The sequence below is a fragment of the Cupressus sempervirens genome, chromosome 2, assembly GCF_028749045.1.
Source record: "Cupressus sempervirens isolate cs-2001-9-10 chromosome 2, ASM2874904v1, whole genome shotgun sequence".
Lineage (NCBI taxonomy): Eukaryota > Viridiplantae > Streptophyta > Pinopsida > Cupressales > Cupressaceae > Cupressus > Cupressus sempervirens.
This window is the reverse complement of record NC_143119.1, coordinates 15,287,696-15,431,874: the sequence shown is the minus strand read 5'-3', so window position 1 is coordinate 15,431,874 and position 144,179 is coordinate 15,287,696. Positions and strand designations below refer to the sequence as shown.

General features: G+C 35.7%; 1 protein-coding gene, 1 long non-coding RNA gene and 3 pseudogenes across 4 annotated transcripts in view; 4 read left to right on the top strand and 1 right to left on the bottom strand.

Moving 5' to 3' along the window:
- The first annotated feature begins 40,785 nt into the window (after nucleotides 1–40,785).
- LOC149570856 (chaperone protein dnaJ 20, chloroplastic-like) lies at nucleotides 40,786–71,718 on the top strand (annotated as a pseudogene).
- Nucleotides 71,719–79,946: 8,228 nt separating this feature from the next.
- On the top strand, nucleotides 79,947–80,403 carry LOC149570855 (uncharacterized). The gene is made up of 3 exons (XR_016358369.1): nucleotides 79,947–80,007; nucleotides 80,126–80,198; nucleotides 80,311–80,403. It is a non-coding gene; the product is annotated as an uncharacterized LOC149570855 (long non-coding RNA).
- Nucleotides 80,404–80,814: 411 nt separating this feature from the next.
- Nucleotides 80,815–83,514, top strand: LOC149570854 (uncharacterized; annotated as a pseudogene).
- A 3,045-nt stretch (nucleotides 83,515–86,559) lies between these two features.
- Nucleotides 86,560–88,514, bottom strand: LOC149570853 (RAN GTPase-activating protein 2-like). Its single transcript, XM_089808239.1, has one exon. It carries the CDS (start codon nucleotides 88,182–88,184, stop codon nucleotides 86,934–86,936), a length of 1,251 nt encoding a protein of 416 aa, XP_089664365.1. The 5' UTR covers nucleotides 88,185–88,514; the 3' UTR covers nucleotides 86,560–86,933.
- A 40,963-nt stretch (nucleotides 88,515–129,477) lies between these two features.
- The window catches only part of LOC149570852 (RAN GTPase-activating protein 2 pseudogene), a 21,685-nt pseudogene continuing 6,983 nt past the window's right edge, over nucleotides 129,478–144,179 (top strand). The window contains exons 1-2 of one of the 2 annotated variants that reach the window (XR_016359725.1): nucleotides 129,478–129,618; nucleotides 129,724–131,364. The product of XR_016359725.1 is annotated as an RAN GTPase-activating protein 2 pseudogene, transcript variant X1 (transcript). Of the gene's footprint in view, nucleotides 129,619–129,723; nucleotides 131,365–144,179 lie in introns of those variants that run through there. The other variant, XR_016359726.1, reaches the window with a different exon arrangement.

Below are 144,179 nucleotides of genomic sequence, written 5' to 3'. Positions count from 1 at the left end.
AGGAAAATATAAGCAAGTGTTTGGTTTTTATGCATTGAATACTGAGGAGGGGGGGTGGAGGGTGAATTAGTAGTTTACAAAATTTTGTCGCCAACTAGATATTATCAATTACTTTGTAATATACAAAAGAAAGTAAACAAGTAATGTTGAACAGAAATAGTAACCATGCATAAAGAGAACTCATAACACCATATTTTGTTAACTAGGGAAACCCTATCCAAGGGAAAACCTCGGTGGGGATGATACCCACTAGACAATATATTTATGTGTGTGTATGTGTGTGTGTGTGTGTGTGTGTGTTCCTTGTTAGAGGTTGGACCCTGTTAGGATTCAATGAGAAAATTTAGTATAGAGAGTCTTTGTTAGGAGACTTTTAATCCCTATTAGGAGTTGTGGTATAACGGATGCAAGATGAGCTTACTACCCAAACATGCACTCACAATTACAAGAAAAGCTCACTACCCAAACAAGTAACTAATCTTCAAGTATCTTGAATACGGATGTATAGATGCCTTCTCAACTAATCTCTTCGCTTAGCTCAATCTTGGATCACAAAATTAGGTTCTCAAAAAATTCGCATATATCACTTCACAGAAAGTTTTTACATCACTTATTACAATATAATTGCACACTTCTTTTTCCAAAATGTCCTATGCATAAAATACCATGCCTTTATACAAATGACTATTGGGTCAGCTAAGACCATAATATACTTTTCTAACTTAGAGTAAACATCTAAGATGTTGGCCCTAATTGGTCAAGTAATTATTTTGTAAACAAAATAATTTCTTTCCTTTAATTCTGTTGTTTTGTTTCACTAGGTAAATTGTGAATCTCTTATCTATACTGTCAATACTAATGTTCGAGGTTATACACGTCATCATCAACATGTATACTATCTCTATCTAACTTTTCTATTCATAATGTGATGTCAGAAACATTTTACATATAAAACAATGTACTATTGTAAACCAATTCCATACTTAGACAATTTTCTGAGTACCAAAAGCCAAGTATCTTTATTTTTGAGGTTTACTACAAGTATGTACATCATGTGTTACCATTAATGACAACAATTACATCACTGTATATAACCAATTGTCAACAACCCTTGTGCATTTGAAGCTTTGACATGTGTTCTTTTTAAGGCGATTAGGCAAACATCTCAAGGGAACAACCTACAAACACAACCATTAACCCCACAAGTTAGCTTCAAAATAGCATATAATCTATAAATAGACCTCTATAAAACCACTAAAAACCTGTAAAAATCTAGCAAACAACAAGTACAACAAGAAATTGACCTAATCACTCAAGTAGCAAGCAAGTTCAAACTGGGCAACAATTTTTGTTGGAAGTTTGTCATACGGTACTTCCAAGTATATCATGTGATATATTTCTTCTATGTGATACTTTGCCTAAGTTGTGTGATAGAACATATTATATGAGAGTGATTGAGTTTAGTATAGGCATGCAACACTTTTACCAAAAAATTCTTGCACTACAGTTATAACAAACCTCATACGATATTGACAAAGTATCACTCAAAAGTTGCGACTGTAAAAAAAGAAAAGTGCAAATAAAATGTGAAAAATGCAAGAAAAATAGCGAGATAAAGAGAAAAAAAAATTATTCTACCCCATGGTGGTTGCCAAAAATGTACACTATAAATGTGTCACACTCTAAACTCTTCTATCCAAAGGATTCCATGAGTTCATAATGTTTGGATGTAGGCTTAGATCTCCCTATCCATGGAGTGCAAAAGAGTATGATTCAAAAATGAGAGCTCTTAGTTGAGCCTTAGAAATTCTCTTCTTGCTAGTAAACCAATGGGAGGTTCTCTTAGAGACAAGATGCAAGAATGCAAATGTCTACAAAGGATGCCTTAAAACTGCAATGCAAAATGCAGACTAAACTAGTATGAGTATGCAAAATGTAGCTATGTTAAGCAAGGATGAAAGTGTTACAAACAAAACTAATTAAGCTATGTGAGATAAATCATTGCAAAAGAGAAGATAAACTAACATGCAACATGATATTAAGATAGAATTTGATGGAATGAGAGAATGAAGACAAGAAAATGGAAGTTCTCAACAAAAGCTCCTTAGTAATTTAAATGGTAAACCTCCAGCATAACAATACTTAAGAGTGTGGATCCTTTGAGTGGTAAGATCTCTCTCTCTCTCTCTCTTAAAGTTGTACGGATTGTGGAGATCAAAGTCAAGATGATGGAAGATCAAGGGTGGAGTTTGAAAGTGGATTTGATCCATGTGCACACACAACTCACCCAATAAAATAGAAGTTGACATCTTATATAAGACAAAAGTCACAAAGCCTTTTCTTTTAATTTCAAAAATAGAAAAAGGACTTTATGTTTGCACTTTATGTGAGTTAGGAGAATGGGGGCTTTTATTTTATTAAAAAGGGACATGTTCTTTTAATCAAATAAGAAACTCAACATAGTATAGTCAAACTATAGGTTATAATCAATTTAATTGATTTTAACAATTTGGTCTAGGCAAATAATGATTTAATTTAGCCAAAATGCTGAGAAGGGGGCTAATAGTCTAGGCGACCATTTTTCAGTGATTAGATCTGAGACTATTGCCCTTAGGAAATCTTGAATAAGAAGATCCTCTAGCTTGAACAATTAGTAGACCACTTTCACCCAAAGTCACACTTGCCTCAACCAAAGTAGCTTACAGAATTGCATCCTTAAGGGTTTTGGGTTGGAAAACCTTAACACCCCCAATGATGCTACCATTAAGTCCTCTAATGAAATGTTGGACCATCAATAGTGAGTTATCATTGATTCTTGCATAAGGCATAAGCTCAAAGAACTTTTACTCATACTCCACTATGGTCATTGTTGAGATAATGGGTGTTGCACACATTGCATAATATTGTTATTTTATTATTTCATTTTATTATGTAATGTTGTACCAAGATGGAAGTGCAACATGTAAACATTCCCATAGAATATTCTTGATGAGTTGCATTGTAACATTGCGATAATATTTCATGTAATTATTTAATATTGGGGAAAAGAATTAAATGTTCAATATTAAATGTGGGGTCAGTGGGTTAGGTAGCACATGGTATTAGCACATGGTTTATGTAATACCACTTAGTGGTTTTGTGGGACTTGCTACTATATAAGCAGCCACAAGGGTAGTTGTTGTAGAGAGAGAAAAATTGAGAAAGGCAAGAGTCGAGCGGGACAAGGCTTGACAGGTTAGCCAAGGGAGCATATGTGAAGGTTGAAAGCATGGCATGGGATGTGTGGATTCATGATTGTTCACATAGTTTTCTCGGTTGTGGCTATGGCCATGAAGGCTTCCATAGTTGTATGGCAATGGTATTTTTGCTGAATAATACATGGTGATGGATGCTTTTGGAGGCAAGGTTTTTTCCCTCAATGAGGGTTTCCCAAGGTATATCTTGTGTCACATTTTGTGGGTATGTTGTCTATTCTCTTCTATGTGGATTTTAATTCCATATTTATTTCAGATCTATTATGGATTATGTGGAAATGGTTATATTCTTTGTTGCCAATTTTTCTCACAAGTGGTATCAAAGCTATGGTTTTATTATTTGTAACCCTAGATTGAATCCATGGGAATGCATGAGAGGATAAAAGAAAAGGGCAAGATATATGAATGATTTATTGCAGATCTGAGGGTTTTAGATTTGTTGTTATGATGGGATGTTAAAAGATTTGGGCATGTGAAATTGTTGGACAAAAATATTTTTCGGATGTTTCATTTAAATGAGGGTTTTGGGAGGTAGCTTGCAAAAATGACCTCCTAGGTAAAAACAGACCTCACCATTGGATCCGGGTCGAGATTTACATAAATTTTGATATATAATATGCCCTAGTTCGGCCATGTTCAGAGGAAATGAAAGAGTTTTTTAGTTTCAGCCCATGATGGTCGTCAAATTTAATCCCGTCGGAATTTTTGTCACACAAAAAAAATAAAAAATGAAAAATCGTACTGAAAATGGTAAAAAGACTGTCTTAGTAAAACGGCCATAACTTTCTCTCAAAATATCGGATTTCAAAGTTCTTATAGGCATTGGAAAGCTAATTCAGAGCACTACAACATGGTGTAGGTTTGGTTTTGTAATTTTGAAATTTTGTCAGGTTTAAGAGCCCTAAAGTCAGATGTTATTTATTTTGAGCATGGATTAGGGCATAACTTGGGCATACGGAGTCAAATTTTAGACTTCGAGTAGTCAATGAAAAGCTCTTGGAGAGTTGTACACATTGGTTCAGATTTGGTGTAGGTTTGGCATGATTTATTTATCGATATATTGATCTGAACAGTTTATAGGTATATTTTGACTATGGTAACATTGTGATTTTATGGCATTGGAGATTTAAGATTTGATGTCATTGTATACTCAGTTCATATTTCAGTTTGGTCTCATGATGATATGGTTATCAGTATTTGGTTTGGATATGCATGATGACTTGTTGGGTCTACAAGTTGTACAGTGTTGTAATTGGTCTATACTTATAGGTTGCATTTATAGCTTGGTTATGGGTTGTCTTTGCCCATTGATCTTTCATTATTGATGCATATTCAGATTGGTGGCTTGAATTTGGGTTGTCTATGCCCTAAGTCACATGATTTGCTGATTTTATTCTTCATGTAGAAAGGATGAGATGTTGTTACCAGGTACAGTCATGGTGGAGGATTGTGGTTGACTATTTTATGTTGATAGTTTGGACATATTGAGAACTAGATGCTCGGTTCATGGATGTGATCATGGTGCCATAGATTTTGGCATGACATGATTGGATATACAAGTACATCCTTGATGTTCATTAGGTTGGATTTTTGATTCAGTTATGGTAGTATATCTTCTTGGTTGAGGATCATGGTTATTTAGTTTCTTTTGAGGAGCTCATAATGTGCACTTTGAGTTCTTTGATGGTTTGATTCTTTGGTTGATTCTCATAGTTAGAGGATGGTATTTTTCATCATGATGTCATGGATAGCTTGGATACACAGTTTAGTGGGAGCTTGTGATAGTGATGGGGTGACAGTGCAGGATTAGTTCCTGGTTTGGTTTGGATCTTCGTCTAGAAGATGGATTTTATGATGCCATAGGTGACTCGGTACCACAGTTGAGTAGGAGTTGTTGGCATTGATATATTTATTGAGTGTTTGTAGATGTTGGAGGTTTGTCTTAGATCCTATTTTTGTAGAAGCGTCTTTGACATTTGCATGGTGCACTTGTTATCTTCATGGTGTGTGAAGATGGTTAGATCTTGAGGACTCATGGAGTTCTTGGTTATCTTCATGTTATGTGGAGATGGTTCTTCCTGGTATGTGGAGATGGTTTTCTTCATGGTGTGTGGAGATGGTTGCATCTTGAGGACTCATAGGGTTCTTGGTAAAGGTGTGGTTTATGCTTCTATTTGGCATGTTATCCTTGGTATGAGGATGGTTTCATTATTATGTCATGGTATACTCTTGATACGTGTTTAGATTTGTGACATGTTGTAGTATGTTCATGTGGAGCATGTTATCTCTTTGGTTGAGATGGTTAGATCATGTTGTCATGTTTATGTTCCTAAGGCCATGGTTGGAACTTTGACATTGATCTTGGTTTAGTTTCTTGGTATTGAGTACACTAATCATAAGCTGGATGCTTCATGATATTGCTATGTTGCATTTGGAGTTGGCATGGATTGATTGGTTACAGGTTCTCATGGATACTTAGAGACGGTGGTGATGCTGATTTATCTTGGATTAGAGAAGTATTTGTTGGGATGGTTGATGGTTTCAACAAGAAGTCCGAGGGGCAGTCACATGATATGGACTTGAGAGAAGATTGTTCTTAGATAAGTCTTGGTTGAAGACTTGGGTATCTTGATGAGCATTCTCATTCCCCACTCTTGGTCGACTCGGCGGTTTGCTACTTGAGAGGTATAGCCCATTGTTTCTCTCAATTGCATTATATTTATGCTTATCTTTCATGGATATGGATCTTGAGCTATGGTACATGAGTTAGTTCTAGAGGGTTCATTGGAGAGATGGTTTAGCATTGGTTATCTCCATGTGCATATGTTTTTATGCTAGTTAAGTTTGGGAGATGCTTTTATATTGGGCATTTTCCTTGAATTAAGAATGGTTTATGAGTTTGTTCTTCTTGTGAGAGGCTTACATCCATGATTAGTTATATCATATGGTTTGGGTGTTTTTGGGGCTTCTTGTTGGGGTTTTATGGAGGAGATCATACTTGCACAGTCTACATCTAGAGGTGTGTGTAGAAGGACATGATACAGGTTATGAGTTGCATGGTTTCTCTGGTCTTGGTTATTTTCTTGGATGTTCAATTTTGCCTACATTGGATTTGAGACTGGTTAGAGATTGTGATCACTAGTTTGTGCTCATGTATGTCATGTGAGAGATGACATGGTTATTCCTTTATCTCTTTCCTCTGTTGGTTATGGAGAATTTGGGAGACTATTAGAGACTTGTTATGAGAGTTGTTCTTGCAGGATATCAGTTTATGTATTGTGGATGTCCTTGATACTACATGGATTCACTTCTTTGAGATGTGTTGAGTGGATTGGTTATAGATTTGACATTATCTTTTGCAGTGGGAGCTTCTTGGTATATATGTGGCAGGTATTGCTCTTGAGGCTTGTGATTGTAGGTTGCAAATTGGATATGTCGGTGATATAAGATTTGCTTGTTATACCTTTGAAGTATGGATAGTTGGATGGGTTTGGCACTTTGTTGTGGTTGCTATTTCAGCTATGGATATTTTGACAACTACGGATACATGTGATTACCTTTGGATCAGGTTTTTTGTGTGTGGAATTTCAGTTGGTACAAGATTTTATGATCTTCTAATGTAATAGGTTGGGTGGTTTTCTCTTTGGATGGCTTTTATGTATGTCCAGTAGGAGTGGCATAATAGGAGGTGAGATCATTCATGTACGAGATGCTAGATACTTTGATTTTTTTGCGGGTACCAGGATGGAGCACTGGGTATATTTTTTGATCCATGACGGTGGATGTGCTGGGAGGGATTGTTCCCTTGTTCATTTATGTGGCTACGGATTGACCCTATGCAATGTATACAACAAGTGGGAGATTGTTGAGATAACGGGTGTTGCACAAATTGCATAATATTATTATTTTATTATTTTATTTTATTATGTAATGTTGTGCCAAGATGGACGTGCAACATGTAAAGATTCCCATGGAATATTCTTGATGAGTTGTATTTTAACATTGTGATAATATTTCATGTAATTATTTAATATTGAGGAAAAGAATTAAATGTCCAATATTAAATGTGGGGTCAGTGGGTTAGGTAGCACATGGTATTAGCACATGGTTTATGTAATACCACTTAGTGGTTTTGTGGGACTTGCTACTATATAAGAAGCCACAAGGGTAGTTGTTGTAGAGAGAGAAAGAGTGAGAAAGGCAAGAGTCGAGCGGGACAAGGCTTGACAGGTTAGCCAAGGGAGCATATGTGAAGGTTGAAAGCATGGCATGGGATGTGTGGATTCATGCTTGTTCACATAGTTGTTTCAGTTGTGGCTATGGCCATGAAGGCTTCCATGGTTGTATGGCAATGGTATTTTTGCTGAATAATACATGGTGATGGATGCTTTTGAAGGTTGGGTTTTTTCCCTCAATGAGGGTTTCCCAGGGTATATCTTGTGTCACATTTTGTGGGTATGTTGTCTAATCTCTTGCATGTGGATTTTAATTCCATATTTATTTCAGATCTATTATGGGTTATGTGAAAACAATTATATTCTTTGTTTCCAAATTTCCTCACAGTCATGGTACCCTATCTCAAGTCATGAAACTCATTTACCCTATATTTTTGCCACTACATTGATAGGAATTGCTCACATAAGTGTTCGAGGAAAAACTCTCATGTGAAAATCAGCATATTTATCCCATGTTTCTTCTCCTCTATCTTCCATCAAACCATTGCAAAAATTTCTAAGTGAGTGATGGTATATCTTTCTTTGACATTGGAGTCAAAGTCTTGCATGGAAAAGTGTCTATCTAGTGCAATCAACCAATTCTCAACATCATATCTAGTACCTTCTCCATTGAAGGGTTTGACTTTGACCCATAGTAGGTCCTTCATCTGGTTGTACTGGATGGACTCCCTTCTTCTCTCTAGGTTCCCTCTTCTAGGACTCCTGAACCTATCTCTCTCCCCATGCTCCAAATGATGAACTCTATCCTGCAAAGGTAGGTACTCTAGGATCTCTTTGACCAAGTCTCTAGTGACGGGTCCTTTTGACTCAGCATGTTTCTCAACACTATCATCCCTTCTAGCCTCTTCTAGAATAGGGTTCTCTGAATGAATCAAGGGAGGGCTACGGTGACTACCTTTTCCATGATTTCTACCACATCCTAAGCTACAACCCCTAGCAACAGATCTAGAACCATAAGCCATCTCTCCTTCAACACCCAAACATAAGAACAATATCTTAGAATCCATCTGAAAACATAAGAGCATAACTCACCAACATAAAATAAAGAATTTAGAAAGGTGTTATAAGTTTTCTAGTTTTGTGTTCATAAATTCTATCATTTTCAAGATATGTTGTTCAACTATTTATTTTCAAGCTTGATGTCAATATAAGTTTGTTGTTTAATCATGTTGCAAGCTTACTAATCGCTCAAGTGATTGTGCATAATATGCCCATAGTTCCTAGTGTTGAAACTCGAGCTCTGATACTAGATATAATGCCCCACTGGAGAACCCAAGAGAAATAAACCTATTATGTTACAATGTTTACTGAACTATTTTTTTTAAAGTGTAAACAACATCAAGGTAACAATAATGCAGAAGCAATGTAAACATATACATCAAGCACACATAAGCAATTACAATGGAGTTTCAATTCCTCAAGGGTTTCTTCACATTAAAAAGCTTAAATTAATTAGTTAACTCTCAAGTACAATGTCTCATTATCATAATGAAATAAAAAATGTGTAATCTCATAATCAAATACCTAAATACATATAATACAATGAAATTACATCCAATGAATAACATCCACTACACATGTCATAAGGTATGTGAGAACGGATACAATACATCATAATACATGATAACATATATACATCAACTGAATAGAAGTTTAACACTAAAATAAGAATGATAAAGGTACAATTTCATCATCGAACATTCAATAGCTGGAAATATGAGGGGAACTCAAATGGTAAGAAGACACTACCTCCCATCCATGTGGTTACCTAGTCATCCTTCCACTCCCACTGTGCAGGGAAGATAATAAACGATCCATAAATGGCTAATCAATCACAAACCATTCCTAGGCAAGGAATCCTAATAGCCAAGACTACCTCAAGGGTAACACATACCAAACAAGAAGATAAGATAATCCAAATAGAAATAACACTCAAACCAATACCAACACTACATAACAAAGCATCACACATAAACCAAGAATAGATCAAATCACCAAAATCATGAGATGAAGTCAACAAAGGATATGCACCTCAAGACAAAAGCCAAATGTCAAAAGTACATCAACCATGAATCATCAATCACCATCAATGAAAGTAAAGACAACATTAAGTACATCAAATCAATAAATACATCCATCAATAAGTATATCCAACAAGAAGTATATCCAACACTAAGTACACCACTAGAGGTACAACCAAAATCTATAGAAGAGACTCACACAACATCCTAGGGAGTGTCATGACATGGTCAAACTACCTGAGTTATAGCTGTCTTTTCTACCTCAAAGTCATTTTGCACTGAAATGAGTCTTCTCTTTCCTAATACTGTATTTCATACAATACAAGATCAATTTTTGTAATTCAAACTTAAAATTCACCAAGTTCCTCTCAAATGTTTTTGGGTATGTATTTTGCATCGAATGTTGTTCTATGAAGCTTCTCTTGCACATAAATGTTCTTCATCACTAAATTTAAGGATTTAGAAATGTAATTTTATTAGTTTGATATTGGCCTCTTCTTTTCTGGTGAATTTTTACTGTATACATTTGAGGGCTCAATAAATTAACTTGGTGGCACCTAATACATCCTCATCCTAGTTTGATTGTGTACTCTTTGTTTATTGATAATAAATTTCATCTCTCCCAAATTGCCCAACTTGTCTCTGAGCTACAATTCGCATGCTCAAGGTTTTGTGCTAAGAAGCAACAGAAATTCACTATGCAGTAGATTGTCATGGTCATACTGGATAAATTCCTTTCAAGGCATAGTGCATATATAGAGATTTGGGACTACCTTTAATACATTAGAGGGATCGACTTAATTTATCTTGGTTTGCAGGACTAAATTATTTTTCATGTTTTACAATAGACATTCCAGAGATTGTGTTTCCTATGTGGGCTTGGGAATCTATCTACGATATATCATCTATCATCATAAGAAATTACATCACTTATAAGTTTACAGTAGTTTCTTTTAGAAAATTTTCATTGTCCTCTATTTTTAATTTATTCATTTACCAAAAAGGCCTATCAACAATGCTAAACAAATACGCTATCACAAATCCATGACACTGTGATAAAATAAGCACTGCACAACAAATAGACACAAGTCTGTGATGCTGAGGAGGCTCTTACTACTAATATGCATTCAGCTCATCTTAAAGTTGTTATGTTTACCTATTTATTATCAATCACAGCCATCCATATAGAAGCATAATTAACAAAATAGTTAAATATTTGTAAATATGCTCATGAGCAGAAAAGCATAGAAAGAACTTGTAAAAAAGATGGGAGGAACTGTCACATAGACTATTGTCTTAAGAGGGTCATATGATTGTCTCATCTTTGAATGGGAGACCTCACAATCAAGAGTAAGAGTAGTTGTGCCATTGCTAAGAAAATCTTTTGGCTATCCTTTGTATGTCAATACTAACAGTGCACAATGTTACTATCTGCTTTGTAGTTTTACACTATTTTTTATTGAAATCAGTCATTTTTGTTACCTTAGAGATTTTGGTATATATAGAGAGGTTGATTCCTCTTGCAAGCAATGAATTCTCCAACCAGACACTGCATTTTTGTCTAAGGAGAGGGTCCAATCAAAGTTTCAAAAAAAACAAATGGGAGTTGAAATGGTACCTTCCCACAATTATTTCAATAAAAAATTAAACATATTATTAAATGTCATCAAAGGAATGGTTAATTTTAATCCCAGCAAATTCTTGTGCAACAATGTTGTCCAAGTTGCTTTGTTGGCGCTTCCTTGTGCTAAATTTAAAGCCACTGAGTGCCATCATCACATTCATTCTAGAGTTCCCAGACTTAATTCTTTAGGCTCTATAGAACATAGTGGAATTACTTTGGACAATACCCCAACTATCAATTTCTCTATGGATCAACTTCCATAGTCCTTGGCCACTTATCTTTTTTGTCAACACAACCCCAAGATTTTCAATTTTGACACCCAGTTTTAGGGAATTCTTCACATTAATTGGTTATTGAATATCTTCTTACCTTCCAATTGGGAGTGAGTGTCATATTTAGACTTGCTGCTACAATTAATTCTCTTTCTTTTATGAATTTTTCTATAATCTGCTAGCTTTTGGACTATGGTACTTAAAAATCTTTTTTTTATTGTTTTTCTTTCTACCATATGTATTGTTGTAATACCATGTAACCAATGAAGCCTAGTACAAGCAGTCTCTTGCCATCTCAAAAGTTGCCACCCATGTCAATTAGGTCAGGCTTTTCATTAACCGCTCCACCAAAGTTGAATTTAAATTATCTGGGATTTGGTAGAGCCTAGATCCATAACAGCAACATATTTGTCTAGAAAATGTATTTCCATCTTTAATACTTATCTCAAATCAATTCATTGAAGTTGACTAATTTTACAAATCATTTAAAATCTTCTTCAAAGGTTTAGGCTACACTAAGCTGAGTTGTGAAACTAAGATTTTTGTTTTCCACCATCTTACTAATTAACCAAGATGGTGGGGGCAATGACATCAAATTTCTAATCCCTTGAGGGCATGCAAACTGAACAGTATTCATGAGAAGTTATTGTTGAATTCCTTATCTTACCATATAGGTAGAAGTGTTTATTTTGGTCTAAGTGAAGTGCTTTAGAACTGTTTAAAAAGTAAAGTATTTTAATGGTATGTTCACTTTGGGCCTTATATGTTGGGCTAAAACAACAACCATGGGTGTGGTAATTTATCTATTTTAATTGTTTTTGTAGAATTGAACATGACAGCACCATGAAAGCCCCAAGGACTTAAAATCTCCTAGAGCTTGTTTCAGCTAATGAATAATTGTTGAGTATCTCTATTGCCTTCGAGGAAGAGGGATTATTGAATTGTAGGTTTTAATTAGTGTGTGGACCTTAATCTTGTCAAAGTGGTTTGATAATTTTATGGTTGATTTAATTCAACTTGTATTGCCATTTTTGGATATTCTCTGGATAATACAATATATCATAACTATTTTAAGTTTTAAATTTTTCCATGCATCATACTGAGTGATAGTCTCTCCTATATGATCAATATTGTAATCCAATTTGGTATCTGTTCAATTCTATGTGTTGATTGTATCACATTGACATCGAAACTACAGTTGTTATAAAATTCAAGCTGTCATAGAGGTTGGTGTCTACCACGGGCTTGTTGAGCTCATGTTGTAAGTGTAAATTGTTAATTTGTAATGGTAGATAGGTGTTCTATTTCTATTTGATGTTGTTAATAGTATATTAAATTAAGATTCAGTTCTTCCTCACATTCTTCAAGGCCTTTTGTTTTTGCATTTCATATTTAAATATTATTTGATTCGATGAATATGAGTTGGAAGATTTGATGAAAGTAGTTAACAGCTATTGCCTTTTGGATGGTTAAAGGCTATGAACATCTTTGAGACTAGAAACACAAATGAAATGCCCTTAGATTTCCATGATACTATTTGGTTTAATTCTTCAAAGAATTGATGGTGCTCAAAATAAAAATTTTGAGGTCACTATTTTCAACATTATGCTCAAAATAAAATTTCTGATGTCATTATTTTCAACATTATGTTTCAATTCTGCTTTGCATTCTTTAGAGCCTTATGTTTTTGGATTTCAACCTTATATATTCATTCAATGGGTAACTACAATAACATTGAGTGATAATGTTCCAATCAACCAGCTAATAGCTATTAGTTTACAGATGCTACAAAGCATTGAACACTAGGATCTGGGACTAGAAATGCATAGGGAATGCTCCTAGATGTCGATTACATGTCAAGGGAAACTCGTGGGTGTCCCAACCTATTAGAAGCTATTTATAAACTCTAAGAAGCCAACTAATCTCCTTTAACCATAATTGAAGCAATTTCATAATGAAGTAAAAATTAGCAATGTTGGGGGTACTCTTCAAGTTCAGCAGACTTCAAAGGAGGATGCGGTATAAATTTTTGATCTCTTGAATTTCTAATGATTCTGATACAATAGAATAGATCGTGTACAAAAGTCAAAATCAGAAAAGAAAATTGAACATATTTGGAAAAGAACAATGAATAGGAAGTTGTAAGAAGAAGAGATAAGATTAAGATAAATTTATCAATGTCTAACAAGAGACCACAAAAGGGTCTAAAGGACTAAAAGCACACAACCAAGGCGACAGCCATCAATAGGAGTACCAAATGCTATCCAAAGAGAGAAGAAAAGGAAGAAAAAGAAAAGAACCAAACAAGAAGGACAACTAAGAAGACAAATAACTATTGAAGTTATTATAGCTACAGTCAAATTCCTCAGGCTGACATAGATAACATAAATAGTTGTAAAGTTGTGATATTATAATTATATTTGTGTACTAATAATATAATTCTTATGATTTGTTATTATAATAATAAATGATAAAACTATGTTATATGATAATATAATTATTATTGAGATAATTGAATTGATAATATAATAATTATATTAATTATTGTATCATACAATAATATAATTAGTATATCATGTAATTATTATATTATATAATAATTTTAAGGGAAGAGTGGTGACCCTTCATAAAAGAGCACCACAAGTATAAAAGAAGAAATGATCATTCCCCTATCATTATGAAATAGAACAAAAGCATAAATGTGAAGCTTGAAGAAAGCCCACACAAAATTGGATTACTCAAAATGTCTCATGGGATTTCATCAAATTTGATTAGTGGTAGATTAAATAAGTCCCATCAATATCGAGGAAACTGGGTTCATTGGCAAAATTCTAAAATATTTCCCCAGCAACCCATATATCTGATTGCCCCAAATTGAGATATGCTCACCCTCCAGAATTCACCCAGCCTATGCCAAATGAGAGCTTTGAACATGTCAAATTTTTGTAACATGCATTTGAAATGTGGAAAGCATAAACAACACAACTAAATAGCTCAAAAATGTTCTCACCTCATAAAAAGAAGCCAGTGCATGAATCATGAGAAATGAACTTATTGAAAAGACTTTAAAAATTATCAAGAAAAGAAAACTTTCATCCAGTGGCAGTGTCAGAATAGGGTGTGGTCATCTGCAAATGTAAAATGGGAAGCATTGATGAGGCATAATTAACAATTCAATCAGGAATTCTATCGGCAAGGGCAGCAAGCACTTTGACAGAATGCTTCAAGGGATATCAATTTATGCAATGAAAGTCATTGTCAAAAATTGTAGAGAATATATTGGCATGGAAGCCAAAATTTCTAAACTCATTCTCATTTGAGGGGATTCAAAGTTGACTTTGATTTCTTTGGAAACAAGCACATGTTTCCTCTGTGCAATATATATCGACTTCACCAATAATACCATTCTGAGTTGAACGAATGGTAATGGATGTATTCGTTGGCTTCTGATTAGACAAAATTTCAACAATCTTTTGCATGATCAGAAAACCTAGGAATTAGTTAGAAATCATGATTGACATTCTAAAAAAATAATCCTAAAAGACCAATGACAAGACTCTGATGTCTTCTCCACTTTGAATTCTGCAAGATTCAAGCTGTTATACCTAGGAATTCATTCCTTCATTAAAACTTCAAACTCAACATGATATCCAAAATAACAAACAGTTTAGCACTAATTCTTTTGAGAAAAGAGCAGTAAAAATTAATTAAGAAAGAAAGGAATACAACAAGGAGAGCTCAACAAGGAGCTCGATCCTAAGCAACAAGATCATCAAATTCTTGCACCATCTCAAAGGATAGTTGCCTCCTATCCCTAATATTCCAACCAGGATCATGACTAGAAGCCCATTTGGCTAAACAATCAACAGCTCTGTTCCATTCATGAGGAATATACATGAACCTAATGAACTGAAAAGATGTAGAGAAGAGAATAATCTGCTTAACAACAATGGCCAGCTGCCAACTAACATCCTCAAGCTCCTGCAAAGAAAGCATGTTCACCACCACCTAGGAATCAAACTCACAGATAATCTTACTCCATCCCCACAAGCAACACTATTCCACAGCATATAAAATAGCCTAAGCTTCCATGAGATTTTTAGTGTAATCACCCTTATGAACTGAGAAGAAAAATTTAACATCCCTAGAACTACAATGAGCCACTCCCCCAATACCATCAGGGCCAGGATTCCCATGGGAAGAACCATCAGTGTTAATTTTTAGAACTCCATAGGGAGGAGGAGTCCAATGCCCATCCTAGTTAACCCAACCCTTCCTCTGATGGTGAAGTTGCCTGGACATAGAAGGAAACCTTTGAGTTGCAGCCCCATCCTAAAGATAAAAATTGAGGCGATTACAGATAGAAAGATTAACCGAATCCATACCCCCATCAAGCTCACACTTCACATGAATAGTTTCCTAAAGAGAATGTGATATCTTCCACCAAAGATGTAAAACACTGAGCCAAACATCTTGGAATATGTGATGATTCCTCTCCAACCAGATATGCCAAAGCATGAAAGATGGGCCAGTAATCCAAGCAGCATGGAGAGAAGAAGACTTGGAGGGAGCACTGCCCAAGTGGGCCCAGAACTCAAGCAAAGAGGAAGCATGCCTACAAGAGCAACCCCAAGCACTCCACCAAAGGTGCCATATCTGAGTAGAATAGGAGCAATGGAAAAATAGATAGGAGACAGACTCCTCTCCATTACCACACAAAACACAATAACAGGGGCCCTGAAATCCCCGTTTACAAAGATTATCCTAAGTAAGATAATAGTTGTGAGCCACTAGCCACATGCAAAAATTGCACTTGGACCAAGAAACTTTATTCCAAACTTGCTTCCACCAAGGGACCTCAGCATCCCCAAATAATTGTCTAGTTATCTCTTGATACCTAGCAGAGACATGATATTTACCAGACAAGGTATCACCCCAAGCCAAAACATCTGGACCAAGCAAAGAGGAACACTCTCTAGAGGCCAGAATTTGAGAAAGCTCCTGATGATCCCTATCTAAACCTCTAGGAGGCCAATCAAAAGAATGCTTCCATCTGTAACCAACAACAGGTCCCAATTGATAAGGAGTCTTGTAATGAGCCACTTTATCCCATCCAGCAGAAAGAAAAGAGTCACAAAGAGATTGAAGAGGAGGGCACATGGATAAAATGGAAGGGAATCCATCCCAAGCATTAGACCAAAACAAAGCCTGAGAACCTCCTTTACATATCCAAAACAGACCCCTCTTCACCAACATCGCACCTGTCTGCAAAGTATGCCAAACCATTGAGCCATGACCTTCAAGAGGAAGTGCAAAAATAGAGCAAGGATCAGCACCATGAAAATATTTATGAGTGATAATACGAGCCCAATGTTGATTTTTTCTAGAGCACCATCGCCAATAAATTTTAGCAGCCAAAGCTTGACTACTCAAGAGAGTAGATCGAAGACCAAGACCACCCTCCTTTTTAGGCCTACAAACAGTTGCCCAATTAACCAAGCTCCATTTAGTACTATGCAAATTACCACTCCAAAGGAATTATCAAGAAAGAGCATCAAACTCCTTGAGAAAGTAAATAGGAGCAGCCTGAACCATGCTTCTATAAGTAGGAAGAGCTTGGATAACAGCTTGAAGAAGAGTAACCCGGGCAGTAGTAGAAAGCCATCTATGAGTCCAATGATTTACCTTATCCTGAATCTTGGTAATCAAATTTTGGTAGAAGAGACGTGGCTACTTAGAAACAGCAATAGGAATGCCAAGATAAGTCAAAGGAAGTGACCCAATCTGAAACTGTAGGATACCAACAATCCTGTGCTAAATAGAATCAAGAGTGTTAAAAAAGTAAATGGAAGATTTGTGCTCATTAACTTTCTAGCCTGAAGCTACCAAATAAACATCCAAAGCATGTCGAAAGGCTTCAGCTTTCATGATCCTAGCAAGACCTGTAAGAGCAGAATCATCAACAAATTGAAGATGGGAAAGAGAAGGTAAGCCATTACCCCACCGCTAGCCTTGAATAGAATTCTGGGACACCTGATACTTAATGAATCTTCCCAAGCCTTCAGCCATGATGATGAATAGATATGGGGAGAGAGGGTCACCCTAGCAAAGGCCTCTAGAAGCACCAAATAGCTAAGAAGGTTGACCATTAATAAGAACAGAAAAAGAGGCAGAAGTAACACAACTCATAGTCCAACTCACCTAGTCAGAGCTAAATCCAAAAGAAAGAAGAATACTCCTTAGGAAACTCCATTTAACTCTATCATAGGCCTTAGCCATATCCAGCTTAACAAATAATGCTCTCTCCCTTGAAGTAGCCATAGAGTGAATAGCCTCAGTAGCAATAACCACCCCATCCAAAATTTGTCTGCCAACAACAAAACCACCATGTTCTTCTAAGATAATAATGGGAAGCCACCTTTTCAATCTCTCAGCAATCAGCTTAGTAATAACTTTGTAAACCACATAACATAAGGTAATTTGTCTAAAAAAATCCAATTGATTAGCACCCTCTTGCTTAGGAATAAGATTCAAGAATGTAGAGTTCAAAGCTCGAAGCATCTGCTTGCTAGCATAGGATTCCTTAACCACCTCCAACAAATCATGATTAATGATGTCCCAAAATTCTTGAAAGAATTCAACTGGAAAGCCATCAGGACTAGGAGCCTTCCCCTTAGGTATGCCAAAGACCACCTCCTCCAGCTCTTCCAAAGAGATTGGACGCATGAGATAATCATTCATTTCCTGAGTGATCAAGGAAGGAATATAGGACAAAATAATATTTTCTTCATTATCAGCAAGAGGAGAGTCCTCAGAGAAGAGGGTAGAGAAGTACGAAGTAGCCTCCTAGAACAAAGCTGGCAAGAAATTCAGTTGGATACCTTGAGAATTAACCAAAGAAGAGATAGTGCTCTAATTCCAGCGAGATTGCACTGTTTTATGGAAAAAGGAAGTGTTTCGATCACCTTCTTGGAGCCAATCAACTCTAGCCTTTTTCTTCCAAAAAATTTCTTCTCGAATTTCCCATTCTTCTAGAGCTCTAGAAGCAAGGGATTCAGCCTTGCCAAGATCCTTTGAGAAACCTCGATCTCTAATCTCCCTTGTGATGACATCAAGATCTTCTTGAGCAAGCCTCTTCATAAAGTGAAGGTTCCCAAAGCATTGCTTATTCCATATCTTGAGCTTCCTTTTAACATATTGAAGCCTTTTAGAAAATGAGAACACTGTAGTACCATATGCAGGAGCACCATCTTTCCACCAACAGAAAACAAAATCATGAAGAGAGGAGTCACAAAGCCACATCAATTGGAACTTAAAAGGAGGATGCTTCGGAACACAAGCCCCTATAGTAGAAAATTTGATTGGCCAATGATCTAAACCCCTCCAATCAAGGATTTCTGAAGAGATAGTAAGGGTGCCACTAACCCAGAAGCAAGAAACAAGAAATCTATCCAAATGTTCTGAGATAGCAGCAACACCAGTCCTATGATTATTCCAAGTATAGAGACGATTAGAAGGCTTAACATTAGAGAGATGCAAAAGAGATATGTGTTGCTAAAGAAGAGCAGAAGAAGGCCCCAATCTAGCCAAACCACCATGCTTCTCCTCCAGACTTAAAACTAAATTGAAGTCCCTTGCTAACACCCAAGGATGATAAGGATGACAATTTCTAACATATTGAATATGTTTCCAAAGTTCCTCCTTTCCCACAAGATCAACAGGTGCATACACATTAGTAATCATGATTGCCTCTCCTGAGTCTAGAGAAGAAGCAACCATAGAGAGAGCTGAGTGAGAAGACACCCAGCCAAGGGGAGAAATTTTTTGAGGATCCCAAAATATAGCTAAACCACCAGCACTGCCTGTTGCCCCAACACACTAGCATTGGCCACAAGACCAAATACTAGAGGCATGTTGGACCATAGACTCCACAGAGAGCTTAGTCTCTTGGATACAAAAAACATCAGGACTATGATCAACCACCAAGTTATGATTAGCCTTTTTTCTAGGGATGCTATTTAAACCCCTAACATTCCATGAGAGAATAATCATCATTGGGTAGAATTGGGAAAATGAGAATCCAAAGGTTTCATTGAACCAGACTCAATCAATATATCTCCTGTGAGTTTAATCTTCTCTTGGTCTGTTTTGCACCCACTCCTTAGAGGAGGAGTAAAAGAAACCCACTTAAAGGGTCAAGGCATCAACCCCAAGGGGAGGGGAGATCCCTTTCCCTTACCTGATGGTAGCACATCCTTAACCAAGTCAGCCAGAACAACATCATTATCTTCCAAAACCGCAGGAGTCACCAAAGCCTCTATCATAGGAGCTACAGGGACCTCATAGTTATGATATACTACAACTCGGGATACCCCACAAGCATCATTAGGAATAGATCCCTCATCTGGGAAAATTGGATCAGAAGAAATAGGAGGAGGAATACCCTCCTCTAGAACCATACTATCGAGCACCTCAAAGCAGTTAAAACTTGAATTAGATAATCTTTCTTTCAAAGGCCTCTTTTGACCACATCCCTTAGCTCGAGGGCGAATAGGGGTAAATCCATCCTTGTCCTACATTTGAGCCTTACCCTTACCTATACCTATAGCATCTTGTGAATTCATCCCCTTGGTAGTATTAGCCATCTGAGATTGTCCTTTCCCTGTAGTATCTGCCAAACCACCAGCATTGCCAGTTGTAGAACCATCCACTACTTTGAAATTCAAGTTACGGGGGCACTGACACTGTAAATGACCATACTCATGACAAATCCAATAGCAGAAAGGGAGGGATTCATAATCTAACTGCTACACCCAAGAAGAAGCCCCAAGACAAATTTCCAAAGAATCTAGTAATGGGTTATTTAAATTAATTTCAACATAAATTATAGCATAAGAAATAACCTTTTTATCGAGGGATTGATGTGCGATCGCAGTCAGCTTCCCCAAAAAAGCAACAATATTTCAAAGGATGTCTTCATGCCAAAATTCCAAGGGAACATGAGGGAAGCAAACCCAAACTGGCACTGTTGAAGGGAGATCCTCAACAGAATTAAATCCTGAATGCCAGGGTTTGACAAATAACCTCACATGGTTGTAGAAATAAGGGCCTCCTTCAAAAACATGATCATGATCAGACATGCAAGATAATACAACAAAAAAATAATTATTCCTTGCCAACATAATCTCCATATCGCCTTACACCTGCCATGAGCGACAAATCCATGCCTCAAGAGCAGATAGGGAAATCCGAATTCCAAGAAATTTGCATATCAAAGCATGCTTGGTCCAATATTCAATGTCCTCCTTCACAACCATTGGAGGAATAACCAGAACAGGGTGATCATAGCTACGCGAAAAACAACCATTAACTTTTTTCAACTTGGAGCTCTCCCCTAAATAAAATGATTTAGATCACATTGCATGCATAGTTGGAGAAGAACCATCTGTTCTCACCAACACAGAAGAAATCCTAGGCCCTACCATGCAAACAATAAAAACCCCAATCCAAAATTGGTTGCATAAGATTTCCAAAAACACCCATGCAAACTATGTCCAGCAGCTATCTTATCAATAAAATAGATGATAAATGGCTATCTTATCAAACCTAGAACTCCATGAATCAAGTGCAGGCTGACATTTCAAAACTTCAATAACATAAAATTAAAAGATAGATTTATATGAATTTTTTGCACAGTATAATACATTCCAAATCAACTTCAAAAGATGACTAGTGCCTTATCTATTGGGCTATAAACTCATAGGAATTAGACATTTACACTTGGATCTTATCTTGACACTGTGAAAAGATTATCAATGTTCATTTTCAAATCTCATACTTACCAAAATCTTCAATTAAAAACCATTAAGTTCTTCCAATTTACATTAAGCATTTACAAAACCTATTAGATTATTAGCAAAAGAAAATTGAAATATAATTCAAAATGAATTACGACTAAAATTTAAGAAACTTTGCCATTAAATTTTAGAGAAAAAAATGGAGATAAAAGAAGAGACAATATCTAGGATGAACTGCTAGGTTTCTATATTTTATATTAATTTCTTTGAAATTGTATACACTTCAATGACCATCCCTATCAGTAAATAACTCAAATAGTCCAACAATTGTTAACTTTCTATTCAATTCGGAAAAAAATTACAATATGCATGTGTTACATGCCAAATTTTGACCTAATTTTAAATTTACTCTTAGCCATTAGCTTGAATGGATTTTTATTTCATAATCATGTAAAGTAGGTAGTTATTTATACCCATTATATTAACTATTTAATGAAGATGGTCATTATCCATTATTTGTCATGTGATGTTTAGTAGTTACTTGATTTTAGAATTATGGTTAATAATTAAATTCTTTTAAATGTTAATATGAAAATTATTATGGAATTTGTTATTATCATGGAAATGTTGCATGGGTGATTGTCGGAGAAGATGATTGTGGGAAACATTGCTAAACAGGATCAACAAAATGGGATACTAGCTTAGTCTAATCATTTGGATGATAGATATGACCTTAAATTGCCTTGACAAGGACCTAGCGACTTGAACTTCAAGATACAATGGAAGGACTCGCATGAGCTATTAAGAAAACATTTTAAAACATAAAATAATTTAATTAAAATATAATAAGGACCTCAAAGGATTTTGATTGACCTTTCTAGAACATAATTATAATTAATACCTATGTAAATATACATAGATATAAGAATAAAATGACACCATAATAAAATTATTTCTTTTATAATAGTATGATGTCAACCCATAATTAAATCTACATGCATGTAGATAGATATAAACCATAACTATTTATTGAATTATAACTTTCAAATCTTTTTCCATCTTTTTCCTTTCATTTTTCTTGCTTGAAACCGATTGTAACACTTGGCATTTTTATTTGGCCCTCAAGAGCCAAGATATTTCTTTTATGTTATGGCTTCTTCGAAGCCAAGGAGACACATTACCCTTTTTTATTTAAGATGTCGAGAGAGAGGTGGAAGAAATATTTTCCCAAGCAACCGACTCATATTTTTGCAAGAAACGACTTCTATTCTTTCTCAAGCATCCGACTTGCATCTACCACCTGATATCTATGCAATACCATCTGACATACCTCTATATTTTTTTATCATTGCCAATCCCTATTTTATTTTGTTACTATTCATCTTGCTTAAGATGTGACTATTATCACCTTGTGAATGCGCTTGGAGATCATTTAGAGGAACAAGTGAATCATTAGTGTTTGACAAGGCTCCAAACATTTCTAGAATTACATCAAGTTATGTGGACCATCAAAATCATGTAGTGTTACAAATTTTATTATTAGCTACTACTGTATACCAAACTCCTCAGCAGTAGGCAGCGATTGTATATTTATCATGCTTAGTATCATTAATTTGATCCTCTTAAGAAGGAGTTGTTCATCAAAAATAGTAGTAAAGTAAGTAGGAAATCATTTCCATAGCAAGTCAAATTGTGATATTGCTATCAAGATTTAGCTGTGTGATTTTGAGTCAAACTCATTGACCCATGTTTCATAAGTAGTGATTCAACATAAATCCATCTATCATGAGAATAAATGGAACACTTAGCACTCATTAGATCTAGGTGATGCTCACAGGGGTGAAGCACTAGGACTTCCTAGTAGGTCACCCATCCCAGTACTACTCCATCCTGAGCGTGCTTAACTATAGATTTTCCTCCATGGTTAAACCCAAAGCTTGCAACACGGTTAAATACTAATAGAAATATCACAATTTGACTTGTTCTGGAAATTATCTCCTACTTATCAATTAATGAGCTTAAGGGGCCTTCTAATGAATGGTTCATAAGGCACAACACTTGGTGATGGTTTTGCAAATGGGGTTGCAAGCTTTGGGTTTAACCATGGAGAAAACTCCATCATTAAGCATGCTCAAGCTAGAGTAGTACTGGGATGGGTGACCTCTCAGGAATTCCCAATGCTTCACCCCTACGATCATCACCTAGATCTAATGAGTGCTAAGTGTTCCATTTATTCTCATGAGAGATGGATTTATGTTGAATCATTGCTCATGAAACATGGTTCAAAGAGTTTGACTCAAAATCACACAGTTAAATCTTGATTGCAATATCACAATTTGACTTGTGGAAATTATCTCTTACTTATCCATATTGTTGTTCCCCTATTCTTAAGTTGAGCGGTGGTAATCGAGTCATTGAAAAACCTTGGCCAAGGTTGTTTAAAGCCATGTTTTCCATCTAAGATCACTTGATTTCAATAGTGCTAGTTATTCAAACATTTTCATCCATAACTGTGTGGACATTCTAAACACCAGAATGCTCAGGTGGCTAGACTAAAAGTATCCTAAGCCCTATCTCGAGGTAGGGAGGGCCTTTCTAATTCAATAGATTGTGTGGGGATAAGTATGGTCTAAGGTTTGGAGGTTAAGCCTAATTCAATGCTTATCCTCTTACCGAAAGTTGAGGCTTGCACAACCAACTAAAGACTCGTCGAATTTTACTTGTATGTTTTCTTTTCTTCTTTTCATGTTATGCATTTACTTTACTTGTATGTAGGAAAATATAGTTATAATTAATTGTTATTATAGTTGATCATTGATACAATTATTTCAATTATATTTTTATTCTAGCTATTTATGTTGTTCATTGATACAGTTACTTTAGTTAATCATTATTCTAGTTATTTTAGTTGTACATTGATACATCTATTTCAATTAATTGTTATTCTAGTTATTTCAGTTGATCATTGTTTTAGCTGATCATTGATATAGTTATCTCACTTGAACATGGTTATTTAGTTAATTATTGGTAGTTAAAATGAATTAATGTCCTATGAAAAGGAATTCAATTATTTGTTCAATAATTTTTTGGGAAAAACTCTTTATAGATCATCTTTGTTTTGTTATTAAAAATCATTTGTTACAGCATGGACTGACTCAAAACTTGAATAAAACCTAGTTCAGTAAAATGAAACTCTAACCCATCATGTGGCCTTTTTCTTGATAACATAATGACTCATTTATTCACTACTTTGTGGTGGGGCATGTCCTATTTTGTCCTTTTCTTGTTCTTCCACAATTCCTAATGATTGGTTTTCTTCTTCTTGCTTTTCCTTGGGTTGTGGGGCCACCTTTTCTTCTTGAATTATGCTTTGATCTAATACTTTAATATCTATAGCAACCAAATGATTACCTTTTTCTTCAACCACATCTAGTATTATGTCCTTAACTCCTTGTGTTGGTTGAGGATTTATCTTACCTATTTTTTCTATCTGGCCTTCATTTTCATGAGACATTTGTGAACTCAATTGTTCTGCTTGTTCATCAATCATTTGAATACCTTTGTAAACAAAATTCATTTCTTCTGTATTTGTTGATTTGTCTACAAACTTATCCTCAAATTCCACCTATAGTAGTTGTGAAGCTGAAAAATACTTTACAATCCACTTGTTAAAAATAATGCCATCTGACCAACTGAAATTGAGAATTTCTTTCTCTCCTCAAAATATTCTTTCCCAAATTCTTTATTTCTTCAAAATCTTGATGGAAGGAATCAAAGAATAATTGGACATTAAGAACCTCCTTAACAGTTCTTGCAAACTAGATATAATATTCTTTATTAACAACATCATTCATTCTAATATACATTATTTCCTTTAATTCATTTCCCCATTCCTCCTTGTCTTTTATGATGCCTAGGCCTTTTAGCACATGGGGAAAAGATCAAAATTTCTATCAAGAGATTTAGAGAAACATATTGTTATCTTCCTTTGTAACAGATCTCTTTTTTGATCAAAATCCAATAGGTCGCTTGATCACATGTTTTTTCAATTTGGTCACCAATTTTATCCATAATAGTAAAACATAAAGTAGTGATAACATCCTCCCTACTGATCCATTTATCCAAAAAATTCTTCAAAGTAGTATTATTACTCTCTAATTCTTCCCAAATATTTACTAACCTTGACATCTCTAAATATGAAGGACGCCAATTTATTCTATCCAATCGAAACAAAATTGTGTCCCTGATCCTATCTTCATGTTGTATCTTCAATTCTACATGCAATGCCATGAGTTTTTTCTTGTCTTCATCTAGCTCCTATGTAGTGTAGAAATCTTGATGCTGAGGTGTATTTGGGATCTCCACTATAGGTCTAGTGGGAGGTAGGGGAGTAGGGGAGGATGCAATTAAAAGATGATTGGGTTCTTCCCCCACCTTTCTCTTACCTTGTTGCTTCTGTAAGTTTCAAATGATTTTCTCCATTTCAATTATTTTCCTTCCCTTCTCATCATAACCTTCTAATACTTTCTCAAATTAAGCATTCATCTCAAGAAATTTATTTTTATCTTTCACAGCTACCTCTGAACCAAAATCAGCTACTTCTTTATTCATTCAGGCAACTCTCTAACTATCCACTTCCCCAACTCTGTACACAACTAGGCTTCCCATGTACTCTGAATTTGAAGCTTCTTGGAGTCTCAATTTGTCCCTCTTTTGGATGGACCATATCACTAGAGCCTTATGATCATCAGTATATTTCACCCCTTTATGGGATTCCTAAACCTCTTCCTCAGTGTTAAATTTGGTTTCTTTTTCTTTCTTGATAGCATCAAAAATCATTGCATTGGCAATGTCCCATTCTGGGAGTATGAGGACACTTGAATCTTTAAGCAACTACCTTCCTCTTGCACATGTTATTTGACTAAAATCCTGCATTAATCTTGCTTTTATTTCTTCCTCTATCTTAGAGTCCTATTTTTCAGGTTGCCTTTTTACATTTCACCTCAAAATTTGATATATTACTTCTCCACAAAACTTTGACAGGAGCCCTAGACCTTACAAAATTGTCATCATCCAAAAATTTCTTTGTAGCTTGTTCTATGACATGATCCATTTCTTTCCCTTTAAAATCCTCAACTATTAGGGCTAAGAGTGACATTAGAGGTTCTTCAAGCATTCCCTCCTCTACTTTTGATGTTCTTATTAAAACATAATCTTGACTCCCTATCTATTTCAATTGCTCCCTTAAGGAGTCTTCATTGTTAAAATGGATAGGGGTTTGGGATGGAGAATGCTCTTCTACTTTGGATGAGGAACCTTCCTCCAATTTCTGTCTGTTTGCAGCTGGCATTGAGGGTGGGCTCTCTGAATGTTGTATTTTATAAATTGGCATAGGATGTGCCCCGACATTCCTAAAAACTACATACCTAGCCTTTCTTTGGAGGATATACTTCCTTGGATTGATAACAATCCTATTCTCCATTCTCCTCTTAGCCTCCTTGGCTTGATTTGGGTATCCTTTTGTCAATACTTACTTCTTTTCATTTAAAGTTTGCATGATCCCAACAAAATGTTCCATCAATTTATTTACCTTATCCCCCCAAAACTTTATACTAACTAAAGGGTCATACTTTTTATCTAACATATTAACAAACTCCAAAAGCCTGCTATAAACCCTTCATTTCTCTTTCTTTACTTCTTGTTCTTCTAAAGAAAAACCATTTCTAATCACATCTTCAGGAAAGTAAATTACTTGTTCATAGGATTTGGCTTTGGTTCTTTCTTTCAACATTTCATAAAAACCTTCTAAATCAATGAAATGAGAATGAGATTGGGCCATTTGATACTTGTGAATAAACTAACCCAAATGTCTCAATCCTCCTTTGTTTAGCACAAAATTGTAGATGACTGCAAAACTTACGAAGATTGTTTCTCTTGATCTCCCCACCAATTCTCTCTCTTCAAGTCCTCCAACCTACCATAAGAAGTCAACAATTCCTACTTTCAGAAGCACTTGGTATGGTAGGACATGAGGTTTCCCTTGGAAGCCATATACTCTGAAAAAAAATAGAAATAGAATATGGGATAATGTCTCCCTAGTTGTGACTAATCTTTAGACTTTAGCATGATCCTTAGGCCTGATCAGTTCTAGTAAGGGTTGGGGAATTTGAGGGTTGTCTCTACTAAACAACATCCTCATCTTTGATGCAAAATACCTGTCAAAATGGACAAAACTAACATTTGTGATTTCAAAAATCATATCTACACTCCAGAGCTACATAGGTAACTTCTCTCCATCCTTTTCTCTCTCTAGTTTCATATCTTTAGCAAAGAGAGAAACACCCTTGCAAAGGTTCATATACATCAAAAAGTAATACCAACCAAAAGGGTTTATCAACCTTATCCTCACTAATGCCAATTAGCCCACTGTGTGTCTCTTTAGCTAAATGGGATGCAAAATAAAAATTGGAGCTCATTCCATATTGCAGAGTTTGAGCTATTATAAAACTTAAATGCCTTGGGATGTGATCCTACTCATCCATGCTGAATATTTTTCAAAGGGAAACATAGAGGACCTGTGCCCTAGGATTGAAATACTTCTTTAATAGGGGCTCTAGGTTGGAAGATGTTACAAGTATTAGATGCCCTACCTTTGAAAAGTGCTTTTGTAGTGGTCCCCCTTGAAAGTATATTCTCTAAGCATCATACCTTGACAAAAAATCATCTAAATCAATCTTTTCATGTAGAGCAAGGTTAGGGTTTAGCATAAAAACCTCTTTGATTACCTTAGCAATTGTTAGAATTCTTTTAGAATAACTAAGAGGGGGGGTGAATCAGTTATCTAAGGTCCAATAATGTCCAATACAAATTTTTATCAAATCCTTAATGGCATATAATTGAAATTATCATGCATGCAATTAAACATTAAACAATCATGAATAGTAAACATGCATAACACCATAACACTAAGGATTTTGGTGACCCAAAAACCCTTGAGGAATAAGAAGGTAAAACCGGGGTGGGGATGACACCCACAAAATAACTGCACAATTGATTTCAACCACTTCTGATGGTCTACCCTATTAATGGCCTTCCCTGTTAAAGGTTTTACACACTATTAGATGTGACCCTGTTAAAGGATTTCTACACCTTGTTAGGAGTGTGCCCTATTAGAGGACTTAAGAACATTCAACTTAGAATTTCACCTTGTTAAAAGATTTACATAGAGCTATTAGGCCCACCCAAGTCCATGGTATTTATAGTCACCTTCTCAAAAGAATCATTTATCCCACTTTAAGGATCTCCTATCCTTCTCCTTAGGATCTCTTATCCTTCTCCTGAGGATCTCTTATCCTTCTCTTGGGGATCTTCTATCCTTTTCCTGAGGCTTATCCACCTAGTTGTTAAGCTAACCTAGCAATATAGGATTTAAATGTCTAATACAATGGTAAAAAAGTATTAAAAAGGTTTTGACCTGATAAAGATTGCAACTCTAACTTTACAGATTTTAGATCACTCTTTAGTTCTCTTCTTTGCTTGGCTTTTCTTCCTTGTAGTGATGACAGCTTGTCCACCCTTCAAGATCTATCTCCTTGAGTTCTTTCAGTCATTATGCCAATGCACTCCATGGTCACTTGATCAACTTAGAGTCTTAGTCCTCTGTACTTACTGTTCATTGTGTCATCCTTCACACTAGCCTTCTCTTGGCTTCTTTACATGACACACTTATGACCAACTCCTTCTCTCTCTCTTTTTCCTTTTTTGTGACTCCTTATAAAGAAATTATGTGCTTCATTTCCCACTCAAGTCTTCCCTCTCATCAATTTGAATTGATCTAAGAAAATGAAATTGTTTTCCCTCCAAATTGTTTCTTCCAGAAACTTCACCAGTATTCGCCTTGAATTGGTTTGCATGGTTTACATAAAATTTTGTGACATCTACTCATCACCCTTATCATCCAACTAATTCACAAAATTTGATATAACAAACTTATTATTACTGGTCTGGCAAATCTTTTGACTTTAACAAATAATGCAACAACTCAGCATCATTGGTTTACTAATGCTCGGCACCTTTTGTGTTACTTGGCACTATTGCATTTACTAATGCTCAACACCTTCTACATTACTCAGCTTCTACTATATTTACTAATGCTTGGTACTATCTAATTCTGGATTGCTCGACATCCTCTACTTTCCTCAGCACCTGAAGCTTTCCTGTATTGCTCGGGTTCTACTATTTTCTTGAATCACTCAGCACCTGAAGAATTGCTCAGCACTCGCTGGAGTTGAACATGCTTGGCTTCAACTGAGAATTTTCTTGGCTCTAACTAGCTTGCTTGGCTCTCACACTATTTCATCAATGGCTTATTTGATCCTTATACTTCATTACAACATCATAACTTCAACCTTTCTCTAGGTGCTCTAGTTGCATCTTGTTGATTAACTCCTCTTCGTCAATCAACTAAGTAATAGTATTTGGATCACTTAAGAAATCATCATTCTTGCAAGTAGCAAGTTTGACATCAATGAAAAAACAATGATTGAAAGCATTCTTTACCAATTATCATTTTTCATGTCAAAGATCTTTTTAATCATTTCCAACAATCTCCCTCTTTGGCATTGATGGCAAACCAAACTGATCGATTGATCAACCTAGTTACCACCAAAATGATATACCAAATAGAAAACTTTTTGTCATTACATATCTTCTTTTTTGTAGCATGTCTCCCTCTTTTTCTGATATAGACTAAATCCTTTGTTCTACTTCTCCCTCTTGACTGCTACATCCTTGCTCTGTTTTCCTAATCCTTCATAGCTGCTTATTTACTACTGATCTCATACATCTCCCTCTTACTTTTTATTGATCAATTTCTTATAAATCACATGTCTCCCTCTTTTTTTGATACAGACTAAATCCTTTGTTCTTCTTCTCCCTCTTGATTGTTGCATCCTTGCTCTGTATTCCTGATCCTTCATAGCTTTTATTTACTACTAATCTCATACATCTCCCTCTTACTTTTTATTGATCAGTTTCTTATAAATCTCCCTCTTTGACATAAATGCCAAAGGTGTAGTATCTTCAACATGCTTGGTGTAAGCTTTACATCTCATGTCTTTTTCTTCTGTCACTATGCTTGTGATTGATCTAGAATTTATGTTTATGTTATCATCCTCTGCATCATTCTTCTGATATTGCAATAATCTACTCCTGTTGATGCAGGGCAGCTTTTTTGTTACTTTAGCCTGCTTGAGTTAGGGGATTTACCCCCAACTTGCCTCTAATATATTCATAACCATCCTTGGGCAATGGTTTTGTGAAGATGTCTATAATTTGCTCTTTTGTGTGAATGTACTCCATCTTCACTTGTTTGTCTTCCACCAATTCTCTGACATAATGATACTTGATTGCAATATGCTTGGTTTTTCCATGCATTACTAGATTCTTGGATATGTTTATAGCACTTGTATTATCACAATATAGTATCATAGGTTGGGTTACCCCTTCTTTCATTCCTTTCAATAGATGTTTGTGCAATTTACTGTTGCTACCACATATTCTGCTTTTACAATGGACTAAGATGTACATGTTTGTTTCTTGCTAGTCCAGGTAACTAGCCTTTTACCTAAGAATAATGCTCCTCCACTTGTGCTTTTTCTATCATCAATGTTGCCTCCCCAATCTGCATCTTTATAGGCATTTAACTCAAACTTTTCATTATTTTTGTAGTATAGTCCAAAATCATCAGTTCCTTTAAGATACCTCATTATCCTCTTTACTGCCATGAGATGATTTTCTCTAGGATTAGCAGAGAATCTAGCTACTATTCCAACTACTAATGCTATGTCTAGTCTACTATGTACAACATATTGTAGTTTTTCAATCATGGATCTGTACATTGTTTGATTGACTTCAGATGATTCATCATTTTTGGATAGCTTATGTCCTATTGCCATTGGTGTGCTGACAGGTTTGGAGTCTTCCACTCCAAACATCTTGATTATCTCTTTGATGTACTTTGATTGAGTCACAAATATACCATGTTTTAGTTGATTTACTTTCAATCCAACAAAGAACTTGATTTCTCTGAACATAGACATCTCAAACTCATGTTTCATTTTGTCAGCAAAACTTTTCCAAAGTGCTTCCTTTCCTCCAAAAACTATGTCATCCACAAAGATTTTAGATACAAGGATATCCTTACCTTCTTCTGATTTGATGTACATGTTGCTATTATCATCAGTTCTTTCAAATCCTATTTGCACTAGATACTTGTGAAGTCTCTCATACCAAGCTCTAGGGGCTTGCTTTAATCCATATAGAGCCTTATGCAATTTACATACCTTGTTTTTGTTATTTTCATCAACAAATCCTTCTGCTTGCTCTATGTAGACTTCCTCTTCAAGTATACCATTCAAAAATGCAGACTTAACATCCATTTGATAGACTTTAAATCCTTTGAAGGCTGCATATGCCAGTAAGGTCCTTACTCCTTCCATTCTAGCAACTGGAGCAAAAGTTTCTCCATAGTCTAGTCCTTCTTCTTGTACATACCCTTTACATGCTAGTCTTTCCTTGTTCCTTGTGATTTCACCATTCTCATCAAAAAAATTTCTAAACACCCACTTGGTTCCAATTACATTCTTGTCAACTGGTCTTGAGACTAAGGTCCATGTCTTGTTCTTTTCAATTTGTTCTATCTCTTCTTTCATAGCATTGTACTAGTCATCATCTCTTATAGCTTCACTTACTATTTTTGGTTCCATTTTGATGAGCAGACATGTCTCACTTATAAGTCTATTCCTTGTCATTGGTCCTACCTCTTTGTTTCCAATAATTTGATCTGCAGGATGATGTCTTCTTACATACTTTGCCAATACTACTTCTTTCCTTGTTTGCATGTTGTCTCTTTCAGAATTTGAATCTTCATGTGTATTTTCATTATATATTTCTTCATTTCCTTCATGTTGATAGTTCTCAAAATCTATATGAACATTCTTTGTATTTTGTAGCTTGGCTTCTAAATGTGTCTACTATTCAGCATTCACTATCTGTGACTCGGTAGATACAAGATTTTGTTGTTGATTGTCATTATGAGTTGCAACTTTTCCATTATTAGGCATACCTTCATAAAAGTATACAAAGGTCTTGTATTCTTGTGCTTTCTTGGTGTCCTCAACACTTTGAATTTCTGCAAGCTCATCAAATTTCACATTTGTGCTTTCTACTACTTTGTTAGTGTTAACATTCAAGCACTTATAAGCTTTTCTTCTAGTAGAATAACCAAGAAATGTGCCTTCCTCACTCTTTGCATCAAACTTTCCATTTCTAAACTCTTTATATATATAGCATTTTCATCCAAATATTTTAAAATGTTTTACATTAGGAGAATGCCCATACCATAATTCAATAAGTTTTGCATTTGTACCTTTCTTGACTTGAACTCTGTTGAATGTGTAGACTGCAGTACTTACAGCTTCTCTCCAATACTTGAGTGCAACATTTTTCTCCATCATTAAGGTCTCGGCACAGACAATAACTGATCTATTCCTTCTCTCTGCTATACCATTATGAGGTGGAGTCCTAGATGTTGATGCCTGCCTTTTGATTCCTCTTTCATTGCAGAATTGTTCAAATTCTCTTGATGTGAATTAACCTCATCTATCATATCTAAGACATTTTAGGCTCTTCCTAGTCTCTTTCTCAACTCTGGCCAAGTACCATTTGAACATTTGGAATGCATCTAATTTTAGTTTCAGGAATATGACTGTCATCATCCTTGAATAGTCATCTACAAATAGCATTATGTATCTGTCACCTTTGTGGCTTTGCACTTCAATAGGAACACACAAGTCAGTATGAACTAGCTCTAATACTTCATTAGAAATATAAGCCTTGCTTTTGAAAGTTGACTTGGTCATCTTTCCTAGTTGACATTGTTTACACATGGTGTTGTCAGGCTTCTTCAACTTTGGTAGACCTCTGACTTTCTTCATTTTTTTGATGCTTATCAAATTGTCAAAATTTGCATGACATAGCCTCTTGTGCCATAACCATACATCATCAATTTGAACAATGAGACAAGAAGCATCTTCCATGTCTAGGTAGAAAAAATTACTCCTAGTCTAGTCACCTTTTCCTATTAAACTTCCTTGAGAATCATAGATTTTGGCAATTCCATTTTCAAATTCAACCTTGTATCCTATGTTGCCTAACTGTAAGACACTTAACAAGTTATAATTCATGCCTTCAACATAGTATACATTATCACATGATACCTTTTCAGTAAGCTTGATACTACCTTTCCCTTTGATCTGACATGGTGCATTGTTACCAAATCTAACACTATTTACTTCATATTGAATAAAGGTAATGAACTTACTTTTATCTCCAGTCATTTGATGAGAGCATCCACTATCTATGATCCATTTTTCATTCTTGTTCATGCAGGTTACTAGGGCAGTTGCTTCATCTTCATCTAATTCATCTTTCATAGCCACATAGACTACTTCATCATCATTCTTGTCAGAGTCTTCTTCAACAATGTAGCATCTTTTTCCTTTACCTCTGTATTCCTTGCTGTCCTCTTTCTTCTTCTTGAAGTTGCCTCCATCCTTGTAATTTTTCTTTTGTTTGCATCTAGTTGCAATGTAACCAACTTCATTACAATTGAAACAAATGATTGGTAGCTTACCTTTGAATTTGCCTCTTCCTCTGTGAAATCTTCTTGCTAGTAATGCCTCCAATTGGTCTACATCATCTTCATCAGTGCCGCTGTCACTATATACATACTTTCTTTTTCCACTCTTTTTTTTTGTTTGTACCTCCTCATTGTCTTTTATTGTCATCTTGGCTTTGAATGCTGATTCAAATTTTTCTAGCTCATAGTTGTCAAAGTTGGATAGCTCAAAGGCAGTGAGTCTTCTAATTTTTCGTTCAAATGACAATGTGTTGCTCGGTACACACCTTAGCTCTTGGATGGCTGATACTCTTATAGCATAGATAGGAAGAAAAGTTCTCAAATATTTGCTACATACTATTTCTTCTGATAACTATACTTCTAGGAATCTTATGGCACTTACAACTTCTTTCATCCTTGCACCATATTGAGCAGCATTCTCTCCTTTCATTTTCATGTCATCAAACTTTCCTCTTAGGCTCTCTCTTTTGACTCTCTTGACATTATCATCTCCTCCATAGATGTTTGATAATGTTTTCCACATATAATGTGTAGTACTACATGCTTTGATGTCATCATACTCGGCATAGCTTAGTGCTGAAGCAATATCTAACATCGCTTGATTGTGCTCCTTCTTCTTGCTCATGTCTTCTGCAGTGAGGGGTCCTGCAAGGTCTACATGATCAACTATGATTGAGGTCTATGCATAGTCACCTATTGATCCAAGGTGCAACTTTATCAGACTTTTCCATGCAAAAAAGTTGTCTTTGTTTAGCTTGGGAACTTCTCTCTTGGACATCTTGATATTCCTATTGCTAGTACCTTGAAATAAATCAGCAGTGCGCTATGATACCAATTGTTAAAATTCTTTTAGAATAACTAAGGGGGGGGTGAATCAGTTATCCAAGGTCCAATAATGTCTAATACAAATTTTTATCAAATCCTTAATGGCATATAATTGAAATTATCATGCATACAATTAAACATTAAACAATCATGAATAGTAAACATGCATCACACCATAACACTAAGGATTTTGGTGACCCAAAAACCCTCCAAGAATAAGAAGGTAAAATTGGGGTGGGGATGACACCCAAAAAATAACTGCACAATTGATTTCAACCACTTCTGATGGTCTACCCTATTAAAGGCCTACCCTGTTAAAGGCTTTACACACTTTAGATGTGACCCTGTTAAAGGATTTCTACACCTTGTTAGGAGTGTACCCTGTTAGAGGACTTAAGAACATTCAACTTAGAATGTCACCCTATTAAAATATTTACATAGAGTTGTTAGGCCCACCCAAGTCCATGGGATTTACATTCACCTTCTCAAAAGAATCTTTTATCCCACTCTAAGGATCTCCTATCCTTCTCCTGAGGATCTCTTATCCTTCTCCTAGGGATCTTCTATCCTTTTCCTGAGGCTTATCCACCTAGTTGTTAAGCTAACCTAGAAATATAGGATTTCAATGTCTAATACAATGGTAAGAAAGTATTAGAAAGGTTTTGACCTAATAAAGATTGCAACTCTAACTTTGCAAATTTTAGATCACTCTTTAGTTCTCTTCTTTGCTTGGCTTTTCTTCCTTGCAATGCTGGTAGCTTGTCCACCCTTCAAGATCTATCTCCTTGATTTCTTTCACTCATTATGCCAATGCACTCCATGGTCACTTGATCAACTTAGAGTCTTAGTCCTATGTACTTACTCCTCACTGTGTCATCCTTCACACTAGCCTTCTCTTAGCTTCTTTAAATTACCACACTTATGACCAACTCCCTCTCTCTCTCTTTTTCCTTTCTTGTGACTCCTTATAAAGAGTTATGTGCTTCATTTCCCACTCAAGTCTTCCCTCTCATCAATTTGAATTAATCTAAGAAAATGATATTGTTTTCCTTCCAAATTGTTTCTTCTAGAAACTTCACCAGTATTTGCCTTGAATTGGTTTGCATGGTTTACATAAAATTCTATGACATCTACTCATCATCCTTATCATCCAACTAATTCACAAAATTTGATGTAACAAACTTATCATTACTGGTCTGGCGAATCTTTTGACTTTAACAAATATTGTAGCAACTTAGCATCATTGGTTTACTGATGCTCAGCACCTTCTATGTTACTTGGCATTATTGCATTTACTAATGCTTAGCACCTTCTATGTTACTCGGCTTCTACTATATTTATCGATGCTTAGCACTACCTAATTCTGGATTGCTCAGCATCCTCTGCTTTACTTGGCACCTAAAGCTTTCCTCTATTGCTCAGCTTCTACTATTTTCTTGAATCACTTGGCACCTGAAGAATTTCTTGGCACTCACTGTAATTGAATGTGCTCAGCTTCAACTAAAAATTTTCTCGGCTCTAACTAGCTTGCTCGGCTCTCACACTATATCATCAATGGCTTAGCTGATCCTTATACTTCATTACAACATCATAACTTCAACCTTTCTCTAGTTGCTCTAGTTACATCTTGTTGATTAACTCCTCTTTGTCAATCAACTAAGTGATAGTATTTGGATCACTTAAGCAATTGTCATTCCTACAAGTAGAAAGTTTGACATTAATGACAAAACAATGATTGAAAGAATTTTTTACCAATTCCATCATTCTTCACCAATTCCATCATTCTTCATTTCAAAGATCTTTTCAATCATTTCTAATAGCAATTACCCTAAACAAGTTGTCTCCAACATGGTTCTTCAACACCCGCAACATAGGGTCATACCTCTTAAGCCAATATTGTTAATAAATCATCATCCATAAAAACACTAGGCACAATCAACTTCCCAATGTTGAACTCCCAGACATTGCTCAATGGGGTATCCTAGTTTCTTTACAAAAACCACTTCCTAAATAGCTCGAAACCACCCATTCATGTGTATACATCTCTCAACCAGATTCCCTTATTATAGAAACCCTAATTCTTAGTCTAGGGCTTCTAAAGACTAATTCCTTTCCTTTTGCTATTTCATTTGCAAAAATGGGCAGTTGTTTGAGGAAATCATCATGTACATTTCTATGTTGATAATCTGTCTTTCTAGAGAAATCTCTTTGGGGAGGCATCTTGTTAATTTAGAGAATATTTTGAAAATCAAAAACTTTTCATAGCAATGTCAAGGAACTTACAGCTCTTCTAGTCTCGGGAAGACATTTTGTTCACCACAATTTGCAATATAGAGGCTGAAAACCCAAGCTTTTTTTACTCTACTTTAGTTTCATTTTTCTTTATATCAAATCATTGAGTGAAATTCAAACTTTATGCAAAATTTGTTCACATGAGGTCACCTTGAAGCACCATTAATGCTCTAATAGTCAAATTTTGCATATTGCGCAAGGGATTTGTAAATTGGTTGTTGATCTAGGAAAAATCTAACGACTATGATTCAAATTTGGAAGCCATGTCACCTTTACTTTGTGGAACACATGTTGAGTTCTCACATTTTCACTTTGGTTAAAACCCAAACACTTTCATTTTATGAGATCACAACAACCCTTGATTTACCTTATGTTTGATGATCAATAGACATTCATGTTTTCTTAACATTTTGGTTAGGAAGCTGGCCCATAGGGACACTTGTCATTCTCTCGCATTTTCACTTTGGTTAAAAACCTTGCACTTCCATTTTGTGAGAATGCAAGCACCATAGATCATTAGATACTCAGCAGTTAATATTTTTGCATGCCAATGCAGTAATAGGCTAGCCCATAGGGACACACGAAGATCCCTTGCATTCTCACCTTTTTAAACATCGAACATCTTTACTTTGCAAGGATGTAAGAATCATTGATTTTCTTTTGATCTAACAGCTAGGAAAGGATATCAATTGTGACATGCATGATACTCAGAATGAATGAAAACATTCCATCTAGCACTTAATGTTGATATCACCCCTTTTGCAACTCATAACACAAACTTGATCCACAACTCCACCTATCACTTCCTCGCATTCTCGCTTTGGTTAAACAACCTTCATGTTCCTTTGTGATAATGCAAGAGTCGTTGATCTTCATCTAAATCAATGAGCAAGAAATGACTAGAAGAGACAACTCAATTTGACTTGAGAACCAATCATGGCATGATAGTTGGAAAATGATAACAGAGCATTCGAAGTAATCTTTTATGGGCCCACACACTACATGCATCAAACCCTCACTATGTCACATTGGTTAAACTTTAAACACCTTTATTTTGTGCGAAAATGATAGTCATTGATCTTGGCAAGATCTGAGGGCTATTGTTAAACTATTGGTCTCTATGTCTCCTTGTTCCCACAAGACAGGTGCTAGCCTATTGCATTTTTGCTTTGGTTAAACAATTGCATCTTCATTATGCAAGAATGAGAGAACCGTAAATCTTCAAGGAGATCAATTTTTACAAAAATAACTAGCCACTAGGATTAAAAACAAGCAATTCATGTAGGACTTGGGTTAATCACGATGACACCAAGGGTTAAGTAGAGACATGATTTTAGAGAAATAACACTATGCTATGAAAGATTTCAAAATTAACAAAGAAAAAACCCCACCAATTTTTTTAAAAAGTAATACTAGGGTTGTTCAAAGTATTTCACACTTATATTTAGGGTTTAATTTAAAATTCCTATCTTAATCAAAGGATATAACTATCAAAATTTCAAAAATATTGCAGAACTATTTTGGAATAATGGGCACAGATACAAGGGCTAACAGTCTTTACTTCTATGGATGCAAAAACTACGACTAGTGAGATTATTAGCATGGGTATCAGTCTATATAATTTTGCAAAGAAGAAAAAATAGTGTAGTCACATGGTTACTGGAATAAATTTTTACTTGTAGATATTATGTGGAAGTCATTCCTAGAACTAGTGCAAGGTCTAAAAGTAGCAGAACTAGTAAGGACCTTGAGAAGCAGGTGGTAGCTCAATTAATGAATCAATGGAGGCATTGGGTATTTAGAGAATTGACAATGGCTATCACAATAACTTAAGGCCTTGCACCTAAGTCTAATATTTATCCCTCAATGTTGGGAGTTGTGGAGTGGTGGTGATAATGTAGTTTATGCAACCTTAATGCTAACAAATGAATGATTTCGATTGCTAAACAATTTTATCAATGTCATCAATCCTTGCAAAGAATGTATTGTGATGCTTCAAGGATGCTTGATGTAATGTGTATATGTGATATCACAGATGGATCTATATAGGTTGTTGTATGCACATGAATGCAGATATATATCGCCAATGAACGTTTTAGTTTAAAAAATAGATAAGTGCATATGAGCGATTGTTATCTTGAAGGTAGTAGGTCATCATCGCTATTTAAGAGGCCACAAAAGTGTGCTTATATTGAATGCCTAATCTGTATGCACAAATATATACCAATCACCTTATAGAAAGTGTCATTGACATTAAGAATCAATGGAAAGCAAATCATTGATCAAAATTTGGCAGCTTAAAAATATCGATCATAATACCCACATAGATAATTAGCAATGTAAATTCTCAGGGATATGTTCTGCTATGTGACTGGTTCAGTTGTTGGAATCCTTGAATCCTATGGTGGAAGTGTTGGAAGACCTATGTTCACTGAGAAACTTTTTTATGCAGAGTGAGTTAACTGTCATTTATGAGTGATCAAAAGATCATATAGAATAATTATGATCTTTTACCTATTGTAGTTTGCCTATTAATGGATCGTGATAAAATGGGCAGTAGGAAAAGTTGTTATATTAATGATGAACATGTCAGTAATTAACATTTATACTTTGGACACTTTTGGGAAGTGGCAGGTTTTGATTTCTAGAATGGAGTGGTAGGTTATTATTTCTAGAATAGAGTGTATTATGCCACACAAATTATGGGTTTTAGTTAACATTGTGCCTGTCAATTGTGATATTGAATTGAGTGTTTTTTTGCATAGGGTCCTTCTAAGAGGCCTTTGTTTTGGCATTGGAAAGAAGAATATGGGAGGGAAATGGAAGAGAGTGGAACCAACCAGCTACACAGAGTAGAAATATAAAAAGGAGGTGTGGGAAATTCTGAAGCATGAAAATTTTACTAGTTTTATGGAAAAGCTCAGAGGGAATAACCCTACTATCACCCAGCAATTCATATAGACCTGGAAGAATGGGTCGATCCTTGTTGGTAATTAAAGAATATATGTCTTGAAGGAGGTTATTGCAGAAGCCATGGGACTATATATGGAGGGCATCAATTTCTAGCGAGACAGGAAGCTTTCAGATAGGGCAATCAATGAATTCGTGGACTCTGCCAAAGAACACAATCGATTGGTGAAAATTGGTAACTCTTACTATAATCCTGCCTCTATCTCATAGACTTGGAGATTTGTCTTGTTTGTGATAATTGAATACCTTACTTTGGATGGTCATTTCACAAAGCTTTATGGTTATCATTTTAGGTTAGCCAACCATTTTAGGATTAGTATCAGGCTCAATTTTCCCTTCTATCTTAGAAAATCGCTGAATAATTTTATTTGAGCAATTGAGAATGACCTGGATGGGGATCATGTGTGCCATGAGGGTTTAATGGTAGTCATTATGAATTTTCTAAAATCAAAGAGGGCTAATCAACCTAGGGGTAGTTTGAATGCGGTTGAGTATGATATGGAGGGCAGTATTTCAGAGAAGGGCTATGATTTAGAGATTGAGGATGATGTAGATAGGGGTAGCATGAGTTTGAAAGGAGGTACAGGATGCAATTCTCAGAATAAGACTAAGAAAGTTAGGGGGATTGATTCTAAATGAGATAGTAATTGTGATGAGGGATGGAGGAGGGGCTCTCAGAAGAAAGGAAGTGGAGGTAAGGGCTCAAGCAATAGGAGCCAGAATGAGGATAGGGTTTTAGTTCCATCGGATGAGGAAATTCTTATTCATAGAATGGAAAGGAAAAGAAAAGTGACTATGGCTCAAAAGGGGGTTGCAAATTATTCCAAGGATATGGATTTGGAAAAAGAGAATGTGGGTGAGGAGGATCAATCCCTTGAAAATAACAGGAATGAGAGGGAGATGGGTGCTACCAAAGGGATTATTGGTAATCTTGGGGCCATTTTGAAGGAATATGTGAACTTAAAATAACAAATGTAGGTTATGCTTAAGAAATTTGAGAAAATTAGTAAGACAGCTAGAGGAGAATGCACCTTGGGTCAACATATTGACCGATTATCAGAGGTAATTGGTAATGCTAAAGAGGTGAAAATTTTAATGAAAAAGGTCCCTATGTTTGAAGATAAGAATAGAGTCTTAGAGAAGGCCAACACTAATCTTAAGAAGAGGCTAGAGAGTCTAGAGACTAGAATGGGTAATATTGAAAAAAAATGATTAAAAAGATGGCTGAGTAGAATAGTAACATATTAAAGATAGTGGTAGATAATGTTAGCAGTTTTCTAAAAAAGGATGAGCAGGATAAAGGGCAGGATCCACCTACTATTACTAAAAACTAGGGACCAAGTAAGCGCACAAGGGCTCATTCCAAGAAGGTTGGGGATGTGATCAAGGTTGAGGAAATGAAGGCTATCATAGAGAACATGCACATTTTGGCAGATAAGGCTACTGACCTACTACAGACTACATAGCTGTCCAGGTGCTAGTTTTTTGTTTTCCTTTTATTGTTTATTTCAGCTTTTTTTTTAGGTGGCCTCTTTATTTTTGTTGGTTTCTATTCTCTATGAGGCCTATTGGTTTTTGTTCCATGTGGTTAGAATTTCTATGTTTCATCTTAGACTCCTCTTGTTGTACTATTATTACACTAGTACATTTGCACTTGTTTTTCTACCAAATTTTTTTGCTATAGGCATGATTTCTTTTATTTTTTGGTTTCCATCCCCATATTGGTCAAAAATTTCCTAATTATTCTCAAGTTGATCAAAATTTTGACCAACTCAAGTCATAACCTTAATATGTTAAAAGTTATCATATAACAGCATTGGTCGAAAAGTATATTAAAATTTAATCTTGTGTTTGTGCGAGTTTATAGTTGTATCATTATTTCATTTCCTTGTATAAGGGTGTCATGGAAATTTATTTGTAGGTATTGGGGCTTCACAGGTAACAAACAACTAGTTCCCATAGGTGGTCCTATGACTAATTCAATGAGGTCTCCCTTGAGTCCCTCTGCTAGAGCAATGATGGACTCTGTGGAGCAACGCCCATCTCAGAGCTTTTACAAATTGCTTGGTATATCTAGAAATGTGGGGTTAGATGATATGTAAAGGACTGTAGCCTTTGTTTTACCAGTGCAGTCCTCAAGTAGCAGTTTAAGATTTGGAGTCCTTGGGTGGTAGTTAAATCTTCAAAGAAAACATTATTCTCAAAAGTAAATCTGCCATAGAGTTTAAAGGCGTGAAAGCTACACAGATACTCTGATTGACTCGCATTCTCCTTAATTCCCATTCATTGATTCATTTCTTGTCTCACCTTTGGGCTCCACATTTTTAAAATTGAGGGAGAATCTCTTATATATATGATGAGTCTAATCCATTCTTAGATATTTGTAAAGTGTTTGGATTTAACGCCTAATTTTTTAATCTCTATTTAGTGTTTAGTAGTTGAACTATTTTAGTCCCCCTGGTATCTACCCAACATTGTACTGACTAAAATCTGACTTTTATGTTTTATATCAATTAAATTGTGGGAGACTCTCTTAGTTGTATGATAGTCTTTTAGATTCATTGGATATTTTTGGATTTAACTTACATATAACACTTGAACCATTTTAAGTGTTTTACTCTTATTTGCTAAAGAGTTACTGCCCTAGTTGAAATCTGACATTTTTGCAATATATAACATAAATAAGTGAAATAAAATGCATAAAAATATTTCATCGTTATATGTAAATCATTAGATAAGTGAACCATCATAAACAGTCTAAAACAAGAATTACTCTAGTTCATATTTTAACCCATTTCAACGAATGTAAGATATTAACATGAATCCATGTAAGTTCTTGATTTTTTATCTTATTTTGGGCTTTTTATGTTAGATTTGTATCATCTTGATGTGTATCCTCCTGAGCATGCAGAGGAGTATATGAGAAGGTTTATTGTTATGAGACTCTCTCTGATCCTAGAAGGAAGAATTTATATGATAGTCATCTTGCAATGGGGTTTGCCTATGGAGCTTTTGGAAAGAAGCGTTGGGACTACCCATAAGAGGTAAGGACATTGGGTAAATGAATTTTGTTTTGTTTGATGAATTTTTCACTTTTAAAACCTACTTAAGCTAAAGACATTTTTGTATTTTTGGTTTAAAAATCCATTCAAGCAGAGCCAATGGAGTGGTTTATTACTTCTGCCCTTGTGTTCCTACTGGTTTTGTGTGACAATTATCTATCAATCCTAATTGTATATTTCAAGAAAATTCAATGTACTTACTAGTTTTGGTATATTTCAAGAAAATTTAAGATTTCAACTTTGTAAAGGTTTGCTTATGCTTGGGATTGAGATTTGGGGATTAGATTTGTAAAAGAATGCATATTTTGGGGGTCAAGATTTGTGTTGTTTTGTGCTTTGTTTGGTAAAGTAATCAAAATTGATGGTTTTGTTTTGATCTCCAACCATAACTATGTCAAAGGAGTTAACTTGTGTTGGTATTTGATTATCTAATATTTGAAGCTTTAAGTTTATAAATCAACTTGATACCTACTTGCAATGAGTGATCAGGAAATAATGCTTTAGATTTGTGTAGTCCATAGGTGTTTGGGGGTGGAAAGTTTTATATTTCAAGTTATGGTGTGGAAGATATTTCCCATCTCTTCTATCTATCTAATCTCCAAAGTTTATCTGGGCATCTAATTTCTTTCAACTAAACCTATAAAATCTTCTGCTTTTCTTATGGTTCAAGGTTAAAGAACTTTGAATATATATGAAAACATCTTAGTTTTTGGTTACTCATGATTTCTAGTTTGTCTTTGCCTATAAATTTTTTATGCTTTTATGGTATCTAAATCTGATGGTTGAGGATTTGGACTTTGTTTTTTTTCTATTTGATTTTTCAAATTCTATTTTTCTTTTCCAACTTTGATTGGATAAGCTGATTTATTTTTCAAGTTCTTGTGGTTTAATCTTTAGTTGCCTAGTCTTTCTGACAATGCCTCAACAAAGTGGTTGTTTATCCCCCTAAATATCCACTGTAGTAAAACAACTCAATCTTTCTTTTCATATATTTATATTTTATTCATTAGTAAATCTGGATATGTGCCCTTCTTTGATTGAATCCTAATTAAATTCCTCTATCCTTGTGTGCTTGTTCAAATATCAAAAGTTCAATTGTAACTGAACTTGTATTAAAATTAGTAAATTTATCAAGTTTTGGGAGCTGAAGATTTAGGAACTATGTCTATTTTGCTTCACTTTTTATTTGGTAATCCGACATTTTATCACAAGGCAAAATTTAATCTAGTTGTTCCAGGCAACCATCTTTTTAAATTTCAATTTTGTTGATGCGAGTTTTTATATCACTACACAATATATTAGCAATTGAATATTTGATATGGAGTATCAAACACACAATTTCTCTCTTCAAAAATTAATGCTCATAGGATATGAGAATAACTCCAATGTTTCTTACACATGTGGATACTCACTTAGTTTTATCGATGTGATTTGTTGGTAATCATGTAGGCAGCCTTACGCAAATTATTGAGGATGACTTGGACTTTGGTGGAGATGATGGAGATGGTGATTCAATCTAAGTGCTAGATGATATTGGTGAAAAGGTGATAGTGGTGGAGGGTGAATGGTTCTTATGACTGGTATCTATCTAACTCTCTTCTTCTAAATTCTAAGTCCTAAATTACTTGCTATCCTACTCCTTCTCCTATGGATGGAGGATTAGCAAATGGACTATGGATCAAATCTAATGAAAGCTTACCAGCAGCACCACCTCCATAGATGCAATGATTCAAAGAAAAAGAAAATAGTTTGCCACACAACGCTCCCAACAAGTTGCTAGGATGCTAGTGGTCTAGTATTGATCCCTATCAAACATCTACTAATAATACCATACAACTATTCATCTACTTTACTCTTACTAAGCAACTTGAAATGAAATCTACTTCAACAACTTGAAAAGAAATTTACTCTAACCATTTGGAAGTAGAAACCACGCAATAATACCAAAGGTTCTTAATCAACATGCAAGTCACAACAATGAGAAAGAAATAGAAAATTTTTCCATTATCTTTGCAACAATTTTCTTTGACCATTACAAATGAGAGAAAATTAGGGTTGCCACCCCATCGTCCAATGAGAAGATGCCACCTTGCCAATGGGCCAATGAAAAAAGTGGAAAAGTAACAACCAATGAGAAGGGACCAAAATGGGGGCCAATCAGAAATAGACACTTGTCCTATCCTAGAAGAAAGAGAAATTGCAACTGGGGCTTACATCAAATGATCTTCTAATATAACACTCCCTTTTTCTTTCATTCTTTTAGCTAAGGCAATGCACTTAGCTAACCTTTCATTGACTTCTTCCATGGGAGAACAAGGTGTGTGCTTCATCTTGAGCTTAGTTGATTTCATCATGCTGCTTGCTACATGTAGTGTCTTCTCATGATCCTTCTCATACTCTTTTGCAAATTTGATAAAAGCATTGAGGGAGGAAAGCATGTTCAAATGTCTCTTCTTGATAGCAAACTTTCCCAACTCAACCAATCTTGATCCAAGTCTTATCTCATCAATTTCCTTTTCTCTAATGTCTTCAAAATCAAGTGCCACCCCAACGTCGCTCATCATGGTTGAAATGGAAATGTCAAAACTTGGGCTATGTTGTGCAACTACATTTTGTATCTCTTCAAGTGTAAAAGGGGATTGTCTTTCCTTTAGTCTGTCCTTTACCTGTATCATGTTTACTATATTGATATTGGTATCTGTTATTTGCTTCATTTTCAAGAAGGTTTTTTTGGGCATGATATCCTCTTTATCTTTCTTAGTGTTTGTTCCCTTAGGATTCTTGCTTGCACTACCATCCTCCATCTCATTTCCCTATTACGAGAAGGTAAAGTGGTGAACAATGAATGCAAAAAGAACCAAGGAAGACAATATCTAGACAAGAATGAAAGATGGAAATTAGCTTAAGGACCCTTTTCAACTCTAAATGATTTGAAATTACCTTTAGTTTGTCCTTTGCATGTTTCATGTTTATTGTATCAACATTGGTATCGATTATTTACTTTATTTTTGAGAAGAAAGTTATTTTGGGCATCATATCCTCTTTGTCTTTCTTAGCATTTGTTTGCTTAGGATTCTTGCTTGCACTAACATCTACCATGTCGTCAACCTATGATAGGATGGTTGAGTGGTGGATAATGAATGCAAGAAGAACCAAGGGAGACAATATCTAGACAAGAACGAAAGAAGAAAATCAACTTAAGAACCCCTTTCAACTCCAAATGATTTGAAATTACTTTTACCAATAGTCAAGTCTTCTTTTGGAATTTAGGATTAGACTTAAAGAATTTCAAACCCCTTGCAAATCTTGAGGCCTCAACTAGAAAAATTAGAATTTAGTGCTCTTGGAATTGTCCACCATTTGCCTCAAAAAATCAGACCTTTGATCACAATCACCTCCTCCAAATAAAATCACCCAAATTAGGGCATAAATTGCAGCTCCTTGGAAAAATTAGAATTTTGTCTTCCACAAAATTTGGCTCCCTTAAAATTTGGCTCCCACAAAATTTGGCTCCCTCAAAATTTGGCTCCCACAAAATTCACCTCCCACAAAATTCTCCTCCCACAAAATTCGGCTCCCACAAAATTCGTAGCTCCACAAAAATAGCAGCTCTTTAGCAAATATAAAATCAGACTTAAACAATAACAAATCTGCCCCCCAACTTTGCAATTTTGAAAATGTTGTCCTTTTCCAAAAATAAATTGCCAAAAATGAGAAATTTAGATCTACCCTAGAGAATATTGCCAATCATGGGAAATTTTCCTTTAATCATTGAAAAATCACCAATAGTGCAGATCTACCCTCAATCATGGAAAATCGCCAAACATAGAGATCTCTACCATGAAGAAATTTTCCAACAATAATGCCAATCTGCCCTAGCTGAAAAAAATTCACCCAAAGAAGATGCCAATCTACCTTAGGAAAATCACTCAAAGAAGAGAAAATCTGCCCTTGGTCAAAAATCACCTAAGCACCAAACAGGAAGAGTGAAGAATGAAGAAATAAGGGGGAAGAGCTTCCTCTTATACCCCATTTGCCTCTCCCTCCTAGCTGGCCGACTGGGACCCTGGGAGCAAAAAATTAATTAATTAAAACACAAAATTCGCCCCCAATTAAATGCTTAGCCAAAAATTAACTTTGCCAAGATGAAATTTACTTTTAAAAATTTGCCAGTTAAACCATAATTACAAAAAGAAAGTAAATAAGGCCTTGGAGATGCTAAATGTTTCTATTTAGTGATGATATAGCAATTTATATGTCATTAAAATCAGATTTTGGCTAGCCAAAAGCCATTTTTCAATATTAAATTACTAATTTTGTTAAATGCTTAAAAAAATTTAAGGCAATTTTAATCCATTAAAAGCCAATTTTTGAAATTTAATTCAAATCAATTTTTTCAAGTAATTTATTTATTTTTTGACAAAAAAAAAAAATCATTTAGAGTATAAAATCGATTTTGCAATTTGATTTCATCTTCACAAAAATTAATTTTCTCACCAAAAAATTTAAGATTTTCCAAATAACTTAAATCTAACAAAAATTTCACTTTTTTAAAATTATCCAAATTTCTAAAAAATCGTCTAAGTACAAAATTTACAATTTTATCCTACTGAGTGTTTTTCTTTGAAATTTATTCGACCTAAGGATGAAATTGGTCATTCTAGAAAATCAAGTTGAAACCAAGTGAAAATAAGTCCAACACTCTCCCCTCTGGCCTAAAGGTGTCCGAGACTTAAAATTCTCAAAAAATCAAATCAAAATTTTTGGACAACTCAAAAATTTGCTAAGGCAATAAAAAAAAGGGGGTCCCCAAAGTTTTGGGGTGATGGTGTGAGAACCTCACAACACCTAGCATCAACCCAAAGAAATGTTCCTGAACATTTCAAGAAATAAGTAATTTAGAACAAAAATCTCAGGATGGCCTATGTGAAAACCTACTTAAGGGCAAGCAATCAACAAGGGAAAGAAATCTCAAGTTGATCCTAAGCATCCTCACCATAAGTTACTCATGTGTGTGCAAATGATTTATTTCTCGCTCAACAAGAACATGATACTCTCTCAGATCCATTGAACTTAGCTATTGTAATATCCTTACTTCAAAATCAACCTAGATAGAGCCCCATTGCCAGTCAAGCATCTAAAGCCCCAAAAAAGTTATCGTTGTGGCACCACAATCATGGTTCTACCTTTAGTGTTTATTTTTATAGCACCGGTAGAGATGATTGCACACCCTTGAACCAAATTTCATCTTTATTTTTTCTTTGATACTACTCTTTTTCCTTTCTCATGATATTTTCTCTTTTCTTTTCTTTTCAATCTTTTGTTTGGTTTACAAGAAATGAAGCTTGCGGAGGGTTAGGAAGACCACAGTGGTGCTGAAGCAGGTGTATGATTTTTACCAAGTCCAATTTCACTTCAAAACATCAAGAACTCAGAGCAATTAAGTGTGAGTAGAATGTCGTAACCATATTAAAGATCACTTGAGAAACTCTATCAAGTCTAACATGAATTTAGTACAAGTCCTATCATAGACCAACAACTAAGAAGATCCTTTAACCTCTGAACCTCATCAAATGTATTCAAGAAATGAACAAGATAGACTCTATTTTGTTACCACAAATGTAAAATCTACACACCTCGCCCATGAGTGATAACATAGACCCCCCTTTGCTCTTGCAAAGGATCAAAACCAAAATCTACTTTCCAATTGAGGGAAGATCAAAAAAATTCAAGTCAAATGACTTGATGCAAATCAAGCTCAAGCTCCCTCACAACACCTAAACTAAACAACTAAAAGAAAACTACCCTAAACAACTAAAAAGAAAAGTATTCTAAACCTTTGGGCCAAATGGTCCAAAACAAACTCTACTCTAAAGAATGAAAAACAAACTAACTACTAACCAAAAGCACACCTATTCTAACTATGTACAAGACTCTAAAGGGACAATACTAAATGATCTAATATATAAATTGGATCTAACGTGGTTTCTCAAGATGTTCAAAAGTAACAAGGTTTGGGTGATAGTTCTCTATCTCACAAACTCATCCTTATACTCTGAACAAAATTTGGTCACCTCAAACTCAACCTCAAGAAAATTATCATGCAAGATCAACAATTGAAGAAATTCATTACGACCATGATCTAACAACAAACAAATTTTCTCTCAGAAATTTCCATTATCGAAATAAAAACTTTCAAACCTTTCATCTTTAAGACTAGGGAAAGAAACAACCTGGCATGACTCAAATTCGAATGGAACCTAAAAAATTCTCCATAGCCTTAGGAGGTCAAATTTGGTGGTGCAACATCCTTCTAGCATCTACATCGAACTCATTGGTAGTCCAGGCAAGATAAATCTTGGAATTAAACTCATGAAATATTGTCTTTGCGGGCTTGTCCTTGTGAACAGTGAACCATGAATCCTTGCGAACCTCCTCAAGTGTATCCTCAAAAATCAAGGATTCTTTGATATTCTCCCCATCAAACACCTCTCCAAGTTAATTGAACACAATATCCAACTATAGCATCAACCCAAAGTGTTTTTTATTTTCCTTTTCGATGGGAGCAACTTGATCACCACTTAACAATCCTTGCATATCCTCTTCAATAGGAGCTTCATCATCTAGCATGTAATTTCCCTTTGAACTCTCTTTAGGAACATCTTGAAATTATTTATATAGATTCTCACCAAACATAGCACCTTCAAGACTGATAGAAAAACCATCATACATCTTTGTGAGTTGCCTATCAAATTCCATTTCAAGTGGCAAAATTTCTGGAGGTAGAAGTTGATGGTGAATCATGCCACTTGCAACAACTTGATCACCTTGAAGTGCTTCAAGCAATGACCCCTTTTGTATTTCTTCTATAGGATCTTCAAGCATCCCCCCAAAGATTTTAGTGGAGATATAACCTTGTATTGGTTTACCAATATTTCCTCATATTTGAACTCTCTTGTGATATCTTGTAATTCCTTGTTCAATTCACCCACCTAATTATCTTCCTCTTTAAGGATATTTGACACTTCTTGCAACCCATCCTCATGAGTCACCCCTTGAATTACACATGAAGGCTCACCAAATATTCCCTTTTTTTCCACCTTTAAATGTTCCATTTGTAGTTCTTTGTGCGCCCTCACATGTTGACTCTTTGCTTCATTAACTTGTTGAATCTCAACCTTTTGTTTGCCATGTTGATCTTCTCATTTTAGAGCCCCTGGGATTCCCTTTTCTATTTGTTCCAACACAACTCTACACAAGGAGCAAGATACTTCTAAATGGAATGCATTATGAATTCTACACTAGTTGGGTAATAATAAGTCTCTCACTGATGTCTGGTTACCCAGCTCCATTCCTTGTTGTGCAATTCTAGTAATAAAGTTCTTGAAGTTCTCAAACATGCCTTCACCCTTGTCAGACAAAGCATCTAGATCTAACTCAATTAGGATCTTAGTAGAATCTCTTCATTTTCTCATGATATTCATAGTCAGCACTTTCATCTTCTTTGGTCTATAGGAGCTCATATTTGTTTCTACAAACAATATTTCTTTTGGTTCCCCATATTCTATAACTGTCAATCTCAACCTTGGGGTGCTATCAATTCTAATCTAGTTGGCTAGTCCTTTCCACAGGAGCCACATGTGAGAGAAGTCAATTACCATGTATCCATTCAATCTTCTAGTCCAATCTCTACCTAGGATCAACCCATAAGTATCGGCCACATCTAATACTGAAATATCTACCATGTGCTCCATTCTTGGATCAGATGTCAACTGCATGTGTATGTTGTGTAGCTCACCCACTACCAACACTTCTGTTTTATCCAATTGGGTAACCTTTTTGTTTGATCCCAAAGGCATGATTCCTAAACTCCTACAAATGTTTGAAGGCATGATGTTACTTGATGCTCTTGAATCTATCAAGTAGTTGTGAAGCAACTTCCTGAACATCCTTACTAATAGCAAGAATGCGGTTGACTCATCTTTTCCTTGATAATACAACATAGGTGTCTTATGTACTTGCTTTGGCTTCACTCTGAAATCTATTGGTTGAGTTGCCTCTTCTTTCTTCACCTTTTCCTTATTGTTTACTGGGTCTTGACTCCTTTGAGTTTGTTGTTCTATTGGCATTGAACCTTGAGCCACATAAACTGGTTGAGGCCCTGGCTGTCTATTGAATTCACTAATATCGCCATATGCAATCTCTTGTCTAGAACTTCCTATCTATCTGTATGAAACCTCTTGAGATGAGTTTGTCATATTCTCTCCTGGAGTGTATTGGATTACATGTACCGAATTGGGAGGAGACCTCCCTTGAGTATATGTTGTTGCACCTTGAATGTGAGACCCTTGTGATTTTTTATCTTTCAAACTGTTAAGGAAAGTATCTCTAATCTCCACTACCCTCAATAATTTGAACAAAGAGAGGCTGATTTTGACCTTCTTCATCTCCTCTATCACACTTTGTCCTAATCTCTTCAACTCTTCATTGTTCATGGAATTGTTTCCCGTTATTCCTCTATTTGCTTCTTGTGTTGACTGGACATTCTGCCCCCTCTGAGTACCTTGATTATTTTGTTGTGTGCTTTGTTGAAAACTCTGCTATGTATTCCCACTTCCATGGTTATCTTGTCTATATTCAGGTGCATCCCTTGAATTTTTCAATACATTACTCACATTGGGGTGTGGAGGCGTATTGAAATTATTTGGGGGTATATAGGATGTAAAGGGTCCATCATTTCTCTTGTTGTTCCTCTAATAAAACCTTGCATTGCTAGCCGATTATTGAAATATTTGGTTCCCACCTATTCCTTGAACTAGAAAAATGTCTCCTAAAGGTGGGAAAGAAAAATCTGACCCATTGTTATATCCCTTCTGATCTACTACCTCATCAACTAGCCCATTTGCTAACTCAGGAGGAAATCTCCCTTGGTGTTCTTCATATGCTTCAAATTTTAGCGAAAATGAAACTCCTCGAAAGTCAGACACTAATCATATCCTGGGGATGGGACAATCTCATACCTTGTAACCTTAACATCTTCCTAATTATTCGACTCATCTATTATGTTTTGAAATAGGTTAGATGCTCTTTTGAATTCTGCACATCCTAACTCTGAATGTTGATCAGTCTCATGAAATTTGCAATATTTGGACATGGTAGACTCAACTAAGAACACCCTGTCTACTGATCTACTATCTGCTAGAGCCTGATTATCAAGTGGCGACACCACATTTCCATTATTTGGGCCTATATTCCAAGTCCTCTTCTGGTTAGACTAATTTTTGTATCCTTGGTCTTGTGGCTAGTTGTTTCCTTGATAGTTATTGTTTTGATAGTTCCTTTGATAACCACCACCTTGGTTATTTCTTTGGTAATCTGTGTCTTGATAGTTCCTCTAGTATCCTCCTTGATGATTCCTTTCATACCCTCCTTGATAACTTCCACCTTGATTCTGGTAATTGTTTCCTTGATTATTTCTATGGGAACCTTGGAGTTGATTGTTTTGATTTCCCAAATAAGTGACTTCCATAGACAGCTTCTTGACTTGGTCAATCAATTCCTTCATTTCATCATTTTCTTCTTACATTCTTATGGATTAATTTTCACTTTGCAAATAAACTAGCATTGATGGCGATGCTTGAGACAATGGAGGTCCTAGATGTACTACCAATTGATTTGTAGGTGTCTGGTATGCAAGATGTGGAACTAGATTATTTGGATACCTAGCACCTTGGGGTTCCATTCCTTGTTGGCCCAATTGCTTCCCTATCTCAATTTCTTTAGTGTAGGCCTTGGTCAACATTGTGGGAGCAAGATTTTCCATCCTTGTGAACATAGTTGTCTAGTTGTCTAAGGCACTATAGTATGCTTCTAGTGCACCAAATTTTGTCATTGTGTAAGGGGCTTGCAATCTCATGTAAGCCTTAAGGAAACAATCATTGAAGGAACTTATTGACTCTTTATCATGTCTCATTATTTCCATGAACATTTTGTGTAACTCCAATGGTGTGATGGGCATGCCAAATTTTGCAACAAAGGCTTCTCTGAGCTAGACCCATCCCATTATAGATAATGTTGGAAAATTGACAAACCAGTAATGAGGTTCTTCCCCCAATGAATAAGGTAAAAGCCTACATGTGACATCCTCCTCTTGAATTCTTTTGTTTCACAATGCATTTTCGAGTACTTTGATATGCTCCTTTGTTGTATGATTAGGGTCATTAATAAAGACTTGGATCAAAATACTGCTAGATTCTTTTGTAGATCATGGTATTGTTGGAATGAAATGGGCAAGGCATTGTTTTGAATCCATGGTGGTTGAGCCATCATTTGTTGATTGACTTGAGCTTGAGTTGGTTGACTACTTGAGGTGATAGCTAAGTTTGAGGTATCAGCTACCCAATGATTCCTTGATTTCTTGTGAAATTCTAATACAAGTAAGTCCTCTTCTTGGTGTGGTGTATTTCTCAATATCCTCTGCCTCTTATCAGCTTTCAATTTCTTAAACCTTTCAGGGGGAAAAGACCAAATCTTTTTATCCAGCTTGAAAATAATCCCAACTTGACTAACTCCCTAATTTGAGTTTTCTTAAACAATAGCTTGAGGTTTTCTTTGTGCTTTCCTTTCTCTTTCAAGCTTCCTTTACAATTATTTTTTATGTTCCAACCTCCTTTGAATTCTCCTTTCAATAGCTCTTGCTTTTTGTTCTTCTTGATTTAGCACATCAATGGTGTCTAGGTACTCTCTAGTGTTCTCACTTTCCTCCCAAGTAGTTGAGCATAAACTCGCTACAACGTGATCTTGAAGTGTTCTCCAAGTTGCTATAGGCTGATTTGATCTAGGAAGCACCATTCTTCTTCATAGTTGAATGCCAACAAATCCTCAAAATAAATTTGTAGGCCCTCCTTCTAGCACCAGATAATGTTGATGCGAGTTTTTGTGTCACTACACAATATATTAGCAATTGATAAGTAGGATATAGTTTCCATAGCAAGTCAAATTGTGATATTGCTATTAGGATTTAACTGTGTGATTTTGAGTCAAACTCATTGACCCATGTTTCATGAGTAGTGATTCAACATGAATCCATCTCTCATGAGAATAAATGGAATCCATCTCTCGAGTAGTCATTCAACATGAATCCATCTCCAATGAAGTGTTCCATTTATTCTCATGAGCGATGGATTCATGTTGAATCACTACTCATGAAACATGGCTTAATGAGTTTGACTCAAAATCACACAATTAAATCCTGATAGCAATATCACAATATTAGCAATTGAATATCTGATACAGAATATCAAACACACAATTCCTCTCTTGAAAAGTTAATGCTCTGAGGCTTGGGTTGTTGAGGCTATGAAGATTGAGGATGGGTGGATAGCGGTTAAGAGTAAGATAACTAAGCCTTTTGCTCCCCCTTTAGATATGAACCTTCGGTCGTGTAAGGGAAACTTTAAATCAAAAGGAAAATCTTAAGTTCCCCTATTCTGATTGGTTCTTTTGTGGTGGTAAGCGAGTTGTGGCACTAGCTCGCTGATTACTGGTCTAGGAGGTTTTTCTAATTGCTTTACTTTCCAGTTTGTTTTCTTTCCAGGTTTCAATGTATTTTCTGGTTGCTTTTTCTAGACACATCTGTTAGTTTTAGGTCACAGTAAAACCTGGTTTAGATGCTCAGTTGGTTTCAAGTCCTTTTAAAACCTGGTAGGGCTTCACGGTATATCTTTCTTCTTGATGTAAAGGGTTTTGGGGGCCCTTCAAAACTTTTTTTTACCTTAATCTAGAACTCCAATGTTCCTTACACTTGTGGATACTCACTTAGTTTTATCGATGTGATTCGCTGGTAATCACATAGTCGGCCTTACACAAATTGTTGAGGATGACTTGGACTTTGGTGGAGATGATGGAGATGGTGATTCGGTGTGAGTGTTAGATGATATTGGTGAAAAGGTGATAGTGGTGGAGGGTGAATGGTTCTTATGACTGGTATCTATCTAACTCTCTTCTTCTAAATTCTAAGTCCTAAATTACTTGCTATCCTACTCCTACTCCTATGGATGGAAGATTAGCAAATGGACTAGGAATTGAATCTAATGAAAGCTTACCAACAGCTCCACCTCCATAGATACAATGATTCATAGGAAAAATAAACTAGTTTTCCACACAAGGCTTCCTAACAAGCCGCTAGGATGCTAGTGGTCTAGTATTGATCCCTATCAAACATCTACTAATACTACCATGCAACTATTCATCTACTTTACTCTTACTTAGCAATTTGAAATGAAATTTGCTTCAACAACTTGAAAAGAAATTTACTCTAACAATTTGGAATTAGAAACCATGCAATAATACCAAAGGCTCTTAATCACCATGCAAGTCACAACAATGAGAAAGAAATAGCAAATTTTGGCATTATTTTTGCAACAATTTTCTTTGACCATTACAAATGAGAGTAAATGGCCTTATATAGAGGCCAAAATGTAAAACCGATAGTAGAGATAAAGATGAGGGACCGATGATCCAGATTGAATCCTAGAAACCCTAATTAGGGTTGCCACCCCATCGACCAATGAGAAGATGCCACGTTGCCAATGGGCCAATGAAAAAAGTGAAAAAGTAACAACCAATGAGAAGGCACCAAAATGGTGGCTAATTAGAAATAGACACTTGTCTTATCCTAGAAGAAAGATAAATTGCAACTTGGGCTTACATCAAATGATCTTCTAATATAACACTCCCTTTTTCTTTCATTCTTTTAGCTAAGGCAATGCACTTAGCTAACCTTTCATTGACTTCTTCCATGGGAGGACAAGGTGTGTGCTTCATCTTGAGCTTAGTTGATTTCATCATGTTGCTTGCTACATGTAGTGTCTTCTCATGATCTCTCTCATACTCTTTTGCAAATCTGATAAAAGCATTAAGGGAGGAAAGGGTGTTCAAATGTCTCTTCTTGATAGCAAACTTTCTCAGCTCAACCAATCTTGATCCAAGTCTTATCTCATCAATGTCCTCTTCTGTGATGTCTTCAAAATCAAGTGCCACCCCAATGTCGCTCATCATGGTTGAAATGGAAATGTCGACGCTTGGGCTATGTTGTGCAACTGCATTCTGTATCTCTTCAAGTGTAAAGGGGGATTTTCCTTCCTTTAGTTTGTCCTTTATCTATATCCTCTTTGTCTTTCTTAGTGTTTGTTCCCTTAGGATTCTTGCTTGCACTACCATCCTCCATCTTGTCGCCCTATTATAGGATGGTAAAGTGGTGGACAATGAATGTAAGAAGAACCAAGGGAGACAATATCTAGACAAAAATGAAAGAATAAAATCAGCTTAAGGACCTCTTTCAACTCTAAATGATTTGAAATTACCTTTACTAATAGCCAAGGGGGATTGTCCTTACTTTAGTTTGTCCTTTACCTATATCATGTTTATTGTACCAACATTGGTATTAGTTATTCGCCTCATTTTTTAGAAGAAAGTTGTTTTAGGCATCACATCTTCTTTGTTTTTCTTAATTTTTGTTCTCTTAGGATTCTTGCTTGCACTAACATTTACCATGTCGTCAACCTATGATAGGATGGTTGAGTGGTGGATAATAAATGCAAGAAGAACCAAGGGAGACAACATCTAAACAAGAATGAAAGAAAGAAATCAGCTTAAGGACCCCTTTCAACTCTAAATGATTTGAAATTACTTTTACTAATAGCTAGGTCTTCTTTTAGAATTTAGGATCAAACTTAAAAAAAAGTCAAACCCCTTGCAAATCTTAAGACCTTAGCTGAAAAAAATCAAAATTTAGTGCTCTCGAAATTGTCCATCATTTGACTCAAAAAATTAGACCTTTGATCACAATCACCTCCTCCAAATAAAATCACCCAAATTAGGGTAGAAATCGCAGCTCCTTGGCAAAATCAGGATTTTGTCTTCCACAAATTTCAGCTCCCTCAAAATTTGGCTCCCACAAAATTCGCAGTTCCACAAAAATAGTAGCTCTCTAGCAAATATAAAATTAGACTTAAACAATAACAAATCTGCCCCCCAACTTTGCAATTCTAAAAATGTTCTCCTTTGCCAAAAATAAATCGCCAAAAATGAGAAATTTAAATTTTCCCTAGAGAAGATTGCCATTCATGGGAAATTTGCCTTTAATCATGAAAATTCACCAATAGTGCATATCTACCCTCAATCATGGAAAATCGCCAAACATAAAGATCTCTACCATGAAGAAATTTTCCAACAGTAATGCCAATCTGCCCTAGCTGAAAAAAAATCACCCAAAGAAGATGCCAATCTGCCTTAGGAAAATCGCTCAAAGAAGAGAAAATCTGCCCTTAGTCAAAAATTGCCTAAGCACCAAAGAAGAGGAGTGAGGAATGAAGAAATAAAGGGGAAGAGCTTCCTCTTATACCCCATTTGACTCTCCCTCCTAGCTGGCCGACTAGGACCCTGGGAGCAAAAAATAAATTAATTAAAACACAAAACTGGCCTTTAATTAAATGCTTAGCCAAAAATTAACTTTGCCAAGATGAAATTTACTTTTAAAAAATTGCCAATTAGACCAAAATTGCAAAAAGAAAGTAAATAATGCTTTAGAGATGCTAAATGTTTCTATCTGATGATGATTTAGTAATTAATATGTCATTAAAATTGAATTTTGGCTAGCCAAAAGCCATTTTTCAATATTAAATTACCAATTTCATTAAAGGCATAAAATTTTTCAAGGCAATTTTAATCCATTAAAAGCCAATTTTTGCAATTTAATTCAAATCGATTTTATCAAGTAATTTTTTTTTTAAATTATTGACTAAAAAAAATCATTTAGAGTCTAAAATTGATTTTGCAATTTGATTTTGTCATGTCCCCTTTTCAAATAATTAAAAAAATAATAAACTTTGCTAAGGCAGGCAGGCTCCAAAAAGGTGAAGTTTCGGAAAAAGGGGCTAATCTTTGGAAACCAATGGACTAATAAATAAAAATTATTATTAAATTATATTTTATTAACCCCTCTTGGACGTGAGTTAGGGTTATGCCCTCTTTTAAGGGGTTTGGAGGCATTTTGGGCTCATTTTCCAGAACTTGATTTTTGCTAATTTTCTTGTTGTTCTTCAAAGGCTGCCAAACCTGTGGAGAAGGAGACCCAAGAATGGGAGTTTGTAGGTTTCCAAGAAGGCTAAGGATGGGAATTTGAAGCCATTCCATGTGCATGCTCATACAGAGTTTGCCTTTGTGCTGAATAGTGCCGATTTGTGAGTTTTCGGGGTTATTTTTGGTTTGAGTTTGGTGTTTTCAGTTGAGTGTTTCATATCAGTTTTGGTTGCTGCTGTATTTCATACTTTAAGATGTTAAAATAGAGCTAAATATATGTATTGATTCATGATTAAACTTCTGAGATAGTTTATGAATGTTTTTGTGGTGTTTCCGGGCATTGTGTGTTAATTTCGGGAGCCCGATTGAGCATAGTTTTGTCCTACATTTGTGAGCTGTTGTGTAAAGGCTATACAAATATGGAAATTTCATTTTGTAGGCTTTTATGCTGCTGAAATTTCTGTAAAAATGTTCATTCTCAGATTTATTAATAATTTGTGAAGTTGTGAAGTTTTATGGCACTAATTTGGACATACCCAATTTGGGTTTTATTGGGAAATTGGCAGATCTTTGTAATATTGGTTGTTTGATTTTAAAGATCTGATTTGAGGCTGGAAATACCAAGAAAAATTAGTAAAGGGACATTACAGTGGTATCAGAGCCATGATCTTGCCAGCCTGAGGGTTTGTAGATGTTGCATGTCAGTTTTAACAACTACCCAGATCTTGCATGTCAGATTTGACAACTACCCAGATCTTGCATGTCATATTTTATGGTTGCATGTTGCTTCTAATTAGTTGCATGTAAAAATTTATGATCGCATGCAACTAAGTGAAAGAGAAAAAAGATATTTGCAGCGAGAAAAGAATAAAGAAATTTTGATCAAACCCTCAGTTGAAAGCAAAAGTACAAAATCCAAGGAAGAAAAAAGTATGGCTGATCCAGATGAGATGGCAAAGAAATTCTTCCAAGACATCCAAAATACTCAGAAGCAAATAGTGGATGGTTTGGTGGAAACTAGAGAGGCTTTGCGAATATTGACGGAAAAATTACAAAGAATTGCATCTATTAATGAGAAAGGGAGCACTTCAGAGGAGCCAAGAAATGGGAGATCCACACCATCTAAATCAACCAAAACTATTTTCTTGCCTACAGATGAGCCACCAGTACCAAATCCAGCCATTAATCCAGTGGAAGAGGTTACAGGTAACTTGATTACATTAAGAGCTACTTACAATGGCTTAGATGATGATTTTTGTAGTTCAGTTCCTTTTAGAGAATATGTGGATATGATGAACGCTTTGATGCCCAAGAAAGAGAATAGGAGGGAGCATGACACAAGTGGAAGAGAGCTCAAAAATAAAATAAGCAAGTTTACAGCACCTACTTTTGATGGAACAAATAAAATTTCAGCTAGAGCATGGCTACAAAAATTACAAACTTTCTTCACACTTAACCCCATGAAAGAGAGTGATGCTGTTCAATTTGCAAGTCTACACTTGGAAGATGCAGCCTATGATTGGTGGTATCATGGAATGACTACTCAAGGTCACAATCAGGTAACTACATTTGAAGATTTCAGTCAAAGAGTGATAGATAGATTTGACCTCAAGGATGATGAAGAGTACTTTAAAGAATTGTCAAAATTGAAGCAAACCAAATCAGTTAATGAGTATATAGAAGAATTTCAAAAAGTGGCTATTATGGTACCTGATATGAGTGAAAAGAGGATTGTTTATCTTTTTTTTGATGGTTTAGAAGATTCTGTTAAGGGTTTGGTTAAGGCTTTCTCACCCTCAACCTTACAGGAAGCTATCAAAAGAAGCTTGCAACTTGAAACTTGCATGCCTATGAAATCAATCACTAATCAAAAACCCCCAAATCTTTGGCAACATAAGGGAAATTTTTAGAAAAAGACTTTCCCAACACTACCACCAAAAGATGTGACAAATGTGGAAAAAAAGAAGGTAGATGAAGAGACTAGGAGTGAATTACGAAGGAAAAAGCTTTGTTCTACTTGTAGAGAACCATGGGTTCCAAGACACAGGTGTTTGGGGAAAGGTCAAGTGCACTATATTGAAGTTGCTTCAGAATTTGATTCAGATGAGCATGAGGAATTTCATGATACTAAGGAGGAGGTAGAAGAAGAGAAAGTAAAAGAAATCAGCAAGGATGGCACTTTAGCAGCATTATTAGGAGTCCCAAGATACCATCCCTTCCGAATTCGAGGGGTACTAGCAGGGCAAAGGTTGACCGTTCTTCTTGATAGTGGGGCAACTCACAATTTTATTGATGAGGGATTTGTCATGAAAAGAGGGCTTAAAGCAGAAGATTTTGAGGGATTCAATGTTACTGTAGCTGATGGATTCACTATGCCTTGCACACGGGTGGTGAAACAACTCAAGATGACCTTAGGAGATTATGAGTTATGTGATGACTTCTATGTGGTTGGTATTGGGGAGACAGATCTTGTATTGGGTGTTCAATGGTTGCACTCTATCGGAGGCTATTACATGAACCATCAAACTATGGAGTTTAAATTTCATTCTAATGGGAAAGAAGTCATGTTGAGAGGGTTATCGAATGGAGCACCTAAGGCGGTCTCTGCAAAAAGGATGGAGAGACTTTTAGAAGAAGACAAGCAACATGGGCAGCAGGAGTCATAATCCAACCAACAAGCTCTCCAAAGAATCAAGGTAATTTCCATTTTGAAATTCAAAATATTCTTGATAAGCATAGTATAGTTTTCAATGATTTGCCTCCAGGATTACCACCAGATAGAGGTTTTGAGCATGTTATAGAGTTAGAAGAGGGTGCCAAACCAGTTATAACAACCACATACCGCCATCCAAGAGGTTATAAGGAAGAAATTGAAAAAACTATTAAAGAACTAATGGACATGGGATTCATAAGGCCTAGCTCTAGTCCATTTGCATCATCTGTGGTACTTGTCAAGAAAAAGGATGGTACAATGAGAATGTGTATAGACTACAGGGCTCTAAACAAGAAGACCATAAAAAATAGGTATCCCATACCACGCATAGATGAACTCATTGATGAGTTACATGGTGTTGTATACTTCTCAAAAATTAACTTAAGATCAGGCTACCATCAAATTAGAATGAGGAGTGAAGATGTGGAAAAGATTGCTTTCAGATGTCACTATGGGCACTTTGAATTTCTTGTTATGCCATTTGGACTCACTAATGCACCTGCAACATTCCAATCTTGTATGAATAAGGTATTCAGTCAGCATCTTCCAAAATTTGTTTTGGTATTTTTCGATGATATCTTGATATACAGTAAAACATGGGAAGAGCATCTAAAGCACATAGACACTGTTTTGGGAATCTTGGAGCAGCAATCCTTCTATGCTAAGCTATCTAAATGTGAGTTTGGTTTGACAGAGATCCTATATTTGGGACATATTATAAGTTCTAAAGGAGTACAGGTTGATCAACAAAAAATCCAGGCAATTTTGGATTGGCCTCCACCCACTAATCTTACACAGTTGAGAGGTTTCTTCGGGTTGTGTAGCTACTATAGGAGATTTTCCAAGGGATTTTCTCAGCTTGTTGCCCCCTTGACTGATTTGACAAATAAAAGAGCTTTTGTTTGGACAGAAGAGGCACAAAAAACATTTGATAAGCTTAAGGAGGTAATGAGTTCATGCCCTGTGCTTGCAATTCCAGATTTCTCTTTACCTTTTGTTGTTGAATGTGATGCTTTTGGAGAAGGTATAGGGGCTGTCCTAACTCAAAGGGGACATCCAATAGCATTTGAGAGTAGAAAATTAAATCAATCAGAGAAAGGTTACTCCATCTATGATAAGGAAATGTTGGCAATCATGCATGCACTTCATAAGTTTAGACAATATTTAGTATGTGGGAGATTCATTGTAAAGACAGACCATAATAGCCTTAGGTTCTTCTTGAACCAAAGGGATTTGAATGATCGCCAACAAAAATGGGTAAGCAAATTGCAAGCTTATGATTTTGATATTGAATACATGAAAGGAAAGAATAATGTGGTTGCTGATGCTCTCTCAAGAAAGCCCACTTTGTGTTCCTTATCATCTATCTCTGCTGATTGGAAAGTCTCCATAATTTTAGAGTATGCTAAAGATTCATTTGCCACCAAGATTTTGGATAAGTTAGTGGATGATAACAGGTACAAGGTTTTTGATGAATTGATTTATTACAAGAACAGGTTCTTCTTAGTGCCAGGGTCAAAAACTAAGGAGAGGATATTGAGGGCCTTTCATGACACACCTTTGGCTGGTCATCAAGGATACTTCAAGACATACAGGCAAATTTGAGAGCGGTTTTCATGGAAGGGTATGAAGGAGGATGTCCTTAAACATATTAAGGAATGTATGGTATGCCAACAAAGCAAGAGTGAGCAAAATTTTCCTGTTGGATTGTTGCAACCACTTCATATTCCCAAACAAAAATGGGAAAGTATTTCCATGGATTTCATCACTGGGTTGCCCAAGGTTCAAGGTAAGGATTGCATATATGTGGTGGTAGATAGACTAACTAAGTATGTACATTTTTTTCCTATCACATCTGATTTCAAGGCATCACAAGTGGCCGAATTGTTCTTCAAGGAAATTTTTAGATTACATGGTTTGCCTAGAAACATTGTTAATGACCGGGACAGTAGATTCCTTAGCTCTTTTTGGAAGGAGCTCTTTCATTTGGCAGGAACTGAACTCACTCCCAGTACTAGCTATCACCCTCAAACAGATGGACAAATAGAGATAGTTAATAAATGGATAGAGGGATATTTGAGGAACTATGTTTCAAATCAACAACATGCTTGGGTGAAATGGTTACACCTAGGGGAGTATTGTTACAATACATCTCATCACATGTCTATTGGTATGCCTCCTTTTCATGCTCTTTATGGTTATGATGCCCTTTCCTTTGTTGATCTAATACTTTCTAATAGCAGAGTACCCACAGCAAGTGATTTCATCAAGCAAAGCCAAGACATAATAAGGTCCCTCAAGGATAATCTACAACATGCACAGAACCAACAAAAGATATATGTTGACAGGAAAAGGATTGAAAGATCTTTTGAGGTGGGAGATTTGGTATTTGTTAGGTTTCAGCCATATAAGCAAAGCACCTTGAAGAGGAGTGGGGCAGAGAAACTCAAGCCAAGGTTCTATGGGCCTTATAAAATCATCAAGAAGGTAGGAGAGGTAGCTTATGAATTGGAGCTCCCACCAAACAGCAAAATACATAATATTTTTCATGTATCTTGCTTAAAGAAGGTTCTAGGCCAGCAAACCATAGTATCTACAGAATTACCACCTCTTGATGATGAAGGGAAATTAGTTTTGATACCAGAAGAGATTTTGGATACAAGAGAGAAAAGGTTGAGAAATAGGAGCGTCATAGAGCATTTGGTCAAATGGAAAGGATTACCACTAGAGGATGCAACTTGGGAAGGAGCCCATATTCTTGAGAATTCCAACCTTCATTGCTTGAGGACAAGCAATATTTGGGAGGGGAGGACTTGTCATGTCCCCTTTTCAAATAATTAAAATAATAATAAACTTTGCTAAGGCATGCAGGCTTCAAAAAGGTGACGTTTCAAAAAAAGGGGCTAATCTTTGGAAACCAATGGACTAATAAATAAAAATTATTATTAAATTATATTTTATTAACCCCTCTTGGACGTGAGTTAGGGTTATGCCCTCTTTTAAGGGGTTTGGAGGCATTTTGGGCTCATTTTCCAGAACTTGATTTTTGCTAATTTTTTTGTTGTTCTTCAGAGGCTGCCAAACCTGTGGAGAAGGAGACCCAAGAACGGGAGTTTGCAGGTTTTCAGGAAGGCTAAGGACAGGAGTTTGAAGCCATTCCATGTGCATGCTCATACAGAGTTTTCCTTTGTGCTGAATAGTGCCGATTTGTGGGTTTTCGGGGTTATTTTTGGTTTTAGTTTGGTGTTTTCAGTTGAGTGTTTCATATCAGTTTGGGTTGCTGCTGTATTTCAGACTTTAAGATGTTAAAATAGAGCTGAATATATGTATTGGGTCGTGATTAGACTTCTGAGATAGTTTATGAGTGTTTTTGTGGTGTTTCCGAGCATTGTGTGTTAATTTTGGGAGCTCGATTGAGCATAGTTTTGTCCTACATTTGTGAGCTGTTGTGTAAAGGCTATACAAATCTAGAAATGTCATTTTGTAGGCTGTTATGCTGCTGAAATTTCTGTAAAAATGTTCATTCTCAGATTTATTAATAATTTGTGAAGTTGTGAAGTTTTTGGCACTAATTTGGACATACCCGATTTGGGTTTTATTGGGAAATTGGCAGATCTTTGTAATATTGGTTGTTTGATTTTAAAGATCTGATTTGAGGCTGGAAATACCAAGCAAAATCAGTAAAGGGACATTACAGATTTCATCTTCACAAAAATTAATTTTCTCATCAAAAAATTCAAGATTTTCCAAATAACTTAAATCTAACAAAAATTTCTTTTTTTGAAAATTATTTAAATTTATACAATTATATCCAAATTTCCAAAAAATTGTCTAAGTACAAAATTTACAATTTTATCTTGCTGAGTGTTTTTTGTTAGGAACCTGTGTGTTCCTTCTGTTTATTTTGTTAGAGTAGAGTTGTTGGACGCATATGCTTTGTAAGTCGTCCCGTGAGTTTATTTTATTATCCCACATGCATAGGTAGTATTACTTTTCTAGATCGTACCCAATATATAAGAATAGGTTGAGGCCCTTGATGGGTACGGACGAATTTATTGTATTGAGCTTGCTCAAAGGAGGTTACCCCCTCGAAGTGGCCTGCGATCAGTAGATTTATTCTGAGTTCTGCTATCACTTTGTATTCTGTTATTTGGAGCATTCTCACGATATTGCTATAAGGAGGTTCTTCTCATCTGGTATCAGAGCACTCTCTTGGGCTCGCTGGGTGGAAATTACATCAAATTTTTTTCTGTCGTGGCCTTCAGGTTCCTCTCACTTCTAATATCTCTTGTTATTGCAATAACTCTTTTCAGTTGTTCTGTCTGTGAGTGAATTTTTCTAAGTCGACTATTCAGGGAAAAAAAAAAAAAAAAAAAAAAAAAAAAAAAAAAAGTAAAAGTAAAATTTTTTCTGTTTTTTAGTCCTAGCTTCCTTGTTTGCTTTCTGTTTCTGCTCATACTTCCGCAGAACGTCTGCAATATCATTTCGCATACTTCCTTCCTTGGCGACCCAACCCCAAATTTTACATATCAAAGCCCTAAATCCCTCATTTATCTAATTTTAGGGTTTGCCCTATCTTTTTCACCTCTCATCCAATCGCCACCAAACTGAGCCACAAGATTCAATTCCTCATTTTGCTCCCTTATCCCTCTTGGACTGTTCGCCTCATTTCGCCTCCCTACCCTTGAAACCCTCATTTTTCTTTTTCCCTTGTCCCTAGATAGTCTCCCACCACCCGTCGAACACCCATTTCCTATATGAGTTTTACCCAAATCCAAGTTTGCCGTAACTAAAAAAGTTTTTGTTTCTCATCTTCTACCCATTTCAAAAAAAAAAAAAAAAAAAAAAAAAAAAAAAAAAAAAAAAACCTTGTTTTATGGTTGTTACGCGTACAGGAGCAAAAATCATGGAAGAGGACATTGCATCCCTCAAAACCAGACTTCAAGATCTGGATGACAAAATTCTGGGTCTTAACTTTCAGCAGTCAGCCATGAGCCGAAACCATTCAGGAGATACTGGGTCCTCTTCTGGCAATTTCCGTGGACCAAAGCTTGATTTTCCACGCTTCGATGGTTCTGATCCGACTGGATGGATCTATAGGGCAGAGCAGTATTTCAACTTGCATAATACTTTGGATAACCACAAAGTCTCCCTTGCATCTTTTCATTTGGAACATGAAGCTCTTCAATGGTTCCGTTGGTACATCAAGGCTAATGTAGGCCCAACGTGGAGCGAATTGTGCACCCTCATTTTGGAGCGCTTTGGCCCTAGTTCCTTTGATGATTTCACAGGAGCACTCACTAAACTGCGTCAAACAGGCACTGTAAGAGAATACCAGACAGAGTTTGAAAAATTAGCTAATCACACAGAGGGCTTGTCTGATGAATTCTTCCGTAGTTGTTTTGTCAGTGGTCTGAAGGATGCACTTCGCTCAGAAGTCAAAATGTTTCGACCTACTACAATGATGGAAGCCCTTGGGTTGGCTAAGTTAGCGGAAGACAAGATTAGTGCTCTACAACGCTCCAGATCTAATTTTGTTCCATTCAGAAATACAGGTTCTCACAACCCTCCAGTCATACCAGCTCCCAGAACTACTCCGATCAAGCACTTGTCTGAAACAGAGATGCGAGTTAGGCGAGACAAAGGGCTTTGTTATAATTGTGATGAGAAATGGTCTCGGGGCCATAGATGTGTTCAGCAAAAGCTCTATCTCTTGGATGTGGATTCTCCACCGGAACTGGAAGAATATGTAGATGCTCAGGAAACAGTGGATGCTGAGGTTGAGCCTCACCAGCCTGAACCTCCTTCCCCAGAAGCTCCACCAGAGATATCTGTCCATGCTTTGGCAGGAGTCACTACTCCACAAACCATGCGGGTCCAGGGTTTCTTCAAGAAGATCCCTCTTACTATACTCATTGATTCTGGTAGCACTCATAACTTCATTGATCCACGCATAGCCAAACAGGCTGATTGCTTTATCCATCCCTGCTCTAGCTTTGAAGTCATGATTGCCAATGGGGGCACTTTACCTTGTAAAGGGAAATGTCGCAATGTGCGTCTCTCTATTGGAGATTATAACAGGCGCTCTGACATGTTTGCCTTACCCTTAGGTGGCTGTGATGTGGTTTTGGGTGCCCAATGGTTACGCACTCTTGGCCCCATTCTCTGGGATTTTGCTGAACTTTGGATGCAGTTTTCAGCCGAGGGGCACCAACACACTTTGAAAGGCTTACAACCAGGGTCTCTCAGCATCATCAGTTCACACCGTATGGAAAAACTTCTTAAGAAGAATTCACATGGTGTCATCACTCAGCTCCATTCCATTCAGATGCAGCCATCAGCAGTCTCTAGCACTCCTGCCGATCTCCAACACATTTTGGACAAGTATTCTGGTATATTTGCTGAACCTGTGGGATTACCTCCTTCTCGTCCAGAGGACCACCGTATTCAGCTCCTTCCTGGCAGTGTTCCGCCCAACATCAGGCCCTACCGCTACCCATTTCATCAGAAGACCGAAATCGAGATACTTGTCCGTGACTTACTGAAGCAAGGTATTATTCGCCCTAGTACCAGTTCCTTTTCTTCTCCAGTTCTGCTTGTTCGCAAAAAAGATGGGTCATGGCGACTCTGCATTGATTTCCGAGCACTTAATCATCTCACTATAAAGGACAAGTTTCCCATTCCAGTTGTTGATGAACTTCTTGATGAACTTCATGGGGCTCATTTTTTCTCCAAGTTAGATCTTCGTTCTGGGTATCATCAAATTCGGGTTAATGAGGAGGATATACCTAAAACTGCCTTCCGCACACATGATGGTCACTATGAATTTTTAGTCATGCCCTTTGGCCTCACGAATGCTCCTTCAACATTTCAGGCAGTGATGAATAACATATTTCGACCATACCTCCGGAAATTCATTCTGGTCTTCTTTGATGATATCCTCATATATAGCAAAACTTGGGCTGAGCATCTCCATCATCTGGAGCTTGTCTTGCAACTTCTCTCTGATCATCAACTCTGTGCAAAACTATCTAAATGTGTGTTTGGCCAGGAGGAAGTAGAGTATCTCGGGCATATTGTTGCACACCATGGAGTGCGGGTGGATCCTACAAAAATAGATGCCATGAAAACTTGGCCGCATCCTAAAACTCTCAAGAACCTTCGGGGTTTTTTGGGGTTGACTGGCTACTACCGTAAGTTTGTCAAAGATTACGGGAAAATTGCAGCACCATTGATAGCTCTGTTAAAAAAGGATGCCTTCTCCTGGACCCCTGTTGCTGAGACTGCATTTGAACAACTGAAACAGGCTATGTGCAGTACACCTGTTCTCACGATGCCAGATTTTTCCAAACCCTTCACTATTGAGAGTGATGCTTGCGGCAATGGATTGGGTGCTGTTCTCCTGCAAGATGACCATCCTATTGCGTTCACTAGCAAAGCCCTCTCTGGTAAGAATCTAGCCCTCTCTACTTATGAAAAAGAAATGATGGCTATTTTGCATGCTGTACAGAAGTGGCGGCCATACCTCTTAGGGAGTCATTTTTGCATCAGAACCGATCACCAAAGTCTGAAATACTTCCTGGAACAACGGGTATCCTCTCCTACACAACAGAAATGGGTCAGCAAACTCATGGGGTATGATTATGAGATCACCTACAAGAAGGGTAAGGAGAATATTGTGGCAGATGCTCTTTCTCGCACATTTGATAATCAAGCTTCCCTTTCCGCTATTTCTAAGCCCATTCCCAATTGGTTAGCGTCTGTTCAGCAGGGCTATGACAGTGACTCTTCTTTATCTCAAATCATTCACCAGCTAGCCAATAATCCTTCTGCTATACCACATTACTCTTGGGATGGTGCTTCTCTTCGATACAAGGGTCGGCTAGTGCTTCCTCAGAACCCAGCTCTACATCAGGCTATTTTTTATGAACTCCATGCTTCTCCTTCAGCAGGGCACTCAGGCTTCCTCAAAACTTATGAGCGAGCAAGGAGAAACTTCTTTTGGAAAGGAATGAAACAGACGATTCAACAGATGGTGGCTGAATGTGATACTTGCCAACGCCACAAGGGTGAAACGACCCTCCTTCCTGGCTTGCTCGAACCATTGCCCATCCCTACACGGATTTGGACTGATATTTCTATGGATTTCATTGAAGGGCTTCCTAAATCCGGTGGCAAGACAGTGATCTTGGTTGTGGTTGATCGTCTCTCGAAATATAGTCATTTTTGTGCCCTCAGCCACCCCTATACTGCCTCCTCTGTTGCACAAATCTTCATGGACCAGATATTTCGTCTTCATGGACTCCCTTCTTCCATTGTCTCTGATCGTGATGCAACTTTTACCAGTCATTTTTGGACTGAACTGTTTCAGAAAACTGGCACCAAACTGAAGATGAGTTCGGGCTATCACCCACAAACTGATGGTCAAACGGAAATTGTCAATAAATGCTTGGAAACTTATCTTCGTTGCTTCACTTCCGAACAGCAACATCAGTGGGCCAAGTGGCTCCCTTTAGCTGAATGGTGGTACAATACCTCTTACCACACTGCCTCTAAAATGACTCCATATGAAGCAGTCTATGGTCAGGCACCTCCAGTGCTCCTTCCCTACACTCCCAACAGCTCACCAGTCCAGGCAGTTGACATAGTTCTCCGCAGCAGGGATCAGATTCTTCGTACCTTACAGGATAATCTTCACATGGCCCGTAATCGGATGAAACAGCAAGCAGATCAACACCGTTCTGAGCGCTCATTTCAAGTTGGGGATATGGTTTTTCTTCGTCTACAGCCATACAAACAATCCTCCCTAAAGCTGAAAGGGCGTCATAAGCTGGCCCCAAAATTTTATGGGCCTTATCAGGTTCTGCAGAAGATTGGTTCAGTTGCTTATAAACTGGAACTTCCTCCTTCTTCCCGCATTCATCCAGTTTTTCATGTTTCTTGTCTAAAGAAAGTTCTGGGTACCACTGTCAGAGCACAAACTACTCTCCCTGAAATGGATACGGAAGGATCCATTATCCTGGAGCCGGTGGCAATCATTGACCAGCGCACTCGCCAGCTTCGCTCTCGCTCCATCTCTGAGGTCTTGATTCAGTGGCATGGCATGCAACCAGAGGATGCTACCTGGGAACCCCTTCTTCAGATTCAACAACAATTTCCACACCTTAAGCTTTGAGGACAAAGCTTTTTTCTAAGGGAGAGGGGATGTTAGGAACCTGTGTGTTCCTTCTGTTTATTTTGTTAGAGTAGAGTTGTTGGACGCATATGCTTTGTAAGTCGTCCCGTGAGTTTATTTTATTATCCCACATGCATAGGTAGTATTACTTTTCTAGATCGTACCCAATATATAAGAATAGGTTGAGGCCCTTGATGGGTACGGACGAATTTATTGTATTGAGCTTGCTCAAAGGAGGTTACCCCCTCGAAGTGGCCTGCGATCAGTAGATTTATTCTGAGTTCTGCTATCACTTTGTATTCTGTTATTTGGAGCATTCTCACGATATTGCTATAAGGAGGTTCTTCTCATTTTTCTTTGAAATTTATTCGGCCTAAGGATGAAATTGGGAGTTCTAAAAAATCAAGTTGAAATTGGGTGAAAATAAGTCTAACCCTCTCCCCTCTGCCCTAAAGGTGTCCGAGACTTAAATTCTCAAAAAATTAAATCAAAATTTTTGGACAACTCAAAAATTTGCCAAGGCAATAAAAAAAAGGAGGGGTCCCCAAAGTTTTGGGGCGATGGTGTGAGAACCTCACAACAAATTTCTATTTTCATATCTAACTCTCCATTAACAACTTGTTGACTCATATTTTTGTCATTATTTGTCTTTGGAGATTTGGTTGTATAGTTCTCTTTGCTTAAATATCCATCATATATAATATCTCTTGGCTTTCTTGTAACTTTTGGCATTTTATTTTGGTTTAAACGACCTATAATATTTTTCTCATGCTTTAATGGTTGATGGTGGGTGAAGGTTGATTTTGTGGCTATGCCTTTTTACATCTAAATTTGGAATAATAAAAATTGGTTCTTCCATTTGTTGAAGTTTTGGGTTCTGCATCTTGGTCTGCTTTAATTCTCACTTTATCAACTCAACATCTTGTTGTTGAATAAGATCTTCCCATAATTTATCAGCTTTTAAATACGGTAATATATCTTAATTCCTTTTTAATTGAACTTTTTCTCCAAATTAATACTCCTTTGACAACCTCTTTAGTGAAACCAGTCAAATCAACTCTTTGCCAAAATTTTGACAACTTGCAAAGTGTACTCTTATTCAAGCTTTTAACCCTCTGAGTCCAAGTCATATCACTTCGCTGCCAGTTAATACCTCAAAATATATAATATATATTTATACTGATGATGTTTACATGGAATGAGAACTATAACTTTCTTGATTAAAAGTAAATACATTTGAGCTTTGAAGTGCCAATTCCTCTTCCCATATTCAAGGACTACATATGCTGAGTACCAATAATGACATTATTGATCCCAGCTTGATTAATAGGATTCATGTACCTCTTAGTTGTCAGGGGTTCTTGCATTAAATATTTTATTTCTTCCATAATCATGTTTTGTTGTTCTGTGCATGATAAAGATGTGGTTTGTGCTCTATAATAGTAATGTTTACTATTTTACCATTCCATACTGAGTTTAGTTATTGAATTCTGGTAGGAACTTATGAAAGAAGAATGGAAATCAAGGTGGGAAGCTTAGTTCTCAAATCTAAAATGGAGAGGTGATGTGAACAATGGGAGTCAACCATTGTCTTGGGCTACCAAGATGCGTCAAAAGAGGAATTCTACTTGTAATTAGATAATACTCAAATTTCTCTAACAAAAAAGCCTATTTTATGGACTGCAAAAGAGGACCTTCATAAGCATGAAAAGTTGCATTGGCTTGAAACCTTCTTCCCGGATATTGGTCCACTTTTGACTTCTAAGTTCTTATAGTACTTGGCAAGCTTGTGTTATTCGAAAGTAAGTTGTTATGAGTTATTGTACATATAATATTGAAGCTTATTTTGTAGTTGTTTCCTTAGTTGTGAATTGATGCCAGAGTGAAGCAATGACTTATATTATATATCTTTCTTAATGGAAAATAATTTTGGCTTAAAATAGTGAGGATATGCTTCAACATGTCCATTTGTATTATACCTAACATTATTATTAACATAGGTGAGAGCTTTTGTTTAACAGAGGTGTGAGATTTTTATAAATGCAGATACCTTTTAGTTTTTTATAAAAAGTGAAGCAATAGAACATCTGAAAGAATTTTAGTGAGATGACTTTTAGTATTAATGTGCTTTAGGCTATGACTGAGATGCTTAAGGAATAAATTTCTTTGGTATGAATGCAATTTAGCAAATGTGTTTTCTTCTTTAGGAAATTTTCTATGATTGACTAAAAGAGGGGTAAAAATTTTATTGAATATCAAAGAGAGCTGAACAACACAAGAAACAAAGAGAACTACATAGCTTTATCCTGGTCCACAAGTTGATCCAGCATCTAAGATAAATCAAGGGGAAGCATCCTAGGATCAAGAATGTTCCAAGCCGGCCCCTTCTCAGAGGCCCATTTAGCCAAACAATCAGCCACACCGTTCCACTCATGAGGGATATGCATAAAGGACGCAGAATCAAGCGAATTGCATAACTGGATGATCTGCTGAATAACCAGAGCCAAATGCCAATCCACATGTACAAGGTTCCTATTATGCAATAAGTTCACAACCACCTGCGAGTCAGTCTCACAGAGGATTCTTTTCCAGCCACATAGAAAACACTATTCCACTGCAACCAAGATAGCCAGGGCTTCCATGAGGTTATTAGTATAGTAACCCTTGTAAGTAGAAAACAAAAACTGGATATTACCAGAACTATCACACCCAACTCCCCCAATACCAGCCGGACCAGGATTTCCTCGAGAAGAATCATCAGTGTTGATTTTAAGAGTGCCCACCTCAGGAGGAGACCAACGTCCCTAACAATTAACTCACTAAGGGTGTTGCTTAGCTCAATTCCCAGAGCAGGTGTGGGGGATCGAGGGAGAATAACCCTGAAGAGGAAAGGAGAGGTGAGAGTAAATACCAGCATCAATAGGATCCAAACCCCCACAAATGTCACATTTAGCAAGGAGTGTTTCCTAAAGAGAATTAACAATTCTCCCCCACAGGTGCTTGATCTCAAACTACAAATCATGAAAGATCCTTCTATTCCTCTCAAGCCAAACATGCCATAAAATAAGGGAAGGGCCGATAGTCCAAGCAACTTGAAGAAAAGAAGTCTTGGAAGCGAAATGGCCCAAACAGTCCCAAAATTTAGACAAAGAGGACACATGCCAGCACGTGCATCCCCACACACTCCACCAAAGGTGCCAAATCTGTTTGGCAAAGGGGCATTGGAAAAAAAGGTGAGATACAGTCTCTTCACTATTGCGGCAGAGAACACAGAGGGAAGGCCCCTGGAAGCCTCTCTTGTAGAGATTATCCCAAGTGAGACAACGATTCTAAACCAAAATTCAGAGGAAAAAGTTACACTTAGGCCATGAAAAACTATTCCAAACTTTCTTCCACCAAGAGCCCTCCACCCCACCAAAAAGTTGCTTTGTCAGTGCAAGGTACCTAGAAGAAATAGAATACTTACTAGAAGAAGCACCTTCCCAAGCCAAAACATTAGGTTCCTGCAACAAGTTGTACTCCCTAGAAGCCAATATCTGAGATAATTCCAGTCGATCTTGCAGTGAGCCACCCAGAGGCCAATCAGAAGAATTCTTCCATCTATAACCCACAGCAATCCCCAGGTTAAAAGCCTCCTTATAATGAGCCACCTTATTCCATCCAGCAGAAAGGAAAGAATCACAAAAAGCCTGCAAGTGAGGATGAGAGGAAAGGAGAGGAGGATGCCCATTCCAAGAATCACTCCAAAATAGAGCCTCAGTGCCTTTGTTGCAAATCCAAAATAAACTTCTCTACACTAGGTGAGCACCAATCTTGAGGGTATGCCACACCATAGAGCCTCTTCCCTCAAGAGAAAACCTAAAAAATTATGAAGGGTCAACACCAGATAAATACTTGTGTGATAGGATATGGGCCCAAAGTTGAGACTGACTAGTACACCAACACCGATAGAGCTTGGCAGCAAGAGCTTGACTGCACAAGATAGCAGACTGAAGGCCAAGGCCTCCTTCCTTTTTGGGCCTACAAATAGTATCCCAATTGATGAGGCTCCATTTGGTATGTTGTAAATTACTACTCCAAAGAAATTGGTGAGAGAGGGCATCAAATTCTTTAAGAAAATACATTGGGGCAGCCTAAACCATGCTTCTATATATTGGAAGAGCTTGAATTACAGATTGAAGGAGTGTCACCCTACCAGTAGTAGAAAGCCACTTTTGAGTCCAATTATTGACCCTTTGTCAAATTTTGTCAAGCAAGCTTTGCCAGAAAAGCCTAGGTTGTCTACCCACCACAATAGGGACCCCCAAGTAAGTCAGAGGGAGAGACGCAATCTGAAATCTCAAAATAGTAGCAATCCTCCGCTGAATTGGCTTAGGAGTGTTGAAGAAAAAAATAGAGGACTTGTGGTTATTAATTTTCTACCCAGAGACAGCCAAATAAGAATCCAAGGTGAGCCGAAAGGCTTTAGCTTCCTGAATCTGAGCTCTCCTAGTAAGGGCAATATCATCAACAAACTGAAGGTGAGAAAGAGTAGGAAAACCATTTCCCCATTGCCATCCTTGAATCAAAATTTGGGAAACATGAAACTTGATAAGTCGACCAAGTCCCTTAGCCATAATGATAAACAAATAAGGCGAGATGGGATCTCCCTGACGAAGACCTCTAGAAGCCCCAAAAAGCTCTGTCAGTTCACCATTAAGAAGGACTAAGAAGGAAGGAGTAGTAACACAGCTAAGAACCCATCTAACCCAATCTTGACTGAAGCCAAAAGCAAGAAGAACTTTCCACAAGAAATCCCAATTGACTCTGTCATAAGCCTTAGCCATATCAAGCTTAATAAACATAGCATGTTCCTTGGAAGTACACATAGAGTGAATAGCTTCAAAAGCAATAACCACCCCATCCAAAATTTGTTTTCCTGCCACAAAACCCCCTTGTTCCTCAGAGATAACCATAGGAAGGCAAACTTTAAGCCTCTCTACTAAGAGCTTAGTGATGATTTTATAGACCACATTACAAAGAGCAATGGGCCTAAAAAAGTCCAGCTGATTAGCCTCTTCCTTTTTCGGAATAAGGACTAAGAAAGTAGCATTCAAGGCCCGAAGCATTTCTTTGTTGGAAAAGGACTCTTGAACCACATCCAAAAGGTCATGATTGATAATATCCTAAAATTCTTGAAATAATTCAATAGGGAAACCATCCGGCCCCGAAGCTTTGCCCTTCCGCAAGCTGAAGACCACCCCCTCCAATTCAGACATAGTAATTGGCCTCATAAGAGAAGCATTCATCTCCCTAGTCACAACTGAGGGAATACAAGACAAGATAGTATTCTCCTCAATCTCTGGTGGAGGTAAATCATCTGAAAAAAGGGCCGAGTAAAACTGAATAGCTTCCTTGGAAATAGCTTGAGAAGAAGTCAGACGCATCCCATCAGAAGTAACAAGAGAAGAAATGTAACTCCTGTTATGTCGAGCCTGCACAGATTTATGGAAAAATGCAATTTTCTTGTCCCCTTCCTGAAGCCAGTCAACTCGAGCCTTCTGTTTCCAATAGATTTCTTCTCTAAGATCCCACTCAGCTAAATCAGCAAAAGCTTGGGATTCTGCAATGCTAAGAGCTTCTGAAAAACCCAGATCCCGAATCTGCCTAGTAATGACATCAAGACGATCCTGAGCCCTCTTCTTCATAATATGGAGATTACCAAAACAATTCCAGTTCCAATGCTTCAGCTTCCTTTTAACAAATTGAATTTTTTTAGAGAAGGAGAACATAGCAGTGCCATAGGCAGGGCCTCCCTATCTCCACCAGTGAGCCATTAAGTCATGAGGAGAAGAGTCTCAAAGCCACATCAGCTGGAACTTAAAGGGAGGGTTCTTGGGGATAGCAACATAACTAGCTATGAGCTTAATAGGCCAATGGTCAGAACCTCTCCAATCAAGAATTTTAGAAGAGAGCGAAAGAGAACCAGAATTCCAAAAGCAGGAAACAAGGAACCTGTCCAAGCGTTCTGAGATAGCATCATTACCAACTCTTCGATTGTTCCAAGTAAAGAGCCCATTGAGAGGTTTGACATTAGAGAGATGTAAAAGATCAATATTTTGTCGAAGAAGCTTAGAAGAAGGACCCAAGCAAGCTAGCCCACCCCTCTTCTCCTCTAAACTGAGAACAGAGTTGAAGTCTCGAGCCACAATCCAAGGCAAGAAAGGATGACAGCTTTTGACATGCTTAATATGATCCCAGAGCTTAGATTTGCCAAGGAGATCAATAGGAGCACACACATTAGTAACAAGAATCATCTCGCCAGTCTCTAAAGAGGACGCAACCATTGAAAGAGCCAAGAGGCAAGAAACCCAGTAAAGTGGCATAACTTTCCTAGGATCCCAACTAATGGCGAGAACACCAGAGCTCCCCAAAGCACCAATACACTAACATTGGCCTAGAAACCAAACATTAGGAGCACATCTAAACATGGAGTCCACTGAAAGCTTGGTCTCCTGGATACAAAGGATATTCGTAGAATGTTGAACCATAAGATCATGAATAGCTTTTTGTCTAGGGATGCTATTCAACCCCCTCACATTCCATGAGAGAATAATCATTGAGTAGAGTGGGGAAAATGCTCATCCAAGGGCTTGACAACCCCAGACTCTACCAATAAATCGCCTGTAAGTTTAATTTTTTTTTTATCTTGCTTTTGCCCAACTCTTGAGGGAGTAGTAAAAGAGACTTTCTTAAATGGTCTTTGCATCAGGCCCAAAGCAAGAGAAGATCCCTTTCCTTTACCAGAGGCAAACACATCTTTAACCAAATCTGCCAGAAGAACATCATCCTTTTCCTGTGGAGCAGGAGAAACCACAAGGTCACCAGACTCAGGGCCAATAGAATTCTTTGGCATATGTTGAACTACAACATCCGGGTTGCCAGTAAGAGTAGAATTCCTCCCCTCTAAACCAGTAGCTACACCCTGAGCCTCTATAAGAATACCTTCTTCTATAGCCATATTGTCAAGAACCTCAAAACGATTAAACCCTGAGTCCACTTGCCGATCTAGCTGAGATCATTTTTGACCCCGCCCCTTAGCATGATTTTGAGCCGAGATAAAACCATCCTTATTAGGACCAGTAGAACTGGAGGGCCCTAGCCCCTAACTTGAAGTGTTCATATGAGCTTTCCCTATGCCTGCACTATCAAACTGAGCATTTCCTTTTCCACTAACATTTGGATCATTCCCCTTTCCATCATTAGCCATCCTTGGGCCAGAAAACCCAACAGGGGTATCATTGCCTTTGGAGGCTTGAGGACATTGATGTTGTAAATGACCATACACATGACAAAGGCGGCAACAAAAGGGAATAGATTCATAGTCTAGCTGTTGGATCCAAGAAGAAGAGCCAAGACAAATTTCTAGAGAATCTGGCAAAGGATTATTTAAATCAATTTCAACACAAATATGGGCATAGGAAATAACCTTTTGGTCCAGAGATTGGTGGGCTATAGCAATCGGCTTTCCAAGCACAGTGGCAATCTGTTGCAAGATATCCTCACGCCAGAACTCCAAAGGAATTCACGGCAAGCAGACCCAAACAGGAACTCAAGAAGGAAGATCCTCAATGGAATTGAACCCCGGATGCCAGGGTTTGATAAAAAGACCTACTCTATCATAAAAATATGGGCCTCCCTCAAAGACCCGATTTTGATCTGACATGCAAGAGAAATTCATCAAAAAGTAGTTATTCCCAGCCAACATAATGTCCATATCACCTTCCACTTGCCATGAATGGCGAATCCAAGCTTCTAGAGCTGCCAAGGAAATTCGAATACCAAGAAACTTGCATATCAATGCATGTGTGGCCAAATATTCCACATCCTCCATTCCCGCTTCTAGAGGAATAACCACCACAGGTCGATCCTGGCTATGCGGAAAACAACCATTAACTTTATTTAACTTTTGGCGCTCGCTAACATATAATGGCTCCTTCTCCTGTGACCGCACCCCAGGAGAAGATCCATCACAACCAGAGGCTCTAACAAGAATGAGACTTGTGGAAACCCCACTCGCAGCCATAATAGCCAAGCAGGCAAACGTTGAAAAAGAGCTCTTAAAATTTGTTTGCCACAATAAATGCAAACCCTGCACAACAATAATCGTCCAATACTGAAGCTACAAAAGGTCTCCCTAAGCATGCACAGCCCAATGGTAGCAAAACAAGCTTCCGAAACCCTCACACACAGTCGCTTCCAGTTCCTAACCTCCCTTCATCCTCCCCCATTTATTTTCTTCTTCTAATAACATTAGAATTAACAATTTCTATGGTTTAATCTTGTTGGTATTTACAATAGACTTGCAGGAAGAAATTTCTAATCTCAATAAATAATTTATGTTGTCACCAAAGGGTTCTCACAGAGTAACATTTCACGTCAATTTAAATAGTGAATTTTCTTGGTATGAAAGAACTAGGTGATATTTTCTATGATTGAGATGTTTAAGAAACAGTACTGATTTTCATGTCTGTTTCCATGCAAGTCTGTGGGTGTCATATATGAACAAGTGTTTTATGGTATGAATTGCATTTGACACTTAAATTAGATAATTAGGCTATAATGGCCTTTAATGTTAGGAGTTAGCCATATCTAATCTGTTTAGTAGACATTAACCAAGCAGAAAGATATAGCCAAATGTTTGGACACAATAGTTTATCAACATTTATCTGCATTGGAAAACCTATTTAATTAATTGGAACTATGAAAACTAAACTTGTAGTTCCTTGGTAATTAGTAGTTGAGCTTGCTTGAAATATTAATCCAAAATTTGAGAAGAACTTTGAAAACTGCCATTCTGCAGAATTGTTTGTTCACAGAGTTGTGAAACAGATACTGTGTTTGTTTGTTTCCGTTCCATCAGTATTGTTTAATAAATTGTGTTTTGCCTTCTCTGTAGTTTTCCCATTGCTGGTGTAAGGAGGAAATATTTCTTGGCTTGAATCAATATGTAATTATGAGATGAAAAAGAAAGATTGACATCTAAAACCAGTTTGGATCATTAGAACAAGTTTTGCGTTGGGTTCTCTTCAATTCTCTTCAATAGTTAGTGCCTGCAAGAAGAATTGTTTGGCTTACTAGAACAAGCAGTTTTCCTTGGTCTCTCTTCAATATCTATGTGATGAGGAAGTTAGGATCACTAGAACAAGTCTTGCCATGGGTTATCTTCAATTTATGTAATGTTGAGGTTGCCTTGGCTTCTCTTCAATATGATTTGTAGTTTGTCTTTGCCTGTAAATGTTTTAATCTTTTATGGTATCTAAATCTAATGGTTGAGGATTTGAACTTTGTTGTTTTTCTATTTGATTTTTCAAATTCTATTTTTTTTTTCAAACTTTGATTGGATAAGCTGATTTATTTTTCAAGTTCTTGTGGTTTAATCTTTAGTTGCCTAGGCTTTCTGACAATGCCTCAGCAAAGTGGCTGTTTATCCCCCTGAATATCCACTTAAGTAAAACAACTAAATCTTTGTTTTCATATATTTATATTTTGTTCATTAGTAAAACTGGATCTGTGCCCTTCTTTGATTGAATCCTAATAAAATTCCTCTATCCTTGTGTGCCTGTTCAAATATCAAAAGTTCAATTGTAACTAACCTTGTATTAAAATTAGTAAATTTATCAAGTTTTGGGAGTTGAAGATTTAGGAGCTGTGTCTATTTTGCTTCAATTTTTATTTGGTAATCCGACATTTTATCACAAGGCAAAAAAAAATTGTACGCATAGTAGTACACACAGTGTCATGTTTTATATTTACATTTAACACCTCCTAGTTATATACAATCACACAGTTTTCTCAACTATCGTGAGTGCTATTGTTGATTGAGAACCTGTGCCTATTTGAAGATGCATATATTTAATTTCAATTTCCTGATAAGAGATTTCTGATGCAGAAGAAGGCCGATGTGCTTGTTCCAGAATTAAAAGGAAGATGTATATTCCTTGTGGGTGAGTCCTGATTACAACACCCAAAAATATATTTATAAAACAGGGAGAAGCTAGAGCCATAGATTGCAGAAGTCATTTTTGTGAATAGAGTTTGATGAAAAAATCTCTCTAAGTGCAGGAGTGATGGGTAGTGGAAGGACAACTGTTGGAAAGATTATATCAGAATCCTTGGGATATTACTTTTTTGACAGGTTGGTTTCCAAGGAACTTTTGGTATGGATTACACTTTTACCATTCTGATAATCACCATATAAAAGCTGCAATTTCCATTATGTGCTTTAAACAATTTGATGTTATGAGCAGTGATAGGTTAGTAGAGGAGGCTGCAGGAGGTGCATATGTTGCCCAGATTTTTAAAGAATGTAGGAACCTTTTGAGTCTTAAGGATTGAGCACATTTGGGTGCAAGCTCTCATGAACTTATAATATGGGAAGCAGGTTCAATCATTCAACATAAGAATCAAGATTAATATAGCTTTGTTTGGAGCATGGAATATCAGTTGAATTTCAATGATTCCTGATCTAGTTTTATGGTCGCATTCAAATGCAAACTATAGATAAATTGACAAATCTTCATAGGCTTTTGTTGGCAGGATCATGGACTATGCTTAGCAACAGCTGGAATACATCTTGATAGGAGCATATTTTTCATTTAATTATGGAACATGTAGACGTATTGATTTTGACAGGGGGTAATGACAATAGAGAAAGAGACTTGTGAATAACCAATCTTAGTGAAAGATGAATGCGTATTACACGTCACATTGATGTTTACAACTACTTAGAGTTAAACAGGTTTAACAATCTGATGGCAACGCCTGGGACAATGGAAGGAAGTACTGAATTCTCACAAGAATCAAATGGCTATAAAATGTCCTTAAAGGGGGAGAATTCTCAAGCAAACCAGGTAGCACAAGACAATCACCAGTTAAAACCACATCCCAAATAGAAGATGTTACATCAAACAAACAATTGAATGGTGTGGATATTTTACTGTCTAGCACGTCAAGCTTGGTAAAAGATTTACAAGCATTAAGTTCCAGTAATGAAATAGAACCAGCTTCTTCAATGCATTCTTCAAGGGAAAAGGGCATTTCTAAGAGAGTAGCAGCATCAGGAAAATCACCCATGAAAAAACCTTTAAGGGTTGGGATTCAGCGGGCATCTGAAGCAAGCATATCAGAAACAATGACCTTGAAGCAAGCATTAAGAGGAATGAGCATTTCTCAGGCATCAGAACTAGCTTCTTTGAAACGGCTCTCAAAACCACCTGTCACATCTCAGTTAGGAGATGTTGGTTCAATAAAACAAAGATACAGAGCTGTTGTATTTTCCCATGGATTAGAACCAAGTACTTCTAAACGCATAACCTGGACACAAGGCACTTCTCACGAGTTAGAAGGTGGCATTTTGAAATCATCAGTAAGGGGAACTGGTGCTTCTTAGACATCAGAACCATGTTCTTTAAAGCTTTCATCTCTAATTGGCACAACACTTTCTTCTGCAGCATGTTCATCAGAAGCTGGAAGTAGCCGAACTAATGAAAGGGCAAACAGACAAGGTAATGAAGATGCATTAGGGACCTTGTTGCCTGTTAGTAGTGGTCTTGATGCTGAAGGCAATAGAAACAACTCAGATATTGTCAGGGTGATAGTCACTAACAAAACAAGTAACAATGGAGAAATTAGTGTTGATAATGGCAGTGAGACTAAATCTAATATGGGAAAAGCTATACACGGATCAAAATGTAGTGACAGGACAGATTACATTGAAATTGCAAATAGTAGGGCCAGCAGAGGTAGCAGCAGCAGTGGCGTGAGTGACGAGAGCAGTTGCAGTAGTTTAAGCAGTAATGGCAATAGGCCTTATATGTCAAATGATTCAAGATGGGAAGCCATCCGTACTATTAAGATGCAGGATGGAAGTTTAGGTTTGAAACATTTTAGGTTGTTGAAGAAATTGGGAGAAGGTGACACAAGCAATGTGTATCTCTTAGAATTAAATGGCACAAGGTGTTATTTTGCAATTAAATTTATGAATTATGGATCTTTGGCCAGTCGAAAAAAGATGTTGATGGCGCAGACAGAAAGAGAAATACTTCAGATGCTGGATCATCCTTTTCTTCCAACATTATATGTTCACTTTCAAACTGAAAAGTTTTCATGTTTAGTTATGGAATATTGCCCAGGAGGAGATCTTCATAGACTATGACAGCGACAACCAGGCAGGAACTTCTCCGAGCAAGCAGCTCGGTATGATATTCAACTCTTCTGTATTATGGTGCACTTAATTGTCTAAAGATTTTTAACTATCAGTTTATACTTTTCAGGGAATTATCAATGTAAACTTCAATCTGTGAATGTAATATCTAAAAGGTCACAGTAACATTGTAAAAGAGTGTTGTCCTCCCTTTTGAAGAGTTTGAAAAATAGAGCCTCAAAAATAAGCTTGATCTAAGTGAGTGAAGGCATAGTTGCTTCTAATGGCTAGTTCTTAAATGCCTGCAACAAAGAGTATTTGAAGTGTTGAATGCCTAATGTCTATCTATGAGAATCTTTTAGGTTGTTAACTATAGTACAGCAGAATAAATGGTACATAATTTTAATTTATTGAACCACGACTCATGATATCGAAAGGTCATATTAAAATGAATTTGAGTCAAGCAATTTCTATGTGGGCTTTTGCTTACACATCCTTTAACACTGTTATGTCATTAGCCTCACCCATTCTCTAAAGTTTTTTGGTTTAGATATACCAATTGGTGTTCCAATCCTTGTTGCAATTTAATGCCTGAATTTACTTGTGGTACATGCTTTGGAATTACGTTACTGGATCCATACTTGGGATGTTGGAATCAGGGGTGGGTACAGTTCCAATTTGGATTTAGCCTGGGCGAACTGCAGTATACTGAGGCAATTTCATGGACTGTGTAATGATAAAATGATCAGCTCTTTGTGCAAATCGGTTGTATTTACTTTTATGAGTATAGACTAGTTGAAAATCGTGTATTTCTTTGGCAGATGATGGAGGGGGCATGGATCTTGATTGTATTCGACAATGCATGAGCTTGGGATATTCTATGAAGAACACAAACACTACCATAGGCCAATGTAATTCAAAGGAAGATTAGCTACGCCTACCATTGCATAAAAGACTAGATTGCATTTGTTTGGGGAAAATCACATTTATTAAATCAATTTAATTGATAGTTGCATGACTGTACTTGGCTGCTTTCATTGTTGAATCAATTCCTATCCATTCGTGTATGCAGATGGTAATGGCTTTAAAACAAGCACAATGAGATTGGGAGCAGATGCAATTGTTTTTACTCGGACAGCTCATGGCAGGTGCTTTCCGTTCTTTATTGAAGCAAAGAATAATCCAAGTCACATCATAGTTTTTCTTGAGATTTTTCTTACTAACACTACAATTCTTTTTTATTTTGCTTCTTTTTTGTTCAACTCTTATAATTTTTTGTTTTGAGATTATCAGCAAAAAAATGACATGAAGGAAAAGCTATACATTGGATGCTTCAAACAACCATCAATCTCAAACATATCAATACCAGATATGGAAGTTCTATGGAGTTCAATTTATTGTGATTTATGAACCCTTGTTGAATTTATTAAGGCGATGGAGAGGAGAGCAAAATTATCTGTTCATGTTCCACATATAGCATATGACTTGAAAGGGAATGTAGCTGCTAAGAAAAGAACAGGGGGATGGAAGGCATCACCTTTCATTATAGGTATAGTAGACTAGCACATTCTGAAATCAAAGCAATGCTTGGTTTCAAGTAACATCTACAGTTTTATTTATTATTATTATTTATTCATCTGTTAAGTGTTAAGCATTATGTTTGAGTAGACTTGTGTCAAGTAACATCTACAGTTTCATTTATCATTATTATTTATTCATTTGTTAAGTGTTATGTTTGAGTAAACTTGACACAAGATTTTTCAAATAAGAGACTTATAAATTACCGTTATGTCTTGTCTTTATGTAGAACATTAAACAAATGACAGTAAGTTTAATCTTTTTGTGTGGATTAACAGTTTAGCACTTCCTCAACAACATAATCTTTATATGGTCTCTCATTTTTTTGAGTTTTGAATTGTGATTTAATTACTTTGAATGTGTTGTCAATCTACAGTCTTAATAGCCCTGTCCTCTAAATGTGTTTTTACTCAAATTAGATGAAATGATACTGATGTTGAATTCATGTGATACTTTGCAGTGAATGAGGTGGCTGAAAGGCTTGCATACTATTCAGTTGCTGTGAACATGTTCTCATATGTGATAACAGAGATGCATGAGAGCATACCAAATGCTGCTAATTTTGTTATAGACAATCACTAAAGATCGATTGTGGATTACCAGCAAGGGATCAACATTATCAGGATTGAGATTCATTGAATGATATCTATATATTAGATAAAGGCAACAAGATCTTACTGTGAGACAAAACCACCAATGCAAGAAAACAGAAAGTATGTAAACCATTAATGTAAGAAAACAACAACAATGACACATTTGATTAGTCATAAGACCAATTCACCATGCATCAGTAAATGAGTATTTTGACTATTTTCATTTTTCATGAATGAGATATCAGAGAAATTGAAGGGTATTCATATTCAAAAGAGCAGTTAGAATAAATATCATATGTAGAAACAAAATCAAATATATTGATGTTGAATCTTGAGTGGTAATTAATTTGTGTGGAGTAGTCAATTGAAATATGTGAGTATTCATCGAGCTCCATTGGCAGTTCAAACTTTAAATAACATACAAGACTGATGTTACATTGACATGAGAGTTATAGTTAAATAGCAAATAAATGTTGAAGAACTTTGGCAATAGATTCCTTCAGTGATACAATTTTGACTACAATTAATCACTAAAATTCATTGATGGAAGACTAAGTAGCCAGTCAACCCAGCAGATATCAATTACTGCTGCCAAAGAGATGAATGTAATCAGTGAACAAACTAACCAGTCAAAAAGTTATTCAATGTATGGTTGACACAACAATTATAATCAGTAATATACAAACATCGATTAAGAATTGTATAAATAACAAATGATCATATGGAAAGGTATGATTAGGAGACGATAGTGATGTTTCCATTCCCAATAAAAGTTGTAACCATTCAATTCATAAGGTGTTGAAGCAGATTAATGTCTCCAATCACAATCTTCGAACATTTCTTATTTTACTTCACACCAATATTTGGATTGATGAAGATGGAGCAGCATTTTAAAATAGAAACATATCCATAAGAATTCAGTATCCTAAAAATCATAGCAAGAACAACAACCCGGTTGAGGCATAGCCTCCCATACATGTGATGCATGATCATAAAGTCCAAATCAGAGAAAGCAATAAGAATTCCAGATTGGCTATTACATCAAACCTTCCTTGAGACAAAATCGGATCATCGCAGATATTAGAAGCAGTGTTACCAAATTACAGATCAGTTTCGTGTCTACTATCTAGTCATCCATTAAGTCAAAATCTGGCATTTAGCATCAACTTGCAGATCGATATAATAAGGATCATAATTAAAATGCATTTGATAGCGACTCTTTGATTGCTTGTAGGTCTATAATTGTAGTAATAATTGCAGATCAATATATATTATAACATGGATCATATTGCGTAAGTCATTTAAATATAGGTTTATATAAACGATATTTATTGATTGAGGACCCATCACCACCATATAGAGAGTTGACCATCATCAATTGGAGGTTCATATCATAGTTATTGTTTAGCAATACATTATATAATCATCGTAGATTAGTAATAGGATAGAAGACATTTACATTGAGCGATCGTTCAAATGCAAATTCATAAAATAAAGATATTGCTCATATACATTTGCAAATCATGTATCAGAGACAATAATCTTATAAGGTATAGTTAGAAAGAAGCCTCTTGCAATTAAAACTAGTCAAAACCCTAAGAAATTGTGCAAGAGAACATTACAGAGACTAAGAAAATTGCATTTCCAGGTGCAGTCCAAACCCTACATAGGAGTAGTATAAATAATGTAAAGTCTTGAAAGGGGGCATAGAATGCCGCACATGAGAAATGGGGAGGATTTAAGAGGGTAGAAGTGGAAGTGTGGAGCTTGATAGCAATTTAAGAAAGGGGAGATAGGAGTGTGGGTGTGCATGGAGAAGGCAAGCAACACAATCGAGGCCAGAGGGCACACATATGAGTAAAGTTTGGTAAAAGTTGTTGAAAGGCTATGAATGTAAATGTTCTATCTGCAGATTGTTATGAATTAAATTCTGTTTCTTGCTGCAATCTAAGAACAAAGGGTCTATTTTTGTTTTATGTTTAAGATTTGAGGTTGCCGAGCAGAGTGTTGCTTGCTCTTTGCATCAAAACAAAACTTGCTAACATTGATTTTGAAGAAGCTTTTGAATAGACCTCTCATTATAATACATAAAAAATGTCCTTTGAAGACACACAAAGAAGCTCTAAAAGCTATTATCATTGAACTGACTTAAAATGATTACTTCCAATTTCACAAAATAAACATAAGATAAATCTTTGTTTTATGGCCCATAAAAAAAAATTCAAAAACCATCAAGTTCTCTACAATTAACCTTTATGTCACAATCAGATAGATGTCCTGACAGATTAATAGACCAAAGAAGCCAGAGTTAATCTTTTTCATTATTTTCTCACAAACCCATGGTCATTACAGAAGATATCAAATTGAAATAAATCCTTCTAACATGAGTGAAACAACCTAAACAAGAGAAAAATCGTAATATTCAGATTACGGTTGTTTTTGGAACTGTGGGAAGCTAAGGAGGAATTACCTGTGTTTCCAAAAACTAAAGAACACCTTCAAGGGATAAAGAGTGTCCAAAGTAATCCTATTGTGTGTGCATATATACTAAGGATCTTCACGCGATAGTTTCTTCCTCTGACTCGGTGTCACTGTCTTCATATTGTTCCAGCTCTCCGGAAAGTACAGACTCACCCTTGATGCCTCTTCTTAGCACATCTTTGACGGTCTCAATTCCTTTTTTAGAAATGAAATTCTCTTTAATAGAAAGCTGAAAGAAATTGGGCTTGTTTACAACAGCTTCTGCAGCAGCCTTAGCCCCAGTTTTAGTCATTTTATTTGCACTAAAATCAAGCTCTTTGAGCTGCTCGTGACCTTCCGAAATGGCTTTGCATATTACAACTGATCCATCATCCTCTAGTTCGTTGTCTATTGCATAAAACCCGGTCAGCAAGTTCTTTACAGCAAGACATTCTGCTAAAGCTGGAGCTGCTTTTCGAGTGATATAATTTCCTCCAACCTTAAGAACACTTAAAGATGGAGCTGTATCCTTGAGGCTTCGGGCGATAGAAATCACCCCTTTATCATGAAGATCCATATAGCTTAAAATAACTACTATGAGACCTAGATGTCCAGAGATGACTTTGCTCAGAGCAACCCTGCCTGCTTTCCCAAACATGTTAGCTCCTAAACAGAGAGACTTTAAGCCACTGCTTTTCCCCAAAGCGATTACTAAAGCCATTGCACCGCGGATGCCTATGTTGTTTCCTGAGAACTCAAAATCCTCTAGAGCAATGCATTTCGTAAAAAGCTCTGAAATGATCTCTGCTGCATCGTCTCCTGACTCGGTGTAAACGAAATGCAAACTCTTCATCGTTTCAACAGATGGAAGCAACTCACAAATGGTTCTAGCAGCTTCTCCAGAAATTTTGCCACAGGCGAATCCCAATTTTTCCAGAGCTTTCTGAGATTTCAAGAGTGGTGCAAAAGCCCTGACCCCCTCCTCTCTCGATTTCCCTATGTCAAGAAACAAGGATCTCAGCCGGCATCTTCGTAACGCATATGAAAATATTGACATAATATGAAGTTCTTCATGCACAGGTCTTCCAAAGGAAAAATGTAAAAGTTCCACATCTCTTAATGTTTTCCGAACACCCAACAGGGCTCTTTTTGCAATATGGGCTGCATCCACTCTGAAAATGTGGTTGGCAAAGCATACCTTGGTACAAGAACCCTTGAGCTTTTCCAATGGGCTGAAGAGCTCCATAGCCAAGCCCAGGTCAATAAAGAAAAAATGACCATTTGGATTTGATATGTCAAAAACAATTTCTTCCAACCCTTTATCAGTATGAGTCTGGATAGTGCCCATGACCTTTATCCAATTGCTCCTTGCATAAATTGAAGATGACGACACGAAATCAAGATAACAGTATAAATTTCAGAACTCTACATGTATGATAAAAAAACATCATTTTTCGTTCGAACCCTTACATTTCTTAGTTGGCCGTTACTGAAACAACAAAATTGTCTGCACAAAAATTTCTGAGAACTAGAGTTTATAAATCTGTCTCAAACAGTTTCCTGCAAATTCGACGTCTCTGTAACTGACAGACTTCTTACAGTGACATGAATTTTGATTGGAAACATTTACAAATCTAATTTACTCTTCTTTATATATTTGTTGTAACGTCTTCTGAGATCGTCTGCAGTAACGTCTTACTTAAGAAATAAATGAATTCGTGCTTATATATTTCCAACGTTTATCGCTCGCCTTTGAGATTTCAGTTTTTTCTTTCCATTTTCTGCAATTTCCTACGTTTTGGATTGAAATTTTACTTGATTTGGTCGCGGGAAAAACAACGATATTATCCGGCTCTAGTGTACTGCACGAAAGTCTGGAATTGGAGGTGGAATTAAAAAAGAACATGGTTAGAAGAACTGAAATTTTCGATATCTAAAAAAATTTAATAAATATTAAAGTCTATCTAGGACAGAAATATCTGTTTTAAAATTGAAAAAAATCAAGTTAAAACATTTGTATATAAATGTTTTTAATTTTGTCAATGTATTCAATATAGATTTTTACTAGTTTTAAAATTTATTTATTTTATTAATTTTTTAAATAGTTTTTTATTTGAAGTATTTGTGATAAGTAATACTAGTGTATACACTTTGTCTATTATTTGAATAATATTTGTCAATTTTTGAAAATAAATTTTATTTATAATTTTTTTTTTTCCAAATTTATAATACTTTATTTTTTATTTAAAAAACTCATTTATCCCCAATATGTCTTATAGGAACTTTTTAGAGAAAATATTATATAGAAATAATTTATTAGTCCTTACTCCTATTGTCTCTCACAATTAAATTTTTATAAATAAAACTAGTGCACTTCTGAAGTTCAAAAATCATTTTATTTCTTACTTAATTTTAAATCAATAATTTTTATTTTTATTAAAAAGTAAAATTGAATTTTCAACACAAAATCAGATAAAGAAATTTTTGAAATGTTTTTAAGTTCTAGGCACATGCAAGAATTTGGATCTTTCCAAATATTTGTCATACACATTCCCAAACAATTGCAGAAGAAATCCATGATTATGACTGCTAGCATTATAAAAACTAAGAATCAAAAGGCCAACAAGCTCACCCCCCTTCTCTATGATGTTGAAATCTTAGTCCAACCAATATCATTCCCATCATTTTTCAAGTACATCTGATCATCTCCCCAACCATTAGTAGCCATTTCAGTGTCCCCTCCAACCATATTCTCTCTTTTCCAACTCTACCATGAGCACCACCTCTAGTATTGTCATTTCCTGACACCAAACACTGGAACCCCAACATATACAAGATGCCTAAAAAAGCTAAGCTTCTTAATTTTCTTCCTGTGTAACACCTTAAGCATGTGTTGGTAGGCCTCAAAAAAAGCACTGGTGGATTCAAACATAACATATTTGACTCCGTTCTCAATTTAGCCTGCGAGTCTCCTTCATATGCAGTTGCTCTACCACGTGCAATGTAGGGATGGTACTTGAAGCATTGGTCGCCATTGGCTTCTTTCAACTAAAAATTCCATTAATGGTAGCCATCCAAGAAACACAAAAATTGCCCTCATTTTCTCTAGCAACTTCTAAATTTTGAAACCAGTTTGGATATGATTATATTTGATTCTCATGATTTTAATTTGTGCGGGAGGGAAATTGGGGATGTATTTATAGTGGTGAAAAAATGGGAAATTGTTCATGAGATAAATTTGCAAGGAATGGATGCCACTTCTCTATGAGAAACGTCAAAAAAGTTGCCCAACTTTGTTGAGGATTTGTCTGTTATTAGTGAGAATATAATAATAAAAAGGAAAAGGAGGGCTATACATGATCCACTCATATATGATTTTCCATGCAAAAATAGATGATTAAATTGTAAATATGTTTAATCATAGTTTAATTAGTCAATAGAATATTTATGTTGGGATTGTCCATCAAGATTCAAGGTTTTACATCGAAAAATATTTTGTTGGCACTTTTCTCAACAAATTTTGTTTGTTGGTGAATGTCAACATGGTGGTGGCAGACGCCATCCCATTTTAGTCTCATTTTTGGTTTGGCGAGCAGCAACGACATGTACAATTCAATTTGCCATTTTGTGATGCTTTGACAACTCACGAACTACAAATGTATTGTTGATGTAATGCTAGGTTAAACTACTTCTTAGTCCTTACCTTCCAAGGACTTGGTCAGGCTTTCTCCTAGCCTATTAGGGTTCCCTTGATGCTCTAATCCCTAGAGGATCTCTTTCCTATCCTCTATCCACTCTCAACCTAGTTACACCAATGGTTATAGTTTTTTCTTTACCCAAATACCTCTTCAAACTCACTTGCTAACCTTCTACTTGTGATTTCTTTGACCAATTTCCTCAACCTTATAGAGTGAGGTCTCTTGCAAGTAATGCCAGACTTCCCTTGGACATCTAGACCACAATCTTACAAGGTATCATCAGGTTCTTTGTTCCTAAGCCAAAATTGCCACAAACAAGGCTACAGTCTTAATTTTCTCCAAAAGAGTTGGAAAAAAAACCTTATATTCGAGTACCCTTTTGGAAAATCTCATAGATTTTGTGGGTCTTCGATCTCCAAGGTGTCCATACACCATAAAGTAACTCTTATGCCTATTTTTAAGGGTTCCATACTAATGGTGATTGGTCTAGCTAGGGTATGTTCTTCCCCCTTCAAAACTTATCATGAAACTTGTTTTTCTGGTAAATGTTGACACTGCTCAACCCTCCTCATTCTGCACCACTTGGTTTGAAGTATTAGGCACTTTCAAACCCCAAAACCTCTCTTCCAATTCTGTGATTGCCTAACCAAGTACAACAGACTTGCCTAGGGCATCACTTTTAAATTGCTTGACATGCCTTCTAGGGCTCCAAAACTTATATACAATATGTACATTGGCTCTACTCCCATGTCCCCTAAAGCCATGAAGAACTCATGGTAGCAACTCACGGGAGAGCCATTATTGCTCAAGCAATCAAAACTGAAACAACACACAGGATACTCAGAAAATAATTTCAAAACCTAGTTAAATGAGCACGTACAAACTAGTAACTTGAATAGAAAAGTATTGTACAAACATTAGAAACACAAATCCAACACCACATTGGATGGTTCAATCCATTTGTCCATACAGGCAATTAAAATTCTATAAATTGTCTCAAACTGAACTAGAAAATCATGTATTCAATTGCATAAACTTGCTCAATACAACTCCCAACCCTTGAGATGTGTTTGATTGATAATTTTGTAGGTTCCCAAAGAGGTTGCAGGTGGTTGGAATAACCACCAAGCTTCTCCTTGCATTTTGCAACTTTTATGCCAAAAAATTGTCAAGCGACTTTTTAAAAAGTTGCACAATCTTGACAACTTTTGGCACCCTTGAGCAACTTTTCTCTCCTTCACTTGGGAACCTCCAAACCTGTCTAGTTTGATCCACAAATGATGTCTAGAAATAATTTAGCCCCTAGGACATCAATATGCCTTATTTATCCCATTTTTGCCTTCTTGACAACTTTTTCCAATTGTTGCTCAATTTGTTATCTTTTGACATCTATTCTCTTTCCAACTCCCAAATGACACATTAGGAGTCTTGATCCATGCAAGAGGATTAAATCACATCATAGATGATAGGGTGGGTTAAAATCACACCTTCTTTAAACTTCTTATGGTCCTAGACATATACCTCCTAGCACAAGCTATACTCATAAATACACACCAAAAACATCTACCTAGCCTCTTTTTTGACCCAAAAAGATGACCTCTACAAGGTCCAAACTCACCCACACCCCTAGCTTGGCTAGAGTTAGTACATGCCCAAAATCCAAACCAACTAGAAACCAAAAATAAAAGCTTTGACTAGGTGCTCTTGCACCATACTGTCCCAAACAAAAAGAAGTTAATCCATCTTGGATTGAGTAGGCTTGGATCAATGCCCAAACGTTTAAAGTTTGTCTCCCTAATCCAAGTAGCATCAATATCACCTTTTCCCACCCATTGAACAAGATGTTCCAAGTAGGCCTTTGTCCTAGTCTACTTTTAGACTTTTAAATCCAAAATCCTAGCTGCTTGTAGAGGTGGAGGAGGGCTTAGTTGCAGGACTGCTACATCCTGTGTGACCTCTTGGAGACTCTGGTCAGCGTCTGGGATAGGTCCTTTGTAGACAACCAAATCAGCAATATTGAACATTGGTGACAAACCTAGGTTTGTAGGTAGCTCAACCTTATAGGCATTTTCCCCATATTTATCAAGTATTGTGCAAGGACCTACCCTCCTCATGTCGAGCTTGTGTCGTACCCCCTTTAACAATATTTGTTTGTTTAGATGTACCATCACAAGATCTCCTATCTAAAATTGTAACTCCTTCTTTGATGCATCAATCTTTTGTTTTAATCTGTTAGCATTTTCAATCAAGGTCTTCCTCACACTTTCATGGACTTCCCTCATTGATTAGGCAAATTCCTTAGCATAACTACTACTTGGAATCTCTTCTTTCAAGGCTCTCAACTCAAAAATTCCTCTAGGATGCAAACCATAAACTACTTCAAAGGGGCTCTTACCTATTGATCTATTCATTACATCATTGTAGGCATATCCATCTTTCCCAATGAGTTGATCCCAAGTCTTCCCATACTCATTTTTGAGACACCTCAGTAGGTTTCCAAAATTCTTATTAGTTACCTATGTTTGGTCGTTAGTCTTTGGGTGGTTGGCAAATCCAAAAGACAAGTTAGTTCCAAGTCTTCTCCACAGAGTTTTCCAAAAGTTTTGGTGTCCCTGTCTGAAACAATACTCATAGGTAACCCATGGATCCTAACCACCTCTCTGAAAAACAAATTAGCAATCTGACAAGCATCATGGATAGTCTTGCAAGGCACAAAGTGAGCCATCTTACTAAACCTATCCACAATCACATAGATGTTATCATACCCCTGCCTTATTTTGGGTAGGCCAACTACAAAATCTATGCTTATACATTCCCATTGTCTATTAGAGATTGGAAGAGGTTGGTAAAGACCAACATTTGAGGATGTCCCCTTGGCTTTTTGGCACACTATGCAACTCTCAACATATTGTTTAATGTCTCTAGTCATCCTAGGTGAAAAATAGAACCTAGTGACTAACTCTTGAGTCTTATTGACTCCAAAATGACCACTAAGTTCCCCATTATGTTTCTCTTGGATCAAATTCTTCCTCATTGACCCCCTAGGAACACAAAGTTAATTTCCCTTAAAAAATATATCATTCTTATAATCAAAAAACTCACCATGGAAGTTATTTTTAAACTCCTTGCACACCTTGTAAATTTGAGCAAAATCTTCATCATTAGCATATAGATCTTTGAAGATGTCTATACCTATGCTTTGTAGTTGAATCTCTTGTATTGTGAGGATTCTTCTACTCAAAGCATCAGCTACTTTTTTCTGCACTCTCTTCTTGTGCTTAATTGTAAATGTGTAGGCTTTCAAATATTCTACCCACTTCATATGCTTGTTGCTTAGTTTGTCTTGAGAATTAAGGAAGTTGAGGGCTTGGTTGTCTAAATACACAAAAAATTCCTTTAGGAGCAAGTAGTTCCTCCACTTCCTTAGAGCCTATACTAAAGCATACAACTTTAGGTCATAAGAGGAGTACTTTCTCCTAGCAAAATTGAATTTCTCACTATGAAAGGCCACTAGTCTCCCTTCTTGGCTTAGGAAAAATCCAATAGCTACATTGCTAGCATCACATTCCACTTGGAAAAAAATTCAAAGCTAGGAAGTACTAGTGTAGGCAGCTCTACTATTTTCCTCTTGAGTGTTTCAAAGCCTTGATCTGCTTGAGGGGTCCAAAGGAATTTTCTCTTCACTCCTCCCTTGATTGTGTCCAACATAGGAGCACATATGCCACTGAAATGTCTAGTAAAATTCCTATAATACTAAGCTAATCCATGGAGGTTTCTCACATCATATGCAGTCTTAGGATTAGGCCAACTTAGAATGGCATCTACCTTCTCTCGATCCATTTTTAGGTTACCCTAAGATGGAATAAAGCCAAGGTACACTAACTCCTACTTCGTGAAGTCACACTTCTCCAAATTGATGATTATCTTTTCATCATGCAATTTCTTAAAAACAATTTGTAGATGCCTAATATGTTTCTCTTTAGTTTTGCTAAAAATTAAGATGTCATCTAAATAGACAACAACAAACTTACCAATGTAATCTGACTACACCTTGTTCATCAGCCTCATAAAAGTAGATGGGACATTGGATAAACCAAATGGCATCACAAGCCACTCATACAACACTTTAGTAGTTATAAAGGTCATCTTCCATATCCCCTTCATTTATCCTAATTTGATGATAACCACTTTTCAAGTCTATCTCGGTAAAATGCTTGGCTTCCCTTGAATAGTCCATTAGGTCTTCAATTCTAGGTATTGGGAACCTATACCTAATGGTGATCCTTTTAATGGCTCTGGAATTAGTACAAAGCATCCAAGTTCCACCTTTCTTAGGTGCTAAAATAGTAGGGACTCCACATGGACTAATGCTTTTCCTAATCAGGCCTTGGTTTAAGAGCTCTTGGATTTGTTTGGAAATTTCCTCATTTTGTTGAGGAGTCATCTTATAGGTGGCTTTATTAGGTAGGGAAGCTCCTAGGAGAAAATCTATTTGTTGGCTAACATGTCTCTTGGGAGGCAAGGTGGTAGGTTGTCCATCACTAAAAATGGTCTTGTATTCTTTAAGCAATTCTCGCACTTAAATTGGTATCTTTGTTTTCTTGGCAGCAACTTCATCTATAGGTTTTAAACCAATGCAAACCCAACTCCATCTCCTTTCTCTAGAGTCAGCAAGAACTCCTTCTCACCAACCATAAGCACACTTGGTCTTGAGGTCTTCACCTCTCCCTCTTCTAGCAAGGATTGGATCTTGAAAGTTACTCCATCTTTCTTGAATGAGTAGAAATTTCCAATTCCATCATGTATAGCCTGATTATCAAATTGTCATGGCCTTCCAAGTAGAAGGTAGCATGCATCCATGGGAAGAATATCACATAGTACTATCTTTATTTCTCCCTATAATGAACTCCACCAATGCTTGTTCTCCAACAAATATATGTTGTCCTTTATTGAGCCACGTGACCTTGTATGGATTGACATGAGAGATTCTTTTTAACTTTAACTTGTTGACTACCTCTTCACTGATTATATTATCAATTGATCCTGAGTCAATAATGACTCTACATACCTTTCCCATGATCTTACATATGATCCTAAAGAGTGCTCTCCTTTGACTTGGTTCTTCTTTGATTAACTCCTTAATCAATGTTCTCTTGATCATCAAATTCTCCCCTTCCTTTGATTCTAGGGGTACCTTAGGGTGCTTGTTGTTGCCACTAGATTACTCTTGTACGTAATTGACCCTTTTTGTGTTCCCTTGGGAAGTTGAGTTATTCTTAGGGCACCTATATGCAAGGTGTCCTAACTGATGGAAATGATAGCACTTTATGGTGGTAGAGTAGGAGCCTATCCTTTGATTTTCGCTCCTTCCTCTCCAACTAGTGTTAGACCCTCTACCCCTGCTAAAGCCTCCTCTTTCTAAACTTCCCTCTTGCTACTCAGTAACCTTATTGTCTCCTTGTGACTTATAGTTTGATCCTCTTCCACTATATCTTCTATCTCTTCCATCTCTTCCCTTACCTCTTTCTCTAAAGTTTGAGTTTGCCTTCTTTTTATTCTTCTCTTCCACTTTCAAAGCAAGTTGGAAGAATTTATGGACTATTATGGGAGTCCATAAATTGATCTCTTCTTGTATGCTCCATTTAAAACCCCCTAGATACCTAGCTACCTTAATGGTCTTATCTTCTTGCACTCTTGACCTTAAACACAACTTTTGAAACTCTTCAGTGTAAGTTGCTATATCCATGTCTTTTTTACTTCAAACTTTGTCTCTTCTTGTGTAGTTGAATCTCATAGTCCTCTGGTAGGTATTTCTCTTTCACCTTTGTTACCATGGCATTCCAATTTGCAATGGGCTTCTTTCCCAATTTTTCCCTCTCTTCTTAGAGGTACTTCCACCATGTTAGGGTTGATCCCCTCAACCTAGAATTGGCTACTTTAACTTTTTGAGCTTTACTCACATCATCACATTCAAAGTGATTCTCCATTCTTTTAACCCATTTGATCACCAACTCAAGGTCCACCTTCCCACTAAAAAAAGGAACTCCTTCTAAGGCCTTCTCACCTAAGTCTTTGATGACTCTTAGGAATGGATCTTCATTGATAGGGGGTCAAGTTCAAGAATAAGGTCTTCTTCATCAACCTTCTCCTTACCTTTACTGCTACTTTCACCTTCTAGATCCTTCTTCTTAGCCGCCTTAGCAACTTCTTCCAACATGGTCTTCATTTCTTCTAGAGCTTCTTCAAGGATCTTTTTCTTCTCCTTTTTCTCACCCATCTCTTTGGCCAATTCTACATTGGTCACCTTATTGGACTCTACCCATTTTTTAGGTTGAAACATCTACCCACAAACCCCAATCTTCTTTCTTTGATAACACTCTAATGTATTGCTAGGTTAAACTGCTTCTTAGTCCTTATCTTCCCAAGGAATTTCTAAAGCTTTCTCGTAGCCTAGTAGGGTTCCCTTGATGCCCTAATCCCTAGAGGATCTCTATCCTATCCTCTATCCACTCTCAACCTAGTTACACCAATGGTTATTGTTTTTTCTTTACCCAAATACCTCTTCAAACTCACTTGCTAACCTTCTACTTGTTATTTTTTTGACCAATTTTGTCAACCTTAGAGAGTGAGGGTTCTTTCAAGTAATGTTAAACTTCCCTTGGACATTTAGACCACAATCTTAAAAAGTATCATTAGGTTCTTTGTTCTTAAGCCAAAACTGCCACAAATAAGGCTATTAGGATTAGCCCTCCAACTTGGGTTTTAGGGATTTTTTCTTAATTTTCTTCAAAGGAGGTGGAAAAAAAACCTTATATTAAAGTACTCTTTTGGAAAATCTCACAGATTTTGTGGGTCTCAAATCTCCAAGGTGTCTGTATACCAAAAAACAACTTTTATGCCTATTTTTAAGGGTTTCATACTAATGGTGACTGGTTTGGCTAGGGTGTGTTCTTTCCCCCTTCAAAAAATATCATGAAATTTTTCCCTCTACTGGATGTTGACACTACTCAACCCTCCTCATTATGCACCACTTGGGTTGAAGTATTAAACACTTTCAAACCTCAAAACCTCTCTTCCAATTTTGTGATTTCCTAACTAAGTACAACAAACTTACCTAGAGCATCACTTTTAAATTGCTATCCATGCCTTCCAAGGCCCCAAAAATTATATATATTATTTACATTGGATATACTCCCATTTCCCTTAAATCCATGAAGAACTCACAGTAGGAACTCATGGGGGAGCCATTATTGCTCAAGCAGTCAAAATTGAAACAACACACGGGATACTTAGAAAAGAACTTCAAAACCTAGTTATATGAGCACTTAAAAACTAGTAACTTGAATATAAAAGTATTTTAAAAACATAAGAAAAAAAAATCCAACACCACATTGGATGGTTCAATCCATTTGTCCATACAGGCAATTCAAATTCTATAAATTGTCTCAAACTAAACTAGAAAATCGTGTATTCAATTGGACAAACTTGCTCATTACAACTCCCAACCCTTGGGATGTGTTTTATTGATGATTTTATAGGTTCTCAAAGAGGTTTCAATTTTTTTTAATAACCACCAAGCTTCTCCTTGCATTTTGCAACTTTTTTTCCAAAAAGTTGCACAATCTTGACAACTTCTGGCACCCTTGAGAAATTTTTCTATCCTTCACTTGGGAACCTCCAAATTTGTCTAGTTTGATCCACAAATGATTTCTAGATGTAATTTATCCCCTAGGACATCAATATGCACGATTTAGGTAATTTTTTTCTTCTTGATAACTTTTCCCAATTGTTTCCCAATTTAACATTTTTGACATCTATTCTCTTTCCAACTCCCAAATGACATGTTAGGAGTCCTAATCCATGCAAGAGGATTAAATCACATCATAGAGGATAGGGTGGGTTAAAATCATACCTTCTTCAAACTTCTTATGGTCCTAGACCTATGTCCCCTAGCACAAGCTACACTCATAAACACACACCCAAAACATCTACTTAGCCACTTTTGCAACCCAAAAAGATGACCTCTACAAGGTCCAAATTCACTCACACCCCCAACTTGGCTAGAGTCATTACATGCCCAAAATCATAACCAACTAGAAACCAAAAATGAAAGCTCTGACTAGGTTCTCCTGCACCAATTGTGGGTGATTTTGCATTGTTTATATAAGATGCAAAAATTATGGGCTTTTTTGATGTGTGTGATAAGTTGTTCTATGCCTCAAAACACACTTTAAGCACGATTTGAACTTGTCTAGAGTCTCTCCCACATAAAGAAAGGTATTATAGGGAAAAAAAAGGGATGATGAAAATTAATGTGAACTTGCAATATTTTTCTGGGTTGATTCATCACTTGTAATCGCTTGCATAGAGGAAGGTGTTATAGAAAAATTAAGGGAGAGTGACAATATTGATAGTATTACCTTTCTTTCTTGGTGTCCAGTTAGACTTCAACTTTGATTTGTAATTTTGTGACTTGTGTCCAAATTTACTCCAAGTATAATAATATCTATTGAATTCATACTTCTTAGGGAATTGATTAAACTTATAGCTACATTCATATGATCAATGTCCATACTCATTACAATGATAACAATATCCATAGAAATTGGGAGTAAGATTAGACTTACCAGTTTTACTCATGCAGACATTTATTATATGTCCAGGCTTTTTATAGTGATAGCATGTAGGTTTCTTCAGTTTAGGATTTAAGTAGACCACCATATGTTCATCTTTCTTGAAAGATTATCCTTTATCAATAGTAGAATGCTTGGTATAACCTAGTCAAAATGTGTATCTTGGTAGTCTCTATTTGTTAAGTCATTCGTCCAATATTTTGATACTTTCCTCTGATCTTTTTAGTCTCTCATTTATTTTGTTCTCAAATTTTAGTTCATTCTTCATATTTTAGTTCTCAATTCTTAACTCAACAATCTCTTCCATCTTCTTGCCAATCTCATGATTTTCACTAAGTAGTTGATTTATCACATTTAGAAGAGTGAAATGGAAAATATTTGTTTACTATAACACCCCCCTTTAAGAATAACTTATGGAATAGAATAATGCATGAATTATGGATCTTGAGAACAAGACTAAGCTAGGTACCCATACAAACATAAAATACAACCTCTCATAACTAGAGAAACGAAGAACACCTTGTGGGATGAAACTCCTCTCCAAAAGAGAGTAAATAAGAAGCAAAAACCTCTAGTAGAAGGAGACACCTATTGCACCCCAAGTAAAACACATAATTGAAGGAACTTTCTCTCAATGAAAGACTTGGTGAAGATGTTTTCATTCTAATTAGGTGTCTGTAAATATTGAAGGTCAAGGACCTACTCATAAACTAACGTTTGAATAGAGTACATGAATCTCAATGTGCTTGGTCTTTTGATGATGACCAGATTGTGATAAATATGAATAACACTCTAATTATCACAAAAGGTGATTGTTATCTTTTGAAAAGGAATATTAAACTCAGTAAATATATTTTAAATCCAACTAGTCTTAGTACAACTATTAATTACTCCATGTTACTCAACCTTTGTGGATGAAAGAGAAATAGTAGACTACTTCTTGATTGACCAAGATATGGGGCCAAAACCAAGAGAGAGACAATATCCTAAAGTAGACTTGTGACCCTCATAATTGAGTACCCAATTTAAATGTATTTATATTCTACCAAGTTAATATCCAAACCTATTGCATAATGAATTCCATAACTATGAGTACCTTGAATGTAATGAAGAATCTTCTTAGATGTTTTCTATTGTAGCTCATGTGGCTCCTTCATAAATCAAGAGACCATGACCACAACATATGAAATATCATACCTTGTGTGAGTCAAGTATACCAGGCTACCAACCCATTGATGATAAAAAGCTACCAAGGGTGAAGAACAAGAAGCCTCAATTTTTACCCCTAACATAAATGGAGCCAATGTATAATTGTAGTTGGCCATGTGATGCAGTGCAAGGTAGGAGAATCGCCAAAGGAGATGTCCTTGCCCCCAACAAATAACCACATAGTGGAAACACAATAACAATGCAAGATTTGAGGCCAAGTTACAACTCTTTATTCATAAAATAACTATTACATGCAATGTGTCAGGTTGTAAGGTCTTCCCAGTTATGGCCAAATATAATAGTAATTACAATCCACACTCTGGTAGAAACCTCTATGATCTCAACTTGTGCTCGCAAGCCACCAAGCAATCTCCTTGTTTCCAAAGCCTTAGCTACTATCTCTCTTCAAAATTTTCTCCTCTACAATCTCCTCTTCTCCAAGATGGAGGAATAATCACAATCTTGTTGTAAATTGCCTCACATTTAGCGCTCTATCCACAGACTCGAGAAAAACTTGCTCTCCAGCTACTCTCCACACTCACTCCTCTTCTAAATGAATGAATAATGACTAAAAACTTCACCATGACCCCTACTTATACCAATCAAAGCCACAAGTCAGCCCAATATGCTACAAATTAAATATCCCTTACATTAACTACTTAAAGAGCCACAAGTCAGCCTCCAGCAGGAATTAAATACCAAATGCCTTTAAAGGCTTACAATAATTATTAAATACATCAAAATTAACTATGCAAGACCCAAATAGGTCCACTCAACCCCACCAAAATCTCTTAATCATGTAGGATAGCCAACTACCCCAAGATGCTCCTACATCACCATGCAAAATCTGGAGAGCATATCAAGAGCATACTTAAGATGGCCAATGAAGATATCATAAGGTGACTAGGTGATCTCAATCCATATGAAGTAGTGTAGTAGGCCTAATTAAGACATCAAGAGATCATCATGAAGGGAAATATTAACTACAATGATGTGAGATGAGTGACTCCCTATGATCAACAAGTCATTAACATAGATGACAAGAAAAGTGAGACTATCATCCTTCTACGAAATATAGATGGATTAGAATGACACTAAGGAAACCTAGCTGATAGAATGAGGGAGTCCATCTTGACATGCCAATCTCAAGGATCCTATTTAAGGCCATAAAGGGGTTTAAATAAAAGGCAACAAAAAAGTGAAAGATCACGAAACAACCCTTGTGATTGCTCTGGATAAATCTCCTCCTAAAGGTCACCATGAAGAAAGAAACTCTTTACAACTAGATGATAAACTTTCCAATGATGATATGTAGCTTTGGAAAGGACAAGTTAGAGAGAATTTATCTTCATACCTTGGTCAAAGGTTTCAGAGTAGTTAATTCCAAGAATCTAAGGGCTCATTTGGTTGTAGGCATAGGAATTGAAAATTAGGAATACTTATTCTAGAATTGTTAATTTGGAATAGGAATTTGTCAGAAAGAACTCTCTGTTTGATTGGACATAATAGAAATTGGAATTGAACCAGACACCTATTGGCCCCAAGAGCAAAAACATGAAAAATTGTACCTTGGCAACTTTTCCATCAAGATGAGGTAGCTTGATCTTGGGGGTAAAATTTTTGGATGAGTTTAGTAGATTCAAATTTGAACTACAAAGGCACTCTATGATATTATGATAAATAAAGGAAAGATGAAACAACTTAAAATTGAAAACATAGAAAGATCATTGACTAGATAAAAAATGATGCTTTTGAGGCCTTGAAACTTGTTTGGGTTAAGAAAATAGATGATAGAACAACCAAGGACCACATTCATATTTGAAATCCAACCAAGGATCCAAAAACTATAAACATGCATCAAATGAGCATGTTCACAAAACTAGATGTAACAACACCGTGGCCCTTGAAATGACAACCGTTTATAGATTTGGTTTAAGTTTCATGATCATTGTCTATGTTGATAGAGATGGACAAAGCATCTATTAAAATGGATGCCATCAGCTATGTGGAGGATTTACAGAAACAAGTATTCCTCTTTCAACCATTGTGTCCACTATGCTCCATCCCTTGGTCCAACCTTTGTTGTCAACAACAATATTCTATGCATAGTAGATTAGTTGTTTGAATCCTAGATCTTTGATTTCTTTTAGTGGATTTCAAATTTTAGTCAAATAATCAAAAGTCAAAATGAGAATAGGAATAGTTATTCCAATAAAAGTTTTTTTTTGGAATGGACATATGCTCATTTGGGGCCAAAATGGGAATACACATTCCTATTTCAAATTTCAATTCAATGCACCAAATAGAGAATAAAAAACAAATTCTAATTTTAATTTCCTATTCTAGTAATATTCTAGCAACCTAATGGGCCCTAAGAGAATCCTTGGCAACCATGTACTCCTTATGATTATCAAATGATCCATATGTGGAAACTTTTGTTTAATAGATCCACTTGCATCAAACTAGTTTTATTTCCTTAGGAAGAGGGATTGAATGCCAAGTATGGTTCCTCCCAAAGGAATTGAATTCTTCTTTCATATCAACATCCTAATCAAGAATACCAAAAAATTCCCACAAGATTTGTGGATCAAAAGATGTAGAAATGAAAAGATGTGGAGCTTTGTCAAATTATGAGCTTTTTCTTCTCTTATTTGAAGGATAACCAATCTAATCACCTACTCACTCTAATATTAATCAAGCCTAATAAGGTCAAACAATTGGAGCATGTGGAGAATCTAGAGGAGAATCATCATCTAAATGATAATTAGAAGAGGATGAATATGGCTCCTCGTCATAATTTGAAGTATAAGAAGACTCCTCAAAAAAACTATCATCATGCAGTCACAATGTTACTTGATGCAAAAGTGATAGAAGAGGAATTGGAGGTATCATCCTTAGAATAAATACTCCTATAAATGAAAATCTCATGTATGTTGGGATGGAGAAGCCTATAGCATTTTGTAACAACAATGCACTAATAAGAAAGTTCTCTATTAGGATATTTGACCCTATTAAGAGTCTTTACATTAATTTCTTACACAATTATTTGTGAGAAGACTAGACCTCGTTAGAGGTCTCAATACTGTTAGGAGTTGTATTCCAATGAAACTCACTCTCTTACAAAGATATAGCTCTATATAAAAATTAAAAAATACAATACTAAAATGATTGTACTAATATCTAATACATCTTATTAGTCCTGTGTATATATCACATATGATTATGCTCAAGCAACAAATAATTGCATCTGAACTTCAAAATAACATCATAGCATCATACATAAAGTTCACATAACATGTGCATACACACATGATACTTCACATGATCAAACTATCCTCATTATATACCCTTTTAATTGTGTTTATCTAGTCACCCTTGGAGATAATACATATAAAACGTGTCCTAAAATAAATAATCAAAACTTGCTAACTAAGTGTTAACATCTAGGATTTCATCCCAACATTTCCAAATAATTGAATTGACACAAGAATTCAATTCCTTAGGCCAAAATGCCTAATCTATGCCTCTTCTCCTGAACTTTGAAATTAGTCTAGCCTAAGTTACATTAACCAACAAACATAGTTGTATCATATAAAAAATTCATTATATCATATCCAAAATTTTGGCCAATAATATCAATTTTGCACTCACTAATCAAAATAATACCCTCATTGAATAATTCCCTGAATTGTACTTAGGCACTTTTGTCATCAAATCAAAACCAAAACTAAATGTGTAACAACCTTACCATCTGATAGCACGTTCCCATAAATGAAAACATTCATTCCTTCACAATTAGTTACTTGCCAATAATCTCCCCCTTTGACATTGATGGAAATACTTAGTAAAAAATTGACTAAGTGTCAAAATGTTAAATCACCATAACTTTTCTTAACAAAATCTTAACCAAAATTGGTTCAAAAGACCATCTCTATAATTGATCATTTTGGACTCCTCATTTCTTCATACTTCTATCGTACTGGTTATATATTAAAATTATCTTTAAAATTTATGGCAAAGATATAATCTTTTGGTTTCCCAATTTTGGTATTGAGAGTCACTTCCTTTTTTGAATTAATAATTATTTATTGATTAAATGAAAGTTACAAAGGATTCTAGCTAAAGAGTCACTTTCTTTATTGAATTAATCATTTTTATTAATTTGACACAACAATTGTAGTTGGAATCATGGATTATTTTAGTTGTATGTTCTTACATGCTTATTGCTCGATTTCTCTTAGTAATTCATAAAACTTCTACCATTAATTGATAAGATTACAAAGTTTACCTTGTATTATAAAATCTGCTTGATCTAGTTTAGTGACAATTGCATCCCATACATACAAGTCATATTTTGAAGAAATTTCTATTGTTACTTTTTAAATGGTGGTTTTGATTTGTTTTAAGTGTTCCATCTTTTATAACAATGAAATTAATATTTCTTTTATAATCAGCTAATAAGGATTCAATTCATAGCCAATGCAAAAAAGTAGGAATACAAGAAATTGCAAATGATTTATTAGAATGTCGAAGAAGAACGCAAAAAAATGTGCATACAAGGATGGGAAGAATCAGAACTATCACTGGAAAAAAACCACATAATAACCACTTTTTCTTCAGATTAAACCTGTGAACTACGTACCTTTGCTAACACTTTTCTCGTCATTGGTAGTCCTCACTGCTGGTAGCCAAAGATGTTAGGAAACTATTCCAAAAACCTATTAGAATGAAGATAATAGAAAGGCTGAACATTTGCAAGAAATAAATGAAGGAAAGATGACGATTGATCTCACGAAAATGTATCAATGAAAAAGGTGCTTCAACTCTTTAACAATAGAAAGTGGCTCTGGCTTTGGCTCTACAAACCCTATTTTTTCCCTCCACAAATTCGAGCATGTTGGCAGACCTGAAAAAACATTAAATTTGGTTTAGAAAATAGTGGAATAGGAATAGGCTATTCCTATTCCACCTATTTAGTGGGAAGTCTGCCATGCCCATTTTGGGCTAAAATTAGAATAAATGTATTCCTATTCTACTTTTGGTTTTTGCATCCAAATGCAAAATTTCCAAATTCTCGTAGTCAAATTTTCCTATTCACATCATATTCCTACAACCAAACAGGGCCTTAGGGTTAGTTTGGTTGTGGGAATAGAAATATGGGAATTGGAATTGTTATTCTAGAATAGAAAATGGGGATACATATTCCTATTCTTGTTTGGTTTAGTTAGAATTTGATGGGGAATTCACAGACCCAAAAATTTATGTTTTCTAAAATAAATAAAATAGGAATAAGAATATGTATTCCAATTCTACTTATGTAGGTGGAATTGCAGTTTCTCATTTTTGGGTCAAAATTAGAATACGTATTCTATTTTTGCAACTTAGATTTGGTGAGAATTCAAAATTTTAAAAATTTAGATATGCCTATTCCACTCATATTCCCACTGCCAAACAAGCCCTTGATGCACTTCATTCCCGCACCCAAACATGGATACAACATGATGCAATTCAATGTAAATAGCGATACAAACTTGGCTACACATTTTCATACCTATTGACTTTGTACTCACTAAAGGGAACATCAAAAATTGTTGTGGATAAAAATTTCCTATGGACGTTCACAACACATGTTTCATAGATCTTAATGGTTTATTATTGTTAATTGAAATAGTCAACAACTACCAATCATTGTAATTGGCAAAAGGGAGATAAAGCCTTGTTAACTTTGAGCATTCTACATGAACAAACTTCTCCTAACATCGCACAAACATTGCCTTATGGTGATAACTCCTTGGGATACTTTCCCTATCACCATAGCTAACACTTTATGAGCTACACATCTTTGGTCTACTCTAACCACAAATTCAAAGCTCCGAATTGAGCATTTTATCAAACATTTCATCACCTTGTCTATTATCTATATCCCATGACTTTTGGAATATCTCATCAGATATTTGATTGCAAAATGTATATTGTTTATAGATCATGGAATGCCCATAGAAAAATTTGAACCCTTCCATGGAGTACCTCAAAACTTCATCTATCGGGTGAAATTCAATGAGCAAGTGTGTGGGCCTTTTCTTGAACAATGTCAGAGTTATGATGGCTTCTGATCTTTAAACCGTTGACTCTATCCTTTCATGCATTATATACAATTTTTCATCTTACACCTGCCTTTGAGATGATCCAGCTTTCAATTATTATTCCTTATCAACTTGGTCAAAGAGGTTGATAACCAAACTCAAAACCTATGTTTTAGCATTCAATTTTAATTTTCAAAACTCGTGTTTTAGCATTCAATTTTAATCTTTTTATTTTGGAGGTTAAGGTTAATGGTATGGAATGTATGTTTGGAAAATTTATCTTAACTCAATTGAGACAAGACATTAAGATTTTGGACCGAAAACATGTATTTGAACCCTGAACCTTAACTTTTAAAGGTTAGTGGTTAATGATGTGGATGAAAAACACATGTTTTAGCACCTTCCATTTACCTACGATATCTTGAGACTTAGGCACTGGAATTTGAAATTTTGAACTACCAAGCGAAGCTGGGAATGAGCCAAAGAAATTTGAAAAACAAATTTGCTTAAAATTTCCAGAGGAAGCAACCATTTTAATGCTCAAAGAGAGGTTTGTTTCAACTCATTTTTAGGTTCAAAAAGATGAAAATTAGAACACTTGATTCATACTGACCGCAAAACACATAAGCCACACCTTGAGTACTATGTTCTCAAAAACAACCATAGCTAAAATGGTGAGGATTTTAAAATTTGGGAACAACTTTGATACTCGGGAAACAATTTATAAGTTTATTTATATTATAATTTAACAACAAATAAAAGTTAATATTAGTAAAAAAAAAAAAAAAAAACCTTTTACAATCAATATAATATAAAATATTTGTTTCCTAATATCATTGTATGTGGCATTGATTGTGCAATTAATGTTTTAATATTGTCATGTAGGTTAGCATGGAAGAGTCCAAACCTTTTTTTGGCATTGATTGTGGATTTAATGTTGCAGACTATAATTTATCTTCACTTACCTTTATAAGTAGAAGATATATCTATGAATATTATAATTGATTCATGTATACTTACATGTTTTATACATGTTTTTCATAATGCTTTATGAGGTTTGCAGCTGGTCATGGTGTTACGTTAGTGTCTTATAACTAGGGTTTTTGCCTAACAACTTTATTTTTTTGCCAATCTAGATTAGAAACAATAGATCCTTATGGCTGCTACACTCCAAATGTTGTGACACAAAAGAAGCTAAGGTCTGTGTTTGTTTTCTAGGTAATATCTAAGCCCCCTTAATTGTCTTTTTTTTTTTTTTTGGTTCGCCTGGGTGACCTTTAACCAGAGGAAAATTATTGTCTATATAGTTAGTAAGTGAAGTTTAATGGCCTTTAGTTGGCATGAAACAGTAGGCATTGGTAAGAAAATTATCATCTAGGATTGAGGCACTCACCAAAGCACGTCTTTTCCATGATAGCACAACAACTAAATCCTATAAATTTAGTCAACGGATAGATCCACAAACTATAACAATGATAAAGCAAGGGGTCTCCTCCAAATTGAGAAAAGGGGAACCAAATGAAGCAATAAAGGTACTTACATTGTTGTACCTTGTGACATTTGCTTCAAAGGTTAAGCTCACTCTACTTAGTTGTAAGCTTGGCTTTTTATTTTATTTTTTAATATTTTGGGTAATTTTGTTGTAGTACTTTTTTCTAGTATTTATGTTTTTTACTCCCAATAAAAGAAAATAAGGCAAACCCAATTCAAGATTTGCAAGACTAAATTAGATTTATGTAGATAAAGTAAAGAATTCTTGTGTTAAATTTAGCTAAGATTTGGTGGCATAGCCAGTGTTTTAAATAAATAAAACACAATATAAAATTTATGAACTACAAATAAATTGTCTAAGCTTGTTCAATTGTCACCAAAAGGGCATCATGAATGCTAGATCTAACATGAGAGATGATCTTGCAATTTATCTCACAAAACCTTAAACTATTGCAAGCTAAATAAACACATACAAAATGATTTAATAGACAAGCACAAAACACAAGATATATGTGGGAAACCCTTCTCGGGGAAAAACCCACCACTCCAAAGCCAGACTCAATTGTATTATCAACAACAACAATTACAATACAATCTAAAAAGCCACAACTCTCCAAGAGTATTCAACTGTGATATCAAATCTAGAACAATTCTAGTAGCATTACAATGCTCTCTCTCTCTAATAATTCTCTACAACAATGCCTTGTATTTATAGAGTTTTCGTAGAAGAGGAAACAATTTCTAAAGTGTCTACATTCAATGCATCTACAAATTATTTTAGAAACTTCCTTATGCACAACCCTTGCATAAAAACAAAGCATAAGAGAATAAATCACCAAAAAATAGAAGCTTTGTATTTTTCTACTCCAAGTATTTTCTTGTGGAAGAATCTAGCTTCATTTAGCAAATTTCCATGAAAGAAAAAATAAAACAATAAATCATGGTAAGGTTGAGTCACCTTATCCAAAAAATCTCCCACAAGATGAAGACCTTACAAGAGTTACTATATCACAACATAAGCCCCAAGTCCCATAGACCCAACACACCATTTGAACTTCTTAGTGTACACTAGCTTTGTCAATGCATTCACAACATTCTCCAAAGTCATAACATGTTATAGCTTCCACTTTTCATCTTCCACCATATCATGAACAAAATGATATTGTACATCAATATGCTCTATTCTAGCAGGGAAAGTAGCATTCTTTACTAAACGGATAGCACTTTGGTTATCACAATAGATAGTAATCTATCCTACATCAAAACCAATATCATAACACAATATCTTAAGACAAATGGCCTCTTTAGAAGGATTAGTAACTTTCATGCACTCTACTTTTGTAGTGGACAAAGTAGCTACAACCTGTCACTTAAACTCATCCATCTAATTGCACCACCAAACATCATGAAAACATATCCACTAGTGGATCTTCTGTTGTCAATGTCACCTACCCAATCTCAATCCACAAATCCATGAATGCAAATAGAACATTGACATACAAAAGAGTTACCATGAAAAAAGAAGCAATACTTAGATGTGCCTCTCAAATATGTAAACACTCTTTTAATTGCATCCCAATGCATCCTTCTAGGATTAGCCATATATCGACTAAGGACTCCCACTACTTGGGCAATGTTTGGTCTTGTATAGACCATAGCATACATCAAGCCAACAACAACACTCATATAAAGTACTTGAGACATGTCCTCCATCTCTATAGGAGATGTTGGACAATCCTCATTGGATAGCTTTGTTCCATGTAACATTGGAACAACTAACAGTCTGCAAGATGTCATGTTGAATTTATCCAACACAAAGTTAACATACTTCCTCTGGCTCATCCAAAGCTTTTTGCTAGCTCTATCTCTAATGATCTCAATCCCAAGAATATATATAGATGCACCTAGATATTTCATCTCAAACTATTCTGCTAACTAAGACTTCAATTTTGAAATCATTCTTTTACCATTCCTAATAAACAACATATCATCCACATACAAGACTATGATAATAATGTGACCATTTTCAGATTTATAATACACAAAATGGTCAGATTTAGACCTCAAAAATCCCAAGGACAACACATAGGTATCAAACTTTTGAAACACATTCTAGGAGACTACTTCAAACCATATAGAGATTTCTTCAACTTAGAAACAAGATTTTCTTGACCTTTTTCAATGAAGTGCTTTGGTTGTGACATATAAATTTCCTCCTTTAAATCACCATGAAGAAATGTTGTCTTCACATCTATTTTCTCAACTTCAAAATCATAAGTTTCTACAAGTGATAACACCAATATAATGGATGCCATATTTTCTACAATAGAGAATATTTCACCATAATCAATTTCTTCCACTTGGGAATGGCTGCCCTTCACAACCAATCGTGCCTTATACTTCTCAACACTGCCTTCTAGACCCACTTTCTTCTTGAACACCCATTTACATCCAAAAAATTTCCGTCCTTTAGGAAAAGGTACCAAATCCCATATAGCATTCTTCTTCAATGTTTTCATCTCTTCATTCATGGCTTATATGCAATAATCTACATAATTCACATCCTTAACCTCTCTAACAATCCCAGGCTCATTAGTGCTAGAAATCAAACTTGTTCTCCAACTTTGATATTTTTACACTTGGTACATGAGCATATGCCTCACAACAAAAGACTCTGATATGTCTCAAAGAGGACTCCTTGTTAGATGAAACTTCCATGGGTGTCTTCTCAACAAGTGCTGAAGTAGGAGACCTATTAATTAAATAACATGCAATGGCTACAACTTTAGCCCAAAACTTTTGTTCAAGACTAGCACCATTCAACATACTCCTTGCCCTCTCCATCAATGTTCTATTCATCCTTTTTGCTACTCCATTTTGTTGTGGAGTGTATGGAGTTGTCTTATGTCTCTCAATTCCATGATCCTTACAGAACCTATCAAATTCTAGTGAAGAAAAATCACCACCATTATTAGTCCTCAAACACTTAATTTTTCTACCAATCTAATTTTCAAAAAATGATTTAAATTCCTTAAACTTACTAAAAACTTCAGATTTACTTATGAGGAAATACACAAGTGTCCTTCTACTATAATCATCTATGAATGAGACAAAATACAAAGATATAGATATCGAAGGAACATTAACTAGACCAAACACATCCGAATGAATATAATCCAAAACCCTAGAAGGCTTATGAGAGCTAGAATAAAAGGAAACACGATGTTGTTTACCTAGATACAATGTTTACAGAAGTCAAACTCCATATTACAATCATCAAGGCCTTCAACAAGGCTCTTATTTTTTAGGGTTCTAAGACCCTTCTCACAAATGTGACCAAGTCTTTGGTGCCATAACATTGTCTTCTCAATACATAGCTTCATTTCCAAAGTATTAGCACCCTTAGGTATCCAAAAATCATGACCATCACATGTAGAAACAATGGTCTTCTTCTTTTCTTGATGTGTTGTTGAGGATGAAGAATCTAAAGCCCTTTTCTTGGACTTTACAGAAGTGCTATTGCATTGAATTGTGCATGCATCCAACCTATACAAGGTGCCCATCCTAACACCCTTAGCAAGCACCATAGAGCCTCTTTTCATCTTACATCCATCACTTGAGAAAACAACCTACACACCCACATCACTAAACTTGTTGACTGGAAGTAGGTTTCTTGCTAAACCAGGGATATGCAATACACCATCAATTCCCTTCACTCTACCATTAGGGAATATAATCTTCACTCCACCAAGACCAATAATATTCAAGTGAAATTTATAACTCAAATACACCTTTCCATCATCAAATACTTCATATGTTGAGAACCAATCTTTGTGAGATGTCATGTGGAAATAAGCACTTGAATCCATCAACCATGCATCTTTTGATGCATGTGTTGCCAAGGCTGCAATAAAAGCATCTACATCATCTTGAGAAGATTTATCAGTGTTAGAATAAGAGAAATCATTTTTACCTTCTTTTTCTTCTCCTCTTTGTAGTCTCTTCGAAGATGAACAGGTTTGCCACAGTTCCAACATTTTACCTTGGATTTTTTACTAGGAGACTTAGAACTACTAGGAGACTTGGATTTTCCCTTCTTGTCCTTTTTCTTTCTTTTCTCTATTGTTCTACCATGAGAAACAAGGGCCTCCTTAGCCATCTCAGAAGATTTTCTTTGCATCTCTTTAGATAAAAATGAACCAACCACATCCTCCAATTTGAAAGTGGTTGTTGTGCTTCCAAGAGCCATAACAAGGCGATCCCACAAATCTAACAAAGAACATAACTTAAGCATGCATTTATCTTGATCATCAATCTTATTACCAAAAAAATTCAATTGAGCAATCAACATATTAAATACATTCAAGTGATCAACAACATAACCTCCTTCCTTAATTCTCAAAGAATACCACTTCTTTCTCAGAAATAATTTATTTGCCAAGGATTTTCATTGATAAATATCACCAAGCTTTTTCCAAAGGCTAGTTGCAGTCTTATCTTTATGCATATTTAAGAGTACAAAATTATCCAAATAGAGTCTTATCAAACCCTTGGATTTTTTATCCATCTTATCCCAGTCTTCTTGTGACGTAGTTTGAGGTTTCATTGAAGAAACCACAACCCATAGATCTCTATCTACAAGCATGTCCTCCATTTCAAGTTTCCACAACTCAAAATTGTTGGCATTGAACTTATCCATCTCTACTCTACTGGATGTGTTTTCCATATCTAACTAGCAATAATGTTATGGAAAAACCTCTGCAAAACTACCACTGATACTAGATCAACACAAAAAACCTGTCTACGCAACAACAATAACAAAGCTAGCTAGACTTTGATACCAATTGAAAGTGTGAGAATTTGGCTTAGGCTAGAATTCACCCAAGAACTAAAGAACTCAACACAAGCACATAATAGACCAAAATAGAGAGAGTATGATGAGAATGATGATATTCATTCAATATGTCAACTTAGCCAACTTGAGAGTACACCAGGAGTGCCTGAATATAAAGGCCTCAGGAGAGCTTCTAGAATGCATAGAAGTTAGCATCATGATATGTCATACAACTAGACACATGTCCACCAGATATGGGTTATCCTCCATTGAGCACAGGATTAAGTGCGATGATGTGAGGATAAGCCTACAATGGTGTATCATGCAAATTAGTGGTGTAGACAACATGTACTAAATGAGGAGTGTAGATAACTGTGTTGTCAATATGACAACTTAATGAATGATGCAAAATCCTGTGTCGTAGACACCATGTGCATAATTAGAGTTGCATGAGTCATGAGATTACACAAAATCCTAAGTGTCTCACCTAAAATAATAATAAAATAATGTAAAATAATTAAATAATACATTAACCTAAGTAAACTTAAGTAAGTGTAATAAGTAAATACTTATTTACACCAACAGAAAGGAAGCCTAAGTGCAAAAATACTTCCAAATGCTAAATTTAACAGGAGAGATGATGCTAAAATTTATGTCACAAAACCTTAAACTATTGCAAGCTAAATAAACACATACAAAATGATTCAATAGATAAACATAGAACACAAGATATACGTGGGAAACCCTTCTCGAGAAAAAACCACCACTCCAAAGCTAGACTCAATTGTATTTTCAACAATAATAGTTACAATACAATCTATAGAGCCACAACTCTCCAAGAGTATTCAACTGTGATATGAAATATAGAAAAATTCTGGTAGCATAACAATTATCTTCAAACAATTCTCTTTCTCTAATAATTCTCTACAACAATGCTTTGTACTTATAGAGTTTTTGTACAAGAGGAAACGATTTCTAAAGAGTCTACATTCAACACATCTATTAATTATTTTAGAAACTTCCTTATGAAAGGAAATGAATACCATGGCTTAGTATCATTTGTGTCATGGTCTTTTAAGTGTTTTTCTAATCCTTCTATTCTTGTTAATCAAAAACTAAATAAATTGCACCATGTATGCTTATATAGGCTAGGATTTTCAAGAATATGAGTTGTTCATGTAGATCAAGTCTATAATTTATTGTGGTCAAATCATAACAATTTTCCTCCTGATTTCTCACATTGTGACTTGTGAAGCTAGCATTTTTTCTCTAAAAATGTTAATTATGAGTGGTTTTCAATAAAGTTACCATTTTCCTATGTTCATTTTTTGTTGTTGCATCTAATAAATTTGTAGTTTTAATGCAATTTTCTTTTAATGGGGTAGACTACACTTCATGAGGAAATAGAATTTATACATATGAAGTCATTTGCTTAAAATTTTGGAAAGCTTGTTTAACAATTCCATCTTATGCATTTTGTGAAGGCATTTGGTCTAATAGTTTATGTCGCTTGTATATGGTTCCTTGTTTGCATTCCATTTTGTGCATTTGGTAGGTGGATTTTATCTAATCGTTCATGTTCTATGTTTGTGCTTCATCATTTACATTCATGTTGAGCTAGGTAGTTATACCAAGATTTAAGAAAACATCAATTCAGCCTTCATTTGTTGTGAATAAATAAAGATGTTTCTAAGAAATGTTATCCCTTGGTTTGCAATGATATATGGTCTTGCAATAGGAATGAACTCATAGATGTCGAATATTTTTTTAAAAATCATTATAGTTTCCTCATTCTGTGTCAAAATGATGGCATCCAAAACAAAGTATTTGAAGAATGTTTTTGAAAAAAAATATAAAGAAAATATGATTGGTATTTATAATGCTATATCCTACATCTAGTGTCAATAGGCTCCCAACCTATGTAAATTCAAAATCTTAAAAAATGTAAGGAAGCAAAGGTGCATGAAATCGCTTCCTACACTAATATTGAGAGGATGATTATGCAACTTCTGCTAACTATTACAGAGATTTCAATGGACAAATAAACATGCATAAATGAAAGATCACAATACACATAGTAATTAGTGTGGGGAAACCCTTACGGGAGAAAAACCCCACCCTCCAAAACCCGTACAATGTATTATCAAATCAAGAAGATTACAATACAATTGCAATGCAAGTTCTTACAGGAGCACATCACCACAACTTGAACTCAGAGAAACTCCTTCTAACACCTAGTCTTGCAAACAAAACTCAATAATCCAAACACCTCCTCAAGTCCTCCTTTTATAGTGATTTACAACTTGGAAACCATTTGTTGTTTTGCAAAACCATGGGCTAAAACCATGGGCAACCCATGTTGGACTAACTGCCAACCTTCCCCTTTGGGATTCGTGACATGGCTTAACCACCTTGTGTGTTTTATAAGTCTAGTGGTTGTATCAGGTATTAATAGGTTGATCTTTTGGTGCAATGAAACCTCTAGCTTGTAACAAGTGGTATCAGAGGTTGGTTAAAGGTTTGAATGCCCTCGGGTAACACTGAGGGGGGAATTGTTAGACTAATCGCCAGCCTTCCCCTTTGGGATTCATGACATGGCTTAATTGCCTCCTTTGTACTATAAGTCTAGTGGTTTTATCAAGCATTAACAAGTTAATCTTTTGGTGCAATGGCAACTCTAGCTTGTAACAACCCAACTATTCCACATGTTACTCACTTGTCATTTGTAACTCCAATATGGGAAAACAACCAAGTTAAAATAACATTTTCATCCATAATAATGTCCTCTAGTTTAGAACCCCATAAAAGTCATACAATGAGTTGTTTATACTCTAAAAATGAACCTCCTATATTCAACTAAGGACAAGGGACATTTTTAACAACTCATACACCTTTTTTGAACACATAAACATGTAGAGAACTCCCAAAACAAATTCTAAAATTTTCTAGCAAAATCTTGCAACCTTGACACAATTATCAACATTATCCCACTTGTCGAACACCTTGCAAGAGTCAGGGGATCTAGAGTATCATGGACTTAATTGTTAGGGGCTGAGAGGCCCATAGACTCTAAACCTTTGCACTCACAACCTTAGTTAATGCATCAACAAATTTCACCAAAATTTCTACCATCTCCAGCTTTACCTTGTCATCCTCAACCATATCTCTCACAAAATGATATTGTACATCAATGTGCTTGGTCTTGGCATCAAATGTTAGGTTCTTTTCTATGCAGATTGTACTATGACTATCAACATAGATTATCACAGCACCCTATTTGAACTCTATAACTGAACATAGTCTCTTTAGCTAGATGGATTCCTTGTATACATGAGTATCTTCCATATAATCTACCTATGTAGTAGACAAAGTGACTACAGCTTGTCACTTGCTCATCCAATTGATTACACCACTAAATGATGCAAACACATATGCATTGGTAGATCTTCTTCTATCAACATCGCCAACCCAGCCTGAATCCACATAGCCTTGAATATCCAAGGACTGCTCATTTGCTATTCCATGGAAACATATAGAGTACTCTTAGGCACTCCACAAGTATCTGAAAACTCTTTTTACTGCATCCCAATGTGTTCTTCCTAAATTAGGCATGCAACGAGAAAGTACTCCCACTACTTGGACAATGTCTAGTCTTGTATAGACCATAGTATAAATCAAACTTCCAACAACACTCTGATATGATATTCGACTCATCTCTTCCATCTCCAATAGGGATGTATGACACTGCGAGCTAGAAATATTTGTTCCTATAGTATCAAGAACACTCAATGGTCTAGATGCTAGAATATATAGTCCACTAATATAACTGGGGGTGTGTGAATTAGTTATCCAACTAATATCATAAACATCAACTTTAAACAAACTAAACCATATGAGTAATATAAACTAAAACCACAACAAGATACTCATACATAATTAACACTAGATATGTTAACTAGGGAAACCATTGATCAGAGGGAAAACCCCGATGGGGATGGTACCCATAAGACAATGTACTAATATAAATATTCCTTGTTAGAGGATAGACCCTATTGGGAGTATGTTACAAAATTCAGTACATATGAGTCCTTGTTAGGAGATTCCAACCCTGTTAGGAGTCGTGGAAGACAGTTAGACCCATTGCCCAAACAATTTCGAGGTTAAGACCAATAAACCCACTATCTAAATGATCTTTGTATTATTCCTTACAGAATAATATAACTAAAATGTACTTCATTCATCTATCTTTGTCTTGTCAACTAGACTTATGCTCCTTCAAATCTTGCAACTAGATCTCACATCCAATAATCCCTTGGATCGCTTACTCACATTCAGTAAGCACTCAGCTCTTTTTTGCACTTTGCATTTCACTTAATTGTGCTATATACAATATATCCACATTACAAACAAGGAAAACAACTTTATTTTATACCATATCTTCATAATAATTCCTTGAGTTAGTTTTGAGGCTTTCCCAATTAATTATAATAAGATAATTAATTAAATTACAATTACAATAGCACTGTCATCTCACAGTCTATACAAAACTTTACACGTGCAATACTAGGGCTTGCGCACTTTCTGACATCACCACACAACTTTCCTTTGTCATTGTGTGATTGTACACTTCTTCATTACATCTCATATGAAAGATAGTAATCAAACATCAGAACATTGTTCTTCAATACTCGATTTTTGTATTGCTCTCAATAAACCAGGTACAACTATCATACACAATCAATTTAAACTTTGTGCACTTAACCACATCATCAAGACATAGTTTGGAACATGTCCTTAATTGTACATCACTAAACAATCAAACCATTGTTTGTACTAGTAAGATCTCTAACTGTTGTTCTCCCAGTCTTTACAGAAACCATGCTATGTTGACATCAATGAAAAACACAATAAAAAATGCAACATATCAATACTCTCAAATGCTTAAGATACTCCCCCAATGTAGTATCATCATCATTCATGCTAACAATATCCCCCTTTGGTGTTGATGGCAACATAGATTAAAAACATCTAAGTTCCAAGAATACCAAACTGTACAAGTGCTACTGCTGCTAACAACTTCTCAAATTTTCTTCATCAATTTGAAATCCTCTGGATTCTAGAACATGCATCAATTTTTCACACGCTAAAAGATCTCAACACAACAAATGCAAATCCTCTTTCTAGATAAACATCAATTGTTCATTCACAATACATCAAATGCACATCAGGTGCATACTCTTACTTCTTTTACATGAATCTTTCTAAATATCCCTAAAGAGATATCTCTTCCTCATACATACTTATGAGTTATTCTCCCCCATAGCTTAGGAGATGTTTTTCATGCAAACTCTCTTCCCTATTGACATCAATGCCAAAGGCCTCAAACAAATATAGAGTACCAATTGTTACCAGTTGTTACATACCAATTGTTATCAATTGTTATAACTACATCTTCAACTCTTCAATCAGCTCAAGTGTCCAAAGACATTATTCAATACCAAATACCAAATGCCAAGGGTCCTCAATTACTCAGTACATACTAGATACTCCCCCATACAAGAAGCATCAACATTTAGTCCAGTCTAACCATAGTACTCTGTACCACTCAACTGATGCACTCTTTGCATATCTACTCACAAGTAGGCAGAGGCATAACCCCAAGCATGCCTCTTAGGTACTCATAAGTATCTTTAGGAAAAGGTTTTGTAAATATATGAACAATTTGATCTTTAGTACTTACATACTCCAATCTAATTTCCTTTTCTATTGCCTTCTCTCTCAAAACATGATATTTGATAGATATATGCTTCATTTCAGAATGAAATAAAAGATTCTTAGACATACTCATTGTACTTGTGTTATCACAATAAATGATAACAGGTTCTATAAACTCAATCCCAATATCCTTCAACGTTTGCTTCATCCACATAACTTGATTATATTTTTTGTTGTTGCAACATATTATGCCTCATTTATACTTTGTGAAATACAGTCTTGTTTCATGCTCAGCCTAGAAACCAATCTTCCTCCAAGAAAGAATGCTCCATCGTTGGTGCTCTTTCTATCATCCATATTGCCTACCCAATCTACATCAATATATGCACACAAAGTAAAATCATTTGATCTATCATACCAGATCCCATAATCAGATGTTCCTTTCAAATATCTGAATATCCTCTTCATTGTTGCCTAATGATACTCTTTAGGATCTACTTGAAATCTAGCTACAATCCCAACTACATTTTCTATATCTGGTCTGGTGTGAGTCAGATATTACAATCTTCCAATCATAGATCTATACTTTTTCTGCTCAGTTGTAGGTGTCTCATCTTTGCTAGACAAGTTATGACCAATTATCATGGGTGTACCAATAGGTTTACAACTCTCTAATCCAAATATTTTCAACAAGTATTTTAGATACTTGGCTTGTGAAATGAATATCCCATCATTGTTTTGCACAATCTGCAATCCTAGGAAAAACTTTGTTTCTCCTATCATGCTCATTTCAAACTCATTTTTCATCTCTTCAACAAAATTATCACTTTCTTTATCATTTCCTCCAAATATTATGTCATCCACAAATATTACAATAATAAATAAACCATTATCAACTTTTCTCAAATACAAATTACCATCCTTATCCTTGATGATGTAGGTCTTCTTTGTGAACTACAATTGATATCCTATTAGGAATAAGGTGTCTCAAACTTGAATAATTCCTATTCTTATTATTTGTTTTGTAAATGTATTTTTCGAAAATAATGCAATTAAGTGTGGGTGTACATGTCTATTTGGCATGTTGATGTGTCACTTTACTTGTATGTGTCGGCATCTTGAATTGTGTGTAAGGAGATCACATGGTTGAAATGGTTATGATGAATTCCTATGACACATAAGAGCTATCTCTAGAATATTTGATGATGGGTGAAGATGTGAAGACATGTAGCAATTGATCATTGAGTACTGTACACTTGAGTCTCCAACTCATGCATGGGGTTGAATTTTTTTTTGGGTTCCTATTTTTCTAGAGAATGGTAAAACCCTAATATAGTTGTTCTTTAGAAGTTGCCCTAAAATGGAAAGTGCATGTTATAAGAATTTTTAGGGGTTGTAGATAGGAGAGAGAGAGAGAGAGTGTGTGTGTGTATTGTTGGTATGGTATGTTGCTATTGAATTGGTCTTTTGTGTCCTAAAAGAACTTGCATTGCAAGTGTGTTGTAACCTTTTGTGTTAAAGATAATACATTTTGTAGATTTTGGAGGGGTGGGGTTGTTTTACCGAAAGGTTTTTCCACACCAACATATCTTTCTATTTATGTGTTTTCTTTCTCTATCTATTTTATGTATTCATGGTTGACTACAATGTTATTGTTTGCATATTATCGAATCTGAAATTGTAAGGATTTAATAGGAATTTGTACAATACTTTCCTTAAGGGATTAGTGTAGGAAGTTGTTTTCGCACCTGAGTTTCCTTACATATCCCTTGTACTTGTGTTATCATAGTAAATAATAATAGGTTTTGTAAACTCAATCTCAATATCCTTCAACATTTGCTTCATTCACATATCTTGATTACAGTTATTTGTTGTTGCAACATATTCTACCTTAGTTGTACTCTATGAAATACAGTCTTGTTTTTTGCTCAACCTAGAAACCAATCTTCCTCCAAGAAAGAATGCTCCATCACTGGTGTTATTTCTATCATCCATACTGCCTGCCCTCCATCACTGGTGTTATTTCTATCATCCATACTACCTGCCCAATCTGCATTAGTATATGCATACAAAGTAAAATCATATGATTTGTCATACTAAATCCCATAATCAGATGTTCCTTTCAAATATCTAAATATCCTCTTTACTATTGCCTAATGATACTCTATAGGATCTTCTTGAAATCTAGCTACAATCCCAACCACATTTGCTATATGTGGTCTAGTGTGGGTCAGATATTGCAATCCTCCAATCATAGATCTATATTTTTTCTACTCAACTGTAGGTGTCTCATCTTTGCTAGATAACTTATGACCAGTTATCATGGGTGTACCAACAGGTTTACAATTCTCTAATCCAAATCTTTTCAACAAGTCTTTTAGATACTTGGCTTGTGAAATGAATATCCCATCACTATTTTGCACAATCTACAATCTTAGGAAAAACTTCATTTCTCCTATTATGCTCATTTCAAACTCATTTTTCATCTTTTTAACAAACTTATCACTTTCTTTATCATTTCCTCCAAATATTATGTCATCCAAATATATTACAATGATAAATAAACCATTATCAACTTTTCTCAAATGCAAATTACTATCCTTATCCTTCATAATGTAGGTCTTCTCTGTGAACTACAATTGATATCCCTTGTCCACCAACTGTCCAACACTCAAAAAATTATGTTTCAAACCATCAACAAATTAAAAATTGTCAGTGATAGTCCTTACATCTAAAGTAATGGATCCAATCCCTGTAATATGATAGACTGCATTATTACCAACCCTAACAATACCTCCATCATAGTTTCTAAATTTAACAAATTTATTCATATCACTAGTCATGTGATGTGAACAACCACTATCAATTATCCAATCAGAGTTCTTTTCAACTTGAGAAATTAGAGCTCTTTCTTCTCTAATTTCTTTATAAAGATTATCTTTCTTTGATAGCCACAAACCCTAATTCATCACCACTTTCGCTCTGACCTCTTTCATTAGATTCTTAATCCTCATTAACATACAAACAATTTATATCTCTATCTCTTCTAGGCTTAAATTTTCCATTATACTTTTTATCTCTCAAGAAATTTAGATGCATAGTGACCAAATTCATCACAAGGCCAACATTTAAATATTTTCTTACCATCTTTCTCTCTTCTCATGAGAAGGGCTATTCCTTCCTCAATCTTCTTGTCTTCATCAGATCTGTTGCTACTAGCAAAATCTCCTCTTTTTCTTGCACTCTTAGACAGATTGGGTTGAATGTTTAGAGCACTGAAGGTTGTCTCAACTCTGGCTAGATTTCTAGATTGTCTTAGTTCCACTTTTGCAAACTCTAATCTTCCAAATAATGTTTCATTTGTGAAATCTTTAGTGCAAGGCATTATTACCTTAATCATTTGAGGTATTTGCTTGAATGGTGGCATCAAGCTTTTTAAGATCTTCCATATAACTTCATCATCTTCTTTAGTTCCATCAAGAGATCAAATCCTTGCAATAATTCATGATATTCTACCAACATAACTTCTCACATATTCATCTTCCATCATCTTAGCATCTTGAAATTTGCAAATCCAATTTTGCAATCTCATTTTTTTGCATGATCATCACCTTCAAAAGTATCTTCTAATGATTTCCAAATTTCATAAAATGTTTGAAGTGATTTTACCTGATTGTATTAATTCTCTGGAAGAGTTAACAATAGGGCTTCTCTAGCTCACATGTTACACATGAATAGATCTCTTTCTCCCTCACCACATTCCTCGAGCTTTCCTTTGTCAATAATTGTCTTGTTAGATTTTGTCAAAAGCTAATATCTTAGACCCATGCACAATATATGAGTCTTTATCTTTTCCTTCTAATTTCCATAGTTGACCCCATTGAATCTTGGACTATCCTTCCTGAACATATTCGTCATTGATCTCCCAAAACTATTAAGCTTATTCTTCAAGGACCTGATGCTCTGATACCAATTGCTAGAATATATAGTCTACTAATATAATTGAGATGGGGGGGAGTGGTGAATCCGTTATCCAACTATTATCATAAACATCAAACTTAAACAAACTTAACCATACGATTAATATAAAATGAGACCACAACAAGATACTCTTACATAATTAACACCATATATGTTAACTAGAGAAACACTTGATTAGAGGGAAAACCTTGGCGAGGATGGTACCCATAAGATGATGTACTAATATACATATTCCTTGTTAGAGGATAGAACCTATTAGGAGTTTGTTACAACATTCAATACACATGAGTCCCTATTAGGAGACTTTGAATCTCTATTAGGAGATTCCAACCTTGTTAGGAGTTGTGAAAGATAGCTGGACCCACTATCCAAACAATTTTGAGGTTAAGACCAATGAATCCAAGTTGTCCAAATGATCTTTGTATTAATCCTTGCAGAATAATAGAAATGAAATGTACTTCCTTCCTCCATCTTTTTCTTATCAACCAGACTTCTACCCCTTCAGATCTTGTAACTATATCTCACATCCAATAATCCCTTGGATCACTTACTCGCATTCAGTAAGCACTCTTCTCCTTTTTGCACTTCACACTTCACTTAATTGTAATTCATACAATCCATCCACATTACAAACAAGGAAAAAAACTTTCTTTTATACCATATCTTCATAATAATTCCTTGAGTCGGCCTTGAGGCTTTCCCAATTAATTATAATAAAATAATTAATTAAATTAAAATTACAATATAGCACCGTTGGCTCACAATTTATACAAAACTTCACATGTGCAGTACCAGGGCTTGCAAACTCACTGACATCACCACATGACTATCCTCTATCACTATGTGACTACACACTTCTTCATTACATCTCAAATGAAAGATAGCAATCAAACATAAGAACATTGTTCTTCAATACTTTGTTTCTATACTGCTATTAGTAAATTAGGAACAACTATTGTATGCCATTGACATAGACGCTGCGCACTTAAACATGTCATCAGGACATAGTTTAGAACATGTCCTTAACTGCGCATCACTAGACAATCAAACCATTGTCCATAAGAGTAAGATCTCTGACTGTTGCTCACCTAGTCTTTATAGAAACCATGCTACATTGATATCAATGACAAACACAATCATGAATGCAGCATATCAAAACTCTCTAGTGCTTAGGTTACTCCCCCAATGTAGTATCATCAACATTCACGCTAACACTAGAATCCTACATATTGAATATTCTTAGAATAGTACCAACATACTTACTCTGCCCTAGCCAAAGATTTTTGTTTTTCCTATCTCTTATAATCTCCATTCCCAAAATGTCCCTTGCTACACCAAGATCTTTCATTTCAAACTTTTCTGAGAGCTGAGATTTTAATTTTGCATTCAAACCTTTTCCTTTGCTAATAAATAACATGTCATCAACATATGGGGCAATAACTAGGAAATAATCACCACCAGACTTGTAATATATACAATGATCAGATTTAGATCACACAAATCCCAAACTCAATAAATATTTATCAAACTTTTGGTACCACATCCTAGGACTTTGTTTTAAACCATACAAGGATTTCTTCAATTTATAGACCAAACGAATTTTACCTTTCACCACAAAGTGCTTTGGTTGTGTCGTATAAATTTCTTCCTCCAAATCTCCATGAAGGAAAGTTGTCTTCACATCCATCTACTAAACTTCTAGATCATAAGCTGCTACAATAGAAAGTAAAAATTAAGTGGATTTCATTTTTGCTATAGGAGAAAAACTTTCACCATAATCAATTCCTACAACCTGGGAGTAACCATTCGCAACCAAACATGCTTTATACTTCTCAATTCTTCCATCTAAACCCATCTTCCTTTTGAACACCCATTTACAACCAACAAGCTTCCGTCCTTCAGACAATGGTGCAAGGTCCCATGTGTTATTCCTCTTAAGGGATGCCATCTCTTCTTTCGTGGCTATTTTCCAGGACTTCGAATCATTCATACCAAGATCCTCTTTTATACATCTCGATTCATCAATATTAGCATTCAAAGCAAATATACACCTTGAATCATTAAGAGAATATCCATACCTTTTTGGTGCTTTCCTTTGTCTACTAGACCTTCGAAGAAGATCTAGTTTAGATTCACCCTCTTCCTTTGATGATTCAAAACTCGTAGAGTTCTCCTCAACATCTTATCTTTCTAAGGGCCTTGATTCAACTTTCTCAGGTGTAGTATGAAGTTGAATCACATTTTTCTTTTCTTCTATCCATTCTGGCTTTACTATAATAGAAGAAGGCTTAGTTTCTCTAAAAAATTAACATTTCTAGAATAAAATACCTTTTGTGCAACATGATCCCAAAGCTTGTATCCTTTCACACCATAACTATTTATGATGGAGATACATTTGACAACTTTGTTGTCCAATTTTGTCTACTTCTCCTTTGGCACATGAGCATATGCCTCACAACTAAAAACTTTGAGATGTCTAAGCAAAGGCTTGTGGCTCGACCATGCTTCCATTGGTGTCTTATCAACTAGAGATGATGTAGGAGACCTGTTTATCAGGTAGCAAGCAATGGCTACAGCTTCGGCCCAAAAATTTTGTTCCAATCTAGCTCCAATCAGCATACTCTTAGCCTTCTTTATCAAGATCCTATTCATTCTTTATGAAACTCCATTTTGTTGTGGAGAATATAGAGTCATCTTCTCTCTTTTAACACCACAACCTTTACAAAATGTGTCAAAATCATTAGAACAATATTCATCATCATTATTAGTTCTCAAAAACTTTATCTTCTTTCTAGTCTACAAATCAGCCATTGCTTAAAATTCTTTGAAATGACTGAAAAATTCAACTTTACTCCTAAGGAAATAAACCCATGTTCTTCTACTAAAATCATCAATAAAAGAAGCATAATAAACTAATCTACCAATAGAAGGAACATCAACTGGACCAAATACATCCGAATGGATTAGATCTAAAATACATAAGGACTTATAAGAACTTGAGTAAAATTGAATACAGTTTTGTTTACCATAGATACAATGCTCACAAAAATCAAACTCAAGATTGTAGTCATTCAACTCATCAACAAGGTTTTTATTTTTTAAGGTCTGTAGACCCTTCTCACCTATGTGGCCAAGTTTCTGGTGCCATAACATAGTCTTCTTTGCAAGAAACTTTGATTCAGTAGATAGAGCACCCTTGGGTACCTAGAACCCACAACCATCTATTGAAAGAGAAACCCTCTCCTTCTCCAACAAATTAATCCTTTTCATAATGTTATCAAAAGTACTATTGCACTCAATCGTGAATGCATCAAGTTGGTACAATGTACCCAATCCACTTCCTCTTGCTATTACGATAACACCTCTCACCATTTTCGCACATGCTTCAGAACACTGTACATGCACACCCACATCTATTAGTTTGCTAATAGATAATAAATTCCTTGCTAGTCCTAGGAATGCAAGACACCATCAAATCTTCTAATTCTACAATCATAAAATTTCACACGAATACTTCCATGACCAACAATATCAAGAATTGAGTTATCACCCAAATACACCTTACCACCATCTAACTTTTCATACTTACTAAACCAATTTCTTTTAGGAGTCATGTGGAAAGATGCACCTGAGTCTATCAACCATGCATTATCACTTGCATGAGTGGCCAAAAGCATCTCCATCTTCCTTCTTGGACTCAGAATCAAAATCTTGTTTCTTCTTCTTCTTTTTCTTTTCCTTTTCGCAGTCCTTTCAAAAGTGTCTAGGTTTGCCACAGTTCCATTAGATTGCCTTGGACTTACCAGGAGATATTGATCTCCCCTTATTCTTGGACTTAGAACAACCATGCTACTTTTCATTCTTGCCTCTTTTTTTTGGTCATCCTCGAACACTCAAAGCCTCTTTGGCATTTAGAGAGGCCTTCCTTCTCATCTCTTCAGAAAGTAGAGAACCAACAACATCCTTCATTTTCAAGACAATTGAAGTGCTCCCTGTGGCCATGACAAGGTTGTCCCATGAGTCTGGCAGTGAACATAACAAGATTTGGTACCTTTCTTCTTCATCCATCGACACCCCAATGGAGGTCAATTAAGTCACCAACATATTAAAACTTTCAAGATGCTTAGAAATCCATCCACCTTCTTCCATTCTCAAAGAATACAACTTCTTCCTCAAGAAAATCTTGTTTACTAGTGATATCGCTTGATAGATCTCACTTAGCTTCTTCCAAAGCTTCTTCGTAGTAGGTTCTTCATGGACATTTATTAGAATTGAGTTTGCAAGATGCAATCTGATGAGACCTTTAGCTTTTTTGTCTATCACATCATATTGTGCAGTTGAAGTCGGATCTACGAGCCTCATCTTATTCTCATCAATCACATCCCATAGATCCCAATCAATCAATAGATCTTCCATCTTCAGTTTCCACATCTCAAAGTTTGTGCTAGAAAACATCTCTACATCAATCCTCCTTGATATGCTTGCCATCTTTGCAATCCTACAACACAGAAATGAAAACCTCCGGACAACCTCCCACTCAAACCTTAATTACCTCAGAAAATCTTGTACCCAAAAAATAGAACCAAAATTGGCTAGGCTCTATACCACTTGTAAGGAAGCAAATATGTGCGAAATCGCTTCCTACACTAATCTTGAGAGGACGATTATGTAACTTTTGCTAACTATTACAAGATTTCAATGGACAAATAAACATGCATAAATGAAATATCATAATAAACACATAACACAATAATTACCATGGGGAAACCCTTCTAGGAGAAAAATTTGCACAATGTATTGTCAAATCAAGAAGGTTACAATACACTTGCAATGCAAGTTCTTCTAGGAGTGCATCACCACAACTCGAACTCGAAAAAACTCCTAGCACCCAGTCTTGCAAACTGAATTCAATAATCCAAACACCTCTCCAAGCCCTCCTTTTATAGTGATTTACAACTTGGAAACCATTTATGGTTTTACAAAACCATGGGCAACCCAACCATGTCGTATGTTACCCACTTGTCATTTGTAACTCCAATATGGGAAAACAACTAAGTTAAAATAGCATTTTCGTCCATAATTTTGTCCTCTAGTTTAGACCCCCATAAAAGTCATACAATGAGTTGTTTATACTCTAAAAATGACCCTCATATATTCCACTAAGGACAAGGCACATTTTTAACAACTCATACACATTTTTCCAACACATAAACATGTGGAGAACTACAACAAACAAATTCTAGAATTTTTTGAAAAATGCTTGCAAGGTTGAGACACAATTCTCAACAAAAAATAGGGCTAGTGGATTGTGTTCAATGCAAGTGGTTTGAATATTGATTGGAATGACTACAAGAAGAGGCCTCTATAGTTTTGAAAAATGCATTGGTAGATTTGAAGAGTAGATTCACTTTTGTGCTAGCTTTTTCTTCTATACAGGTTTTGGCATAGAGTGTGGACATCTATTAAGGCCTAAATGAAAACTTCATAAAAGTTACACAAAAACAAATTCTAGATGTAATTTTGTACAGTGCCTTGAGGAGATCTTGAATCAAGAGTCAAGAACTATGAATGGTCTCCACGATGTCTTGTAGGAATTCCCACAAAATGAATGAAGAAACACATTGTCTGAAGTTTGTCAAGAGATTCAAGGATGTCAAACTAATGATATACTTGGAGTTAAAGGGGATAAATGAATGTCTCATTCAAAATAGTGAAATATATTATGCAAAGAGTATTATATTTTAAATTATGGTTTAATCTTAATTTTAAATTTTATTGTATAACATTTTTTAAGAAGTAATTTCCTTTGTAGATCTTGATATTTTCAATCCAATCACTTATAATTTTTTAAACTAGTTCCCAAGTGTGGTTTAGATGGAACCTTTCTACACAGAATTAGATTATTTGATCTTGGTACTTATATTTCTAGTTTTAAGAACATCTTTAATGCAACAAGGAGTTATAAATGATCTTTTATTATACCAATTGAGATGCATCATCAAGGAATGAAGATGATTCAGTAGCTAGCTTGGGTTACTAGTTTAGTGCATTGGTTGTTGAACGCTTATTATTTGTCCCAATTTATTGGCTTACCTGACCTACAATTCTCATATATCAAAATGAAGTTGTAGTTAGTTGGCTTGGTTTAGGAATACCCAATGCATTAGTTAATGAAAGTTGTATGAGAAGATTAAGTAATATTTGTTGAAGTGCATTTGATCTCAAAATGAAGTTGTAGTTAGTTGGCTTGGTTTAGGAATACCCAATGTCTTAGTTAATCAGAGTTGTATGAGAAGGTTGAGTAATATTTGTCGAAGTGCATTTGATCTTTAAGTGTTCATGGATAACAAAGTTTTGGTCAATGTCATTTTTCGTGGTAGCATTGAGGAAAAAGTTAGCAACCGTTATAAATGTCCCATCATTTTTAGGCTATTCAAGATATACATACTCTATGTACTATATTATGCAAAGATTCAAATGTAATCTTGAAACAAATTTTAAGAAAGTAGATTTGCTATTTTTTATATCTTTGTCATGTTTGACTCCTATAGATTTCAAACAAAAAATAAAATAAATTGTTCATTCATGTATTCACAACTATTAATGAAAGCTATTTGACTTCATTCTAGCTTATTCCAATTATTATTTTCCCCTCTTCATTCCAACCCTATGTTTTTCCCAACCTACAACACTTCAACAATTAAATGAGAGGAACTATGACACAATGCATCTTTTGTTTGGACTAACTGTTTTACCACATTCCAATGTTGAATTTATACTCGAATTATATACCTCTCAACATAAATATTTCTAGATTCTATTATAAAAAATAAAACTGTAAATTTTTATGTTCCCTAATATTTCCAACTTCCAAGCAATTTAAAAGAATTTCTATTATAAATCTTTGGAAATAGCGGGAATTCGAAGCCATCACTGCAGGCCAGCTCAGAAAGACGTTACAACAAATACAAAAACAAACGCATGTAGATGTTTAAATGTGTAATTCATGTTATTGTAAGAAGACTGTCAAAAGACGCCGACTTTGAAGGAAATTGTTTGAGACAGATTTATAAAATCTGGTTTTTAGAATTCTTCTCCGAGAGATTTTTGTTGTCTCGGCGACGGCGAACCAAAAAAGGTAAGGGTTTAGAAGGAATTTGGGAAACTCTTTTATCATATCCATCGGTTTCTGCAATTTATACCGTTATCTTGATTTCATGCGCTTATTTTCAATTTATGCTAGGTGCAATTGGATAAGGTCATGGGCACTATCCAGAATCACGCAGATAAAGTGTCGGAAGAAACTGTTTTTGATATATCAAATACAGAGGGTGATATTTTCTTTGTTGACATGGGCTTGGCTATGGATCTCTTGAGGCAATTGGAAGACCTCAAGGGTTCCTGTACCAAGGTATGCTTTGCCAACCACATTTTCGGAGTGAAGGAAGCCCTTGTTGCAAAAAGAGCCCTGATAGATGTTAGGAAAACTTTAAGAGATGTGCAACTTTTACATTTTTCCGCTGGAAGACCTGTGGATGAGGCGCTTCTGGTTATGTCAATATTTTCATCTGCGTTACGAAGATGCCGACTGAGATCCTTGTTTCTTGACACAGGAAAATGGGGAGAGGAGGGCGTCAGAGCTTTTGCACCACTCTTGAAATCTCAGAAAGCCCTGGAAGTATTGGGATTCGCTTGTGGCAAGATTTCTGGAGAAGCTGCTAGAGTCATTTGTGAGCTGCTTCCATCTGTTGAAACGATTAAGAGTTTGTGTTTCACTTACACCGAGTCAGGAGACGATGCAGCAGAGGTTATTTCAGAGCTTTTTACGAAATGCATTACTCTAGAGAGTTTTGAGTTCTCAGGAAACAAAATAGGCATCCGCGGTGCTATGGCTTTAGTAAACGCTTTGGGGAGAAGCAGTGGGTTGAAGGCGCTCTGTTTAGGAGCTAACATGTTTGGGAAAGCAGGCGGGGTTGCTCTGAGCAAAGTCATCTCTGGACATCTAGGTCTCACAGTAGTTATTTTAAGCTATATGGATCTTCATGATAAAGGGGTGATTGCTATCGCCCGCAGCCTCAAGGATACAGCTCCATCTTTAAGTGTTCTTAAGGTTGGAGGAAATTATATCACTCGAAAAGCAGCTCCAGCTTTAGCAGAATGCCTTGCTGTAAAGAACTTGCTGACCGGGTTTTATGCAACAGACAATAAACTCAAGGATGATGGATTAGTTGTAATATGCGAAGCCATTTCTGAAGGTCATGAGCATCTCCAAGAACTTGATTTGAGTGCAAATAAAGTGACTAAAGCTGGGGCTAAGGCTGCTGCAGAAGCTGTTGCAAACAAGCCCAATTTCTGTCAGCTTTCTATTAAAGAGAATCTCATTTCTAAAAAAGGAATTGAGACCGTCAAAGATGTGTTGAGAAAAGGCATCAAGGGCGAGTCTGTACTTTCCGGAGAGATGGAACAATATGAAGACAGTGACACCGAGTCAGAGTAGAAACTATCACACGAGGATCTTTAGTATATATGCACATACACTAGGACCATTTCGGACAATCTTAATCCCATGACGGTGTTCTTTAGTTTTAGGAACCACAGGTAATTCGTCAGCTTCCCAGAGTTACAAGCTCAACTTTAATCTGAATATTACCAGTTTTCTCTTAATTAGTTTGTTTCACTCATGTTCGTAAAGCTATATTTTAGTCTGATATCTTCTATAATGATGATGGGTTTCTGAGAAAACAATGAAGAAGATTAAGCTTGTGGCTTCTTTGGTCTATTAAACTGCCAAGAGATCAATGTGATTGTGGCATTCATGTAATTTTGGAGTATTTGATGGTTTTTAAACTATATAGCAAGGACTTATCATGTGTTTATTTTGAGAGATCGGAAGTAACCATGTAAAGGCATTTTAATGGTTATGTATTATAATGAGGCCCATTCACAAGCTTCTTCAGAATCAATTTTAGTAAATTTAGTTTTGATGCAAAGAGAAAGAAACTCTCTGCCTAGCAACCTCAAATCTAAAACATAAAACAAACACAGTCTCTTTGTTCTTAAATTGCATGCAACAAGAAACACATTTTAATTTAACAATCTGCCGATAGACCATTTACATGCATAGCCTCTCAATGGCCTTTCTTGCTATATAACATTTTATTATATATATATTTTGATAAGCAAGAGGCCAAAGCCGTTGATTAAGTCTAATAGATCAAATAAAACCCAACTCGAGGGGCACTGAGAGGACAAGGTTGGGCAATAGTCCTTCAGTATCGCCCTACGCAGATCAGAATATCCAATGTATTACAATTAAGAATAAGAAATCTGGGGGTCGATCCCAATAATCCTCTTGTAAACGATGTGCTCTACTTTCAGTACTACCTGAAAAACACAGATCCATCCACCAACCAATACTCTATACTACATGTTAGGTGGTTAGAGAAAACCTAAATAAAGAATAATATATACCATCAAAATACTAAGGAAATATATACCAAGTTAGAAAATGCAATCATGAACTAAGAGAGGAAAAGAAAAACTGAGTGAGCAATAAAATACAATAACACATATACTTCTATTCAAGAAAGAGTTTGCCACAACATAATATAAACATCTCATTTGATTACAAAAAACAATAATACTGTGCTTGAATGCCCCCTTCAATTCCATCCATTCAATAGGCTCCAATATTATTAGAGACCTTAGATTGAATCAATCATTAGAGACCTTAGATTGAATCAATCATTTGAACACAGGATGGGCAGAATAGTCTACAGGCATTGGAGAGGACGATGGTGAGTCCTCCACTTCTGAAACCTCCTCTTCCTCTGCCAGTGGAAATTCCAAACATGCTAAGCTCACCTCTGTTTCATTTTCCCAAGCTCCAATCCTCTTTTATGTGAAATACTTCTCCAGCCAGTTTCTTACTCAGGTTCTCTTGACATGCAAAAAAAAGGGGAGGAAGTATACATTCCTGTGAATAATGGGAAACTATTCAATCACTCTGGTCGGATCAAAAGAAGAACTAATTGGTTAAAGCAAAACTAGCTGTCGTCCATGCTGGGGAATGTCAGAGTGACAGGGTCTGCAAATTAGGAGGTCTTCTCTCATGTTGGCCAGAACTTTCTCCAGGTTTCCTAAATATTCTAGCTTAAACAAACACCTAACCAATATATTAATACATCCTTTGTCAATGCAATCAGACTGGTCATAGCCAGGAACATCGTTGGGATATCACTACGAACCCGACACCAATCTATATTCATAATAAATTCTTTGCCCAAAATCCTAAAAACAGCCCAAACCACTAGAAAGTGGATGTTTAGGAGGACTTCTCTGAGATGAATACCTGTTATGGGTTTGTCAAAGGCCACCTGAGTGGGAGGGCCTTTTATTTTAATGATGGTATTCATCTTGTAAGCCATGGTGGCTACTTTTGCTAGACTGCTCAATTTAATGACACAAGGAGACTTTTCAAAAATCTTCTGACGATCTGAATACAATTTGTCTTTTGGTCTACTCGAGAGTAAGCGCTATAAAATACTTGGGACTTAACTCTAATGGTCCCTTACTTCTCAGTCAAACGCAATGATATGAGAAAGGGATGAGGCGAAATATCAGTTCCCTTGTATGCTTCTGAAAAATATATTAATGGTAAAAGAAAAGAAATTACTTTTTTCTTCGTAATATCATGCTTTCCGCTAATTCCATATGTTGGGTAGTTTACCAGAAAACCCACACTAGAAAAAACTAATATATATGAAAGATACAAGTAACCTATTAATGTATTATGCTTTCTAGCTTTCTTTCTGATGATTTAGATAAGATTAGGCTTCAAACAGATGGGTGCTCATTTGAACGATGTTGGTCTAAAAACTACCTTTATTTCTTAACAAAACCACCATGAGGTGATCCATTTTTCTCACCTTGATAAAATAATTTAGGGAAAGCAAAATAACATTCTTCTTATTTACCTTTTCAACTATCTAAAGCGAGGAAGAGGCATTAAAATTAAATCCTACTGTTCTCACTTAGAAAATTGATAATCCATATACAGAAAGTTTTAGAAAAACTTCTACTTTATCCATTCCAAAGGAAGAAACTAAAATCACAATTTATGATACCATTCATTCCATAATATCAGAGTCCTATATCGAAGTAGCTTATATTAATAGTATTTCAAGATTAATACATCTTCATTAAGTCTTTTAAACTACTAGAAAGCTTCGAGATTAGGGCAGAATTCAAACAAAACCTACCCTTTTTCAGAAAAAAACTATTTCCATCTACATACATTTACTGAGAGACCAGCCTTTTTTGACTATTTCTAATTAGCTGACTAGAACCCTACTGTTACCCAAATACTACAAACGAAAATTTTAGAAACTTCAACAAAAATGGGGTACTCCCTTGTATGCAGGTTTTCTACAGAATGGGGTTTTTCCCCTGTTGAGATTACTAGCCATTGGACAAAGAGGAACATAAGAGAGACATTATTCCTACACTTCAAGCTGACACTGACCCTTTACCCTTTCAGTCCTTCTCCTTGGAGCTTTGGCCTGCTGTCGCTTCACCATCTCATTTCCTGATCTTCATCTTTCTTGGAATCATATCCTCTTCGTAGTCGTCCACATCATCCTTAGAGTCAAGACACGTTACATTGGCATAATCTGGGATGTCCTCATAGCTCTCAACACCTTCCTCTTTTAAATATTTGAAAAACTAGTTAGGATCATATGGACATTTGATATGAAATAAGGCCAATAGGAAATTCAGAATCCTCATTCTCATGTCCACCTTGTCTTGGAAAGCGCCCCAATCATCTATGCTTAAATTTGAAAATTTGGGGACTGGCTTTCCATCAACCTCCACTTTGTCATAGTTCTTTGCATGTGGGGCCATAAGATTGGAATCAATGTTCCGTAGATCTATATCCATGTTGACCAAGTATTTCCTTAAAAACAAATTACTATACAATTTTTTTCGTTACCTTGGTGTCTCTTTCAAAGAACATTGTTAGGGCTATGAACATAGATGTATGTAATGTTCTGTTGGTCCTGTGTGCCTGATAGCCAGTTACTTGTTGGTTCCATGTGCCTGATAGCCAGTTACCCCTTGGTCCGGTGTGCCTGATAGACAAACTTGATGGCCATACGGTATAGCTGAATGGAGTGAAACAATGATGTACAAATTGTTTGGGTTGGGCTATACGATAGCTTTTGGGAGGTCGTACGGTGGTTGCTAGGAGGCTTGCACGGTGGTTTTTGGGCCGTATGGTGGTGGTAAGGAAAGGCTATGAGGTTAGTTGTGCAAGCTGTATGATTGTGCTGGGAGATGTACGGAGGGAGTCTATGCAGGGATGAGGCGGAGTATAGAATGAAGGCAGAGTCGTCGTCCGTACGGTAGGAGGGAGGAAGCCAGTGGGTGGTGGACGAATGGGAAATGCTCAGTCATGCATTACATAAACTTATAAATCCGAATTTATTAGATAACACCAAACAAGAATGGAGATTGAACAAACATAACCTTCAATTAATATTTGCCACAAGATGGTGCTCCGATTTGCCAGATCTGAGCAAAGTATTACATGCAACAGAATAGGGTGAGGGTTGAATCCCACCAAAACCAGACAAGCCAAGTAGGGAAGATCTTTCACTTCCGAAATAGCAAACAACTGAGAATCCTAGCGGGAATTCCCAGTACAAAAGAAATAATCCAAATTGCATGTCTACGACTACCTACAAGCCATGCTTAAATACTTGTTGGGGAAAACCTTTCCGAGGGTGTACAAAGATAGCCGACGACTACGCTTACAACGTACACTAAAACAAAAAAGGGTTCAGGATATACTAAATCAATTGGAACCATGCACATATAAATATTAACTTGGACCCCATATTAATTAATTAAAGTAACTAATTAAAGGTCCTTTTATTGTATTATTTAAATTCTGAAACCAGTTAATTAATTAATTAAATTAAATTATTACATTAAAATTGGGCACATTACAACGTAATATCGAATCTTACCTAGTTCTATTAGTATTCTCTAAATATTCTTCCCCCAACATTTGCATTACATCGTCCTTTACTAGAGAATGGGTAAGACATAAGTTGTTTGCCTCTTCTTTCCTCTCATTTGCAGAATTTATCCATCTTCAACCCTTGTTAATCTGAAATGGGATAATTAGTTTCTCTTTTAATAAGCAAAATGCTGGAGAAGAAATAATTGCAAGGTGATAGTTGGTGCAAGTATGGATTAATAAGTGATCACCCTTCACAAAAATGATGACCAAGTATGCTTTTTCCTAGTTCCTAATTAAGATGGATTTAATGTCTTCACACGGGCAATACTTTCCCCACAGGAAGAAGATTTTGCTGTGTGTCAAGGAGATATTACATAGATTTAAGAGAAATGCGTTATTAGATAAAGATATGGAAATCTAGGCCACCCTGTACTAACTATTATATCTCCTAGTGATAATTATTTTCTAATAATGAGAGTGAAGTTTGAACTATTAATACTTTTTAATCGATTGCAAGGGATTTAGGAATCCCCAAACTTGCTTGCTCATCTGCCGTCCTATTTCCCTCCCGATAAATATGGTTAAATAATATTCTATTGAAAGATTTGCAAAGTTCTAATGCTTTTAATAGCTTCATATCTAATCTCTCGTTGGAAAGAGAGCCCTTTTTTAAAGCATTTATAATTATGCCAGAGTCTTCTTTTATTTCTTAGTAAGTTCCAGTACTTTGCATAAAGAAAGACCTTCCCCTAAAGCTGAAATTTCTGCCCAGTTGTTTGAGGCCTCCCCTATATGTTTCGCTAAATTTGCTATTTCTTCCCCCCTATCATTATGAATGTTGCATCTTATACATAAGTCAAAACTCTCTCTGATTATGATATGATAAAGATCTTCAAAAATCAACTGAAACATATCCTATATTTGCTCCTTCAGACAAATGTGTCAGACTCCCTCTAAACATCAATTTTCTGAGCTCTTTTACTTTTAAAGGAGTGTCAGAGGCCCTTTAAATTTGATATCAATCTTCCTTTTCTTGCAAGAACATCCTTGAAGGAAAAGATCAAGGCAAATGACTTATATTTGTATTGAAATCTTTTACAAATCTTGTGCTCATTCAAGCAACAACATGAGAATTACAAGCTTATTCAAGCTCCTTTCGAGAAACCACACTAGAAACAACATTTGGAAGACCAAGAGTCGCAACTTAGAATCCACCTTTTACAATGAGACAAATACAACCAATAGAAGACCAAGAGTCACAACTTAGAATTCCACAAAGATGTCCCTCTTGGGATTTGAACTAGGGTCTCCACAATAATTATTGGCTCTTATTGTAAAAAATCGCCTTTAATAATTTTTCGCAATAATAATATTATTATTGTTCACAATATCGCTTCATAAAATATTTGACATCTATTATAATCAATTATATCTTAACTCTGCATAATATATATTAAGGAATATTCAATAATACTATTCTTTAATATAAGATATATAAGAAAATATTCTCAACAAAGTATAACTATATCAAGTATTACCTTTATATGTACTTGGTAGGTGGTGGGTCCCTAGTATTAGTGACCTGTACTTACCTCAGACCCATTTGGTTGCAAGAATTGCCGAATGTGGTATTCATCTATGCTGGAATAAGCTCTCTTCTGGTATTCGTGTATTCTTAAAATAAGTTTTGGAATATCATTTGGACCTGTTTGTTTGACTTGGAAGAGGAGTCAAAAGATGCATATTCTATGTTTCGTTGCAACAATTGAAATAGGAATTGGAATAAGTTTTTTTTAGTTTGGTAATATTTTAAATAAATGCCATTTTTATATATATAAAAATTGGCTTTTTCATTAATTTTTTAAAAGTCAAATTATTTTAAGTAGCCTGTATTTTAGTTTTTAAATTGACTTTATCAGTGAAAGGTATACTACAACCCTTTGAAATTCTTCAAAATTCAAAGGACATATTATATTTTTATTTATAATTTTAATTCTAAATTAAATCAATTATTTTAATGATTATAAGATCAAAACTAAAATCATTTTATTTTAAAATATATTAAAGAAAATAAAAAATACAAATAAGTTGAGATCATTAATATCATATTTTGATGATCTTTCAACATAGTTTTAATTATAAGACTAAACACAAGATTTATTTGTAAAAATAATTATATGAAAGTTTATAAAAGATATCAAATCCGATATTAGTCGTTTGTGTCATTTAAAAAAAATACAAAATAAACTTTAAAAAATGTTGACCCAGTTTATAGCTTATGATGAATGGAGGAAATAGTCCAAAAATGCATTCTAGCGGAAAAATCACAAACCCGACAACCCATCAATTTGGGTTTATTAAAAACTAGAATAAGAATAAGCTATTCTTATTCCACATTTTTTTAGGAATACCGCTATACTCATTTTGGGGTCAAATTATGATAGGCGAATTTTAATTCTAATTTTGTATTTTGCAAACAAACGTTAGATTGGTGAATGCGGGTATTTAGATTTTCCTATTCCTGCCCAATTCTTGCAACCAAACGGGGCCTTAAAGTATGCGCATTTCTCATTTAAAAGTACCTGATATCCGCACTTGTAAAACTCTGATTCTTATTCCGATATGACTTACCAAGTTGAATTGGTATGTTACCCCTTGTATAGCTACCATAACATTCATATATGTACACTTGTAATAGTTAGCAAGCATGATCCACTTATCCTCTCTGCCTCATCGATATCCATTGTTACCCGTACATCATTTCAAAGCCTTGCATGATGTGTATTTGAAAGTGCCTAATACTCATTGAAAATATACCTCAAATAAGCTTTCATTTCCATCAAACATTCTGTGTAGGAATGATTTGCTCAGGAGTTCTTGCGTGGAATGATTGAGACATACGCTGCTAGCCTCTTGACAACCAATGTGCTTTGTATCAACTTGGCAAAATCATCATAGCCATGACACTAGCTGTTGTTGTCCATTTGAACATTTCACTTGCCATGTTATTGAGTGATCATTATATGATCACGTGATTCTCTTTCACAATGTTCCACTAAAAACATGTGTGCGTCAATCCACGGTACCTGTCCCGTAAGGTCCACATACGGATGATACAGCTATGCATAGGAAATTGACCCTTTATTTACTCCATTGTAGCAGGTCCGGAAATACATAATTGGCCCTCTATTTTTAGTGACAATTTGACATTTAGAGTGTGCTAACAAATGAGGAGTTGTGGGTGCTACTAAATAGTGACTGCCTTTGTATTTTGATACCTTTTGACTCTTTAATTTCTCTCCTCCTATACTACTTTCAAACACTTGCTTACATTTGCAACCAACTCTGATACCATGTTGAGTTTCAAGGATTGTTGCAAATGTAATAGCACTGCCATATTTTTCAGTATGTGTTTTCCAAATGGCAGTGATCTCTTATTTATATTGAGAATAAATTAGGAGGAGACATGTCCTTTCATGGGACATATCTATTCATTAAAACAATAACAATATATATGTGTGTGTGCATGTGCATGTGTGTATGTATGTATATGTATATAATATCTAACATATATATATCTACAGTTTTTTGTCTTAGGGTACCAAACATTAACAAAAAACTTCATAACCAGCAGGGTCATTCCTCAACTAGGTGATGTAAATGTTAAATCTTGAGCCCAGTAAATAAAGATGATAAACAACAATAAAAAAGACACAAAGGGTACAAGAAACACATAGGAATGTCTTGGGAAAACCCTTCTAGAATGACTGGAAAACTCCAATCACACAACAAAGATCATTTTATTGATAATAAATTATTCAAGTGTACAATGCCTATCGCTTGGTGCACTATATATAACTTAAGAAGAGACTCTTCACATTCCAACCCAATGTCTCAACAATTTTTCAAAATGTGACTCTTAATTACAACTCTTCGTATTTCCATGCCTTAACGCATGTTGTATGACACATGTGATTATGCTTAATATTACAATTTAATCATAAGTGTCATTTTTAGCTGAAGTTGATTATAATACTAATAATGTCCATAGTTCTAGAGATAAAGATCTTTATCGTAGTTAGAATCTTCAACACTACCTCTTAGCTGGAGAGAGATCTTTAACTGATTAATCACACAAGAATGCAACCAAAATGTCAATGATAACATCTTTACATCACATGGATCTTACTAAAAATTTCATGGAATCACTCAACATAAAAAATTCTGCAGGAAACACAAATAGTTTTCATGGAATCTCTAAACATGACACTAAGAGAACAATTTGCTTATTATAAATAATCATGGAATCACTCAACATGACATTTTTGTAAGAATCCCAGCTAAGCCTTTAATCATGGATTCTCTCCATGTGAACTGTCATGGAATCACTCAAAATTACATCCAATTGCCATCACGGATCCTCTACACGTGATCTCATCATGGATTCTTTCCACATGATGAGCACTCCTAGAGGGAAAGAGTTATCATAGCTGATTCTTACAATCTCATTTAAAAACTAGGCATGACAGAACAAGACTTAGTTCCATTTAGGTCTCAAATTTTGCAAATATCACAAGCATCACAAGCATATATGAGAATGAAGGGGATTCCATAAGCACTCTCTCTTAATTATGAAGCCTCCCTTTGAAGATAAAATCTCCCTCTAAAGATAAAAAAAATCTCCCCTTGTACATGATCTTCCCACTTTTATGAAGATATCAAATCAGTTCAAGATTGCAACCAATATTTCCACATTCCTCATGTCATTTTATCCTGATGTGTCTTGACCAATAGAGATTTGTAAAGTTTCTTACCAGATTTCAATGTGAGGTTGACTGATGCACAATTTTGATTGTAGGTTTGAACATTGATGTCAACGAATTTGAATTGTTCCAAAATCTGTGTAAGTTAGTACAGAAATAACAGAGATAACAAAGATGTTCTTGAACTTGAGATGCTATTGATCCTTTGATATACTTGCGTTAATTGATTTCAATGCCTTGTTATGTCGGGCAGATCGAGTATACATATTACATAGAGGGGTGTGAGAGTGAATGGGCATGTCTCCGAATGGAGACATGACCATTCACCATCATACCGGTTCAATGTTTGTTTATCATACCCGATTTTAGTTAGGCTTAACACAAGTCTTAAACATGTATAACCGATCATAATGAACTCGATTCATATGCAACCCGATATTTATATAGATTGATAATGATCTTTAAATCAAAGGAATCAAAATGAGTGTCAATCATGGCTGAGATGTGATCTTAGATAATATATATATCTTCATTGGTTCAACTATATCGATCATATGCAGAATTACATATACTGCCACTATATATATGTATATATAACAGTATATACATCATACATATACATATGTATATATAGATCTGGATCATAGTCATTGTCAGACCAAAGCTACATGCTTTAACACTCCCTCTTAGCTAGGGAAGACAAAGTGCATATATATAAGTTCTCCTTATTTGAAAAGTGATATCACCTAGATAGTGATATATTTAAGAAAATCAAGTCTCATGATATTCTTTCCAGTTATGGTGTGTACACAGATATCAAGTCTCATGATATGTACCATAAGAGATCATGGTATATCCATAGATAATATGTCACATAATATCCACCATGATAAAAATGAACATACTGAGCTTCTACAGATATCAAGTCACATGATATCTATCAACATGTTCTTTTAACTATCATGACTTGTCCATGAATATCAAGTCACATTATATTCATTATGATAGCAATCTAATAATTATAAAGTGGTCACCTTATAATATTAGACTCAACATTTCATTATAGAAGATTGTCACCTTTTAATAATGTACATAGGGTAGGCCCATAAGTCATAGAGTCACACATATGACAAAAGAGTTCACACTTTAAACATCTTTATTAAAAATAATACAAATTTACAAAGTTGAGACTCAATCTCATAAACTTACATTTCAACTATACCAAGTTTCTTTTTGAAATGATCAACCTTCACTTTAGGAAGAGCCTTGATGAGAATGTCAGCAGTTTGATCACTTGTATTAATATATTCCAACTGAATAGCCCTTATTTCCACCATGTCTCTTTTATAGTGGTAAGGAATTTCTATATGCTTGGATCTATCATGAAATACCGGATTCACGGATAACTGGGTACAACTTTGGTTATTACATTGAATAGTGGTAGGTTTCAGAGGCTCACAAAATAAGCTAGAAAGCAATTTTCGAAGCCACACTACTTCTCTTGCTCCCATTGCTGCTGCAATATACTTTACCTCAATAGAACTCTGAGCAATTGAAGCTTACTTCTTGCAGATCCATGAGATCATAATTGATCCTAAGCTGAAACAACATCTTGATGTGCTCTTCTGGTCTTTTACACTTCCAACCCAATCAGAATCAGTATCCATGTAACTCCAAATTGGTATTCTTATATTTAAGTTCATACCCAATAGTGCCTTGAAGGTACCTTAGTATATGCTTCAAGACAACAAGATGTATTTCACGAGGTTCACACATGATTTGACTTAATACTTTCACAACATTGCATATATCAGGTTGAGTATTCACAAGATACATTAGGGACCCAATTATCTATCTGTATAAAGTGGGATCAACTAGTCTGGATTCAACGCTTGCTTGTAAGTTGGTTTCCATAGGTGTTGACATAGGTTGACAGTTCCACATTCCAAAATTTTCAGAATATCGACATCATACTTCTTTTGATGTAGGAAAATTTTCCCAAACTTTTGACAAACTTCCAATCCAAGGAAGTAATGAAGAATCCCTAAGTCCTTCATGTCAAATTCATAAGTCAATTCTTTCTTACATTGATTAATGAGATGGTCTTGTCCTATAATCAAAAGGTCATCAACATAAAGAATTAGAATCAACATATCACCTTTAGTTTCTTTAAAGTAAAGATTTGGATCAACATCATTCTTGGTGAGTCCAAGACTTAAAAGATATTTTTCTATCCTTTCATACCAGGCTCGGGGAGCCTGTTTGAATCCATATAGAGCCCTTTTCAATTTACATACATAGGAGGTAGCATCTTGAGTCACAAATCCTTTTGGATGTTCCAAGTATACTTCTTTCTCAATTGTTCCATTTAGAAAATTAGTATTTACATCCATTTGATGAATTTTCCAACCTTTAGCTGCTGCAATGGCTATTACAGTTTTGAGGTATACTTGGCAATTGGTGCAAAGTTTCTTCAAAGTCAATTCCTTCCTTTTGAGAGAATCCTCTAGCCACAAAATGAACTTTATGTTTTTCAATGCTACCATCTGCAACATATTTTACTTTGAAGAGCCATTTGGATGAAACAACAGATTTTCCTTTAGGTCTAGGAACTACATCCCAAACATCATTTTTTTAGTATGGACTGATACTCTTCCACCATTGCATCTTTTCAAAGTTGGCATTTAAGAGCTTTGGAAGCATTAGACGGTTCAGAGTTTGGAATCTCACACATGAATGCATTGTATGTTAATTTTCAAGGTCTTTTGCTTTCTCTGAAAGTCCTTGAAGGTGTTGCAAATTCATCTCCTTCCTCTATAATTTTTTTTGCCCAAAGTGGCCTTTTAGAATTAGTGTCAAGATTCTCTTCTTGAGTCTCAGGAAGTGTCTCATTTTCATTTGAAGTTTCTTCAGGGTACTACCTCTGAATCTCAGGAGTAGGAGCCTCTTCTAGGGAACAGGATAAATCATCTGTATCTAGTTCATCTGAAATTTTGGCTCTTTTGAAAGCAATGTCTTCTTCAAAGATGACATCTCTGCTGAGTTCTATTTGTTTTTGTCCAGGTATGTAGATTCTGTACCCTTTTACTATTTCACTAAAACCAATAAGAATTCCTTTTCTTCCACTAGGTTCTAACTTTGTCCTTTTCTCCGTAGGTACATGAACATACACAAGACATCCAAATATTCTTAAATGGCTAATGCTAGGTTTTATTCTTGAAAATGCTTCTTCAGGAATTTTGTTGTCTAAATGTGAGTGAGGACATCTATTCTAAATATAGATTGCTGTATTAGACGCTTCAGCCCAAAATGACATGTTTAAGTTTTGATCATATATCATAGCCCTAGTAACTTCTACAATGCTTCTATTTTTCCTTTCAACAACTCCATTTTGTTGAGGATTGTAAGGAACTGTAAACTCCCTCTTAATCCCAACAAGTTTGCAGAATTCATTAAATATTTCAGAAGTGTATTCTTTCCCATTATCTGTTCTTAGAAATTTGATTTTCTTTTTTGAAGAGTTTTCAGTGATAGTTTTGAATTCTTTAAATTTAGAAAGAATTTCTTCAGATTCTTTACACTTAAGTATATCCATGTCTTCCTTGAAAAATCATCAACAAATATCACATAGTACAAAAACCCTCCCATGGATGGTATAGAAATGGGTCCACATAGGTTTGAGCTCACTAGTTCTAACACATTTTTAGTTTTGCTCAAATGAGGAAATGACTTTTTAGTGTTTTTCCCTAAGGCACAACCTTTGCAGGATTCATTGTGAATTTGACTTAATTTAGGCATTTCAGTTACCAACTTCTCCATAGATGTTAGAGCACGAAAGTTGATATGACCTAATCTTCTATGCCGAATTTCATTTCAATATGGAGTCTCATGAACAAGTGCAAGATTTTT

Excerpts from the sequence above, each read along its gene's own strand:
- LOC149570853 (XM_089808239.1), bottom strand. The coding sequence starts at position 88,184 with ATGGGCACTATCCAGACTCATACTGATAAAGGGTTGGAAGAAATTGTT.